This window comes from Indicator indicator, chromosome 1, assembly GCF_027791375.1.
Source record: "Indicator indicator isolate 239-I01 chromosome 1, UM_Iind_1.1, whole genome shotgun sequence".
In the NCBI taxonomy this organism is placed as follows: domain Eukaryota; kingdom Metazoa; phylum Chordata; class Aves; order Piciformes; family Indicatoridae; genus Indicator; species Indicator indicator.
The window spans coordinates 11,764,536-11,907,409 of NC_072010.1; the positions used below are offsets into that span (position 1 = coordinate 11,764,536).

The 142,874-nt window shown below is 43.0% G+C and overlaps 6 protein-coding genes across 6 annotated transcripts in view; 4 read left to right on the forward strand and 2 right to left on the reverse strand.

Moving 5' to 3' along the window:
• The first annotated feature begins 12,136 nt into the window (after nucleotides 1-12,136).
• HEPHL1 (hephaestin like 1) lies at nucleotides 12,137-49,557 on the forward strand. The gene is made up of 20 exons (XM_054381122.1): nucleotides 12,137-12,306; nucleotides 22,228-22,472; nucleotides 23,232-23,444; nucleotides 25,221-25,400; nucleotides 26,321-26,575; nucleotides 27,586-27,754; nucleotides 31,787-31,926; nucleotides 32,093-32,224; nucleotides 34,898-35,109; nucleotides 35,582-35,732; nucleotides 36,838-37,050; nucleotides 38,798-39,011; nucleotides 40,953-41,092; nucleotides 41,961-42,101; nucleotides 45,959-46,065; nucleotides 46,497-46,719; nucleotides 47,452-47,591; nucleotides 48,194-48,353; nucleotides 49,195-49,275; nucleotides 49,355-49,557. The coding sequence occupies exons 1-20, from the start codon at nucleotides 12,137-12,139 to the stop codon at nucleotides 49,555-49,557; spliced, it is 3,489 nt and encodes a 1,162-aa protein (XP_054237097.1).
• Nucleotides 49,558-52,403: 2,846 nt separating this feature from the next.
• Nucleotides 52,404-77,835, forward strand: PANX1 (pannexin 1). The gene is made up of 5 exons (XM_054387490.1): nucleotides 52,404-52,584; nucleotides 63,156-63,295; nucleotides 72,027-72,250; nucleotides 73,744-74,414; nucleotides 77,750-77,835. The coding sequence occupies exons 1-5, from the start codon at nucleotides 52,404-52,406 to the stop codon at nucleotides 77,833-77,835; spliced, it is 1,302 nt and encodes a 433-aa protein (XP_054243465.1).
• An 8,767-nt stretch (nucleotides 77,836-86,602) lies between these two features.
• On the reverse strand, nucleotides 86,603-91,051 carry GPR83 (G protein-coupled receptor 83). Its single transcript, XM_054387235.1, has 4 exons — nucleotides 90,665-91,051; nucleotides 89,800-89,925; nucleotides 88,079-88,212; nucleotides 86,603-87,227 (listed from the first exon to the last, which is right to left on the reverse strand). Exons 1-4 carry the CDS (start codon nucleotides 91,049-91,051, stop codon nucleotides 86,603-86,605), a joined length of 1,272 nt encoding a protein of 423 aa, XP_054243210.1.
• Nucleotides 91,052-95,639: 4,588 nt separating this feature from the next.
• MRE11 (MRE11 homolog, double strand break repair nuclease) lies at nucleotides 95,640-119,789 on the reverse strand. The gene is made up of 19 exons (XM_054385321.1): nucleotides 119,770-119,789; nucleotides 118,961-119,093; nucleotides 117,971-118,131; nucleotides 117,198-117,285; nucleotides 116,192-116,333; nucleotides 113,850-113,964; nucleotides 112,947-113,132; nucleotides 111,856-112,027; nucleotides 111,059-111,139; nucleotides 108,364-108,490; nucleotides 105,476-105,579; nucleotides 102,474-102,647; nucleotides 101,005-101,067; nucleotides 99,896-100,109; nucleotides 99,003-99,086; nucleotides 97,915-97,970; nucleotides 97,382-97,449; nucleotides 96,924-97,002; nucleotides 95,640-95,690 (listed from the first exon to the last, which is right to left on the reverse strand). Exons 1-19 carry the CDS (start codon nucleotides 119,787-119,789, stop codon nucleotides 95,640-95,642), a joined length of 2,118 nt encoding a protein of 705 aa, XP_054241296.1.
• An 894-nt stretch (nucleotides 119,790-120,683) lies between these two features.
• Nucleotides 120,684-123,347, forward strand: ANKRD49 (ankyrin repeat domain 49). Its single transcript, XM_054386314.1, has 3 exons — nucleotides 120,684-120,705; nucleotides 121,357-121,627; nucleotides 122,424-123,347. The coding sequence occupies exons 2-3, from the start codon at nucleotides 121,370-121,372 to the stop codon at nucleotides 122,880-122,882; spliced, it is 717 nt and encodes a 238-aa protein (XP_054242289.1). The 5' UTR covers nucleotides 120,684-120,705; nucleotides 121,357-121,369; the 3' UTR covers nucleotides 122,883-123,347.
• A 19,319-nt stretch (nucleotides 123,348-142,666) lies between these two features.
• Nucleotides 142,667-142,874, forward strand: part of FUT4 (fucosyltransferase 4) — a 1,257-nt gene continuing 1,049 nt past the window's right edge. Inside the window, exon 1 of the mRNA XM_054386353.1 lies at nucleotides 142,667-142,874. This exon is cut by the window's right edge and continues 1,049 nt beyond it. Coding sequence (XP_054242328.1) covers nucleotides 142,667-142,874 — 208 coding nt within the window.

Below are 142,874 nucleotides of genomic sequence, written 5' to 3' on the forward strand. Positions count from 1 at the left end.
GGACATGAGGCCAGGTTTGTAGCCAGAGTTATTGCTTGCTGATAAAAATATTTACTGCTTACTTTGCCCGTATCAAACAAACGGATACATGTGGGAAAACTGCATAGCTTTCAGAGGTAGAGCTGGTCTTCATATCTTGATCTGTTTGGTTATTCCAGCTGGTGCTGACTCATTGAAGAAAGGGTGATCCATCCCCTTGCTAACCCCAAAGTCGTTAGATTGGATCCACTGTGGAACAGAACTGTATTTTAAATCTCCACAGGTCTTAGGCAATTAGCACAATGTTTCTGCTAGTGGGAAGTGCCTTTGAACATTTCTTAGCACTGCTTGGGATTCTGAAAGGCATTAGCTACTTGCACAGACAACCACATCACAGAATTACCCAGAAATTAAGCAATCTACAGAATCATAGAATGCTAGGTCTTGGAACGCACCACCAGAGATCACTAAGTCCAATGCCTCCGCAAAGCAAGACCACTTAGGGCAGGTCACACAGCAATGGGTCCAGGTGGGTTATGAAAATCTCCAGAGAAGGAGACTCCTCAACATGTCTGGGCAGCCTGTTTCAGTGCTCTGTCACCCTTACAGTTTAAAAAGACAGAAAAAATCTCATGTTGAGAAGGAATTTCCTGTGATTGAGTTTATGTTCATTACCCCTTGTCCTACCACTGGGTATCACTGCAAAGAGACTGGCTCCATCCTCCTGGTAGCCAGCCTTCAGATATTTGTAGATATCCCCTCTCAGGCTTCTCTTCTCCAGTCTAAATGGCCCCAGGTCTCTCAGTCTTTTCTCATAAGAGAGATGCTACAGTCCATTAATTATCCTTATAGCCCTCCATTGAACTCTCCCCAGTAGTTCCCTGTCCCTCTTGAACTGGGGAGCCCAAAACTGCACACAATATTGCAGACGTGGTCTAACTAGGGCTGAGTAGAGGGGGAGGAAAACCTCCCTCAACTTGCTGGACACATTCTTTTTAATGCATCCCAGTAGACTATTGGCCTTCTTGGCCACCAGGACATATTGCTGTCCCATGGATAACTTCTTACCCAAGGTCCTTTCCTGCAGACCTACTCTCCAGCAGGTCAACCCCTAACCTGTACTGGTGCATTGTGTTACTGCTCCCCCAGTGTAGGACTCTACACTTATCCTTGTTGAACTTCATTAGATTTGTCTTTGCCCATCTGTCCAGCATGTCCAGGTCTCACTGAATCACGGCACAGCCTTCCAGTGTGTCAGCCACTCCTCCTCTCTGCTCTTATGTCCACTGAACGACAGTTTCATTTTTTTCTGAGAATGAGGGGATGTTGAGGAAGGTGGCCTGCAGGCATTTCTGTTTGTTGTCTAAAATCAGGTACTGAAAGGACACACATTTTAAAGTCCTTTACAAAAGGGGTGTGAACTGCCTGTCTCCATTTTTGGTAATACTCAAAAGCTGTCTGGGCATGGTCCTGGGCAACATTCTCCAGGTGGGCTTGCCTGAACTTGGACCAGATGACCTCTGGAGATCCTGCCAAGCTCAGTTACTCAGTGAAGGTGTGTCTCTGTGAAGGACTGTGATATATCAAAGAGGGATAACAGCACAGTGCTGGTGTTTCAAAGGAGTAGCTACACAGCTCTTTGCACTGAGCACCACGGCCATGTTAGAAGCAGTGGCACTGTACTGCCATCAGTTTTGGTCCCTGGTCCCTCTAGCAGAGCTGGCTTGAGTCCACAGCTCCTTCACAACCAGCATGAGGAAGACATCAAAAAGATAGACTTAAAAACATGAACAAACTGTCCATCACACACTGCTGTCATCCCTCAGTGGTGTAATCCATTCTTTGTATTCGGGCGTGGGCCTAAATTGAGCTAAGGGCAGGACATGCATTAACTGTAATGACGGCAGGTCTCCAGGAGCTGGGCAGAAAGACAAGAACCTGGGGAAGTGTTAAGAAAGAAGATACTGGGTGGAGACAGAATCATAAAAGAGCCAAATGAGAGATGAACCCACACACATTAGAAAAATAAAAACCTGGAGGGCCTCCTCCTCCTGTAGACATAGTTTGCCCTGTGCAGGGCCAGAGCTTCAATCTTGTGTCTTACTGCACTAGCAGGAAGGGAATGAAACACAATGTCTGCAGCCATTAAAGGGAGCTTGGAGAGAACCCAAGGATGAAACACAAACCTGGAAAGATGAAGCAGTGCATGGAGGACAACTGCTTCAGCATTTTAAACCTATTTTTGATATTTGAAAACAAATGTTTGATTATTGTATATGGTTAATGTGAGATAGGAATGCACTTTCCTATGACCTGCCAGAAACACTACTGCCTCTTTCTTTCAGGAATTACTTTTGGAAACAGTCAGGGATTCTTTTAAGAGTAGTTTAATAGTTTTATAGCAGCACAGGTTTGGTGGTGGTTTGCATCAGGCATCTTCATCCTGTGATAAACTCACAAAAGAAATTCAGCTGATGTTGTCCAAAACCTGATCACCAGCTGATGTTATATTAGCTGGATGGTTTTACCTGGGAAAACACAAACAAGATAACCATTTGGATTCACACAGCAGTCAGACAAAGGTTCAGCAGTTGCTGGATTCGCCCAGGACATCACAGATCCAGCTACAACCTCTTTCCACTCATGGGTTAAAATTGTCCCTGAAGGGGATGAGAAATGCAGATGCCTGGCCACTGGGCTAGCCTAGTACTGCTTGGCCCAGGATATGCCCATGTGATTCTTCATTCTCTGAGGAAATGTGGAATGGCACACATTGGTGCATCTCTCCCCAGAGCATCCAGTCCTGCTACACTGCTGGCCTTGGTCATGCCTCCCACCCCTTTGCTGAGCCAGTGACAGCCATTTCACAGCCACTTGTGACAGGTTTCAACATCCACCTGGGTTTTTATTCCTCTGTCCAACTGCCTGTCTAGTCAGGCATTAGATAAAGGAACAAATTACTGTGGAGTATCTCATTACTTCATGTAAACTTCTTTGCATTGTGCATTGAGCCCCTGGCACCCTGGGGAGAATGGAAACTAATTGTGAGAGGCTCATTTGGTGCCTGGGAGGAAGGAGAGATGAGCTGCCACCAAGCCCACACGCGTTTCCTTCTTGCTGAGCTGCTGACTGACAGCAACTTGCTGGGGCAGGGAATCTGTCTTCTTCAAATACTTTGACTTGTTCTTTGAGAGTTTTGATTTTTTTTTTTTTTTAAGAGTAAAATATTTTCCATCCTCAAGGCTGCAGAGAAAAACTTCAAAGCTCAATTTACTCAAAAATCAAAGGCCAAATAAGGAGAATTATTACCATTTGCTACGTTTTGTAAAAAGCTTTTTTGAGAGCCTGGCTCATGATTTTTAAATTCTCCAGAGGAGTGGTATAGTGGTTTTTGACTGACAGGGCACTTTGAAAAAGCAGCTGTTGCAAAATAACGTGTGTGGTACGTCACCCAGTTTTCTCTGGGTTTGTGCTCCTTTCCTCACTCTTTGTCTGTTTTATCTGGCTGGTGAGATTAGGAGCACTGCAGGGCAGGGAGGATCCCTGTCTGTGGATTTGCACTGTGTCTTGCCACTTGTAAAGGAAGCGAGTAATCATCACCCTTTCTGCTTTCATGTCTACTTGCACAATAGAAATAATTAATAGTAATAGCAATGCTTTGCCTATCTGCGGCTCCTTTCATCTGAAGACCTTAAAGTGCTTGACAAACATTAACTAAATTAGCTTCCAAATACTCGGAGAGGGAGTCAGATATAATGATCCCCACTTTGCAGATGAGTACTCAGAAGGAGAAGCTAAGGCTAACAGTGCTTACAGTTAGTCAGCTGAAACCATGTTTCCTCCATTGAAGGAGGTTGCTCAGCACTTCTGAGGCTCAGGCTGTTTTCTCAGGTGCCCGAAGGTGGGTTTTCATGTCCACTTTTAGCTTCCAAAACATACAGTCTGCAGACCTGTGTGATCTGCCCCAGTTCCTGCAGGAGCTGGAGGAAGCATTTCAGCCACTGTGATTCATGAAGCTTCCCATTCAAAAGACTAACTTGGCCTAGGAAAAGAGGAAGCTCTGCTGACACCATGTTGGCACCACTGTGAGCAGGCAAAGCCAGGGTGGCTCTGTCTAGGCTAGTCCTGATTTCAGAAACGTAAGTGGACTTCTGGTGCAGAAACACTCTGGCTTCAACTTAAGGGTAGTGCAGCCACGTTTGCATCATGCTGTCTTTCACATCATAACCCTTTTGGAGAGGGCTCTGCATCTGAGTTGACAAATTTGCTCAGTTTTCTATGCAGGTGCAATCTTACCAGGTTGCATCCCTGCCGTGGTGTTCACAAGCTCTTACCTGCAAAGAAAGGTGTCTGGGGTCTTAAACCAGTTACCTTGTCTCCTGCACATCTCTGTTAAACCAAGGGTGCTCTGCACCTCCTAGAATTGTACTCAGTAGGCAAAAGAAGGGACTGGGCAGGAGCTGAGCAGAGGACAGAAGAAATCCTCATTAGGGACTATATAACATTCAGTACTAACTAGAAATTATCTAAAAAAGGCAAGTGATGTTTTGGAAGCTTTAAAGGTGATAAATTAGTTTCTAATTCTGTAGAAATTTTCCTTTTAGACATCAGACCTAAAAGGTCTCCTTTTTATGAATGGCATCCTGGCTGTATCATAAACTTCTTCAAACAGGAAGCAACAGTCACTGAAGAGTGGTAGGGCTTCTTTTTATTGCAGAGCTTCAAAGACACAGATGAAAGACACTAAAAGTGTTGGCAATCGTCTGCAGATTCAATAAATCATTTCACTGTGGGCATTCATCCCGGCTTCTGCAAGGTCATGACATTTTCCCCACTTTCTTCTTTTCAGACAGAGAATCTTGGCAGAAGAAGATGCCTGGACAGCAGATAACTTCTGTTAGCTCATCCACCACACAGAAAACACTCCCTGTTAAGCAGCAGACCCCAAAGTGTCACAAGCCTGCTGGAAATCTGCAGGTTTAGAATGTTCTCAGGGATGGCTTGCCTGGCAAAGGTGACTTTGCCGCAGTTTGGAAGCCACTTGTGCAGATGATGTCATATCACTTCTTCCTCTCTGCTACCTGCTTTAAGTCCTGGTTGATTTTCAAATGCTGGGGTTTCTTACCACAACTCCCCTATTTAGCCATAGACAAAATGGGACAATGATCTCATAGGAGCAAAACAAAAGGGCCACATTTCCTCTAGAGTAAGTAAGTAGGTCAGTTCTGTGACACATGACAGAAGAGGATTCCACAATGCCCACAGGGCAGCTGGAGGAGGCTGGGTAGGCAGCAGGGATGCTCAGGGGACAGCTGAGATGGATCTTGGCACTGGCCCTCCTGTAGCATCACTCCCATAAACATTGAAAGCCAAGATGCTGGTCTCCACCACGCTCCTGCTGATAGGAAAGCGGGTGGGGCAGGAAGGCTCCTGTCTTCCTTCCAGGACTTGGAATTTACCCAGCCTTCCTCTTCTTCATTTGTATAATAGGGTTATTAAACAAGCTCTGCCCCACAGTGATGACGTAAAGTTAAGCTCTTTCATGTTTGCAAAGTGCTTCAATGGGCAGCACCATAGAAACCCATAAATAATGTACCTTGAAGTTGTGTCGAGGTATTAGCCTTCTTTTAACAGTGCAGATATTGCGAGTTACCACATGCAACAAGCTTCTCTTAATTAGGATCAAAACTTCCTTTTTTTAGCTTCGCTTTAATGACTTTTTGGAGCGAACACATTTCCCTTGCCCAGCCTATTTGGTAATTTATTATAATCACTTTAAACTTGCAGCTCCTTTCAGCACACTGTTGAATGCCTTCCTTCTCATTATTGCATCCCTTCCCAATTTTCAAATGTAAGTGTCTTTTTTTTCCAACATATAATTAGTTTCTCTAAAGTCTAAATTCAGCTACGGTGTCACCCTTTGTGCCATATAGGATTGGCTTAAACCCATGATAGAAAAGAAAGGATCTGCGGGCTGCTTCAGATGTAACAGGAGTTCTCTTTTTCATTTCACACCTTGGCTCAAGATTTGTCCACAACTGGTACTGTACCAAAGAAGCCATTCTGCAGGGAAAGTGTCTGCACAGAGAGGTACAGAGACAATTACAGTGCCCTAATGATCTCCAGACAAACGTTGTGGTTTATGTCCAATTGTGACCCTGAGCTGGGTGCATGGATTGAGCATGAATGGCTAAAGGGCAGATACCAGGAATCCATGAGGTCTCTGGAATGGGAATCTGGAGGGTTGGGCTCGGTCTTTGTCCTGCCACAAAGACTTTGGCCTTCCACCTATAATATGCGCTACAGTTCCCCTTCTAATATCCTTACTGATCATAGATCTGTGCTGTTCCTGGGCTTTCAATGGCTTTTTTGGTCTTTTTGTCTCCAACAGCTCCAGTGCACAGACTTGGAGTAATTCTGGAAAATGCTGTGTGTGCCAAGGAAGCCTTTCTTAGCAAAGTCCTATCCAGAGTTGCAAATAGAATTGATGGATGCCTTGGAGAGCAGATGGTTTTTGAGATTTTCAACCTGCCATCACAAACTCAACAGGTTCAGGTAATTTGGATACACCTTGCGAGACTATCCAAAACTAACAAGAATTTTACCTTCTGCTTATTACTGCTGCAACTCAGAAAATAATTAGAAAGTAGAACAGAAATTGTTTTTCACCAATGTACTATGGGACTTTTGTATTTAATATGTGCTTGTGGCTGAAGAGTGTGGGAAAACTGATGAAGGGGAAGGATGGCTTGGTCAAAAGAATGGTGTGAAACTTGGGAGGGTGTAACACAGTTCCCAGCTTTACCTTAGGCACTCTTTGTCACCTAGGCATGTTCACAACAGACATAACTCCAGGTTTGGTGGTAATACTGTCTGAGGGTAATGCTATGCTGACAGACTAATTCCCCAACCTGGACTGCAATGCAGACACAAACCAATACAGCAGACAGAAAGACCAGGAAGGAGTGTCTACAAAGGGAACTCTACTGCTATCAAGAAGAGGAGGGAATAGGGTAGTCAATCTGCTTGAATATCAACTCATCAGCTGCTCAATGAAGAATAAAAAAGAACACCTGATTTCATGGCACCCAATTTCAAGGGACTGCAGAAGATCAGCACATCCAGCATCTCTCTTCATTGGTCTTATGTCCATCACCAGGTTAACTTAAGTATTCTAGTTAATCTACTTGCATTAGTGGGCACAAGTCTGGGCTTTAGTGGATTAACTTAAGGTAATTATTGCAATCATTCCTGATGTACATAAAAAGAAAGCTCCCTTGGTGATATTCAGGGCTCATTCACAAACTAGTACCCAAGGTGTTCACCCTTCAGACCTATGAACATTGCTCCTCATTACAAAACTTTGAAACACAGCCATGCACTAATTTTAGCCTTGAGAGGGACAGAAAGTCTCAGAGGAGCCAGTATCCAATCCTTTTGCTGAAAGGATCCCGAACAAAGTGACAAACTTCATCCCATTACCTCACTGCCAGAGGGGAGCTTCCCAGAAATTTTCCTGATGCAAGGGCAAAACATCTGTTCTTTCATCTTTCTCTGAATCATGCCCACAGCACCTCTTCGGAATGTAAATGTACCTGGGTTTAATGATGTGACAAGGTAATTAATGTTAATGTGTGGATGCAAAAGGTATCCAAGCTGCCAGATCTAGTAAATGCTGAAGCCAAGCTAAGGCGTTTACCAGGCTTACAACACATTGCTGATACAGAGTGCTAATGCCCACACATTGTTCTGGTTAGACAAATAATTTTCACGGCAATAGACAAAGAAAGGAACTTTGAATTTTGAATAGCTGTTCTAGCAAGAAGGCAACCAAGACCTAATCCTTGGAACATGAGAAGCAATAGAAAAACTAGGACATAGCACTATTATTATTTAAATGACTATGATGTAGTCAGATGCCAGCTCAGAATTGGACACTCCCCCTTCTAATTCCCCATTAGCTTGGTGCACTCGAGTTATATGAGTCCACATGTATATAGACAGAGTTTTGTTAAACATATAATGGAATTATCTTATGAAGAAAGGCTGAGGGAGTTGGGGTTTTTTAGCCTAAACAAGAGAATCACAGAATATATCTGGTTGGAAGAGACCTCAAACATCATCCACTCCAACCCTTGACCCACCACTGAAGGACCAACAATAAACCATGTCCCTAAGTGCCAGCTCCACAGGCCACTTGAACACCCCCAGGGACAGTGGCTCCACCACTGCTCTGGGCAGACCATTCCAATGTTTGATAACCTTTTCAGTGAAGAAATATTTTCTAATATGCAGCCTGAACATCCCCTAGCTCAGCTTGTCCTGTTGCTTGCCACCAAGGAGAAGAGGTTGGCCTCTCCTCCCTCCAACCTTCCTTCAGGTAGTTGTAGAGCAATGAGATCTCCCCTCAGCCTCCTCTTCTGCAGGCTGAACAACCCCAGCTGCCTCAGATGCTCTGTGTAGGTCATGTGTTCCAGGCCCTTCACAAACCTCGTTGCCTTTCTCTGGACACACTCCAGCACCCAATATCCTTCCTATAACGAGGGCCCCAGAACTGAAGAACATTGAGGGGGGCTCTTACCAATACTTATAAATACTAGAAGGGTGGCTGTCAGGAGGGTGGGGCCAGTCTTTTTTCAGTGGTGCCCAGTGACAGGACAAGAGGTAACAGTCACAAACTTGAACACAGGAGGTTTCATCTAAGCATAAGGAGGAACTTCTTTACTTTGAGGGTGGTAGAGCACTGGAACAGGCTGTCCAGAGAGGTGGTAGAGTCTGCCTCTCTGGAACCATTCAAACCCACCTGAATGCCATCTTGCGCAACCTGCTCTAGATGAACCTGCTCTGGAGGAGTATTGGACTAGACGATCTCCAGAGGTTTCTTCCAGCCCCTAGCATTCTGTGATTCTGTGAATTCTTTAAGTACAAAACAAACAGACAGGCCATAGCAGAACTCTCTGGATGAAACTGGCCCTGTCCCTGGTCTTTAAATATCTCTTATGTTATGCAAATGGCTGATTATGGCTGTTTAAAGCAATTGAACTCTACACGATCTCACTCAAAGTACATGTTACCCTCTCAATAAAAGTATTTCCTATTCAAATGCAAAACCCGTAGTATTTTATGACAATGAATATTTGCCTGACAGGCACCCAGTTACGTAAACTCAGGTGCTATAGTGACAGGAGATGAAGCTTGTAACTTGTCTGGGCTCAGGACAGTTACTCTGGGCAATGGAAGCATTTACTGCAGGAGGCTGCAGGGTCACAGTATCCCAGTACAACAGTATATCAGAGGTTGGAAGGGACCTCAAGAGATCATCAGGTCCAACCCCCCTTCCAGAGCAGGATCACTTAGGGTAGTCTGCACAGGAATGCAGCCAGGTGGGTTTTGAAGTCTCCAGAGAAGGAGATTCCACAACCCCCCTGGACAGCCTGTTCCAGTGCTCCATCACCCTCACTGTAAAGAAGTTTCTCCTCATGTTGAGATGAAATCTTCTATGATCTAGTTTGAACCCATTGTTCCTTGTCTTATCACTGTGAACCACTGAAAGGAGCTTGGCCCCCTCCACTTGACACCCACCCCTCAGATGTTTATAGACATTTATGAGATCCTCTCTCTGTCTTCTCAAGACTAAACAGCCCCAGGGATCTGTTTCTCTTCATAGGGGAGATGCTCAAGTCCCCTAATCATCCTCATGGCTCTCCATTGGATTCTCTCCAGCAGGTCTCTGTCTCTCTTGAACTGAGGAGCCCAAAACTGGACACAGTATTCCAGGTGTGGTCTCACCACGGCAGAGTAGAGGGAGAGAAGAACTTCCCTAAACCTGCTGGACACACCTTCCTTGATACATCCCAGGATCCAATGGCACTCTTGGCCACAAGAGCACATTGTTGTTCCATGCAGAACTTGCTGTCCACCAGCACTCCAAGGTCTTTCTCCGGGGAGCTGCTTTCCAGCAGGGCAGCCCCTAACCTGTGCTGGTGCCTGTTGTTATTTCTCCCCAGATGCAGGACCTTGCACCTTGTCCTTATTGCACTTCATGAGGTTTGCCTGCACCCAGCTCTCAGCCTGTCCAGGTCACGTTGGATGGCTGCACAGCCTGACGGGGTGTCAGCCAACCCCCCCAGTTTTGTATCATCAGGGAACTTGCTGAGGGTACTCTCAATCCCCTCATCCAGGTCATTACATCAGAGGATATAGGATATAGGAGAGGCCAACAGGCTGGGCAGCATGTGGAATGTGGCAGAAGAATGAAGAGACGAGCAAGGCCTTTGAGGTTATCAGGAAGTTTGTAGGTACCACTTCTGAGGCTCGGTATCTCTGTACAGTGTCTGTATCATTCTATCACTTCTCATTCACATCAGTTACCTGACTTGAGGTAATGAGCATCAGCATCTATCGGCATTCTATCACTTCTCCTTCTCACTGTTCGTCAGTTACCTGACTTGAGGTCATGAACATCAGCATCTATCAGCACTCTATCACTTCTCCTTCTCACTGTTCGTCAGTTACCTGACTTGAGGTCATGAACATCAGCATCTATCAGCACTCTATCACTTCTCCTTCTCACTGTTCGTCAGTTACCTGACTTGAGGTTATGAACATCAGCATGTATTAGAGAGAAGCTTACAACTGAGGGATTTTTCTTTTATAGCTATGTTAAGCTGACCATTTGCAATTGTCTAACTGAATCCTTACCCATGTATACTGAGCTTTCAGTCCTTGTAGCTAAAGAGATGCAAACCATAGCCTAAAGAAACTGAAAGCTTCTTTAGTAAGGTACTATGTATGCCTGTGTTCCTTGTCTCTTAAATTAGATGAGATCTACCACAGTCCAGGTGCCTGGAGGCTGGGCTGCTGTGAACCTCATCTGCTTTTTGAGTTATTCTCTGTGTGACTTCAGAGACACCTGCACACCAGGGAGGGAGAGAGGTGTTCAGCACAAGCTGACCACATGTATAGCTGTCACATTCCACAGGGTGAACCTCACACAACTGCCACATAAAATCACACTCACATCACTGAGCTAGGTCTTGACTGACGACATTAAACCTGTGGCTACCAAATTAATTTGTGAAGCCTCTTGCGCTCCTAGCCATGAGTAACCACTAGCTTCAATGGGGAGAGGTTAGGTGGTTCTAGAGCTGAAAGGGGAATGTCACAACTGTTAAAGCTTAAATGAGTCTCAAGAGTAAAGCTGTATTCCAGAACTGCAGTTTTAAAATGTCTTTAGCTGGTTAAAAATTAATGACAGCAGCATGATTTTGCAAAGTGTCTTGCCACTTAGGCAATTATTTTTTGGGATGTTTCCTAAGTGGTTCAGAATAACCTATCAAGTGGTACTCATACAAGCTTTGCCAAAATGGCAAAAGAGATGTCATCTTTTAGAGGAAGATAAACTATAGAGGGAGGGACTGATTTTCTAGAGAGCTACGTGGGCATGTTAATTATTAAGGTTAATGAAAGGGTCATCTCTGTGTGCTTCAATTCTTGGGTGTCCAGATAGAAAGGCTTCACAAAGCCTTTAATTTCCAGAAATGCTTATAAGAATGAGCCTCATTTTGGGCTTTCTAAAACTGAATATATTCACATCACTTTAAATCTTAATAAATGGGTCAGAAAATCCTAGAAATTGGATTGGCAAATTCTTTCTCTCTCTGATAACACTGAATTATAACCTAGAGTCATGTGATTGAAAAAAAATGAAAACGAGATAGTGAAGGCAGCAAGATTCTAGCTTTAGAAATCTCAGGCATGATGAAACAGCTAAAATAAAAATAAGGAGAATTGACAAGGATGGTAAAAACACCCAAAAACCCCTGCCCCGATATGCCATACCATCCAGTCTGAAATGAAGGAAACAAAAAAGCATCCAGACTTCCAAAAAACACTGACTGGCTCTAGCCTGGATAGGTAAGTGAGCAACTTATGCATTCACTGAAGGATTGGCAAAGGTCCTGCCAGGAGAGCAACCTCCACCCTTGCCCTGCTCTGCATAGCCAGGCTCTCTACCTATCCCAGTCTTAACCTGATGAGAAGGAGGAGCTTTGCTCTGACTATTCCTTATTTATAACTTGTTGAGAGCTGGGAGGGAGGGGTGAGCTCTCTGTGGTGTATCCTGCTGCTGCTGCCAGCCTTGCAATCACAACTACAAATGCCTCCCGCACAGCCTGGTGGCTGCCTCTGTGCTCTTGGGTTCCTCTGGCTGTTTGCAGCAGTGGAAGCAAGGACCAGAACCTATTACCTTGGGATTGTGGAAGAGAACTGGGATTATGCACCATCTGGGAAAAATCTGATCACGGGGCAAAGCCTCTTAGAGGACAAGTAAGTCACTGAGAACTCTAATAAATTGGAGGCTTATCAACAGCTCCAAAGAAAATTGACTAACATGGGTAATGTTGCTGTAAATGTCTTAAGATGGGCTTTTTCTTAATGCCAATGATGTTGTCATAGGTGGGATTTCAGCTTCAAAGCAAGAATAGACTTGGACTGACTTCTCTTCCATCACAGTTGAATAAGTAAGGTGATAGTGCATATTTGAAGGTGACACCAAGGAACTGATATTTGTCAAAGAAATACCAGATAGTGGGCTCAAAATCCCCTGCATGTGTTTTGTGGGGATGCTGGATTTCAGGGACTTGTTGTCCAAAGGCAAATTTCAACTTTGCCATAATCAAGCACAGCTCTTTTCAATAAGACATAGAAATCTGTTTAACTTGGAAAAGATTGTCAGTTTTCTCCTTGTGAGATGCTAAAGTCTGGGGGCTTGGTATGACATCGTAAAGTTCAGATGCATATAGTACCTATGAGTGAGAGACGAGTAAATTGTTCATATTTATCCCTGCAATGTAGGCAGCCATGGAGACCTCCATTTGGGAAATCTATTTAGAAAAATGCTTAAATATACAACAGTGAATGGTTAGACTCAAGTCCTGGTGACCACTTGCACTGAAACTGAAGTGTGTTGGTAAGCACTGTGATGAATTGTGCCTCAGCCAGAGGAAAACAGGCACCCATTCTCATGCCTGCACTGCTGGGGTTGGCTGCGTGTCCTTCCCACACCAGGAGAGCTCACCCAGATGCTGGATGTGGGTAGCACAGACCCTTGGTGTCCCTCTATACCATGGCCTTCAATCATGTATGGGAGTATTTTTAAGATTTAATTGATATCTTTGATACCCGAAAGTAGGTCTGGGGTTCCTTCCTCTGAGTCTAGGCTTGGGACTGTGGTGGTGGTGGGGAGCTGTGAGGAGGTGAGGAGGTCCTGGTGTTCATACCAAGTTTGAAGGCACAATGGGAGCTGGATGGTGTGTCCTAGAAGTTAGAAATGGAAATGTTCTTTCTGACTTTTCAGGAAATCCCGAGCAATGATGGACTTTTCTGTAGTGGCCTGTCATTTCAGAATTACTCTTAGCTGGACTGCATACAGGAAATTATTTTGCCACAGGCAGGAGGCAAGAAGGAGTTTTGTTCTTCAACACAAACGTGTGCTTATGTTGTTAACGATGGGAAGTACTAGATAGCACCCAAGTCAGTAGGTGTTACCTTTATAGGTATAATTCAGGGTAGTAATTTGTTCCCACTTCATTAAAACAAGCTTTGCTGGAAAGGTTATTCTTTAGTTGGGAATGAGTTTAATTCAGTTATGTTAAACACTGTTTTCTTACTTCCCTACTCCTTTTAGCAGAGGATAACATTCTTCACTCTGAACTGGAAGAGCTCTCACTAAAACCAGCTTGTCTTTTAGTGAAGCGCATCTGCTTGTAAATCCACCCCAATGCCATAGAGAGATTGGAATCTGTTCTGTAAATTGTGCTTTTAAGGCTGTCTGCACTTTGTGTTCCTTAAACATAAAGTGGCACATGGAAGTCTGTGTCTTTTACATGGTACGACAGGGAGGGTAGATAGCTTATGTCTTCAGTCATCTCTGTACTCTAATAATTACAGAATGAGTTTACCCACAGAAGATTTTAATGTAGACTGTACACTCAAGGCTGGGGAGTTGTTTGTGATGAACTCTCTACATGCAGAATAATAAAGTGATTCTTGTAACTAGTTTATTCCATTTCCAAACTGTATTGAGTTAAGGCAGAATAAAGCACGGTAGTCTGGAATAGTGTCTCTGCATGTGGACTAAATAGTGAACCAGTAATAGCTATTTTGACTACTTGACTCTTCAGAATGGCCTCTAATGTAAATTTAAAGCTAATTAGCTGGTTCCTATAGATGCTATTAAAAATATAGTTCCATAAATGAGATTTAAGGAACAGTTCTTAGGTAGGGACGGAACTGTATCTTGAGCCGTCTGTGTTCTGCATCAGCAGCACTCAGGTTTGCTGAGCCTAGCACTCCTCACCTTATGATGCATCCTCAGAGTAGCCATCTGATGGGGCACTATCCCAGTTTTATTGATGGGGAAGTGAAGATAAAGAGGTTGCAGACAAACTGATTCTCTTTAAAAGTGTAAAGGAAGACTCACTTTGATTCCAGCTAGCCCATAGAGATATAATCAAAATTACTTATTCTTCATGACTTAATAAAAATGCTGAATTAACAACTGTGTAATGGAAAGTGTTACATTACCTGGATTAGATAGTAAGATTTAAGATGATTTTCAAGGTTGCTGCGCCAAAGTCAATAATACCTTCCTGAGCCTTTAGTTTTTAGCAGTAAAGAGGAAAAAGGGAACTTCAGTATCCAAGACATGGGGACTGAAAATCAGGTGAGCTGGAGCTGGCACCAGACACGTCTATGCTGCTCAGTGCCCGCTGTGCTGGTGCTGAGTGAGTTGCCTCCTGAGCCAGGAGCCCTAGAGCTGCATCAGCACCTCCCTGGGTGTGAGTTGTAAAGCCTGCCTCTCGTCAGAACAGATTAACCCAAAGGCAGCCCTGTGTTAACACAACTATTTTGCTTTGGATGCTAATTTTTGTGTTGTTGGACTGCTCAAGGGCCAACTTGCTTCTTGCACAGAGCGAGTATCTTGCTATGCATCTGTGTTTCTTATGGAATGAGAGTAATGAGGCTGTTTGCCTCTGCCATTTATCTTGTCTGATGCCTTGAGCTGTTTCACTAATTCTCATAATTTGGAGCATTATGAGTGAAACCATGACATTTCACTCTTGGTTTTCCCTTCAAAAACGAAGATGACATTTTCTGAAGCCCAGAAGACTTTGGAAATCACAAATTCAAATTATGGCCACTGAGTATAGATGATCTGGGAAGACGTTCAGCATCCCCTCCCACATGATACAATTGGTGAAAAAGTTAACATCATTAAATTGTGGTGGACTGGACACACACAGGGCAAGGTGCTGTCAGTGATACTGGATGTGCTGCAGAACCAAGTGATGTTTTGTGAGTTAGGACACAAGTATGCTGGAGTAGGAAGTAGAGCTCAGACGTTGCCCACTCCTTTTAAAGGTCACATAGGCAATGGTCTTTCAAGAGAAAAATCCACCCAGGTGTTGTGGTGTGATGGTTTTAAGACTGTCTTTAATTTTTCTTCACAAAGTTCAAGCAGGAAAGTGACTGAGCCAGCCTGGTCATTGTCAGTGTGGGAGGGGGATTTCAGCTCTCACACTGTAACATGTGGCTTGACGTACATCAGTCTTTCCCTCCCTACTGTGGCTCAGCTCTTGGGATTAGAGTTTGGTTGATAAACCAAGTTTATGTGATGGACACTTAAAACTTGCTTTGCTGGTGGGAGATGTAACTGCTCATCCCTTCTCTTTAGGTCACCAATCCTACATTTATCTGGCCAAGTCTTGTACCTACCAACGCTAACGGGTGTTTTCTATTACCACAGCATAAAACACAGTTTGTGCAATTTGCCTATGAGGAGATTCCACCCAAATAAATGACAGTGAATCTGTCGTCACAGATGCTAAACTAATGGCTGAGTCATCATGTGGCCAAATGACCTAATTGCATCAGCTGAGATGATCAATGTGGGAAGGGTCAGCATCAAAAAGGGCATTCAAGGTGAAATTCTGGCTCTGGTGAAGTCTGAGAGGAATTTTGTTGTTGGGTTTAAGAGAAGCAGAAGTTTATTCTAGGAGAGAAACCATTAAAGCACACTTAACCAGCAATGCATCAGAACTTCTAAGATTTATGGGCTTCAATGACCTCTTCCATGGCTTATGTGGATCAGAAAAGGCCTAAAACATCCTTTGAAGATGTTGCATCTCTCTCTTGTGAGGACAACTTGCTGTTTGAACTTTGTGGTTGGGGCACTATCTACAAATGTGAGTTGGAAACACTGGTCCCTCTCCACTGGTCATCCCTCTAACAATAGACATTGCACTGGCCTTATCATCAGAGTCACAGTTTGGCAGATGGTTTTCCTGAACGGAGTGCATGACCCAGGGATTAAGATGATTGGGACAGCTTGGAGCCATGGGCACTGCCCTGGCTCACTCCAGACACAGGGAAAACAGGGTACTCTGAGACAAAAAACCCTGTTATAAACCCTACCATAGACTACATGAAGAGGATAGAGAGTAAGGAAGGTTTCACCACCAACAAATTTTAGAGAAAAAAACCCATAAAGATAGTGGTTTAAATGGTTGTCAGTGTAGAATCTATGGGACTTGACTTTAGTAGACAAATAGTATTGAAAGAAAGTTTACAGTTGCACCCAGGAGCATACAGTGGCCACTTGGCATGTTACCTGCAGGAGAAAATCTGGGATTCCACATATGGTAGTTATATGAAGTGCTGATTTTTCAGTTGTGATTACAACAGCAAACAAACTCAGCAGATTTCAAAACTATATCAGCAAGGGATCTGGCTTCAGTCTACTGAGGAGCTGTTTGGCTGTGCACAACTTGTTAGTTCTTCCCATTTCTTACTGCAAGCTGTGACACAGTACTCACATAAGGTCCTCTTGAAAAAAAAATAAGCTCTGCTAGGTTTTAGTGCTGTTTCTTAAGATCCAAACCCATATAAACATGGTAAAATGTTGGCAAAATGTTTGTTTTGTGTGATAAGAGGAACAGGCCTAGAAACTACATGTAACTCATGGTACTATCCTAACTCGTGGTCCTACTCTGAGCCAACAGAACAACTGCATGACTAATCTTGATTTGATGTATAATCTACATGAAACTCTTGTTTTATTCTTTTTACAATGTGGAAGAGTCAGAATGCTCATTATGGCAGGGAGATGATGTCTGTATGTTAATATGGATTTTAAGGAATTAGAGTTAATTCTCTTCCAGTAACTCCCCAGCCCGCTCTTGTGCATTGCCAACTTTTCTTGGAACTTAAAAACTACTGAGACTGATCATCTGGCAAAATGAAATTTGGCACAGAAATAAGGACAATTTTTTCTTAGTCTGAACAAGGCATTTTATGCCCTGATTCACAAGCCTGCTTACTTCTGTATGTAACCTCAAGGCTGGCCTGTTGGAAGAAGATGAAGGAAGGAATTTAAGAAGCTTGCATGGGTACAGCTCCAGAAGATGGAGGAGTCCCATTTCATACATGAATTGGAACTGGCTGATCTTCACAACCTTCTGCACATGAAGTGCAAGCTGACAGCTTGGTTAGAGTGGGAAATTCAGAAGTCAGAAGAGCAGCTCTTAAATATGCACAAGACTAGAAAGATGGAAAAAGTTCAGGCAGTGGTATCGTAAAGACAATAGGAGGATGAAGCAGTTTGATGCGATCAGGGGAGCATGAAGAAACAGGAAGAAGGTTGGTCTTCTTGTGATTAGAGGGGAACGACATCTAGGAAGTATTTTGGCAGGGGATGCCCAGCAGAATAGGCACATTGTGACCACTGGGAGAAAGAGGCAAAGACAGATTGAGAGATTGGTTACGTTTAGCCCTTAGAGCATTTGGAGAAGACACCCCTGGAAGTAAGTGGATGGGAAAGAACAAAACAGGAGATGCAGTGAAGGTTGGATGTTTACCCTAGTGATGAAAAATGTGAAGAGTTTCTATCAAAAGGAGACAGGTAATGGTGTTTAAGAACTGTCGTCAAAGACAGGAGATAAAACAACACTGGTCCTGAAACCTTAAAAATCTCTAGAGATGTGTGGTAAGGAACTACAGAGTGGGACATGCACCAGGATGAATGGCACTGGCATCAGAGAATTTGTGGAGCGCTGAGAATTTTTCATTGAAAGAAAGAAGAGAGGAAAAACTGTCCCCCATTCATGGAGCAGCAGGGGCTGTGGTGCTGAGCCTGTGCCAGCTCCCTCTGACACATCTTCTGGCTGGGCTTGTGCACTGGGTGGAGGTACCAGTCCCACAATGTGGCTACATGGCCATGATACAGGCATCTGGGAGTGTACAGAAGAAGTCATTCACACCCATGAATCCTTTCTGTGAGCTTCCTATGGCTGATACCGTACCCCTTTCTGCTAAGGACTTTAAACACAGGAATGTGCAGCATTTCAACACTTACAAAGACTTAGTTACCAGCTACCTGCAAGACTGAGGTGGGCACTCAGAAGTCTTCCTGGATGAAATGGAGCAGCCTGGACACCTGGGGGACTCATAACAACCAGTGTGCTCTGTTTTTGGATATTCAAGGCAACCAAAACAACATGCTGAAAATACATGTCTCTGTATAGGTATAAGAACTGGGCTCTACCCCTTCTAGGCAACCAGCAGCAGAACAAGGGGACACAGTCTCAAATTGTGCCAGGGGAGGTATAGACTAGATGTTAGGAGGAAGTTCTTCATGGAGAGAGTGATTGCCCATTGGAATGGGCTGCCCAGGGAGGTGGTGGAATTGCTGTCCCTGGAGATTTCAAGAAAAGACTTGAGGCACTTAGTGCCATGGTCTAGTTGAGTGGATAGGGCTGGGTGATGGGTTGGACTGGATGATCTTGGAGGTCTCTTCCAACCTGGTTGATTCTATGAATCATATGGAAGGAGTGAGGCTGAAGTGCCTGCAGCCTAAGAAATCCCCCAACACCACAGTATTTTGGATAGGAAATTCTTCTGCCCTTTGCAGAGTGTGGATCTAAAGGAAAAGAAGCTGTGGAAGGGCTTAAGTCTGTAACCCAACAGCAAGGCAATCAGTGGCATGTAGGATTGTCTTTCAAAGTTAATTAGTTGTTTTCTTTCAGACAATGATTAAATAAGATTCATAATTAACCAGGGCCAAAAGGCCAAGTTGCCCCTTCCCCATCGTGATCCTTTCCTGGCTCTGTGACTCTTGCATTGCTTGATGCCCTGCACAGAAGAGCATCAGGCCAGCAGGTCAAGGGAGGTGATTCTCGCCCTCTACTCAGCTCTGGTGAGACCCCACTTGGAGTACTGCGTCCAGTTCCGGAGCCCCTATTACAAGAGGGATATGGACATGCTGGAACGTGTCCAGAGAAGGGCCACCAGGAAGATCAGAGGGCTGGAGCACCTCTCCTATGAGGACAGACTGAAAGAGTTGGGGCTGTTCAGTCTGGAGAAGAGAAGGCTCCGAGGTGACCTTCTTCTGGCCTTTCAATACCTGAAGGGGACCTACAAGAAAGCTGGGGAGGGACTTTTTAGGCTATCAGGTAGTGATAGGACTAGGGGGAATGGAATAAAGCTGGAAGTGGGGAGATTCAGGCTGGATGTGAGGAAGAAGTTCTTCCCCATGAGAGTGGTGAGAGCCTGAAATGGGTTGTCCAGGGAGGTGGTTGAGGCCCCATCCCTGGAGGTGTTTAAGGCCAGGCTGGATGAGGCTCTGGCCAGCCTGATGTAGTGTGAGGTGTCCCTGCCCATGGCAGGGGGGGTGGAACTAGATGATCGTTGTGGTCCCTTCCAACCCTGACTGATTCTGTGATTGTATGATCAACTACACAGTGTCTGGCTGCCTCTGATACTCACTGCACTGACAGTGGTCTCTGCGTCTCTGAACAGACAGACGATTTGAATGGGCCTCCTTTCATAAAAGCTCGCACTCAAAAGACGTCTCCTGACGTCTAGATGGCTTTAGGTAAGAGGCAGGCACATATCTAGACAGCAGAGATGCTACAGCATGACTTCAGGCACTGAAAATATCTCTGGTGCCTAAACCTACAGGGTTTTCTCAGGGTGACTCCTTCAACTTCAGTGTCTAATTGGATTTTGGGATCCCTGATCTTTGTGTTTAAAGGCATTAGGCTCATGCCAAGCCTAATGAAGTGTGGAGTTGTGGGACAATGTGCAATGTTGTCTGGCCAGAAAACAATGGGCATAAGGGCACCATCATCATAGGGAGAGCAGTGTCACTGAAGCACCTCATTTAAAATACTTGGTGGCTGATAGAAATGGAACATTTTCTGCTATAAAATACCTCCTGAAAATAAGCACTTTCTAGATTTTTTTTTTTCTGGAGAAAATATCTTACAAACAATTTAAAAAATAAATTTATAATTCAAATTAGAGCATAGCCACTTTACTATATTGTCATGAGGTAAGGAAACACTACTCCTGACACCACCTACAACTCTGTGGTAAGGGCACTTGTAGCAGGCCTACCCCCTGGGCAGTGGGAGGTATTGTCTCCTCGGTGAAGGTGGTGTAACTTGCCAGATCTTGCTGTGCACACAGACACTTACCACAGACCTGCTAATTCACTGGAAACACAGACTTCTTGGCAGCTCATTCCTTAACCACCCTTTTAGAGTGTATTTATCCGACATACATTATTCTGTGAAGAAGCAGGCCAAGAGATTCTGTCCCTTTCTCTCCATTGTAGTCAACTGTTTCTGCCACAGCAGTATCATTGGTAACATTTTAATTTGTGCAAAAATAGCTCCTGGCTTATTATAAAGTACATTTTTCAAACAAAAAAGCATTCCTTTTGGAGGCTTTTATGTCTGGATCACTTCAGGGATCTGGTTTAGACAGTGGCCAGAGATGTGTAATGACCATACAATGGGGGATGTTGTGAGTTATGGTGTCAAGAAGAAGCATCTTGAAAAGGAGTAGTTGATGCTGTGGTGAAGAAATTATAGTGAATCATACCTTTGAACTCGTGTGACATCCAACATTTAAGTTGCTGGTATTGCAGAAAAGCACCTAAATGAAATATGTTCAAGCAGGTGAGCTGGCCAGTCACAAAACCTCACTATAAATAGGAAATTACTATAGTTCTGCCAGAAAAATTTAGCTCGGCTTTCTTAATGAGTTTATTAGGAAGTATTAAAGGTCAAACAAACTTCAGGGGATGCAAAAACTCATGGAGCAGTCAGCTATGGTAAAACTGGTCATATAGTCCACTACTGGCTGTATAGCAAAGGAGTTCATTTCTACCCTCTTTGTGTGGGATATTTAGGAATGAAGAATGTCAACTGTAGCCTGGAAACAAGTTAAAAAAGATATTATATTGTAATAGATGGGGTGAACATAGGTTGCCAGTATGACATTCTAGTTAAAAGATCAAAAGCAATTCCCAGTTGTGTTAGAAGTACTGACGTCTGGTTTTAGTTGGAATATTACTTAGCTATTATGTGAAGATCTTGTGTTCAGACTTCAAAAGAGATAGAGAAATATTGGAAGGCTTTCAGAATAGAGCTTTGGGAAAGATTTGTGGTATAAAAAATGTCAGTGTACTTGGCTTCTCCAGAAGAAGGGTAGGAGGCAATTTAGTCGATTAAATAAAACTTATGCAAGTGCCTGCATAGAAAAGAAGCTCTTGATGGTACATGGCCTTTTTGATCTGAGGGCTTGATGGGAACCAGTGGTTGGAGTGTGGAGGTAGATGATATTAGACTACAAATGCACTCAAAGGTTCAAAGAGAACAAGTATTTAATAGCTGTAATATGTCAACCACTGACCATGTGGTGGGTTCTCCATCACTTGAAGTTGCTATAATCATAGACTCTGGAATGTAGAAATTATGCATTTCATGCAAAAAAAATATTACATGCTACTCTTTTAGAGTGTCAAACTAGTTGATTGGGATTGCTCTTATTGACATTTGAAAAAGCTTTATTTTCCTTTCCTTCTGAACCGTCATGCTCTCCAATGTGAGGTTTCAAACATTCAAAAGAGGAAGAAGCGGTTAAAACTGTACAGAAAGGCTTGAGGAGCTGGTCCTCAAGTGGAGACTTGTAGTAACCCTGCTAAGGACCAGACCTGCAAGTAGGATGACTGTTACTCTGCATACCCTGCTAGTGCTGTCCAGGGTTACTCCTCAATGTTTATTCCATTGGCTATGTGATGTATCCCAAGGAACTATTTAACTGCACTGCAAGTACCAGTTATTTGATCAACTCTTAAAGAAGCTTTTTCTTCTCTAAATTGTTTCCCCTTCCCAACACCAGGTTTGCAAGTGTGTATGCAACAAGAGGACCAAACCGGATAGGACGTGTCTACAAAAAGGCTGTTTTTAGGCAATTCACAGATGACACTTACTCCCAGGAGATCCCCAAAGCAGCCTGGCTGGGGTTCCTTGGGCCAGTCCTGAAAGCAGAAGAAGAGGATGTCTTTATCATCCATCTAAAAAACTTTGCTTCCCGCCCATACTCTGTGCATCCTCATGGGGTCTTCTATGACAAGGAGTCTGAAGGTAAAAGCTGGTTTGTGTTTTCCTCTCCTTTTGCCCAGAGAAGCTAGTAGGGTAGATAAAACTTTGTCCAGGTATTGACTGTTCTGGTAAATGGCATCAGAGGACTTTAGATCACCCTCTCATAAATTCATCAGTTATTGCAGATGTTGATTAAAATCAGGAACAGCCTCACCTCTTAACACTTTTTACCACAAACTTTCGACACATGGAATAAACAGGTTAGGTAGGTCTTATTTCATTAATTATTTTCCTAAATTATAAGTCACCAAAGCAACTTGCCTCTTTCCTTCTACTTCTAGCCTATTTGAATGAATGGAGTTTTTCTAAGTGAATGTTTTCCTCTCTGTCTCTACGCATGTGTATATTGTTTAGAGGACTGTATCGATTTGCCTACATTCATTATGCAGAGTCAGTTGTCTGTGAGAAGACATACAATGTTTAGCTAACAAAATGTGTAATGACTGAAGAGAAAAAAGAGCCAAGGAATAATTAAAGCATTTTGATGCTTTGTCTACTAATAAATAATGGATTTTACCTCTCTATTTATTTATTTATTTTATTTATCTATTTTTATAGTTTTACCAGAACTTCTGAGTTGTTGTGTGGTTTGTTGTTTTTTTTTTTAGTTTCTCAGTGACTCTTTGTTTATGAGTACTGTTACTGTTTTATAACTCTGTAATAAAATAAAAGAAAAGAAACATTTATTTAAGGATAGCAGTTAGGGGCTAAAAGTTTCCTTTTTGATTTTTTATTAATTAGGAGCACTTTACCCTGATGGAACTGGTGGTAAAAGCAAAGAGGACGACTTTGTTGTTCCTGGTGGAAATTACACATACACATGGCCAGTAAGGAAAGATTATTCTCCAACTTTGGCAGACTCAAACTGCTTGACTTGGATTTACCATTCTCACATTGACACACCAAGAGATATTGCATCTGGTTTAATTGGGCCGCTGCTGGTTTGTAAAAAAGGTACTGAGCTAGGAACACTGATAAAGCAAGCCCCTCTGCCAGGCTTGGCATCTTAACAGTCATTTTTGCTTACAGGTATAAAAATGATGGTCTAGAGTCTATCCCTACATAGCCCATAAAAAAGGGGCAAGGAATAGATGGGCCATTCCAGGAGCATGCCAGGGTAGGTATTGTAGCTCTGGGACAACCCACTTCCTGCTCCCTTTTGGCTTCATGAGAGATTTGCCTCAGCTGGTGAAGGGACTGCAGCATGCTCTGTGGCCAGCCAGTCATGACCAAGACCAAGAAAAAATGTCCCCAAACTGGGATTGTTTCAGGACAGGCAAAGGACTCGCTGCCCAGGAAAGGAAATTAGTGCTGGAGGGTGACTTCATCATTGACATTTACATATTTGACACCACAATATTCGTGGCCATTTTTGCCCCATATGGTTTATATATTTATTCTTGCTCACAAGTTGTATATAACAGACATACAGGGATGTGTGCTGAACAGCTAAGGCAACAGCCTGCCACATGTATTTGATAGCCTTCTAATTTTGTGCTGGAGCCACCAGGGACCATATAGCAGCCCTCTCTCTTCTTATCAGCTGAACTGTTGCCTCCTCTTCCCCTTGGGTGCCTGTAACTCTGCCACCTTTTTCCAGTACGTCCCCCAGTACAAAATCAGCCCTGATTTTACATAGAGAACATAGAAGCAAAGTAACTTTTATATATTAAGAAGAGAAAGGCTTTATTGTGGAAAGGATAGGCCTGGTCTCCAGCTTAACTCACAGAACTAAAATATCTTGGATTTTTATTCTCCCAAAGAGCCTTTGAAATCTGCAGAGCTGCCTGAGTATGAGAAAACGAGCTTATAACCACGTGATAATACTTGAAGATAGGAGATAGCACATTCAAAAGGACTGTAGCCTGAAAGGCCAGGTTATCTGGATATCTGGTACTGAATTCACCAAGGTGGATATCTGCACAACACTACTGCTGTAATCCTCCATCCAGTGGTGATGGGTGGCTCCTTACAGGCCTGAGAGTAAGGCTCTGGAGCTCCCTCCTATAGGAGATGGGGAAGCAGATGTTCTCTTGGGTTCAGATGTAGGCTTAAAGATTAGATGAAATCTAAACCTGTCAGTGGTTAGTAACAAACTATTAGTATCACCACTCCTATAGTCTCAGATTGTTCCCCAAACAGTCACTCAGAAAATGGTTCTGAACTTAGCCTGAATAAATGATGTTCATCCTGCCTTCAACTTTTCTTAAGTATCAAGTACTAGATAAATGCCAAACTTTCCTTCTTAGTTCATGGAGAGTGAGACACATTTAGGTGACTGTTCTGAGGGCATGCTTCACCAGTCACTTTAATGCAACAGAAAGGCAGGCAGACCTCTCCTTAATTCCCTGCCAAAACAGAAGTCACTGGCTTCTGGTTGAATCAGGCTCATGAACTGCCTCACTATGTAGGCACACAGATGTTAACACTGACTAAAGGACAGGGTTAGGGGCAATGGGCCAAAGATGGGGAAAATGGAACCACAGATATCAGCAGGTTAATTGTGCTTATGTAAACTCAAAGAGATTCTGAAATATCAGCTTGACTAAGATGAAATGAACTGCCTGTTGGAGGGAGGTCAGGATGGTTTAGAAATGAAGTGACTCATCGTGCCCTATAGATTATGGGCAGAGCACTTTATTTCCCCAAGTGCTCCAAAGTTGTTGTCACTTTTAAATTCAATCCCATCCAAGGCTTTTTTTATCACTTTCCTTTTTGTTTATAATTCAGGAACTGCAGATGAGACCTCAGTAGAAGGCACTGGTGCTGCTAATGCTTTTGCCCTGATGTTTAGCATTGTAGATGAAAACTTCAGCTGGTATCTCGATGAGAATATAAACACCTTCTGCTTGGAACCAGCCACAGTTGACAAAGAAGATGAGGGTTTCCAGACCAGCAACCGAATGCATGGTGAGCAGGACTCTTGAGTAAATGGTGACCTACAGCAGTGCCCAGGCTTTTTTTCATTTCAGTAGGACTTTCTGTCCCTTGTGATGTCCCTCCTTCATCTGTGTCAGCAAGGAATGGGACAGGATGTTGAAGTTTCTCCCTAAGTACAGCACAACACAGTGATTTGCAGAAAGGAGATTTGGGTTTTATGCCCAGCTCTACCACTTGTTTAGCATTTTATCTTGGGCAACAGATTGAAACCATTTGGTGACTGACCAGCTGTGAGAAGAGAAAAGCAAAGTGCAGAGTGCTTTGAGATGTGTGTATTGGAAAAGTCCAGCATTTCTCAAAGGGCCTTGTGGGTAGTGGGCTGGGTACAACCACTCCTGCCCTTCAGAGATCCATTGGTCAATAGTACTTGGTGCCATTTGGAGCTAAAATATTTTATGAGATATGAGTCTTTTTCTCCTAGTGTCATAATACATTGTCAGGTGTGGAAGCTGAGGAAGAGAGAGCTGACTAGACTGATTTTTTACTTATACCGTAATTTTCAAATCTAAATTGCTTAAGCCTGGCATATAGTGGTGTATTTATGACTCAGAATAAGAGGAAATAGATTTCAAACATGCTAAATAGCTGCAGAACAAGTTAACTTAGTTATCAGGGCGTTTGGTGATGACTTGGACTTTGCACCATCTTGGCATCACCCAGGAAGTTTTTCATAGACCCAACCAGAGAATTTGGGCTATTTGATCATCCAGAACTGTAAGCTGTATGTTCTTTATGTTACTCCTCATCAAAGAGCTGGTGAGTGCCTTATTCAATGTGGACATTCAGGCAGCTTCTTTTCTGTACCAGGAATGATCATCCTTAGAAATGGGGTCAGAGGAAGTTGGCACATCTCTTTCACCTCTCACAAGGTGTCATACTTTTGTTTTTAGCAATTAATGGTTATATCTATGGCAATCTGCCCGGCTTGGAGATGTGTGCTGACACTTCCACATCCTGGCACTTGTTTGGTATGGGAAGCGAGATAGATATCCACGCCGCCTATTTCTATGGCCACACGTTCACCAACAGAGACCAGAGAGCAGACGTCGTCGGTTTGTTCCCAGCAACATTCATCACAGCAGAGATGACTCCTGGGAGCCCTGGGAGGTGGTTGATAACATGCCAGGTTAATGAGCACTTAAGAGGTATGCTGCTATAGATCTCCCTGATTGTTCCAGCCCCTATTATGCTTGGAAAAGAAAACTGAGAGGTGTTTTCAGAGGAAGTAGGATTTGACACCCTTCTTTTCTTTTTACTAACTGAACAATTTGGAACTATTTAATTAGATAAGCATCAAAAACATGAGTTTAGTCACCAGTGGAAATTATTCATGTTGGGCAAATCTTCAGCTAGGACTAATGACTTAGCTGTACACTTCATTTGAGGAAGGCTTGCTAGACCCAGTGCTGACACCACGCTTTCCATGTATACCAGAGGTTTTGATGAGCAATGAGAGGAACCTTTGCCATCACTTTTTAAAGTAGATAAGTACTTACACATAAAGAAAAACTATGTCAGCTGAACACTTCATAACTTTTTCCCTTTACAGAAATTGGACAAAAATTTTCAGTGCTTTCAAAAAGCTTTAAGTGAAGGAATTTGATGGTGGTATGACACTTGTGTGGTGTCAGAGAGAGCCTGAAAACATGTACCATAAACCAAGTCTCACAAGAGCAGGCAATGTATAATTACGAATTCAGAGACAAGTTGATATAATTTTTACTTTTAAGAACTTGCATAATGATTTCAGTGGGATGTGCATCAGGCAAAGCAGACTTGATTCTGGCTAGTGACAATGTAGTGATAACCAGCCTCTGTTTTAACATAAGTCAAGGGGAGCTGATGCCATTTTGCACCCTTCAGGAGGCAGTTGGACCCTCAAAAACATTATACCATCCTTACCCACATGAACAAATTGAGCAAATAAGACCACTAAAGAGTATCATAAATTGCCATCTTGCAAGGGAAGAGTTCTAGAATCTGGCCCAGTGTAGAGAGAGGAAGTTTTTAAAAACAGAAATTTATCCTAGGAATTTAGTCTAGTAGTCGTTTCCAATCCATGCAGCCCCTAAAGAGTTTTGAATGTGTTTGTATCCATGAGACTGCTGACTGCACAGCTGGCCAAGAATTGTCTCTAGATTCTTTCTCCTCCCAGGTGGCATGGAGGCACTATATGATGTTCAGATCTGCCAAAAAAACCTGTCTCAGCCTTCACCACTCAGTCACATGCGGAGATACTATATCGCCGCTGAAGAAGTGCTCTGGAATTATGGACCTGACGGTTATGATAAATTCACTGGGCAGGGTTTAAATGCCACTGGCAGGTGAGATTTCTTGTCCTCTCCTGTTGTGCTTTATTTTCTGGAGTCTGGGTAAGACTTCCTCAGTGACTCACCAGGGCTAGGTCTTGCAGTGTTATTAATTTTAATGAAAGGGGAAGGGAGGAATGGATTTAAATAGCCTTGTCAGGAAGTTAGATTTGTAACTGAGATACTCAGAATTGCCTTCTGGAAGTACTTATCTTGCTCTATTAAGTCCATGGAGAAAGTGAGCCCTGGTGAGGTATGCAAAGTCTGACAGAATTAATGGCCCTATGTGGAGACACTTACAATGGTAGAGTTTCCCCTCCCCTATTATTACTGATGAAGATGAACTGTGTTACAGTATCTCCCAGGAAAGCTAATGAGGGCTAGAGACACATTGTGAACAGCTAATGGTATATTAGGTCATTGCAAGTGCGAGAGGGCGATTGACCACTGGAACCATATACTACCTTCTCTGAGACAGGCCCAACAGGCAGACAAAACACATGATATGGAGGATTCCCTGCCCTCTCTCCACCTGACTGAACATAGTGACTTGAAGGAGGGGGGATATGGCACTATGTTCCTGTCCACCCCAGGAGGCACATCCCCTCACCGGCAAGTTCACCTTTCCAAGTGCCCTTGCATAGCAAGCACAAAGCTCTGCAAGTGGAACAGAATAATGAAGACAATGGTTTGTCCAGCTTGGAGGTGTGGCTAAGTTCAAGTCATCCTACACCCTGTATCAAAACCACTTTTACAAAAAAAACAGCAAAAACCCCCAAACAAGTCAGTGTGATCAGTGACTCCCTTCTGAAGGGAGCAGAAGAACCAATATGCAGATTGGACCCACTTCTCAGGGAAGTCTGCTGTCTGCCTGGGGCCTGGGTTAAAGATCTGAAGAGAAAACTTCCTGTCCTGGTATGGCCCTCAGATTATTATCTGTTAGAGACTTTCCAGGTAGGCAGTGGCAACATTGCAACAAGAAATCCAAGGGCAGTCAAGAGAGACTTTAAGGCCTTGGTACAACTGCTTAGGGCATTAGAGTACAGGTAATGTTCTCGTCTACCCCTCCAGCTGCAGGGAATGATAAGGGATGAAGCAGGAAGACCTGTTAGATCAATAGCTGGCTCTGAGACAGGTGCCACCAGCAGATTTGGGATTTTTGATCCTGGGTTGGTTTACACAACGCCAGGCCTGCAGGTTACACATTGGGTACATCCATCTCAAGGCAGGTGAAGGATTTTTGCACAGGAATTGGAACAGCTTTAAACTACATTTGAAGGGGGAAAGGGGTAAAACAGACTGGCTGGAGATAAATCTGGAGGAAACATATCAACGCTTATGGAACTGTGTGCTAGTGAGGTTCTTCAGTCTGACATCCCAGTGGAGACAGGGGATGGAGTGTCATGCTATAGAAAACACACGAGGGGAATTGATGGACTAGAAATCACAGAAGCATCTGGAAACAGTCAGTTAGGAAATAGACCTTGCCTCTAAAAAAGTAATGAGATCAAGAGCCAGAGTGAAGTGCATCTACATCAATACACACGGTATGGACAGCAAACAGGAGGGGCTGGAAGCTGTTGTGCAGCGTGTGAACTACGAAGAGTTGCCAACAGTGGGATGATTTGCACAACTAGAGTGCTATAAACTCTTTAGAGGGGATAGGCAAGGAAGGAGGGACAGTGGAATGGCCCTGTACTTTGGTGTTTTGATTCTCTTGACCTTCATTATAGTGACAATAAAGTACAGTGTCTGTGGATGAGAATCAGGGTGAAGGAAAACAAGGCAGATACAGTGGTAAGAATCTGCTATAGACTGTCCAAACAGGATCAAGAGGCAGATAAAAAAAAATTTTAGGCACCTGGGAGAAGTCTCAGTCACTACATTTTTTCTCTTGGGGGACTTCATCTTGATAGATGTCTGCTGCTGTTACAGTACAAGGGGAAACAGTCTGGGAGGTTCCTGGAATGTGTAGAAGATAACTTCTTGACACACCTAGTGAGTGAGTCAACCAGGGAAGGCACCCCACTGGACCTGTTGTTTGTCAGTAGAGAAGAACTCATGTGTGATGTGATGACTGCAGGCCATCTTGAGCATAGTGATCATGAAATAGTAGAGTTTTCAGTTCCTGAGGAAGAAGAGGATCATCAAAACTACCACTTTGGACTTCCAGAGGGCATACTTTGATCTGTTTAGGAGAGTGTTTGAGAGAGTTCCTTGGGAGAGAGTCCTGAAGGGCAAGGAGTCCAAAAAGGCTGGACATTCTTCAAGAAGAAAATATTTAAGGCACAGAAGCAGGCTATCCCAGTGTGCCAAAAGACAAGACAGCAGGGAAGAAAGTCAGCATGGCTAAACAGAGACATTTGCCTGGAACTCAGGAAGAAAAGGAAAGTCTATGACCTATGGAAGAAGGGGCAGGCCACTCAGGAGGACTACAAGGATGTCATGAGGCTATTCAGGGCAAAAATTAGATAGGCCTAACACGCAACTAAATCTGGGTGTTGTCATAGAATCATAGAATCAGTCAGAGTTGGAAGGGACCACAAGGATCATCTAGTTCCAACTCCCTGCCATGGGCAGGGACACCTCACACTACATCAGGCTGGCCAGAGCCTCATCCAGCCTGGCCTTAAACACCTCCAGGGATGGGGCCTCAACCACCTCCCTGGACAACCCATTCCAGGCTCTCACCACTCTCATGGGGAAGAACTTCTTCCTCATGTCCAGTCTGAATCTCCCCACTCTCAGCTTTATTCCATTCCCCCTAGTCCTATCACTACCTGATAGCCTAAAAAGTCCCTCCCCAAAAGACAATATTTCTATAAATATATTAACAAGAGGAGGACTAAGGAGAATCTTCATCCTTTATTGGACACAAGGGAAAGGGAAACATAGTGACCAAGGATGAGGTAAAGGCTGAGACACTGAATGCCTTCTTTGCCTCAGACTTTAATAGTAAGACCAACTGTTCTCTGAGTGCCTGGTCCTCTGAGCTAGACAACAGGAAGAAGGAGCAGAACGAAGCCCATATAATCTGAGCAGAAGCCTCTGTACCACTTAAGCAGACACAAGTCTGTGGGTTGGATGGGATCCACCCAGTGGTACTGGGGAAGGTGCTGGAAACCACTTCCCAACATTTATCAGCTCCTCCTTGCTAACTGGGGAGGTCCCAACTGTCAGGAAGTTAGCAAATGTGATGTCCATATATATACAAGAAGAGCCAGAAGAAGGATCCAGGAAACTGACTTCAGTGCCAGGGAAAGTTATGGAGAAGATCACCCATAGTCCCATCACACAGCACATGTCAGCATGGGTTCATGAAAGGCAAGTCCTGCTGGACTAATCTTCTATGACAAGGTGACCTGCTTTGTAGACAAGGCAAAGGTTGTGGATGTTGTCTGCTTAGACTTTACTAAAACCTTTGACATCATTTCCCACAGCAGTCTGCTGGAGAAACTGGCTGCTCATGGCTTGGATGGGCATACACTTCACTGGATAGAAAACTGGATGGATGGCCAGGCCCAAAGTGTTGTAGTGAATGGAGTTAAATCCAGTTGGTGGCTGGTCAAAAGTGATGCTCCCCAGGGATCAGTAATGGGACCTGATCTCTTTGCTATTTATCAATGATCTGTATGAGAGGATTGAGTGCACCTTCAGTAAGCTTGAAAATGACATGAGGTTGGGTGGAAGTGTTGGTCTGCTTGAGGGTAGGAAGGTTCTACAAAGGGACCCTGTACCGGCTGGAGGATGGACCGAGGCCAATTGTATGACATTCAACAAAGCCAAGTGCTGGTTCCTGCACTTTGGTTACAACAAGTTGGAAGAGATGTTTCCCTAAGTAAATTTGAGTTAAATACACGGAAGTCTAATACACAATGAATTCCCATTTGTTAACTAATCTTTAACTGCAATTCAGTAACTTTCTGCCTTTATCTGCTAGAAATGTGTATGCAAATTAGTAACTGGGTGGGGGGGATCATTATCCAAAATGATGGGTTCTGCTTGAACCTGCAATTATTTAATCAGTCCAATTTGTTAATTCCACAGTGAATCTGCAATATATTTCACACAAGGGACTGACAGAATAGGAGGGCAATACTGGAAAGTTCGCTATGTGGAATATACTGATGCAACATTCAGTAAGAAGAAGATTTTGTCAGAGGACATGAAGCACCTGGGAATACTTGGTACAGTGAATATTTTCACCTTCTGTCATTGCATCAGGTTTGAAAGCAGATCCACTTTGATCCAGAGGGGAATTTTTTGCATGCAGCTGACAGCCTTCTCTTGTTTAGGTGGAAACACGTTAGAGTGTGGTTCTTCTAATATCTTCACTTACTCTTGTTGTTTTAGGTCCTGTTATAAAAGCTGAAGTGGGAGATAGAGTACTAGTTACTTTTGCTAACAAAGCCAAAAGAAGCTATAGCATTATGGCCCACGGTGTAAGCTTCAGCAAGCTGTCAGAAGGTGCTCCCTACTTAGATGGTAAGTTTTGACTGTACTGCTGTATTGTCACATCCAGACTACCTGCCCCTAAAGATCTGTTGCTCTGCAAGTTTGCCCTTTTTTGTGGATGCTAAGGCCCAGAAGCAATGATCTCATTAGTTCGTGCCTAGCCTATGAGTCACAACCCATGGGACTCCCCAGTCTGCTAATGTGATAGTTCTTCCCCTTGGATATGTGCCAAACAAGGTGTCTAAAACTAACAGAGGTCCATGTTGAGCAATAGTCACAAGCACAATCCAGTTTATATTAGTTCTAATACTGCAGTTATAAAGTGTGGGATCTGGCTTGATGCCCCAGCTGAGTCTTGGGATAGAGCTATCCACATATTTGGGTTGCTTGACACCTGATTCTCTAATCCAAGTTGGGCATTGCCCTTGCTTCACTGTGAGGATAGTCAGTGTTGGAGGCAGCTTTTATCTGACTAACTTAGAATATAAAGCAGCAAGAATCCTTATTAATCCTCATAAATATGTAAATGCTGAAATGGAGCATTTACCAAAGGCTTCCTCTCATTTTGTGCAAGGACAGGATCTTTATCACCTAAATGTTAAATGTCATCTTTAATCAATAGGCATCTTTTTCAGTCAATGGCAAGAAACAAACCCTTCAGAGAGTGAGAAGTTTCATTTACTTCAAACACATATTTTAGAAAGCATAGGTAACTCTCTGGAGATGTGCTTCTGTCTATCAACTACAGAAGCCTAGAGTTTGGGTAAGGGACAAAACTTCAGATGGCTGAAGTAAGGTGAGCTGAGTCACGTCCCTAGTTCTACAGAAATAATATTGTGGTCTCTGAAAAAGATTATGCTGCATTTGCAGCACTGAAAAGAAAGGTAGCTTTATTGCTGTCTAAATGACTTTGTTTCCAATACAACACATCAGAAAGAAACTCACAGGACGTAATCCCTCTTTTGAGAATTGTGCTAAGAGAATTAGGTCAACATGTTAAACTCATCATACAATAAAACAATACAAAAGGTGTTATTAAATACTGCTGTCTCTAGTTACTGACCTTGCGACACAACAAATTTTCCAGCAGGCCCCACAAAACAACTGGATTGAGTTTAGCCTTGAAGTTATCTGCACACATCCTAATGCCACCCACATCAGATGTTGTTCCCTCATGGAAGTGCAGCTTCCCTCTGCTCACAGCCCTGTTGTGCTTTCAGTTAATGTTCCCCAAGAAGAGCGCCCATCAACGCTGCACACTTTGATGTGGAATAAAATTGAATGGAATTGCACAGTTCAGCAGCAGCATGCACTGCTCACCTCTGAGTCCTTGGAGAGGAATCTTATTCCAGATTCATCAACAATCTTTCTGCCCTTCTTTCCTTATAACCCTTGTGTCTTGGATTTCCGTCATATCTAGCAACAGGTGTACACACGCAGAGGCCATTCAGGGACTCTAGGTTTACACTGACGGTAAATGATTTTTCAAAGCTGTGCATTGTCTGAATGCAACTTATTCATGTGAAAATTCTGTACGTAAATGTACCTACAGACATCTGCAGGTATTTATTTTTAATTGCATTCTCAGGAAATACTCTTCCACATTGTGTTAGACGCTTGCCTGATCTCAGAGGATTTTTAACTCCAATTAGATGTTCTCCTTCTTGAGTGCTGTTGCAGGATGAATCCAGTAGTGACGGATACTGTTGAAGTAGTTCTCTACTTTGTATTTGGTTTTGTGGAAACTAGTATGTGTTTGTATAGAACACTGCCATTGAGAAGTGTCTTAAGTTTTCAAGAGTATTCTCTTGGAGTATTAGAGAGGAATATTGGCTCAGTGCTGTCTACTGCTGCCAGACACATCTGACCATGCAGAGAAAATCCACTCAATGGATGCCTAAATGTGAAACAAAATTTCTGATTTTTATCTTACCGATTTCGAAGTCCAGAAAGTTTATACTCAGCACTTTTTCTACCATGAGTGCAAGGCTGACCCATTTTCACAACTTTCCTTTCAAGTTTCTTTTGTAAGTCCTCTCTGAGTGGACATCAACACTCTTTTACAGTGGCTAAGTTACACAAGGGGTGTTGCATCCACCCTGTGCCCAGCAGCAGACAATGGCCCAAATCCTTTAAAAGTAGCTTCCAGAAAAAGTAATAGCAAACGCCCTCTGAAGGCTTTGACAGAGTCTCCTGTGCATTGCTACCAAATAAAAAAGAAAGAGTGGTTGAGATCAGATTTGTTTTGAATTTCCAAAGAGCCACAGCTGCAGCTCTGTTTACTGACGTACTTACTTTGGTGCTTGATGAAAAGCCAAGTCTGCGTTCATGCTGCAGATGAATCTCATGATCAGGAAGGTAAGTTACAAACATTAGAAGAAGCCATTTAAGCAGAGAGATGAGCTCTGCATGCTTTGTCTGATTGAATCTATATGGATAGTGTCAGAAAGTGTCTGGGTGAAGCAGCTAAGCAGCTACGTTTGTTCTGCAAGGAACTGATTTGGTTATCCCTACGGCACAGGACTCCAGTAAGATGTCCCCATGGCACAAGTGCCCATACTATGGGGTAGTGCTCTAGCTGTGGCTGCAAGAAGGAGCTTGTCCTCAGAAACAAGCAGCTCTGTCTCACTCCCAGCTAACAACTGTATTTAGGAAGACAAAACCTTCCCATAACCTTGGTGCTTCTCGATTTTCTCTCTGCAGGCTATCTGAAGCCAGGAGCCCATGTTAAGCCAGGTGAAACCTTCACATACAAATGGAGGGTTCCTGAAAATGGAGGTCCAACAGAGAGTGACCCTCCATGCCTGACCTATCTCTACTACTCAGCCACTGATGCTGTCAAAGACACCAACTCCGGCCTTGTGGGCCCTTTGCTGGTCTGCCGGAAGAACACGCTGAATCACGATGGGACACAGGTGCACAGTGTGGACATCTGCTTGTTCCTAACAGCAGGGGGGTGAACTGCAAGGGGGTTCCCATATAGGCTAATTTTCCTACTTCCCAGCTCAGTTTTAAGAGGTTAAACAAATATCATTCCTCTGGGTAAAAGCTGACTTAAAAGGATAATTAAGAAGATGAAACTGTCAGTCCCCAGTATTCTGGCTCATCCATAGGTTTTCCATCTTTTCTATGTGCTTATCAATAATGAATGCATCTTTCCATCCTAAGCAAGTAATGGACACTTTAATTATCCTTCTGGTTGATGGAAGGGTGACAATTCTTGTCTCTGCAAGAAGCTCTACAAGACAGCTGAAATTTTGAGAGGAAAGAAAGCTTTGTTAAAAAGACAAAAAAGAACCCCACAACAAAATACCTAAAAAATTTTAACTTGTCTAATTCTGTATAAACTCTTCTCTTTTTATGTCTTGGCTTTCTTCTTGGCTACAGAAAGGAATAGACAGAGAATTTTACCTCCTTTTTTCAATCTTTGATGAGAATGACAGTTGGTATCTGAACAAGAATATTGAAACATTTACCGGAGACCCTTCAAAAGTAGATGAAAATGATGAAGATTTCAAGGAATCCAACAAAATGCATGGTATGAAATATTGAATATCTGTTAATGCTAGCTTTTCTGAAATCATATTAAGAAGATGAATTGGCAGATTTTATCATCATTTATGCTGATTGCAGTGCACTAGAGGGAGAAAGCTGTCAGTCAGTTAATGGCCAGCCCTTGGAGGGAACGTTGAAACCCTAGGCAAGTTAACAATTGATACATCCACCTGCCAACTGCACTTGGTGAAAGGGAACAGAGTATAGCTTTTAGGTACAACACTTGGGCATATAAATAGGCATAATGCTGGAGTCAGGCACTGGTGATTTAAATTTCACTGATGGCCATGGCACTGACTCAGACAATGTAGGTCCACCACCTCTGCTCTGCCTGCTCCCACTTGGGCAATAACCTCTTCTGGAAAAGGAAAGGCAAATACTAGGGGAATGGGCAATAATATTTTAAAATATCACCCCTGGATGGAAGTATCTGACTTCAGCTTGGACCTCCTTCAAGTTATCACATAACTGCTCTTTGCTTTAGTTTTCTGAAGAGCACCTATCTATTTTATTCTTGTGTTATGAGGTGCTATTTCATACTAAAGTTTTGTTCTGCCATAATATGTTTCACTTAGTGATCACAGGAAGCATTTGAGGATTAGGGAGTTTAGCCTCATAACACCCTTGTGAAAGAAAGAGATAGAGTTTGGAAATGAAAGTGGAAGTCAAAGATCAAAATCACATGAAAAGGCACCATCAGAACCCAGTTAGAACTCAGATTCTTTATGACCCATTCCACTGCCTTAATGATTGTGTTATACATTGCCCAGGCTGAAAAAAGGTGTCTCATTTATACTGTTGTTGTGAGGCACCCTGAGAGTCTCCAAGAAGTGCTGTATCACTGCAAGAGGCTATTACAAAATTTTACAAGTTAAAAAGAGGTAGAAGCTCAGAGTTTACAGGAATGGCATCTAGATATTAATTTGGTGTCAGCCAGTTCTACCTTTGCTTCACAAAATGCTCCTTCAATTAATGCCATGACTTGCTGTCATATGAATCTCTCTTTCCAGCAAGAAGAAGGTAGAAGGAGGCTCTGTGATGAGTTTCCACCAACCTGTGGCCACCCTGGCTCTCTCCTTCTCTTCCAGCTGTCAACGGCTACTTGTTTGGCAATCTGCCAGGCCTGGCCATGTGCAAGGATGAGAAAGTTTCCTGGCACCTCATTGGACTGGGCAGTCACTACGACATGCATGGGGTTCATTTTCAGGGAAACACCATTGACCTGAGAGGGACAACGAGAGATGGGTTGGCGTTATTTCCTCATTTGTCAGGGACAGCACTGATGCAGCCAGACCGAGTGGGTATGTTCATGAACTTATCTTGGTGGTGTGGTATGTGTAGAAATCAGACAACCAACATAACAGCCATTGAGATGCTCTGCTCTGCCCTGCTCTGCATGAGGGAGCCTGAAAGTATGGAGAACATGGAGACCTGGTGTAGCTGAGAATTCAGGTTGGGCTACTTTTCTGGGAAAGTGCTATAAATATGTATGTGCACCAAGGAGTGGAGACTGATAACCTTGGGATAAGCAGGGAAACAGGCAGAGAGATAGCTAAAGGGATGCTCACAGGTTTTCTACAACTCTTATAGCAGGTTTGGGGGTTTTTTAGCAAAGATAAAATTCACTGCTGTGCAGATAGTCGGCATCATTTAGGTATTTCAGGACTTCAATAATAATTTTTAGGATCTTCTTCAGAAAGACTGGAAGGACTAACATGATCTCCTTCTATGACAAGGTGGCCTACTTAGTAGACAAGGGAAAGGCTACAGGTGTTGTCTGCTTAGACTTTTATAAAACTTTTGACATCATTTCCCACAGCATCCAGCTGGAGAAAGTGGTTACTCACGGCTTGGGGGGGCATATGCTTTGTTGGATGAAAAACTGGCTAGCTAGCTGGGCCCAAAGAGTGGTGGAGAACAGAGTCAAATCCAGTTGGTGGCTGGTCACAAGTGGTGTTCCCCAGGGCCCAGTTTAATGTCTTTATCAATGATCTGGATGAGGGGATCGAGTGCACCCTCAGCATGTTTGCAGATGACATTAAGTTGGGTGGAAGTGTTGACGTGCTTGAAGATAAGAAGGCTGTGTAGAGGGATCTGGACAGGCTGGATTGATGGGCCAAGGCCAACTGTATGAGGTTCAACAAGGCCAAGTGCTGAGTCCTGCACTTGGGACCCAACAACACCAAGCAATGCTGCAGGTTTAGGGCAGAGTATCTGGAAAGCTACCTGGTGGAAATGGACCTGGGGATGTTGGTTCACAGGCAGCTGAATATGAGCCAGCAGTGTGCCCAGGTGCCAAGAAGTCCAACAACATTCTGCCTTGTATTAGAAACAGTGTAGCCATCAACATCAGGGAACTGATGGTCTGCCTGTACTTGGCACTTGGTGAAGCCACACCTCAAATACTGTGCACAGTTTCAGGGCCCTCACTACAAGAATAATACTCAGGTCCTGGAGCATGTCTAAGGAAGGGCAACAAAACTGGCAAGAGGCCTAGAGAATAAACCTCACGAGGGGTGGCTGAGGGAACTAGAGTTGTTTAGGCTGGAGTAAAGGAGGCTAACAGGAAACCTCACCACTCCCTTTAACTACTTGAAAAGAGATTGTAGCAAGATGGGGATCAATCTCTTCCCCCAAGTAACAAGTGATAGGACAAGAAGAAATGACTTGAATGTGTCAGGAGAGGTTTAAGTTGGGTATTAGGAAAAATTCCTTCACCAAAAGGGTTGTCAGGCACCAGAAAGAGGCTGCCCAGGGAAGTGGTGGTGTGACCTTCCTTAGAGGTATTTAAAAGATGTGTAGATGTGGCACTTAGGGACATGGTTTAGTGGTGGTGTTGGCAGTGACAGGTTAATGGTTGGACTCAAAAAGCTTAAAGGTCTCTTCCAACCTAAATGATTCTATGATTCTCCACAAGCATCTCCTTGCTTGACTTGCCATACAGCATCGCAGAATAGTTTGGTCTCAGGACAGAAAAAGTACAAAATTTGACAAGCTGCTTTCAGATGTTCTTCAAATTGTCTAAATCTCATGTGCTTTTATTTCCAGGCACATTCAAAGTGGTTTGCAGGACTTTTGATCACTTTGTTGGTGGGATGAAACATCTCTACGAGGTCGGCAGCTGCCGTAATACCACTGGTGGTCAGCAGCAGCACGGAGCCTTGAGGCTCTATTACATCGCTGCAGAGGAGGTGGAGTGGGACTATGCCTCAAATAAGAGCTCAGCACCAAAACTTTACAACATCAGCAGCTATGAGGAAAGGTATCCAGAGCAAAAAACACTTGTGGGCATGGCGTGCACTCATAGTGGAGGAGAAACTTTGAGGCATCCTTTCATGAAGCCAGTCTCATACTTTTTAGGATGCTCTCTTTGATGAATAAAATAAGAGGAAATGTTTTTATAAAGTGACACCTTCTCAGACTAGACTAGTTCACAGGCAGTGTTTTCAAATGTTTTCTCCTCAGAGTGTCTTCACAGGCAGTGTTTTCAAATGTTTTCTCCTCAGAGTGTCTTGTAATGTTATTGAAGCCAAGAAAGCTTCCATGATCCAAAATCCATGTGTGAGTTCCAGTGCGGGCTCAATGCCACAATGATGCCTTCCAGTCCTCTCCTCTATCTTCCTCACTCTCCCCATCCTCTCTGCCTCAGTGCTCTTTTCACAGAGGAGAAACCAGGTACCTGTCCCAGACATGAGCCTCTGCAAGAAATGCACATGCATTAGGGAGCTCCTGATCCTTATTCCCTGTGGTGCAGTAGCCCCTGTCTCCCCTGGAAAAGTCAGAAGGCAGTGACCACTGCAAGTGGACCACATCTACACTGCACTGTGCTAAGGAATAAAACAAGTGTGCAGAAGATACATGCTCCAGACCATGTTGTATAGGGAAGTCTCTGAGACCACTTTGATGAAGTCAAAGTGGAATAAGGAACATATTTTAAAAATAAACGTTAGAAAAGTGGCAGGAAAACTGCACCCTGCAAAAAGGAAGAGTACAGTTGAGTCAGCAGAAAATAGACCTGAAGAATCACAGGTGATGAAACGTGTTTAAAGAACGTGTTAACTCCAGTATTGGCAAAGGCTGCTCTTGCATACACAGTGGATTACTACAGTAAGTAGTATTCCAGGGGCATTTTTTTGCTTTTATTTAATATGTTGTGAGCACCTCGCTACTCCCTTGCCAGGGGCACCTGGGAGATGAGCTGCTAGGAGACAGAGCTGCTCTCAGAAGAGTGCGACTGCTCTCCTCCGCAGCGGGTGGCGAGCGTCCTCTGCTGGCGAGTCAGCCCTCTGGGATCTGGGAGCAGCAACGAACGGGGGGTGACTGCGCAAACACGGGGGACAAAAAGTATCCTCTGCCAGATGCAGAAAGAAACATGCATATCTTGGTTTATCTTCATGCTGGGAAATCATCCAGCCCTGTGCAACATCTAGCTGTAGGAGGGCAGGGTAACCAGCCTCCTCTTATCTCAGATGACTGCATTTGCTTTCACAAGGTGAGACTTGGGTTATCATAGTCCTGTGGCTGACTAATAGCCAAGATAGTGGAAGTAGCTGTCATGGGAGGAGGATTCAGGTTTGCAGGGACAGGTAGTGTCTTGACAAGACTAGGGTGAATGGAGCAAAACTAGAAGCAGGTAGATTCAGATTGGATATTAGAAAGAAGTTCTTCACCATGAGGGTGGTGAGACACTCAAACAGGTTGCCCAGGGAGGTGGTAGAAGCCCCATCTCTGGATTTTTTTCAGGCCAGGCTGGATGTTGCTCTGAGTAACCTGATCTAGTGTGAAGTGTACTTACCCATGACAGTGGGTTGGAAGTAGATGATCCTTGAGGTCCCTTCCAGTCCTGACAATTCTATGATTTTGGTGGAAGAGATGATGCAGCTAGAGAGAGTGGCCAAACCCACTCTTATCTTGAAGCTCTTGAAGGGTTTGTGTTTCCAAAAGTTTGTGGTGAGTGCAAGGCATCATCAGCTTCACCAGTTCGAAGAAGGTGTGCAGTTAGTGAAGATTATAGCTGCTATTATTTGCTATTTAAAACATCTTGCAGCACTTGGGGCTTCACATCCATCAGCACAGTGGACCAGGTTGTAATAGTATTATATGACTAATAATTATAATAGTAATGTTGTGAATAACACAATAGTTACTAGCCTTTAGACATGTGAGGTTTGGTACTTTTAATTTTTGCCTTTTTATTTTGCAGCTATGGGCACGTTTTTCTGAGCCAAGCAGATGACATGATTGGTTCAAAATACAAGAAGGTGGTTTACAGGGAGTATACCAACAGCAACTTCACGCAGCGCAAAGTGAGGACAGAGGAGGAGGAACACTTGGAAATCCTGGGCAAGTAGCTCTCATGGCTGACAGACTGAGCCTGATAAGTGAGAGGACTGCTTTCCAAAAACTAGGAGTTTTTTCCAGCTTTGTTAACATGAAAACCAATGAATACTGATGCCTACTCCAGGTTGTCAGTGATTTCATACCCAATTTGTACACTTTCTGAGTGTAAAAATGCTTTCTAAATTAGAGAATTCATTCTCTAACATGAATATTACGTTTCCTAAGGAGTACTAATAGAGAGGATGTCAAAATGGGAATTCCAAGATTCACTTTAACTTCAGAGTATGTAACAAGGAGAGAATCTGGTAGGCAGGTTAAGCCAATATTAAGGGGCTGGATTGGTATCTGAAGCTGGGTAGGGCAAAATTTTGTGCATGTCATAAAATAACTCTCAGCTCATGTTTCTTATGGGATGAGAAGCTACAAACAACTGGTCATGAAGGAATCAACACTCTCTAGGAATATATTTGACCTTTCTTTCAGGCAAAACAAAAGTTTAAAAACAAAAATTTAAAACCCCGCAACTGTTACCATCTTAAAAAGCAAATTTCTGAAAGGTAGAAAAAACATCCAAAAGAGTTTCCCTTAAGACAAATTGTCCAAAGATCTGTCTCCAGAGTGAACAATTCTTCTCACTGACTGAAAACAAAAAGGATTATCATAGGATTGCTTATATATAAAAAGGATTACTTATATGTATGGAGCTTTTCATCAGCTGAGATAACAAACCATATTTTTATGGCTTTGCTGAAAGAACAGAAGAGCCATGGGTTTTGAGAAAAGCCCAAGGCTCCACTCTACTCTGCTTCTGAATTTGTTATATTCAGAAAAGCAGCATTTTAATCACTGGCATTCTTCTGGTTTAATTTAGGACCATTACTCCATGCTGAGGTTGGTGACTCTGTACTGATCATATTTAAGAACAAAGCCAGCAGGCCTTATTCGATAAGTGCACATGGTATAGAAGAAGTGGGTTGTGAAGAACAGCCTGAGACACCAATTACCCTCCCTGGTAAGACTCTTTTTCTTTTTTTTTCTTTTTTTTTTTTTTTTTTTTTTTGGTTGCTTGGTTGGGTTTTTGTTTGTTTGTTTGAGCTAAAAGATTCTACAGAAAAGCATTTAAGCACGTTAATAATAATCCCTCAAGTTTACACATACCTATGTTCTTCCAGGCATACCAGGCACAAGGTTTATTCAGATACTAATCTGTGTTGTTATACATGTAAGTTCTTGATCAAGCAAGCATGTTCAGGCAGAGAATGAACAGTATTCTAATATCACTGGACAACCTCCAAAAAAGGCAGAAACAGGCCCAGAATCATGGCAAGAGAAGTGTAGGCCAGCACCACATTTGGCTCCAGGTTGACATTCTTAACAATGTTTTTAAAACTGAGAGAGGCAGTGGTAGAGTTGCAGTTGGCCACATTAACTCTGCCTCTCTCTTAATCTACACAGAAACGACATTTGCATTCAGAACTGTTGCATAAAATGCAAAATGTAGCTGTCATGAACTAAAAGTCTTTGGAAAAGTGTTGCAAAAATGCCCCAGTTTCCAGTGAGGAAAATAGTTGGAAATTATTTTCACAGCGTTGAAGTTTTTCAAATAGAGAAATACCTGTTAGGATTTTGTATTTCTTATTTTTATGTTGGGTTTTGTATTCTAGTAGGAAGTCAAACTCAAATCCAGGCAATATAACCAATCCAAAATGTACATGCCTTTGCTTTCCAACACCCAGGTAATTTTTTTCACAGCGTTCTGAGCTTCAGTGTCAAACTAAATGAAAATAAAATTTAAGGTACTAAACTTCTTTACAAGCTGAAATTTGTTTCTTGTAAATAGTTGTATTGATACAGTACAATCACATAGGCATTAATGGCCAAATATGATCCAACATCTGCTTTGCTGGAGTTTGATAAATGAACACCTGTTGTTAATACATTAAAAAAAAAAAAAGAAGAAGAAGAAAGAACTTATTTATATGATTCCCTTGTTTTGTTATTTGGTCCATGATGATGTTGATGCTGTTTTGTTGCCAGCTGAGGTGTTAACACTGAGAACACTATTGCCATGTCTCCTGTGTTCACATGGGAGCAGGCTTGGGATGAGCTAGAACCCTTCAGCAATACTCAAGTTCAGACTTTTCTTTAGGAGTTTGGAAGCAGCAGTTAACATGGAAATCAAGTCCCTCAAAACAAGAATCTTTCCTGGGAACTTCAGTCCCCACTACCATCATCTAGAAATCCTTCCTGTCTGTCTTCCTTGGGCAGGCTAGACCTGCTCACCCCAAGCTTCTTGAAGCCCATCTAGTTCTACTACATTCTGAACCAGTCATCAGTAACATTTATACCCAGCAAAACTGTGTTCCCAAGAGCACTGCCAGCTCTTTAAGAGACTGTGGATGGCATGGTAAAGAGATGCAGAGAGTAGATCCACAGCAGCCTAAGCAAAAACAGCTCTCAGTTGTCACACCTTCCTTTCCATTCCTCCATTTGCCCAGCAGCAAAAAGAGAGAAAACATCTTCTCCTCTTGTTTGTCAGTCTTTTCAGGGGTTATGCTTCATTTGCACTTCAAAGATAAGCCTTTGATGCCATCCGAAGTGTCTCAGGTTTTAAGCAGAGCGGAGATTTTTCCATTTACAACCTCCAAACATCCTGAAACGAGGAGTAAAATGCAAGGAAGTGGTGGAAGACTATGGCCATGGCCAGACTCTCTTCTCACATCAGGCCCCAAAAAGGGGCAATGAGGCCCTACTGATACACCAAAAGGCTCTGCTGCCTTTCAACAAGACCTGGACAGGCTGGAGAGTTGGACACAGGCAAACCTCATGAAGTTCAACAAAAGCAAGTGTAGTGTCCTGCAAGTGGGGAGGAATAACCCCATGCATCAGTACAGGTGATGGGTTAACCTGCTGGAAAGCAGCTCTGTGGAGAAGAACCTGGGAGTGCTGGTGAGCAACAAGTTCACCAGCAATGTGCCTTCAGGCCAAGAAGTTCAGTGGTATTCTGGGGTGTATTCTGGTGTGGCAAGCAGTTTGGGAGAGGTTCTCCTCCCCCTCTACTCTGCCCTGGTGAGGCCATACCTCAAGTATTGTGTTGAGTTCTGGGCTCCCTGGTTCAAGAGGGTCAGGGGACTACTGAAGAGGAACCAACAGAAGGCCACAAAAATTATTAGGGGACTGGAGCATCTCTCTTATCAGAAGAAGCTGAGAGACCTGGGGCTCTTTAGCCTGGAAAGGAGATGGCTGAGATGGGATCTTATAAATGCATATAACTGTCTAGAGGGTGGAGGTCATGAGGATGGGGTTGGGCTCTTCTCAGTGGTGGCCAGTGATAGGACAAGGGGCAACAGGTGCAAACTAGAGCATAGGAGGTTTCACTTAAACTTAAGGAAAAATTTATTTACTTTGAGGGTGATGGACCACTGCAACAGGCTGCCCAGAGCGGTTGTGGAGCCTCCTCTCTGGAAACTCAAAATCCTCCTGGATGCATTCCTGTGCGACCTGATCTAGGTGTACTTGAGTTAGCAGAGGTGGTTGGACTAGATGATCTCCAGAGGTCCCTTCCAAACCCTACCATTCTGTGATTTTATGATTCTGTCACTCTATGATGCCATTTAGATTAGATAAAGGTGGATGACAAACTCTTCTCTGGTGTTTATCTCCATGGCATGAAAGCCTCTGAGACTGAGGGGTTTCTTGTTAGTGTTTTCTGTCCTGTTAGTCTAGTGTTATTTCTTGAAAGTCTTTCTGATCTCTGCTGAAACATGTAAACTAGGCTCAGTCACTTCACAACTCTTTAAGCTTGAAAACTTTCCTTTCCTGCTTCCCACAGCTCTTGCCAGCTGTTAGGTTGTGGCTGCACTAAGACTGTAGCCAAGAGTTCTGCAGTTTCCTTGTTTGCCCCCTGACTCATAACACATCCCCACCTGTTCTTGGCTTTTGTCACCCTGGAAGGCTTTTTGGTCACAGACTGCCTGGTTCAACATTTCTCTGTCACTTGCAAAGGGAAAGTGTGGACCGTGTCATGGTCTTGTGCCCCTCCCTGCAGCAGCAGAAAACAAAAACAAAAAATGAAATAAAAAAAAAACCAAAACCAAACAAACCAGGGAAACACAGCACAGTCAGTTCATCTGAACATAGATGTGTTTGTGTTCAATGTGGATAACTGATTCTCACCCAAATAGGTAATTTCCTAATCAGCTTGCTCTGGTTGTTATTTATGTAAAATGTTATTTCATTTGTGTGTTTGGTTTTAAAACCAGAGGCTAGAGAATCTCTGCTCAGGAAGGATGTGAGCTTTTAGGACGAGACAGGGGTTCTCAGGTAATTTCTGGGGAGAAGGGGCTTAGCTGGAAGAGGAAAGGATCCCCTCACTGCTCCTAGTCAACAGCTCTCCTCTCCTGGCTCAGAACTGATGCACTGCTGCAGCACCATCTGCAAAATCCCAGTGGCAACTGCCACGTCTTTGTGCCCTTCTCAACTGGGAAAGGTCAAGAAGCATTTTCTGGAGCTTGGCTCCCAGTATCTGCACCTGACCTTAAACATCAGCACTCAAGATCATCAATCTGCTACAAGTATTGGCCAGGGAGAAATATGAAGAGTCCTGTCACTGAAATTCCCTCTGTGGGATGCCACTGCTGCCAGTATCATTTTCGGATCTCCATCTCTGGGGACTATCTGCCTTCATTTGCACCACTGGAACCTCAATGGCCTCCTGGAAGGCAGAATCACATTCATATCCCATTGCTGCATGCTTCCACAGATAGTTTTGATGCAGATCATGTTTTGTTGAGGAGGGTAGCAGATCTCAGTTACAGGTTATTCTAAGCTTCTAATGCCCAGCTGTTGAAAATGTTCTCTCTGTTTCAGGGGAAATAAACACCTACAGATGGAACGTCCCAGAGCGATCTGGCCCTGGTAAAACAGATCCAAACTGTATCACTTGGGTTTATTACTCAACAGTGAATTTTGTCAAGGTAACAACGATTACATTGCTTTGGCTAAAGCATCCTGCTTTGCATAGCGGTTTTGAAAGGATCCTGCCTCACATTTATGCAAGGACCACAGGCTAGAGGAATGATTTAAGGAGCTAGATGCTTTGTCCTCTTCAATAACAGTTGCACATGCCTGGGTAATTTAATCTACTGAAATCCCTAGGGGTACACCATAGTAATGTGATTCCCTCCTTAAAGAATAGATGAAGGGATTTTGGATGAAGGCACAACATGACTATGATAGATTACTTTGATACATTAACATAAGGACATGTAAAGAAAAATATCTCTAACCAGGCGATGTAATTAGAGGAAAACAGAATTTCATCTTTGTTTACTCTATAGTTAATCTATATCTATTTCATTACTGGATTAAATCAAAGCCTGTAATATGTATATTCATTTTATTCCAGGACACATACAGTGGCCTGGTTGGGCCTCTTGTAGTGTGCAGAAAAGGAATTCTAGATGAAAGAGGTCTAAGAAAAGACATTGATCGTGAATTTACTCTTCTGTTTATGGTGTTTGATGAAAATGAATCCTGGTATTTGAAAAAAAATATTGAAACATACCTTCATAAGAATCCTGATGAGTTTAATTCCACTGAAAACTTTGAAGAAGGCAACTGCAAGCATGGTATGTAGGACTCAGTGGCAGTAGCCAAGAGGAGAGAGGTTTATTTTTCACAGCCCTTTTAGGAAGACATTGGCTTCAGCCTACAATTACTCAGCCATGTGACAACTCCATAAACTGAAGCTCTGGAAACAAAAAGATTTTGTGAGGCTTAGCCAAGATATTTTTCTAGCAAGATAGTTTGATGTTATATGCTTGGGAAGTGGCCACCCTGTCAGAATCCCCTTGTCATTTGGGAGCTGCATTCCTTGCAATCTTGTTCTGCATGAGCTTAAGGATGACATTTTAAAACTATGGCTGTAATAGCAACCAGTCCAAGAGCCAGGCAGAACAAACTGGATAGGGGCAGGAGCAGCCATGGCAAATGAAACCTCTCTTTCTACAGATGATTCCTATTTTAGGCAACAACTCCTTTTCCATGTAGCTTCTTGGCATAAACCCTGTTTGTTCAGGAGTCTGATCTCAAGCAGAAAAAAACCCTATCTGATACTTTTCAAGACAGAAAAATTGTTGCTTCTATGTACATAAATGATTTGGAAACTGGAACAAACCCATGGCTGTCTTCCTGCAATGGCAGGGAGCACTATGGAGAGCCCTTGCTCTTACACACATGCCTGTCCCCTCTATGTCTGGGCACCCCTTCTCCATGAAGAGAAGGGCAAAGGGTAGCTGAAGTGGAGGTTATCATCAGCTGTACCATCACCCTTCATCAGTTCTGTTCTGTCATTCTTCCAGCAATCAATGGGAAGATTTATAACAGTCTTCTGGGTCTGACAATGAACAAAGGTGATAGGACAAACTGGTACTTGATAGGAATGGGCAATGAAGTGGATATACATACAGTTCACTTCCACGCACAGACCTTCATCTTCAAGGTTGGTAAAATTAATGAAAGTAAAATCTTTGCAGTGTCATGGGAAATGCCTGCAAAAAAGTCCTGGTTTTGCAGTTTGGGTATGGAGCCCTGGGCTGATGCTGAGGTTGGTGGAAATTTTGTGTGTGAAAGAAATACAAAATGAATGACATTCTTGCAAAGCTTCTACTCTGAGCCTGTTATGAAACAGGAATAAATGTCACTATTGGAGAACAGTTAGCTGGCTTAAAACACAAGTTTACCCATGAGTATAAGGGAAGATTCAAGCAGGAAATTGGAGACAGTTATGCATGCTTAGAGTACAGTTTTATGTTGTCACAGCTTGCTAGGGCAGGACTGTCTGAAAAAAATCTGTCTTTCAAAGAAACACCTGTGCTCAAACAGCACTTGGAGTCCTCAGGAGGGGTCTTCTGTTGCTTATTAATTAATTGATTAAATTAGAGATGTTCACAGATCTCAGTTTCCCTGAATGAAGCTCACTAGAAGCATAAAGCAAGAAACGTTTGATTTGCCTCGAGGATCTGAAAGTCTACCTAGGATGTCAGCACTCATGGAAGGTATTTGAGACACAACTCTCATGGTTCTGGTTTTGCCTTGCCACAGACAGATAAGGAACACAGAGGAGATGTATATGACCTTTTCCCTGGGACTTTCCAAACTGTTGAACTTGTAGCAGAAAACCCTGGAACGTGGCTTCTGCACTGCCATGTAGCCGATCACATCCATGCTGGCATGGAGACGACCTACACTATCAATGAATCAGGTGCTGTATCAGAAGCATGTTCTAGGACTTGGAGGTGGTATCACAGCAGATTGGATGGGAGACAGGGAGGAAAGTAAAAGAGCTAATGTCATTGCTGTACTCTGCATGCTGGTGGGAAGCATCTGTGCATTACTGCCATGGCCAGTTAGCATCATCTAGGGACAGAACAAACATCACTAATAACAGAGCAAAGACAATAATCTTTGCTGCAGCTTGAAACTTTAAAACAGTTGGTTCTTCACAAAAGCCCTTCTAATCAAGTGGTGGCTTGTGTACTGTTATCATCTGCAGATGGTGCAGAAAACAACTGCAAAGCTGGTTTTCAGCCTTTCTGCTACATGGTGTGTGGGAGGCCCTGCAGACCAGCATGCTGCTGGTTCCTTCATGCAAACACTATCAGGCCCCAGAGTGATTCCAGCTCCTTCCTGCAAAGGCAGAGAACAGCTGAGATACAAGATGTTCCAGACAACGATCATTCATCCTGTCCAAGAAACAGGCTATCCTTTGACTAAGAAAAGTTGGTAAACTTTTGAGTGATGCTGGTTTGGCTTGTGACTGAAGCCAAAAGTGCTTTGTGAGCCTCTCCACATCTTTAATCCAACTCCACCACCATGGGCAGGGACACCTTTCACTAGATCAGGTTGTTCAAATCCCCTTCAACCTGCCTTTGAACACTTCCAGGGATGGAACATCAACAATTTGTCTAGAAAATCTTCATGTTTTTTGTTCACATCAACAAGACTGACATAATTAAACAAAACCAGCAATACTTTTGCAGAAGAGAAAAAAAAGTATTTATTCAGGCTTTCAACTTAACTATGTTTTCTCTTTCTCTGCACAGAGTGGGAAGCTCCTTCAGAAGGAGGAGTCACAACTAAAGCATATGATACAACTACTGCAGGAAACAGAACAACTGCAAAGGGTAAGGACTTTTTTCAATGTCATTTAAACCTCTTCAGATTAATGTGTAGATTTCTTATTAACTACTTCTCTTTTAACAGAATATGACGACAAAGGGGGCGATTTTTTTGGCAAAACTTTGAGTCCTGGAGAAGCCAGCCTGATACTTGCAGCCTTTTTCTTCATTGGACTTGTTCTGCTGTTAACAGTATTAATCTTCTTCTGCCTCATCACTCGCCAAGGAAGCAGGATCCATTACACAGCTCTGCATGACAAAAGTGCACTTCTAGCAGATCCCCTGTAAATCCCCACCTTTAGCACCATTCACAGAGCCACACCAGATTTCATGACATGCTGCTAATAAAACTGGAGTGAGACATATGCTGATAGTCCTACCCCATAGCCAGAGTGAACATGAGCTGTAGCTTCAGGTTCAAGAGCTGCCTACCACCCATCACCATTTCCCACCTCTGGAGTTCAGCTGATTTACCCAAGATCAAATCTGGCAGCAGAGCAAAGCAGCACACCTCTTGGCATCCACAGTGGCTGCACAGGATTTCCATGGGAGTAAGAAGCAGGCAGCCTGGCACCCATGCACCCTTGTGCACCAGCATGGGGTTCATGGTAAGGAATAACTACCAGCAGGGACTGTTTAAAGTATGCTGTCTCCTGCAGGAGCAGGTGTTGATCTGGAAGTCCCCACGGTTTCCCAAAATCTGTTTCAATGAAGTCACTGGTATTTAAGAAGCTCTCTTTTTTTTTTTCCCCTGTTAAACGGGGAAACAGTGCATCAGGGGCAGATTTTTAAAGTCTTTTAGGGATCTACTAATATATTTTTGCTCCTGATGGAGTTCATCAGTGCCCCTGCTGTTAGTTTCTAACAGCCTTTGTTAATCTCTATAAAAATCTATCCCTGAGCAACCTCTGAGAAAGCTAATTGGCTTTGTAATTGCTGCTTGTTGTGATCCTGATTCTGTACCTCTTCTTTGCACCGAGTAGCATCTCACTCCCTGCCTGTAATGAAGCCATCAGGAAGCTGACCTTTGTGCTCTGTGAGGAAGACAGGCAGAATCAGGCCATGTTCAGTGATACTTGAATATTTATAGGTCATTTTTAGTCACGTAGTGCTCATTCTTGCCTGCTCACATCAGCTACAGCTCTTGCAGAGGAACTCTAGAACAAACACACCTGGGAAACTGTTTATCTAAATTTGATTTTGAATGTAAATTCCAGCGGATGGGTTTTAATTTTTTTTCCCCTCTTCTGAATATTGAAGTATGATCAAATGTAGGAAACTTTACAGCCCACCACTCTTGTATTGTAGCTTAATGGTGTCCAGGGTTGATGTCCAGTTAATGATATGTTGAAATTTCTTGGATGTTTCTCAGTTATTTATAAATTCTTTGTTTTCTCCAGTCACTTAAGAGCACACACATGAGGTAGAACTGCAGGACTGAGCCCAAATAGGAGGTACACCACAGCAATAAACACTTTAAGAGTCCTTCTCTAAATCTTCCCTTTCAGCTGACAGCTACTCTAAGGTCTTTCAACTTTCTCTTTTGTAGACATGAAAACTGAGGTCTCCCATTCTGTGCAAAACCATTGTCTTTCTGTGCAGAACATTTGCTGTCTGTATACATACAAAATTAAACCCTTTCACTTAAACATACACTGTTAATAAAGGAAATTATTTGGTGCTTTCCTTTTAGAGTGGCTCATATGTCTGCCTTTTTAGAAACAGAGTCATAAATAATCTTTTGACCACAGAAACCACCTCTGTGAGGTTTCTGAAGGACCTCCCTGGATGAATATAGCCTGCTTATATTTCCTTACATTTCCATAAAACATTTAAGAAGGTCCTTAGTTAAAGCTTCTTAAGGAAATGAAATGACCATGGGATGAGAGGAAGGGTCCATGGAGGTTAAATAACTGTTAAAAGACAGGGGGAAATGATCAGATTTCATGCTGAGGTTCAGTCATGGGATGCGGCAAGGATCCTTGCTCTTCACTATTTTCTGTAAGTGGTGTGACAAATGCTGACCAATTGAGTGACAATCATAAGCACATGTAGCATGAAAAATGGATGATAAAAAGGATAAAATTTAGTATTGATACATTTACAGCAGTACTTGTGGGAAAAAAGCAACCCCATCTCTGTGTGCTTAATACTGTCTAATAATCTCAGAAACAAGATCTTATCTAATACTTTAACTCCAACAATAGCAGTATGCTTTTTAGCAGGCAGAAGGAACCTGGGCTTTAGGAATCAGTAGGAGTTAAGAACAGAGCAAACCAGAAAATAACTTAGTACCATTACATTAATGCCTGGGACACCTATGCCTTGAGTGTGGCCTGAGCCACATCCCCCAGCCTCATCCACAGAGGATACAGCAGCACAGGAATAGTACAGAATGCACAAGTTTCCATACAAGGAATGATTTCCTTGGATTGTATCTTGGAAAAATAGAAAAGACCGTTGAAATCAGACAGGACATCAGTTTTGTAGACAGAGAGCTGAGCAGAGAGGGGATAATTTGTTCCTTTTGGCAGAAGAGGTATTGGTTAGGAGTGCCACACGCAGACAGCATCGGGCAGACAGCCATCTCTGTAACTCCTGGTCTGAGGGGGCTGAAAACGCTCCGAGCTTACAGAGCTTCAGAAAGCAATTGGAAAACTGGGGATGGGGAGCACGGAATGAATTTAGGGTTATTAAAGAGCTGGGACTGATCAGTCTGGAGAGGAGGTGGCTCAAGGGGATCTTAGCAGCGTGTGCACACAGCTGGCGTGAGGCAGCGCGGGCAGAGCCGGGTTCCCCTTAGTGGTCCCCAACCAGAGACTCAGTGTCGACGGGCGCAAACTATAGCACGAGAAGTGCTCATCCTTGCGGACACCCCACGGCTCCAGACATGGCCCCATATCCTTTGCCGCCCGCTCCAGTCCTCCTGTCCCAGGCGGCGAGGGTCAGCCGGGCACAGTCCCCCGCCCCGCCGGGCGGAGTCGCGGGGCCGTGCCGGGCTGCGGTGGCGCTGCCGAGCTGCGCCGGGCGGAGCCGAGTTGAGGCTTGCTGTGCTGTGCCGTGCTGTGCCGAGCCGTGCCTGGCCGTGTGTGGTCGTGCCTGGCCGTGTGTGGCCGCGCCGAGCCGGGCCCACCATGGCCATCGCGCACATCGCCACCGAGTACGTCTTCTCCGACTTCCTGCTGAAGGAGCCTCCGGAGACGCGCTACAAAGGGCTGCGGCTAGAGCTGGCGCTCGACAAGATCGTCACCTGCATCGCCGTGGGGCTGCCGCTGCTCCTCATCTCTCTCGCCTTCGCCCAGGAAGTCTCCATCGGTAGCTGGCCTCCCCGAGAGGGCCCTCGCGGTCCCCGGCGTCTCCCGCGGTGGACAAAGGGATGGGTGGAGCGGGGGGCGGCAGAGCGGTGTGGGGCTCCGGGGTGGGGGGCGGGTACGCTGGATGAGCGGGCGAGTGAGCGCTCCGTGGGGCTCGGCTAACAACTGCCAGGCGGGGGTTCTACTCTGGGGTAGGGCAGAAGGCGCCTTTGGGCCACGGGGAGTGCGCAGCAGGGAGACCAGCTCTGCCGGCAGCATCCCAGGGAGCAGGCGGTGCCTCTGCTTTACCCAGGTATGCTGGGTATCCCGGCCATCTTTTCCCACTCTTGCCCATTCCCTCCTCCTTCGTGGGCCATTCCCTGGCCGCTGCCAGTCCATAACAGGTCCTGAGCAGGAGTCCTGTCAGCTCAGCTGCTGCATGTTTTCCCGCGGGAGGGATTGAGGCGAGCCATAGAGCCATGCCTCTCTTTGTGTCCCAGCGCTGCTCAGCCTGCAGCGTGAGCGACCTGCCGGGCTGTGCCTTGGGTACTGCTCTGGTCCCGGCGCTCGGAGCGTTCCGCAGCCAGATCTGGTTGTCATTCAGCAGCTGTCAGGGATAGATACCAAGGAAAAGGATGCTCAGAGCTCTGCCGTGTATTGAGCCTGGTCAGCTGCTCCTCAGATGACAGGCAGGGTGGACAGTGGAAGCACTCTCCACAGGTTTTTTTCCTGCCCTGTTGCCCTTCTGCAGGTGTTCCAGTTCAGCTTCTGGTGTGACTCAGTAGATGAATCTGCCTTCATTGTTTACAGAAGAAGGGCCAAGTTCCTAATTATATTACTTCCCCGCTCCCCCCCTTCCCTCCTCCCCCTCCCCCCCCAGAGTTATGGAAGTGCTTGTGCAGCAGCCAAGCAGCCAATCCTTGTCAGGGTCAGAAATGGTGAGGAGACTTTGGATTTAAATCTGAATGACAAGGATTTGTAGCAAGTTTGATGCATGTACCTGTTTATTGGTATTGAGTGTTGTGTACCTGAGATGCATCATTTATAGGTGAGAGACAAGTGAATGTCAAGAGAGTGGAAGCTGGAATGGGACTATGAGTTAGTGGTGAACCTGTGCAAAGGCATCATGAGTAGCAGTAATCAGATACCAGACTGCTTCAGAGATGAAATGCCCCAGACTGCTGTATTTACATCTCGTTATGCACCGATTGCAATAGATGTGGGTTTGACCGAAAACACCATGGCTAGCAATAACCACGTAGAAGAGTTAAGGACAACCAGGCTGGGAATGCCAAGACTAGATCTGAGCCTTCTGGCAGCTCTGGCCAATCAGTGACTGGATGGATAGAACAGTATTTCTGTAATCTAACCTGCTTCTTTTTTATATCTGCTGCTACTAAGTGCACATTTCCTCCTCTTAAAGCAATAAAAAAAGAGAGCTTGCATTTCCATACACTAGCTCATATATGGCCCCCTTAGTTCTTCTGTGTTTCTCTTTTATTAGCTCCGCAGAAGTATTTATTTGCATAAACCTCCAACACACAGCTGAATTGTAGAGTTTGGTAAACTCATTATTTTGGATGAGTTAAGTTCTTATCTTTGGGGCCTCAGTGCATACTACAGTATTAAACTAATTAAAATTGAATCTGTGACTGCAGCAGATCCATGAAGCAAGAATTAAAATGTGTGCCACCTCATGCATGTGCTTGATATTGCTTATATAGCTTGATAACCTGTTAGAAGAAACCATGAGGTTTAAAACCAAGCTTTTCTGTTTGAAAAATAAGTAGGAAAGTAAGTATAGGAAATGCTCCAGGCCCTTGCTGTGAGTGAAACTGCTCCACGTGGTTTCCATACAGAAAGTGATACTATATCAGCCATGCTGCTATTACGGCTGTTGCGTATTTCCTGCATAGTCCTCGGGGCTTAGCAGGCTGCCTGCTTACCAGAGATCCCAAAGCTGTTGCCATCAAAGCTTTTGGGTGGGGACAGAAAAAGTCCTGCAGGGCAGATATGCCTGGATCTGTGAGCATGAGCGTTCAGCCAGCGATAAAGTACAAAGTAAGATTTGGTTTCAAATGCTTCCTGATGTAATTGTGTTTTGAAAAAGCTCAGGAGTGCTAAACTGAGAGGAAATGGTAGGGTCCACTTTAGGTCTGAAGAAGAGCAACTCAGAATCAGAAGTAGTTGGGAAGGCTTTGTGTGAGTCACAGCATGGAAATGCTCTGCCTCCGGGTGCAAAAACTGAACACCCTTTCCAAAAATGAATGCTCAGCAACTATTTCTGTTGGGATAATTGCATTCTTCCCACCTAAAATTTTCTTGGCATCTGTAGCTGTCATCTTCCCTTCCTGCTCTGCTTTCCTGTTGTTGCAGTGCAGAGTCAGGTAACTGCAATTTTCCTCCTGCACGAGGTTGCTGTTTATTGTGCAAAGCAATTAAAATGTTTCCAAAGGACATGGAGTGTTTGTGGAGCTGCCAAATAACTTTTAGTTTTGATAAAAGTTTAAGGAAATAAATGAGATTCCATTTGAGTATCACAGAGGATTTCTCTTCTGGAGACAGAAAACTCAGCTGCCATGCATAGAGAGTAAGCACTATGGGGTTAGTGCCTGCACCACACTTTGGCATCCTTCAGGGGCATGAGGAGAGCTAATCCAACTTTATTCTTGCTTATATTTTAGAAACCTTGGTCAGTTGCAGGTATGTGATGATTTTAAGCTGTTTCTGCTAGTGCTTGGCAGTGACCGAGCTGTTTTGGCCAGCCCTTTGAAAGCTTTGCTGATTGAAATCCTGCACCTGTTACCTCTTTACAGCTGGACTTTGTTTTATGCAATTATATATAATTTTAATGTAATTTTATAAAGTTTTATACTGGGAACTTGAAAACAGAAATAAGAATAGGATTGTGTCTGTGTATGTTTGTATTTCTTATATTATGGCTTGGTATTATTTCCTTGTAATATTTGGCATTTCTTAAGGTAAATACACTACAGGTGATGAGGTAGTATGGTAACAGAAACCATATAAATATAGCTTAAATACAGCTAAATCAGCCATCCCTCTTATAAAGGAAAGAAGTAAAAGGATGGGGCACTCTCAGCAGTGTATGAGTCACCAATTAACAGATTTTTTTTTGTCTTTTTTGCCATGACCATTTTTAAAAAAATAAGAATAGCTTTGAGCCAGGATTGAGATTCCAGTTTTTAAACTCCCTCTCTTTCTGTGTATATTGTGAGATATGCTTTCTTACTGTGAACAACTTAGCTGAAAACATAGATATTTGTTCCCCAGCCACTGCTTGTAGCAGGCTACTGCAGCCCTGAGCAGATTACAGTCAGTTGAGCAGAGAAGAAATTGAAACAAGCTGCTTGATTTTGGCAGAGGCTTCTTTCCAACTTAGTTCTGGGAAGAATCTCAGTGGCTGTCTTGGGTTGCAGCTGAGAGAAGAGTGGATGTCCAACTGACATCAAATATCTGCATCTTTTCCCATTGGAAGGCAGTTGAGGATTGCTTATATGGGCTTAAGCCCAGCAGCTGATTGCCACTGAGTGATGTTGTTTGACCTGCATGAAGCAGCTTTTGGGCTCCTCTCTGTAGTGGGCAGCGTGTGCCAGCTGCACTCACTGTGGCTTCGTGTGGGAGGTGATGGCTGGTGGGAAGGTAGAAGAGGAGGGAGAGAGGGAGCTGGAGAGGAGAGAAGGGGGTCTTGTGGTGGCCACCAGCAGTCCTTACTACAAGTTGGGTTTGGGTGTTGGTTGCACATGGTTCGCACATAGCTGGTATAAATTAATCCTCTCGTTTTAGCATCTTTCTTTGTTTTATACTGCAAGAAAGCATCTTGGAAACCTTCCCAGCACACAGAAAACAATGTGTACTGAGTAAAGACACCTAAGAAACTTTGGTATAATCAGCATGAAGGTCTGGGTAGCACTTCTGGCTTGTCAGTTATGACAGAATGCTGGGTTAGGAAGCACCTGGCCATGGACCAACAGCATCTGCATGAATCTGTTAAAATGAAGATTTGGTGTACAAAAAACGTCTTACTTCTCTCTGATGCTCTCTGATGCATCTTGCAATGTTGGAAGGTGCTCAAAAGTGGGAAAGTGGAGTCTTGCACTATTTTCTGAACACCACGGGGTTAATATCCTCACTGACCACTTTGAGCTTTCCCAGTTAATTTCTGAGAAGGCTTTTCCCCCCAGTTTGTTTTAGTTCCCATCCCCTCAGCTGGCTCCTTATGGGGTTTGAGGTGTTTTGCCAGTAGAAAGCACAGAGTGAAAGGTGTTAGTGGGGAACTCCGGGCACAACATCCAAACTGCTTCTGGAGGTGCCACAGGGCCAGCAGTGCCCATTTGTAGCATTGCTTACTGCACATCAAGCAGAGCCTGTATCTCTCTTTCTCCAACAGTCATGAGAATCAAATCCATATAAAGGAAAAGGAAACCACAATTGTGAGACTAAACCACAACAAATACACGCACACAAAAATCTTAACTCTTGAATTAGGCTCCTTTGTTCTTCTGCTACTCCCCTTGCTGGCCCTCCCTCATGATGTCCCTTTCCCTTCACTCTCAGAAGTTGTTGGGGGTGCTTTTGGGAAATAATCTTTCTTGTGACTTCCATAAGAGCTGGGGAATAAAGTTCTAAGTTGGATGTAATTAGGCCAAAGACTATTAGTACGGAAGCAGCTGGCTGACAGCTTGGAAGACATCTCCAAGGGCTGCTGAAGCAGGCTGTATGCTGAGCTTGGAAAACACCTCCACAAGCTGCTGAACCTGGCTGTATGCTAATAGTTGATGTTTGCACACCTTGCATTTAGTTCAGCAGAATGCTCTGAAACCTGAGGCATTAATGACAGGACTGAATCAACAAGTGTGCAAGCGGCACAGACAAGCTGTGAATTCCAAGGCATCTTTTGTTAGAGGTGCAGACCCCAGAGAACAGCAGCGTGTACTGTGCTGCTCTTTGTCATAAGAAGAGTGCTCAGTTAAGGGTAGAAGTTACCAGCATCAGGAACAGGCTTCCTTGGGGAGCCAGGACCAACTTCTAAAAACCTTTACTTTAATGTCAAGTCTAAATTGTCTTTGGGTGAATATCTTCAGCTACTCGTGAGAGACTTTTTTCTGTTTCATTCCAGGAGACATCTTTACATTTCCTATGGAAGTGATGGTAAGCTGCTTTTGGTGTCAGGATTAATTTTAAAAGCACCATGGTTCTCTGGTGTTGCCTGAGATTTGCTGTACCACCAGCAGTGGCAGTGGAGCCAGGGGGTCATTGCCACTGTTTTGAGATGCTTTTTTGTTGTTGTTGTTCTCCTTAAATCTCACTGATGGGAATTAGTTCACAAGTTTGGGTTTGTTTTCCCAATTAAAAACTTACATTTGAAAAGAAGAAAACTTTGAAGGCAATGCTTGATAAACAGCCAGCTCTTTTCCTACTGCATTGTTTTGGACTTCTCTGAGGGATAACTGACAGCTCCAAGGAGAGGGAAAGGTGCTTGCTGCCTCCTCTGACCTGCTCCACTTGAACATTGCATCACCTGAACTTTACTTTCTTCTACTACTCCATTGCCAAAGTAAACCTCAGGGAACAGGTTCTTTCTGCCAGGGCACCCATTTGTGTCTCTCCATACTTCCTTCTTAAACATCATGTCTATTCTGTTTTCCCCAGCCTGCCACTTTGGTCCATGAGAAGCATCTGTAATTAAATAATTCCTTCTGGTCTGCTCTTCATGCATGCAAATATACCTACACATACAGCTATTTCTTTGGCATGTATTGAGACACCTGTTTTTCATATTTTAAAATGCTTTTTGATGTTGGGGTGGAGGGTGTGTGTTAAATGGTGCTTGCCCTTGATTTTTATGGCGTGTGGGTTTTTCTTTAGTGGTTGCTAACATGGATGATTCTTGCTAGATAAAAATCTGGTGTTTGGGTATCATGCCTAGTTCATGTTGCCTTATGGAAAATTATAGTGGTAATGACTAGGTTTTTGTTCAAGCTTATGCAAATCCTTTTGCAGTGACTGCAGTGTATTAGAAAGCAAATCATTACTTACTGAAGGATTAATCCTGTCAACTACAACACCTGATCCTAGCTCAGGAAAAATAGTTCAGCATAGGATTAACACTGATTTGTTGAAGTACTCTCTATGTGCTGTAGTTTCTTAATTAGATGTTTAAATGAGAAGGGGCTATTGAGCCACTAGGAAGGAAACCAGTCCTGCCTGCTAGGTCTGTGCTCTTTCTGGTAAGGGATGCAATCAGAGGATGCTGAGCCCTCTGCTTGTCTTACACCCTAGCATACCAGCTGGATACTGGAAGCTCTTCATGACTAGTGGTAAAATACTGGAACAGGTTGCTCAGGGATGTGGTTGAGGCCCTATCCCTGGAGACATTCAAGATCAGACTTGCTGTGGGCCTGGGCAGCCTGATCTAGTTGGAGGTGTCCCTGCTCACTGCAGGTAGGGTTGGACAAGATGATCTTTGAGGGTCCCTTCCAACCCAGTGCAATCTGTGAATCTGCGACTCTCCTTCAGAGCTGAGATTTTCGCTGGGATTCTGAGAGTTCATTTTTGTAGGTAGGTTTCTTTTTTTGAAAAGCATCTACAGGGGCAATAGGGTGGGAATCACAGAAATTACTTGTGTCCTGCTCCTTTAGCATCAGTAGTAAAATTGCCACCTTCATTTAGGCAAATGGAGTTGGAGCAGGCCCACTGTTTGCATCTCGATTCTGAGAAGTCCCAGGTGGGTGTGGGGAATCTTCTTTTAGATACCTGATGACAGATCCTTCCCAAAAGATCTTGCAAGACTTAAGCACAGTGGATGAAAAGTTGTCATCTGAGCACAGGACTTCCATCTGTAGGTAGGCCATGCTGGTTTTTACAGTGCTTTATAGGAGCTGCAGAGGAACCAGTTGCAGAAGAAAAGGGTTCTCCTGGTACAGACATGGGGAAGATAGCTGGGGACTTGTTGGCAGAGCACACATGAAGATGTGCCACACCTGGGTGGGGTGACAGCTTGGCCTTGCTGCTTGCTGGCTGTAGTGACGCAAGCTTGTACTCTGCACTCAGCTGCATGCCTGCAAGTAATTCCTGCAGTCAGTGACCAGCTCCATCTGATAATCTTAGTGCACTTGTAAAAGTCACATTTTATCATATATGACTGCTCACCTGTTGCTGCCTCGAATTTGTGCAGCTCTTTTGGGTGGTGCCTCTTTAGGACAACCACATAGTAAGTGGCATTTTTTGAATCCTCATTTGTTTGCAAAAGTGTTAGTCAAATCCCCATCACTCCCTCTAAAGCTGATTTAGTACCAGGGAATGATTATAAAAAAAGTGCATTGCCAAGGGTAATGATATCTTGTCCAAAGGCTGTTGTCACAGCTCCTTAATGAACGTAGTCATTTATTATTCCTCATCCTTCTTGCTGTGTATTTTAATTCCCTGTTGTTATGGGCTTGGCTCCTTCTTTTTCCCCTTCTGTTACTTGTGGGAGCAAAGGACAGGGAGTAGCTTCGTGTCAGCCAGAAGGATGTTCCTTTCATAGCAGAAGACTATTAGACTTCTATAGACATAGCTCTGTGTACACGTATGTGCACAGTGGGTCTGTGGAAGGTGTTGACCTTTTGCTTAATTTCTCCTCTAATAAAATTTACAGTTCTTGTTTTTCACTTTGTACAGAATAGCCCAACATTAAATAAATTTTGTATAGGTATATTGCTATTTACAGAATCACAGAATGTTAGGGGTTGTAAGGGCCCTCAAAAGATCATCTAGTCCAACCCCCCTGCCAGAGTAGGATCACCTAGGTCACACAGGAACACACCCAGGTAGGTTTTGAATGTCTTCAGAGAAGGAGACTCCACAACCTCTCTGGGCAGCCCAATCCAGTGTTTTGTCACCCTCACAGTGAAAAAGTTTTTCCTTATGTTCAAGTAGAACCTCCTATGCTCCAACTTGCACCTGTTGCCCCTTGTCCTGTCACTGGGCATCAATGAGAAGAGCCTGGCTCTGTCTTCCTGACACTTGCCCTTCACATATTTATAAGCATGAATGAGGTCACCTCTCAGTGTCCTCTTCTGTAAGCTAGAGACCCAGCTCCCTTGCCTTTCCTCATAAGGGAGATGTTTCACTCCCTTAATCTCCTTTGGAAGGGAGAAGGAAGGGGGAAAAAAAGGTGGAAAATTGCAACCATTTTCAGAGGCATTTAATAATCTGTGTTCTGTGTAAATCATGCACAGAAACATCCTTTCTATTTAAATCTTTACCGTGGTTAGTGCAAAGTTGTAATTTCCATTAACACCTTGAAACCGAGACTGCAATACGTTCATTAAAAACCAGTGCAACAGCCAAAGAGTCACCAGCTTCTGCTGGATGTCCAGCTTCATCTGCTTGACTCCCAAGGCAAGTTGCCAAAGGTTTCCAACATGCCTGCTGGAACCCTGGGGATCAGAAGAGCTGGGTTCACTGCTCTGCTGCGCTGCTGGCGTTGCTGTAGCTGTTCTGGTATGAAGTTGTGCAGGTGACTCTTTGGAGAAGGAGGCTGGCTGCCTTTTTTTCTCACCAATTTAAACACTCCCTCACTTGCAGTGATTTCCCACTGACCGAGAGTGAGCAGATGGAATGTGTTTCTTGTTGCAGATACGCAAGACATGACCAGGACAAAGCATCTTCTGAACACTCCTATTACTCACCCTTTGAAATGGTCTCTTGTTTGCTGCTTCAGACCAAGCACTGCCAGCAGCAGGAGTTTTGTTAAGTGGTGAGAGCAGGGCATAAATGGTCCCTATGCAGTGCAGAACAGACACTCCAATTGCCTGCTCTTTTCTTTTTTTCTTTCTTTTTTTGTTTCCTCTGCAGTGTATTGTTTCCTGGAAATTCTCTGGAGAGCAGAAACTCCCAAAGCTTTGGGAGAGTGCAAGTGCTTGTCTGGTTCCAACACTGCTTAATCACATGAGCTCTGGACTGATAAACAGTAATTTATTTTCCATAAGGGAGGCTTGTTGCAGGGCAAACCCTGTCTTTATGATGCTGCTGCCTTAGAAATAATTGTAACAGTGACTCACAGGGAAAGGCTTTTATTCATAATGCCCCTTGACTATGCTACATTGTGAAATAGCTATACAAGTTACAAGGCAAATCTATCAGCCTCTCTTACAAAAGAGCTTCTCATAAGTTCAAAAAACTAAAGCAGCAAAAAGGCACAAATGATACAATCTTACACAACATACTTTTCCCCTGTGAGGCACAGAGCAAGGCTGTTGGCACTAATTTTGATGAATATATTAAGAAACAAAAGTAGCAATATTTCCCTGCTATTGCTCTTTTGACGTTGGTGGTGTGTTGGAGGGATGTTCCTGGAAGAGCCATCTCCACTTACTGTAATCATTTGGTGAAGCAGCTGTCCTGTTTCAAAAATTTAGAAAAGTCTGCTGGAAATGTGTGGGTGTATTTGCTTTCACTGCCAAAGCTTCAGAAAGAAAATCAAAATCCCTCATCATGTTTTACTACTAGCTCTCATCCAACAAGCCACTGATACTCCACATCTGATAACCACTCTTTCTTGCTGAGGTGTGCTGCAGTAAGAGTGAGCTGTGCCTGTACCTGGTCAGAGCACTTAGTGGCACCATCTATGCAGTGCTTGGGTCCCTGGATCAGGAAAAGGAAGACAAGTCCCTAGTGGTGGTTGAAGCCAGAGATGGAGGGGGTCCCACTGGGACAGGCACTGCCACTATTTTAGTAACTGATGAAAACAATCATGCTCCAGTCTTCCTACAAAGGATCTGCACTGTATTTGTCTCTGAGAATGCAAGTATTGATACTGAGGTGGCGGGGGTGTCTGCTGTGGACAGAGATGAGGGAGAAAATGCCATGGTGATGTTTAGCATCCTTGACAGGGACAATGACCAACCACAAATTCTCCAGAGAGAGAGCACATCACTGTGCTAGTGAGAAGGGGGGGTCTGGGGGCCATGATTGCTCTGCCAAAAGTTACATGAGGAGATCCTTTTTTTTTTCCACAGGTATAACTTGAACCCCTCAAAACTCATTTACAGTCTCACAGGCAGAAGGGGTGTCAACTACCTGGGCCAAATTTGCCCTTGCATCACTGCAAGAGCTGCTGGGCTATGGGAATGGCATTTGAGGCCTTGTTTCAATAAATGTGTAAGCAGTAGGTTGTGTGTTTGAGAAACAGTGGCATGATGGTATGTGATTGTAGCTGTTGCCTCAGGAAACCAGACTCATCTGATCACGCTTTTCATCTGCTGATTTGCCTTTGGCCAACCTGAATGAAGTGCAAGTGAGAAAGACAGGTCTTGGAGGTCATATTCCTGCCCAAATGTAAGAAAATAGACCTAATGAACAGGTGCTTCTGGTGCATTGGCCCAACCTGTAGGAGACATCAGAAAATCCCTGTGGGACTGCAGTGGGAATTTAGTGACTCTCCTCCCTGCTGAGCTGCTGTGTCTCATTCGGTCACTTACAGCTTTGAATACCATGAAATCCAGAGTGTGAGCTTTCCTTCCTAAACTTGATTTCTTTGTTTTTTAATTTTCTGAGGACATGATAACTTTTACTTTGTTTTCCCAGGTGCCCAGATAAGCTGCTTTGCACCCAGCTCCTTCTCCTGGAGACAAGCTGCTTACGTGGACTCCTACTGCTGGGCAGCTGTGCAGCAGAAGCAACCATCCCAAAACAACTTAGAAAACATTCCCCTGTGGCTGCATAAAGTATGTACAGATCTCCTTCCCCTGGAAAAAATGCCCCCACATAGAAGCCTCCCTTTGCCTTCGTTTTCTTGTTCCTCTGCTCTGCTCTAGTCCTTGGCTTTGACTTTACTCTCTATTTTTAGAAAGAATGTTTACTTTCCCTTACTTCCAAAGAGGGTAGTACTACAGAAGGTATTTTCTGCCTTTAAATAAAGTCTGGTTTGCTATAATAACAAATATCACCAGTTATTTGACATGAATAGTGTTGATACACCAGAGGGACCCAGACAAACTGGAGAGCTGGGCCCAGGTGAACCTCATGAGGTTCAGAAAGAGCAAGTGCAGGGTTTTGCACCTGGGCTGGAACTATCAATACAGACTGGGGGACGAGGTGATAGAAAGCAACCCTGTGGAAAAGGACTTGGGGATGCTGATGGACGAGAAGCTGGATGTGAGCAGTCAGCGTGTGCTTGCAGCCCAGAATGCTAATTGCAACCTGGGCTGCATCAAAAGATGTGTTGCCAGCAGATCCAGAGAGGTGATTCTGCCACTTTACCTGCTCTGGTTTACTCATGTGGAGTACTGTGTACAGGTCTGGAGGCCTCAATATAGGAAGGACATGGACCTGATGGAGAGGGTCCAGAGGAGGGCCACAAAAATGATCTGGGGGTTGGAGAACCTCTGCTATGGGGACAGGCTGAGGGAGCTGGGGTTGTTCAGCCTGGAGAAGAGGAGGCTCCGGGTTGACCTAATAGCAGCCTTCCAGTACCTGAAGAGGGCCTACAAGGATGGAGAGAGACTGTTTACAAAGGCCTGTAGTGATAGGACAAGTGGCAATGGCTTCAAACTAGAGAAGAGCAGATTAAGATTGGATGTTAGGAACAAGTTCTTTACTACGAGGGTGGTGGAACACTGGAACAGGTTGCCCAGGTTGAGGCTCGGCAAGGCACTGGGCAACCACGTCTGGTTGGGAATGTCCCTGCTGACTGTGGGGAGGTCAGACTAGATGACCTTTGGAGGTCCCTTCCAGCCTGGACCTTTCTATGATTCTATGATATTGCTGTGTTGCTGTGGAGCTGAGTGTCTCACCTGGCTTGTGTCAAAATCTTACTCTGGGAAAAACAGCTAGTAAAAACGTTTTGTATTTTTATTTTATTACAATTGGCTTGATTTTTCATGTAGAGGAACTCATGGCAGATAGGTGTCTTGAGAGACATTAAATTAATCAATGGTACCAACAGTTTCAACTCTGTTGTCAGTGTGATCACGTTTGCTTCTGCAGGCTGTCCCCTTGCAACCATGAGCTGGCTGCAGATGCGGTTTGGAGGCCAGTATTAATTAAAATCTTTCTACTGGTTGTTCATCAGCTTCCATGCTTAACAAGTTTCCAAGGAAGGAGTGGTGTTACAGCTATTAACACTGACCTTTGTTTCCCACTGAAAGCGTTTGGCCAGCAGCTGCAGGGGTGATAGTTTCTGCAGGAAAACAGAGCTTGGGTTGTCTCCTGGTGCAGGCTGTGCCCAGTGAGGTACTTACAGCCTCACTGCTCTGTGCTTTTAAAATGGCATAGCAGAGCCTTTGTGGGAGCACAGTGATGGTAATGATACAAGGGAGCCTTCCAAAGCTCAGGTGAGAGAAGGTTTGGCCCCTCTGTGCAAGGGCAGGGATGCACATACAGGGACAGAAGGGATCACCAGGCCCAGTTTTTCTTAAGACAACACTTTAAGTTTTTTTTCTCTGCATTCTGGGCAGCAGTGCTGTCATTTGCAAAGCATCCTCAGTTTCTTTCTAATACTCTGACTCACTTAGCATATACATATATAGGTGTGCTGGAAGGCTCCATAAAAAAAAGCTCTGAAGGAGGCATTATGTTACAGTTTTGAAGGAATGAGGTTGTAGGCCCCAGTTCCTGATTGAAACAGATTAATTTCCTTATGGCACACACACTCTGTGCTCTGTCAGAGGTGCTGTCAAAGCTTTGTTTCCTTAGGACAGCGCTCTGTGTGGTATAGAGAGTAAGTAGGACTGGTATAGCTCTTCAATGAAGAAGGCAACTTGCCCTGTGTTTCTTTTAGGTATCTGGTTGCTCTTAAGGATTATCAAAACCAGGTTGCATTACAGAAAAAAATTGAAACCTTCCCATTTCCTTCCTATTTGACAGTACAAATTAGTGCTGGAATTTCCGGGGTTTCAATCAATAAAATGCATTTCTCGATTTTGGGCAATGCCTGAAGCTTGGGCACCTTTACCCACTGTCATTTCTTCTCTGGGAGATCTCTCCCAACACTTGAATTTATCAGTTTGGACACTTGTTTTCGAACAGAGAGGAAGAGCATATTGCAACTTCATGGGTTTCCTCTCTAGGGGGAAGCCTCCTGAGTTTACTTTCTGTCTGTAAAGATGAGTGCTCCACTTGACAACACATTTTGATAAAACTTAGCTTGATCCTTAACTGGAATAATAGAAATAAGGATAAGGTTTTTAGCCAGTGGAGTGGGCAATCCTTGCAGTAGCCTTTTTAGTCTGTAGTGCATGGAGAAATTTATACACATGCAGGAGAACAGTCATCATCAACAGTCATGGCTCTTGATGGCCTCCAGACATAGCAACAAAACAAGTTGAGGAGCAGTTGGATATTGAGTGATGACCTGTCTCTAGCCATGAAATCTGGATTGCTAGGGTGGAGATGGCTGTGATCAAAAGACTCTTAGGGATTTTTTAAAATTACTTTATGTTCAAGAAGGAAGATAGAAGTAAGCAAAGTAGAGAGAAAAGGAGTGGATGATTCTTCAGAAGATGGGGATTTGTACCAGTGTGAAATGCAGGCAAATGGTTCATCTGACTGACAGCAGAAAAAAAAAAGGTCTTAATACATGGCACAGCCAGGAGAGGTTACTTGTCTGGTTCAGATCTCTGTAAAAGTGCAGGGCAAGTGCTGCAGGACCCACTCAAAACATTGCTTTTTTATGCATGGAATGAAAATAACCTTGTTGAGAATCCTCATTTTTGTAATAGAAATAAGATTTACCATGGGCCTGTGGGTTGTTCTCTGAATTGCTTGGCTGTAAATATACCAAAATAACCCTGAGATTCGTCATCATGCTGTTATCATGATTGATTGTTATCTGGTTCCTCTTACTCACTGTTTGTACAACTTCTTAGCTGAAGGACTGAGGACTCTTCATGGTGCACCTCTACAGTTCCACCCAGAGGGATTTAGGGCAATCAGAGCAAGGAAATCTGAACACAGATTCTTTGAGAGTTTGGTGGTAGAGCCGCTTCAGTAGCATTAGTCTTACCAATTGAAACTGGATAAATACGGTGTTTAAGCTGTATCAAAACAGAAAGTAAGTAACAAGAGGAGTAAAAAGGGTCACATACAGTTTCAGAATCACTTTCAGATCTGGAAACAGGATAATATCTCAACCGGAATGATGAGTCATTTATAGTTCAAGTTTCAGCCCATCAATTCAAACAGGGATAGCATCATATCCAGATAGCATAGCATGGAAACATGTCATTACTGTCATTAGCCTGTTTAGGGGCTGGTGCTTTTGCTTAGGCTCTTCCTGGTGGCAAACAGAAATTTGAAACTGAAGAAGTGAACACTTCACCATGATCTTATATTTTAATGAGAAATATTTTAATCTCCAGTGAGTGAAGACACTTCAATGCTTCCTTCTTTGTTGAGTACTGTATGCCAATGAATTTTCTCAAGACCTGGGCAGCTTTAACAGCTTGTGCTGTTGTACTTAAAGTTACTGTTTGACCACTGTTAGGTATGGCAGAAGTCACAATGCTTGCAGTCACTTTAATAGCACTGTCCAGAGGAAATAAAAGACTGAAGATGCAGTAAAATGAGAAAACTGTGGTTTTCTAAATGCCACTAAAGTGGGTTTCATCTTCTGACAGCTATCTTTATCCAGACCTCGGCAAGCTTTCTGTAGATCAAGTCCTTGAAAATGCATTTTGGCTCACACCACCTTTGGCAGCACCAGGGACTCAGATTAGAGTGCCACTTGTTTTGTCTGTCTCATGCTGAATATTAATTACACATTACCTATGCCTAGTACTTTCCAGAAACTTGGATTAGCCTAGCTGAAGCTCTGCTACTCTGTTTTTTGAGTGCCAAATTCGATGGGCTCTTGCCTGTCCTTTTCTCCTTGCAGATGGGTAGAAATGAAGGTGCAGGGCATCCAGGTTGAAGCACAGTGTTGCAGCCCTCCATGCACTTGCACTAATGCAGTTCAGAAGGGAGGATTTTGAACACAGGATATTGTATCTATTTCTGAGGAGTTTTCAGATGACCTTTATTCGGTTATGCTGCCTCATACCATCTTACATCCAGCACTGAGAACTTGCTGCTGGAAAGGATCTTGATAACTAGACAGCAAAGGAAAAAAAGAGTTTTACTTTTAAGCCAGTCTCTTTCTCCGGCATATCTTTTTCCATACAGTTCTTGAGGCCAGTGGTGCTTCCCTTTTAACTTAAATACTGCAGCTTATCCAAGACTGACGTGACATTTTCTCCTTGTGTATTCAGTGCCCTGGCAGTGAATACATAAACTGTAAAAGAAAGGTGTTCATGCTCATCTGTGTATGGATATCATATATAGTCCTCCTCTTAAAATGGGAAGTCATTATGTGTGACTGTAAAATGTAGTCAGATGAGCTAGATGATCCAAGTCTGTTGTTCTGAAGCCTAGGACCTGTGCCAGATGACTCTGCATTTTCACGTCTGCCTGTCAGTTAAAGGCCTTAAATTTTAATGATTCTCAACAATTTGCTTAGTTATTTAAGCCTCCTGTTAACAAATAGAACAAGTGTAGCTTTCATTTCTAAAAAAGCCAGAATCCGAGAAGGATGGAGCCGTGCATCAAGTGCTGTGGAAGGGCTGACAAATACAGGCTTTTGTTTCCAAACAAAAAGAGCTGGACTAATGGTCACACTGCTGCTCTGGTTTTGAAGCCAGTCAGAAAAGAGCTGCATAGTGTTTTCTCATGCTGCCGCAAGCTACAGCTTTGGAAATGATGTGAGCCTAGAGAGGGGAAGATCAGTACACGTGTGTGGCAAATGTGCCTTTGCCCTGGTGGTGTGATACTTCTAGGTGAAGAGGCAGTGGTGAAGGAATCAGGGAGAGGAGGTGCAAGGGAAGATGGCAGATGCTGCTTTTCATAAGACAACAGTCTGTAATGAGACAGGGGAGATAAGGGGAACTGGAATAGGTCTGAGGCAGAGCAACAGAGCTGATGCCAATGTGCCACACAACTGCAGAATGTACCCAAAGAGATGTTTTGTAGTTATTAAAGAAGGCATGGAAACTAGGACAATGGAGGTTTGGGGCTGTGAATTCAGTGTGTCAACTGTCTTGCCTCTTCCTGCATGTCTTCTAGGCCTCAGGGTAAAGAAATGTCCAGGATCAATCAGATACTGCAGATGGGGTGGCATTTCCAGTTTTTAGTGTCAGAGAATTCATAAATCCTCTGATGCCTGTAAAATTTCAAATGAGTGGGTAGTAAAGCCAAGTGCTTTAAAACAATGTAAGAAGCTTTGGTTGCTTCTTACTAAATCAGATTTTCTTTGTTTTTCTTTCCCTACCTGGAACCAGTGGAAGGGTGCTAACAGGTCTGCACACAGAAGAAAGTGAAGTCAAACAGGCTTTGCAGCAATCATATGCAAGCTGGCATTTGTTAAACCCTATGGAAGAGGTGTTGCAGCAGCTTAGAGGAGTTTAGATATGTTTATGCCATGTTTGCAGACAGATCATTTTTATTTCTACATAGCACAGAATTCAGAAGTCTGAAAGAGCCTGGACATGAAACCATAAAGCTTTGGGTAGACCAAGGCATATCCAGGACTTGGACCTGTGAGACCTGGTAGCACTGACCACAGTGACAAATATGAAAGGCAGATCCTTGATCCTTGAGTTTGAGTGGACAAGATGTGTGCAAAAACATTTAACACACCAGAGCTTTACATCTCAATTGGAAAGGATAGACCTGGAAGAAAGCTGATGATCTGGGGTTATCTGCTGTGCACAAAGAGAAAGGAAAGGCAGTAGTGAGGGCAGAGCTCTGCACAGTTTCCATGGGCTGCTAGGGGTAAGGGAAAGATCATGTCAAAGGTGCAGCATGTAGAGCTGAGAGGTGACAGCCAGCAGGGATGTGTGTTCTGAGAGAATGAGCTTGGTCAGTTTGTCTGAAAGCAGTTAACAGTTCAAAGAGCAGCACCCATGTTCAAGGGCTCTCTTGGTTGATGGGGCAGGTCAGAGCTCTGAAGAGAGAACGTTCTTGATGGTGACTAGAGGCAATCTATTCAGTGAGCTTGGTTTGGTAGTACAGAAGGCAGCATGGATTTTGTGGGAGTACCAAGCAGATTAGCAGTCCCCAACAATTCCAGGATGTCAGAAAGAATTCTCTAGATCCCTCTGGCCTGTGAGGTCAATCTGCTCCAGTGAAGAAGGGATAAACTACAGTACTGTGTTGCTACTCGATCCTTGTTGGTGAGAAGGAGCTACCTGTAGTGGGATGTAGGGTATAATTAGAGTCAGCTCTGCTTTGCTAACTTAACTAGGTTTTTGTAACAACTTTGTTACTGGGTTAGCCCGTCCCTGCAGGATTTATATTTCTTGAAGTTGTCTTTCTTGAGGGCTTACCAAGAGACTGAACTAAGTTCGAGTATGTTGTGACTGAGCAGAAACAGTTGACTTACAAATTTATTAGAAGAGTTGGAAGGGAAAGCTGATCTTTAAATACAGCATCCTTGGTTTCCTGTGGCTATGTCACTCTTTTCATGGCTTTGTCTTACTGTGTGTCACAAATTTTTTGTCTGACTGCTCTCTTGAGCAGGTGCACATGCAGAGTGGTGGTTCATAATAAGGTCTCCAGTTGCTGATGCAGTTCCTTTAACAAGTCATTTTTTATTTATATATTAATACATCATAGATACTCCCAGTATTAATTATAACATAGGATTTTGCTTTAACAATATGTGATGTGAGAAGTAGCTTTCTGATGCAAAGTGCTCAGTAGCATCAAATTACTCAGTTCATGCATACAAAACTTTAGTCTCTCTTGATTAATGCAAGCACAAATTAACAGTAATCATAGAATCATAGAGTGGTCTGGGTTGGAAGGGACCTCCAAAGGTCATCTAGTCCGACCCCCTCTGCAGTAAGCAGGGACATCCTCCACTAGATCAGGTTGCCCAGAGCCCTGTCGAGCCTCACCTGGAATATCTCCAGAGATGCAGCCCCAACCATCTCACTGGGCAACCTGTTCCAGTGTTCCACCACCCCCACAGTAAAGAACTTGTTCCTAACATCCAATCTTAATCTGCTCTTCTCTAGTTTGAAGCCATTGTCCCTTGTCCTGTCACTACAGGCCTTTGTAAACAGTCTCTCTCCATCCTTCTTGTAGGCCCCCTTCAGGTACTGGAAGGCTGCTATTAGGTCACCCCAAAGCCTCCTCTTCTCCAGGCTGAACAATCCCAGCTCCCTCAGCCTGTCTTCATAGAAGAGGTGCTCCAATCCCCTGATCATTTTCATGGCCCTCCTCTGGACCAGATTCTCATCTTGTTGAAATATCTACAAACATGAGTTGAGCTGTTCCACTTTCACTGATTAATGACTTCAGTCCAAGTTTTCTTTAAAATTCTCCACTGTTTTTTTCAATGAATGTGCAAGTGTGCAAGGCTGTAACATTCAAGATGCTTTAAATCTGTTTCAAATTTCTTCACAACTAATTTAAAATTCCTTAGGAACTGGTGCTGGATTTGAGTTAAGTGTGCTTGCTATTAAAAGCTGAATGTAATAAATTAGAAGTCAGCCAAATTTATAGTACATTGTGTTAACTAACTGCTTGTCTAACTAGATCTTACATGATGTCTGTGTAAGGGTAATGTTCCATATGAATGTACATCTTAAATGATTTCCCAGGAGACAGAAAATACCATCCTTACAGTAGCTGGAGGGAATAGGAGATTAAATCTCATAATGAAAATCTCCTACTTGTTGATGACTAGAAGAAAGATAGAAAGACTTCAAGCTGTTGTAGTTTATACCTGCTTCAACCCTTACCCTAAGCAATGGGGACTGTGTAAGGGCTGATTCCTCAGCACTTCATTAACATCAGACCCTTCTCATCCATGTGTTGGTTTTCTTTTAGGAGTTATCTGAAAATATTTTTAAAACCTTAAATGTTACAACCACACTTACATCCTTTACAACCACTGTGTCATGCACTCTGAACAGATGTGTGTTTGCAGGCAGATGCAACACTATGAAGGATTTAGTCATAGAATCATGGAAATGTTGAATGTTTGGGGTTGGAAGGCACCTTTAAAGGTCATCTAGTCCAGCCACTCCCCTACAATAAACAGGGACATCTTCAACTAGATCAGGTTGCTGAGAGCCCCATCCAACTTGACCTTGAATTTTTCCAGAGATGAGGCATCTGCCACTTCTCCAGGCAATGAAATATGCAATGAAAATGTTACCAGGATCATGATAACATTATTCTGCCCCCCCCCCCCCCACCTTTTTTTCTTCTCATGGCAGCAGCAAGGTTACTGGAGGAGTCTGAAAAAAAAGATTCTGCTTCCCTTCATTTCCCAAATAACCACAAAAGTGGGTTTTACTAAAAGCACTGAAATAAAAATATAGGGAATTTAATAGTCTTAGAGGGAACAATGGTGACTGGCTGAGTTATTGCATGTACAGGTGGAGGCTAACCTGATTTCTCTTCTCCCCTCAGTTCTTTCCATACATCCTTCTGCTCGTCGCTATCTTGCTGTATCTACCATGTTTGTTCTGGCGCTTCACCGCAGCACCTCACCTTTCTTCAGACCTGAAATTTATCATGGAAGAGCTTGACAAAGCCTACAACAGGGCAATCAAAGCTGCTAATAGCATCTGTAGTGGAGATCCCAAGGATCCTACTGACTTGCTTCCAGCTGCTAATGAGAACATGACACAGAGGTAAAATTCTGGGGCTTGGCTTTCTTGGCTCTTTTCCTTAAGCTCTTAAGAGATGTGACACCTGCACTCTCTTAGAAATTTATTGGAAAGGTTTGAATGGTTACTTCAGACACTTTTAAATCTGAAATAATTACTGTGGGCACTTGCAGCTGGAACATATAACTTGTTTTTTTCAAGAAAACGTTTGATGAGCTCTTCAGATTGCTAATTACCTGAGGTGTCCTGATTTCTTTAGTTGTAGCGGGTGTTAATTAGTTTTACCACAGCAAAGGAAAACAAAGATGGATGCAGTTCTCAGTTCTCAATCTTCTTGACAGTCACTTGTATTCTGTGAGCAAAATCTGATAATTGTCCTGCCCTTTCAGATCTAGGTCTGCAAAGCTTCCTTTTATAGATAAAAAAAAAAAAAAAAAAAAAAGCGAAACACCAAAGCCAACAAAAGCAAAAAACAGCTCTCTGATCAAAGTGGGGCACAGTTATAACCAGATCCAGTTTCTGCTTCATCTTAGGTCAGGGTACCTGTTTCTCTTTGCATGTGGGGGTACAAGCAATGCAATGGGGACTTAGATCTGTCTTTAAAATGTGGAGTTAGGACTTGTCAAGTAAAAAGTTTTCCAGAGTGCTATTATTGAACAAGTGCACCTGGAATGCTGTGTCCAGTTTTGGGCTCCTCAGTTCAAGAGAGACAGAGACCTGCTGGAGAGAATCCAAGCGAGCCACGGGGATGATTAGGGGACTTGAGCATCTCCCCTGTGAAGAGAGACTGAGATCCCTGGGGCTTTTTAGTCTTGAGAAGAGAAGACTGAGAGGGGATCTGACCAATGTCTATAAATATGTGAGGGGTGGGTGTCAAGGGGAGGGGGCCAGGCTCTTTTTGGTGGTTCATAGTGATAAAACAAGGAACAATGGGTTCAAACTTGAACATAGAAGATTTCACCTCAACATGAGGAGAAACTTCTTTGCAGTCAGGGTGACAGAGCACTGGAACAGGCTGCCCATGGTGTTGTGGAGTCTCCTTCTCTGGAGACTTTCAAAACCCACCTGGATGTGTTCCTGTGCAGACTATCCTAGGTGATCCTGCTTCGGCAGGGGGGTTGGACCTGATGATCTCTTGAGGTCCCTTCCAACCTCTGGTATACTGTGATACTGTGAAGTCTGCTTTTCCTCATGGATTTGCTGACTATACCTGGGTTTTGTTGGAAAAGATTTTTTTTTCCCTCTAAGGGCAATGGCTTTTCTACCTGTTTTCCAATGTTTGAGCTCTTTTGTCTCTTAAGTGGGTTTTCTGTATTAGAGTGCCAATATTCTTCATTTATCTGATACTCTGTTGGTTTTTTTTCTAATGACTTCAATAAAACTACCCTGGATTCATCCCCAAAAGAGGGATTCCAATCTTGTGTCTATTTAGCGTACTAGGGTTTTGAAATTTGAGGGAGGCAAATGCTGCAGCATCTGATCTGTGTGATCTGAGGGGTTTTTTCTCTCTCTTTCAGTTTGTGGGAAATATCTGAAAGCCACTTTAAATACCCAATTGTGGAGCAGTACCTGAAGACAAAGAAGAACTCCAGATGCTTAATAATTAAGTACATTATCTGCCGTTTACTCACACTAGTTATTATTTTCATTGCATGCCTCTACCTGGGCTACTACATTAGCCTCTCTTCTTTGAGTGATGAGTTTCTTTGCACTATCAAAACTGGGATCTTGAAGAATGACACAACTGTTCCAGAAGTGGTTCAGTGCAAGCTTATTGCTGTTGGAGTCTTCAAGGTACTCAGCTACATTAACCTGCTCGTCTATCTTCTAGTGATGCCACTGGTAGTGTATGCAATGTTTGTTCCATGGAGGTGGAATTCAGGAATTCTCAAAGTGTATGAAATCTTGCCAACTTTTGATGTTCTAAAACTGAAATCAAAGTGTTTTGATGACTTAAGCCTTTACCTCCTCTTTCTTGAGGAAAATGTGAGTGAACTTAAATCATTTAAATGCCTCAAAGTGCTGGAGAACATTGCAGTTTCTGAGAAGTTTGATGTCATGCAACTCTTGGTGAACCTTGGCACTATTAAGACAGATACCATAGATGGGAAGCCAGGGACAGCTGTGTTGGAGAAGTCTGAAGAAACAACTCCAGAAGAGCTGGACAAAAATGCAACAGAACTACAAGGTAAGGTGACCTGCTCTTTCTTTAAAAAGTAAAATCAAAGAAAGGTCTCAAAAACACCACCTAAAAACACCTCTAAACCTGCTGGTATAGAGAGATAAGGAATCCACCAAACCACAAATTGGTACATGCAGACTTGTGACATTGCAAATCAGTGGCACAGGCTAGGCACTGATGTCTGTTATGTTGGTGGTACCTGCTGACCTTTCTGCTCTAGTAGTAAGGCTTCAGATGTCTGAACTTAAACTCCTTAAGACCACCTGCACAGTGGAAAAGCACTAGATTGGCCTTCAGTAGGTTGTGCTTGAAGAAGCTCCAGTCAGAAAGCTTGTGGTTTCAGGACATTTGTTTTTCTGAGATTAGCTCAAAAGAGTAATAACTACTGCTTCTGCTTTTCATTCAGGCTTTGACAGTAATCTTAGATGAATCACAGAATCACAGAATCAATAAGGTTGGAAAAGACCTCAGAGATCATCAAGTCCAACCTGTCACTCAAGACCTTATGACTACTAAACCATGGCACAAAGTGCCACATCCAGTCCCCCTCTTGAACACCTCCAGGGATGGTAACTCCACCACCTCCCTGGGCAGCACATTCCAAGGGCTAACAACTCTCTCCATGAAAAACTTTCCCCTCACCTCGAGCCTAAACTTCCCCTGGTGTAGCTTGGGACTGTGTCCTCTTGTTCTGGTGCTGATTACCTGGGAGAAGAGACCAAACCCCTCCTGGCTACAACCTCCCCTCAGGTAGTTGTAGACAGCAATGAGGTCTCCCCTGAGCCTCCTCTTCTCCAGGCTAAACAACCCCAGCTCCCTCAGCCTCTCCTCATAGGGCTTGTGTTCGAGACCTCTCACCAGCCTCATTGCCCTTCTCTGGACATGTTCAAGTGTCTCAATATCCTTCTTAAATTGAGGGGCCCAGAACTGGACACAGTACTCAAGGTGCGACCTAACCAGTGCTGAGTACATGTATGTAAATGAATGTAAAAATAAGCCTGATGCTCAGAAATGCCACTGCAGAGGAACTGAAAATGACAGAAGAAGGGAAGTGGAGCCAGGGCCAGTGAACATGCTCCTGTTCCTTCTTACAGAGAGAAAGGGAGGCTGACTGTAAAGTGATTTTTTGGATTGGTGCAGCTGTTCTCTGAATACTCTCACCAGTTCCCAGAATGATCAGCTCTGAGCAATTGCTCTTATATGACATGCAGTCTTAGATTCTGTGCTAAATAAATGTGGCATATCTTAAATGTGATTCCAACTCTCTTCTCAAGTGCAGAATTAAGGAAGGAAAGCCAAATATCCAGGTAGAAGGGGTAGAAGAGCTTTTGATGTGAGCATGGCTGCTGTTGTAGTTGTCCCCACAGAAGCAGCAGGACATTAGTGCACCCCAACAATGAAGTAACTCACACTCCATGGGCTGCCATTTCACAAAGTCCTTCACTCGTGGAAGTGAAGATGCTTTAAAATGTTTAGTAGCTGACCTGAGTAGGCAAGCACAGTGCTTAGAGCAAGTTAAAGATCTGTTTCAAAAGCAGGAAAATATTAAATCTGCTTTCTCTTCAGGAGGCTATGCCATGTGCTTAATAAAAAGAAGCAGCACCACCCAGAGGGTAACTCTTCCTCTGTACTTTGGTCAAACACGTCTGATTTGGAAAAGCCAGTTTATACAAAGGAGAATTCAGAACAAACAAGCAGAATTCTGTTCAAACTAGAAGAAGCAATTCTGGCAGCCAGCTCTAGTAGGGTAATTTGCAGTAATACTGACAGTAAATAGTTTTCCTCTGAAGCGTGTCCCTTTTTGAAATTACAGATGGATGGGTTTTGGTAGGAGAATTTAAGAGCCCAAGTCTCTGCTCAAGGAGCTGAAAAAGCTAATAGAAAGTCTGACTCATTTTTATCTGAAAGCAGAATTTTTGACACTGCTTTCATCTCACAAAATTGCTTCAAAGACTTGTTTTTCTCCAGAGCAGAACAAACTCACGCTTGAAACTACCCAAGTGCATTACAGAAAGAAGTTGCCATTTCATGACCAGTCCTAGCTGGTGCAGCCCTCTTCTGCCTGGGTGCAGCTGCAGACAAAGCTTCTCCCATGCTTCATTGTCTTTTCTTTTGTCACTAGTGGTATCAGCTTCTTTTAATTAATAACCATGTTAATAAAAGAGTGGTAGGTGCTGACTCTGGACCATAAGGGCAGGAGAGACTGCAGGGCATCCTGCCTTGGGTGCTGCTTCCAGACAGCATAGGGGCAGCTGGAGGATGCTCAGCAGCTCCAGTGCAGTGCAGGAGAGCCAGCCTTGCATCACTGACTTGGTGGCAGTTTTTTTGTAAATGAGAGTATGTTGAGTGGTTTGCTGGCCCTTTGTAATAAAATGTATACTTTTATATGTTTTACTATTTAATATCTTGGGTGGTGGTGTCTTCAAACTCCGCTGTAAGTTATTTACAAAGTATATTATTTACAAAGTATATTATTTGGTTGTGGGTATTACATTCCACATATAAAGACAGCTAAATGATTCAGGCACAGATCTAAGAATTTCCAATACAGCAATTCAAATTGGAAATAAAGGTTCTGTGATCTGTGGTTTCCCACAAATGGGATTCTGTGGCAGATTAGCCAGGGACTCCCCACTTGCTCCTCTATCCGGTGTCTTCCCAGATGCTGTGACTATAATTCGAGTTGCCCTTGGCTTGGAGAGGGCCAGGGGCTTCTCTCCTCCCAGGCCCAGTTCATGGTCTGGAGCTTGCCCTTGGCTTCTAGAGGGCTAGGGAGCCTCTGTCTTGTGGGCTCTGTCTTTCCGTGGCTCTTCAGGAATTCAGTTCTCTTGGAGCTTTCCCCTTTCTGCCTTGGTCCAGGTGCAAGGCCCAGGTGTAGCTGGTCTGCTAAGGCAGGCCCCTCAGCTGCAACTCTGAGAGCATTTGGCTCTTGTTGCTTGCTTGGTGAGAACAAGTCAAGTTGCCTGACTTCTTGGCTGGTTTAAATACTGTCCCAAGACAATTAATGCCCTTTGGTAACACAGAACCCTGATAACTGGACCTCTAGGATGGGGCATATCCAAACATGGCCAGGGGCACACAGAGTTCCCAGCTGTGTTACAAAGTTAATTACACGTGGTACATGTTTATCTGGACCCCAGGAAGTGTCCAGGTTTGCACATTCACAGGTCCTTACAATGTTAATCACACCTGCCATGTATTTGCCTTGGCCATCTGTACCCCAGGAACTGTCCAGGTTAGCACATTCAGAGGTGCTTAGCACATTGTCTGGGCTAGGGCATGTTTGGGAGTTTGACCCTTCAGGACACCCTTTCACTTCTAAAAGTCTCCTTTCTCTTTAGTTTTGACAGGCCATGATGCAAGTGGCAACCTGAGTACAAGAGAAGATAAAAAACTTCGTCAAAGACTTACAGATTCTTCATGCTGATGCTCCCCCACCACAGCAGGCAGGAGCTTCATGCTGCAGGGGGACTTCTCCTCCACCTTCACTGCACTCAACACAAGGTGTTGCTCTTTGAATGCACTCACCTTGGTAGCCTGACAATTCCTCAGAGGTTTACAGACTGTTTCTTGTATAACAATCAGCAACTATGTACCTGAAAAAGCATGTTGCAGACTTCTGTTATTTATTTAAAAAAGGGAAAAAAAACCCCAAACAACACACAAGGAACAAGAACAACAACAACAAAATATTAATGAGTAATAAATGACACATGTTGAAGGCAATTGAAGCTGGCAGCCCTATACTGTACAGAGATGGGAAGCATAACCCTGTAGCTAACAAAAAGAGATGGCCAATTTGCATTCTGAAGTGTTGCTCTGCTGGGAGCAGCCATCTCAGTTCTGGGGTTTAATTGAGGTATCTTGGGGCTCTCTGCCCTGGAAAAAGAAGGAGGTGGAAGTGAGTGGTGGGGGTTTTTTAAATGAATTTGGTTAAGCTGTACCAGACTGGCCACTGGTAGTGGCTGTGTCTTCACAGGAAAAATAGAGGTTGCTTTGTTCAGCCTGAGATGTCTTGGTTAAGCATCTCAACATCGATGTCTGGGTTTAATTACTTGGCACTGACAAAAGTACAAACAGGCTTAGTATAAGAGGGTACTGTAAGTGTTAGGGATTTTGAATTTTCTATGTATTAATAAATTAATGTCATTTTTTTTTACAAAATGTAATTATATGTAAGCTAAATGTTAGTTTAATTTCTATTTCTCGGTTGTTTTGGTCTTAGTGACTAACATATCTGCCTTGGAGTTTGGACTGAAGATCAATGAAGTTCATTCCATTTTTGTAATGGTTTGTAGCAGTTGTTTTGTAATGTTTGGATGTGTGGAATTTGTTTCAACACATTTTTAATAGCAAACACAATATTAGTTGTGCTGCTTTTCAAACCCCACTTTTGAAGACAGTCTTATTTGTATTACAGTAGCACCTGAGTGCCTCAGCAGAGCCAAGCACTCAACAGCCAAAGTGAGGTAGATGTAAATAAGATGAAATGTTGTTCTCTCCACACACCCTGTGACTTAATTTTAATCAAGAATAAGATGTTGAAGTGGACTGGAACAGACAGAAGAATCAAAGTGGGGGTCGGGGTTTGTAAATTGAAAAACCATCCTGCCTTGTTACTAGACTGTTTTGGGACAGTAGCATTCAGCTCTAATGTCATTCCCCCTGCCTAGGACTTCAATCTTTTATGAACATTAAAATGACCTTTGTCTTGAATTTTAGATACAAGGTGAGGTGAGCAGGAGCTTAAGCCACTGCCACAAGGACATTGTGTATCTTTCACAAGTGTTACAAGCTCATTTTTTTTTCACGTATTGTCAGTGTAACCAAAGTGTTTTGCCTATCACCTTTTCCAAGCTGTCTTTTTAGGCAAAGTAGAGCCTCTTTTATAGCTAGGTAGGACTTCCATTTTCCAGTTTATCTGCTATATTTCTCTACTGTTAGCATTCTTCCTATGGCTGAGGATGAGGGGGAAAAGAAGTGATCAGCGAAACCATCTTCACACAGCAATGTTTATGTGCTGCAGCAGTTGCAAAGAGGGAGCACACCCACACTGATTTGTCAGCTGTTGTTAAAGGAGTGGATCTCAAAGTGCTGCCATACTATCATCTAGTATTACAAGAACTCTTTAGTTATTATATGGCTTTCGTCTAAGACCAGCCTTAAGCAGAAGAAACTCTTAAACACCGTGGTATTATGCTACCTCTGCACAGGACAGTAGCAAAGCTGCAGTCCTAATGTCTGTTGCATTACCAGCAGGGCTTGTGTTGGGTACTGGTGGTCCAACTGCTCAGTTTTAATGCTGTACCTCTCCCAACAAACCTGCAACTCCTCTAACCTTTTCTAGATTGTTCCTGCCTGGCTGTGCTGCTGATGGTCCTTTATATGTGGGTAATGCAGATGCACAGCATGCAGTGTGTGTTCTGAACAAGGATCTATAGTGCAATATTAAGGTTTTGTGATGTCAGTGTGTTTAAACTGTTTAATTAGAGTTCTCAGTCTTTAAAACTTGAAGCTCCTTAAAGCAACAATGTTCCTGTTTCATATTGGATGCAAACGTAACTTTTTTACTAATTCCCCTTTTGTATTTAAAAATGACAAATGGATCTCTTCTAAGATCCACTTGATAAAATATGTGTCTGTTCTTCTTGGTTATTTAAATAAAATCAGTTTTATGAACTACAGCAGCCCAAGTGATTGTCTCCATCTGTAATCCCATAGTGCAATACATGTGGTCTCCACTAAACCCTGAGCAAACTTGTGGGACATTACTTAAATTGTGTTTTAATTTTTCTCATAAAATTTTCAGAGCAATATGAATTGGTTCAAAATCGATTTAACCTTTTTTATTGAGAAAACATCAGCACATGATGAATACCCTATCGTGTTACTGTCTAAAAATTTGCCACTGCCTTAGCACAGCTGAACTTTTCAGCCATCTGCTCTAGAAGGGACAGCTGTAAAGCTGGGAGTGGTGGAGTTCAGCACCATCACCTCGTCTGGGTGAAGCAGAAGCATGGAGATATATGCACAGGAGTGTAGGAGCCTGAGCTGTGCGGACACAGGAGGGTATTGAGTTGATCACTCTATTGAGCTTTGTACTTGTGTCCCAAGAAAATGAAGGCACAATGTTAATACCTGCTCAGAAATGTGCTGCAGTACCTGTGCCTGTCTGTGCCCTTCTTGTCTGTCACTTCAGACTCATACCATGCTCTCCATGCAGCTCGGAAGCAGCTGTGGAAAACAGCTCTTCATCTCCACAGTCTCAGGCTGGGCAGGGGAGCAGGTTTTAGACAGCAGAGAACAGACTGCCATCACTCACTGTGGTATTGAAACACCTTTCAAGAGCTATCTAACAAAAAAAAAAAAAAAAAAAAAAGGAATTTTTCTTCCCTCTGCAGTTCTTTCAGTTCTTTGTCAGGCTTTTCTCAGTCAAGCCTCACTCCAAACACTGGACAGGATAGAAAATTCTCTATGGTTAGCCCCTCTCTGAGGCTTTAGCAGTTACTCTATCACCCAATGACCCCTCCCCAGCAGAGAAGGGGAATCAAGAAAAGGAGAGAAGACCCACAGGCTGAAATGAAATGGATTTAATGAAATAGACAAATCAATACCAATGTCAATACAAAGTACAGAAAGTTATACTCAGCCCAGTAAAAAGTGCAACAGTCACAATATCCAGGAAGGCAGTCCTCAAGAGCAGGAGAGGGTGGAGGAGCCCTAGCAGGAAACTTTCCTCTTCACAACAGACTTCCTCCTTTATAAGTGTTATGCTCATGATCTGGGACACATCTGTGAACCAACTCTAGTCAGCTGTACTTGCTGACTCAGAACTGCTAATGACCTGCAGCCCCTGGCTAGCCTGTGATTCTGTCCCAAGAACATAATCAGAGCACCAGAGTCTGCTGATGCAATCTTTGGAAAGCTAATTCTCATTTTACTAGAAAACAAAACCCACAGTCTGCTTTGAGGAGCTCAAGAATACAATAAATATCCAGCCAACAAACTCCCTGCTCTTCATTTCCATTGGCTACGAAAAAATTACAGCAGCAGCACAGATGTACTAACCTAGAGCACTTTCCTTAGTTTCCTGGTGTTCTTGTGCACTCTTCAGGTGTAATCCAAATATGAGTATCTGTCTGAAACTAAGGACAGGAGGGATCTACCCCAGGTCTTGCCACATTCTCTTTGGTCTCTTCTACAGAAGAAGTACCTTGTCTGAACCCAAAACATCCTCATCTGTACCTGCTTATAACACAGGCCTCAGATGAATTTTACAAAGATCATTGCAAATGGGAGTTAGGGCACACTGTTCACTCACAGCATCAAACAAAATCTCAGTGTACAGGCTGATGTCTTTGGAAGTGGATTCAATCAACTCCTGCAGCTTCTCCAGCATTTTTGCCACATTGTTACCCACAATCCCAGAAAACCAGAGAGGGTAGTTGGATGTCTCACTTTCTTGGTCAATCAGGCCTCACTGAATCACAGCACTGTGTCAGGCCTCTGGGCTTTCCTAATTTGTTGAATGAAAAATACAGAAAGCCTCAACCTCCCCTTCACCTGTATGCATGCATCTAGGTCTCCACAGGTATTTTCTAGGAGCTCCCAACAGGCTTTTGATATCTGATGACACAGAGACCCACATAGCCACAAGTCATCCAGCACCTCAACTTGTCATTTGAGAAGCATGTTGGACTTTCTTATGTTGACCCAAGACCCAGAAGAGCTGGTGAAACACTTCATTGGTTTTGAAGGAGTTCCCTCACAACTGCCACAGCCATATCTCCTTCTCTGGAGACTCTCAAAACTCACCTGGATGCGTTCCTGTGCGGACTATCCTAAGTGATCCTGCTCTGGCAGGGGGCTTGGACCTGATGATCTCGTGAGGTGCCTTTCAATCTCTGATATACTGTGATACTGTGATAACAGAGTAGTATACTGAACCACACAGCAGAAAGACCCAAGTTCTTTTGCTCAGAATGAAGTTCCTCTTCATAAATGGCATCCTCTAGAGACAAGTTCCTTAAGAGTTGTTTCCCTCTTTCATCTGAAGTTTTTTTCTCTAGTGAAGAGAGACTGTCTCCCTGCTTTCATGCCCTAGGATTGAGCTGCATCTCAGCATGAATTTCTCAGGCTCTTCCTGGGCTCACAGTCTCACAGGAGAAATGAAAAGCTGGAATCCAGGCACACTTTCCACCAACCCCCAGGATTCTGATACTTCCAGAGCAGCAGCAACTATTTTCCAGCCTTATATAACCTCCTTAGACAAACTGCTTCCTGATGAAGCACATTTCCTCACACACCATTATTATACAAACAAATGAGCTCTGACGTTTCAGAGCCACTGCTGAAGGTCCACAATATCAGCAGTTCTTACCTCCTCCTTTTCACAGATCAGATAGTGTGCTGCCACTTCCCTCGTCTGAGAGGAGTGTTGTTCCCAACTGAATGAAGTATTTATGTCTTTAGAACTGCATCAAAAGATGAGGAGAAAGGTACTGTCAAAAGTATGTGTCAGGGAGGTTATCTGGTGCTAGCAACCAGTATAGTCATCCCCAGCTACAGCACTATTCTCGTGAGGGTTTAGTCACTGATCAGTTTTGAATTCAAGGATAAGGTATGAAATGTCCTGAAATACCTTCACCGAAATTCCACTGTTTCTTTCCTCTTCCTTTTCCTCCCTGCTACACTGCAGGCCCTCAAGCCTTGTTACAGGAGGCTGAGTGGTAGATGACCACTGCCATCCTCGCAGACCACTGCAACCTCCCAAACTTCTGTCATTGTCTATGTCAGTCATGATCTCATAGCCCTCCGATTCATCACTGAGCACTTCAGGGGACAGGGAAAATCACCACCTCCTGGTTCTCAGAGAAGCTAATAAAACAAGTTATGAAGACAGTAAGTCTACATTTCACTGATTTTATTTCCACTGAGGTTTATGCTAACCACATCTCCTTTCTCCAGCTTGCTGCTTGGGGGATTACTCCACATATTGTGGAGAGTTAAGACACTTGCTGCCAGCTGCACAACATGAGGCTGTGGGTCCAGAGAGGACACTGTGTATACGCTAGTGATGGTGAGCAGAGATCCCTTCCCATGCCTCCTGTGAAGACAGGATGGGAGAGTTGGGGCTGTTCAGCGTGGAAAAGAGAAGGCTCCAGGGAGACCTTATAGCAGTCTTCCTGAAGGGGGCCTGCAGGAAAGCTGGGGAGGGACTATTTACAAATGCCTGTAGCAATAGGACAAGGGGCAGTGGTTTTAAACTAGAGAAGGGCAGATTTAGATTGGACATTAGGAAGATGTTCTTTACTATGAGCGGGGCGAGACACTGGAACAGGTTGCCCAAGGAGGTGGTGGAGGCCACATCCCTGGAGACATACAAGGTCAGACTTGTTTGGGCTCTGAGCAACCTGATCTAGTTTGCAATGTCCCTGCTGACTGCAGGAGGGTTGGACTAGACGATCTCTAGAGGTCCCTTCCAACCCTGTGCATTCTATGATTCTATGATCATGACTAGGTATGCTTTTATGACACACTAGAAATGACACATAAGAGGCCAGCACTGGATCCTCAGCACTGACATCAACTGGTGCCCCTGGAATTCACAGGAAAGAGTAGTCTCAGCAAACAATTCCCTTTTCCTTCTTTCCCTCCCTGTCCTGTTTTCACAAGGGAATACCAGACAAAGTTTATAGCTCATCAGCCAAAACCAAAGCAGAAGCAAGGGACCTGCAGGCAGTGTAGTGTGTTTTCATAATAATTAAACTCAGAGGCTTAGAAAATGGAATCTACAAAGGAAAGTTGAAAGAGCTGTGATTTTTTATAGAACATAGTGGGAAGAAGGAAGGAAGGTATTTTCAAAAGAAGAAATAGTGAAAACCACCTCTTCACAAAGGACAAGATGAACAAGCAACCAAACTAATTCCTAAAGCTGGCAATTTAGCTTAAACACATAGAATGGGCTTTACTCACAAACCTGCAAAGCCCTGGCCTCAGGCACATTTTACCTTCACAGCACTCACGCTAGAAGGTGTCACAATAGCAGTATTGGTGCTGTGGACCACAGGCCTAGGGACAATATCCTCAAAAGAGATGAGAAAGGGGAAAGAGGGAGGGAATGAAAGCTGGAAGCTAAAAACCTCATCTAACGTCAAGAAAGGCTTCAAGGATTTGGTTTTGCCCAGTACTATTCAGAACAGCACAAGTTGCCAAATTTAGCCTGGCATTATCTTTGTCCCCTTTCAGTGTCTGCACAATTCTGCATTGAGAAAATGAACAAAACACTAGGAATACTGTTAGAAATGGAGAATTAACATTCATGAATTCACAGAACTTGTAAATTAATCTTCATAGGTCTGTTATGATATATTCCAAGGAAACAGAAAAATCACAGAATCTCAGAATTACTGAGGCTGGAAAAGACCTCTGAGATCATCAAGTCCAGCCTATGACTTAACACCACAACATCAGCTAAACCATGTCACCAAGTGCCACATCCAATCTATCCAATCTTTTCTTAAGGACCTCCAGTGATGGTGACTCCATCACCTCCCTGGGCAGTCCATTCCAGTGCCTAATTACCCTTTCTGTGAGGAAGTGCTTCCTAACAGCCAACCTAAACCTCCCCTGGCACAGCTTCATACCATGCCCTATTGTTCTCTCACTAGTTGCCTGGGAGAAGAGCCCAACCCCCACCTCACTGTAAGGAGCAGCAGTTCAGTGCTTTGTGTACTCTTTGTGGACACCACTTGGTGGTGTTTTCAGTCTGCTCCAGAAGCTCCCGAGGAAAAAACTGAATCAGGGACATGACTGATAGCAGTCAAACTGGTGAACTCTGGGGAGCACAGGGCTAGCGGGCTATGCTCTGGTAAATCTGTGAGCAGAAGGAAGGTCTGTGGTCTGATGGAGGATAGCCTCAAGGTCACATCATATCACTTGTACCATTGCTCTGCCTTCACCCCAACAGGAGGACGGTCTGTATTTACAAAGACACTGAAAAGGAGGGGGATAAAAAGCAGACTTTGCCTAAGATCTGTGGAAAAAGAACCATGCAAAATTTTGAGGGAAGAGATAACAATAATCATTGTTGACTCTTAACGAGTATAAAAAACCTGTCCAAAACCCAGTTCACTGTTGTCAACAAAAGGGAACCCAAAAGATGTAATGAGGAGTCAGTAGCCAGCATCCTTTGTGCTCAACCTGGCCAGGCCATCCAGCACACACTAAAGTCCTTCTGAGGATCTCTGGTATGAGAGGGAAGGGGAAGGGGACCTACAATAATCACCCTGCTGTGATATTCAAGCTAATTTCTACAGCACAGAAGAATTACTGCTCTCCTGTGTGATCCAAGGTAAACTTTCCAGAATGCTCACTTTTTTTCCATTATTCAAAATCAGATTTTCTTTTGCTAAGAACCTTAAGATCTGCAAACTACTCCAGACAGCTTGAGTCACATTAATTTTCTTCTCTCTCTTTAAATGCATCTTTAAATACATCAAAATTGTTCAATCACCAGAGGGTATCTTGCAGAGAAATGTTCCACTTTTATTACTTGCTATCAGGGATATAATCTATTCTCTCAAAGCAGTTAGTTCATTTATGAATTCAGTCCAGAGAGCTAGCATCTTAATTGGGATGAAACGTCCCAAATGTTTGATTTGAGAAGTACCCAGGTGCTGTACAGAATAAGTGGGCAACATTCAAAGACAAATTAAAAAGTCAAATTGTGGGATCCTTTAGCTGCTGTTTGACAATAATGAAAGGAGCTCTGATCAAAGAGTCCTAGTCCAATCTCAAAGTATCTAATTACTTGTTCTCCAGCTGTGGGTGATGGTATGTTCAAGTAGCTTTCTGGGTTTAGTTCTCTATGTGAAGAGAAGTCTTCTGAATATTCATGACTTTATCTTAGGAATGAAAAATTCTGTGTCATTGAGCTGCGAGGTGATCCAAAGCCAACATGACACAGACAGAGAGAGTTCCTTTCTGGGAAGTTTTTGCCTTCTCCGCTTTAGGGCTCCAGGCCATTATCATCTGCCTGCATCAAGCATGCAGCTTGATCATACTACCTCCTGCAGAATCTCTTGGGTTTTATCATGAGTGTCTGCACAGTAGGCCAGGCCTCCACATGGTTCCCCCATTTCAGCTCTAGCCAAATCTATCCGCAGCCCTTACAGACTTCCCAGGACCATGGTTTAGCTCACAGCTACTATTGGCTCAACTGCAGAGATGTCTGTCTTTCCTGACTGGATTTTGGAGGCTGATGGAAGAACATGGGAGGTCTGCAACCTCTTGAAGTTGCCCTTTTCTGGCCAAGCCAATCGGTAGGATGGGACTGTGGAGGGAAGCCTCTGTTCTGTAGGCATGGGAGGTTTTCTGCACACACTGAGCAGAGCCTTCAGTTCTGATCGGAAGCTGTCATTGAGCCAGCAGTAGATGAAAGGATTGTAGCAGGTGCTGCTCATTGCGAACCAGTGAAAGGCAAAGTAGAGGGCATTGTTGGTGTGGATGGTCTGGCTGGAGAGGAGGACAACATAGCAATTCAAGGGGAACCAGCAGACTGCAAAGAGGAAGACAACAAGCATCAGCATCTTTATGGTCTTCTTGTTCTTTTTGCGAAGGGCAAAGTATTGCTCAGTGGTGATGTCCCCAATGACATTGCGCAGCCAGAGCTTCTTGGCCACTGTCATGTAGGCAGCAGAGATGATCAGAAGGGGCAGGACATAGAGCAAAATGAAGGTTGTCAGGTCGAGGTACTTCCAAAAGAGGTCAGCAGGCTCAGGAAAATCTGGCAAACACAGGCACCGGGTTACCTCCTCACTGCAAGTGGAGATACCAGACAGGGGTTGAGAGCATATACGGTTGGGCACCGAGGCTGAAGTACATCAGAAGCAAGGAGGTAGATGGGAGAGGGGTCCTGCCCTAAAGCCTGGAGACAGATCTTTCATTTATGTACCTGTGCCACAGTTAAGCAGAGCTCTGCTATCCAAGAATTCGAGCCATGGAGCAGCTTGTGAGCAATATGGTGATAATTTCTTGTGAGCATTCACGGCCTTATGATAATTTTATGAATTTCATCCATTACCAGATTTCCAGCTGCACAGGAGACTTTTGTTCTTTATCTTTGGCAAATAGAAATAGCCTCTGCACATATTAAGGACCTTTCCCTCATTAAAGCACTTTCCAAATATCAAGGCTCATGACAGCATTTTATGGAACACGCAGCTGAGGCTGCTGTGTTTGCTTTTTGGTTGTTTTGGGGGTTTTAGGGGTTTTTGTTGGTTTTATTTTCTTTCTTTTTTTTTTTTCCTTCACTTTCCCAGGGCTAAAAAGTAGATTAAAACCCATTGGGTTTTAGGTTTTTCCCCATTTCTGGTCTGTCCAAAAAAGTCAGATTGGTATGTCAGGTAAAAAGCCAGTGTATAGAGGCAGAAACTCCAGGCCAGATCCTCTAAGTTCTTACCTACTTCATGTGATTAACATGACAGAATAAATATAAAAATAATCAAGAATAGAAACAAGGACAAGCTATTAGCCATTGCAAAAGAAATTTGATGAAAATTATAATCTAGGTCCATACTTGTCTGACCTCAACAGTAGAAGATGCCAAAACATGACCACTGAGTTTGGCTTCCAGGGAGACTGTGCAGGAAAGCAAAGAACATCCTTACCTGTATTCAAAGGTAAAGAGTTTTTGGTAGATAGCATGTGGTAGAGAAAAACATGTTGCCATGATCCAGATCATAGAGATACAGATCACACCTTTTGCAGTAGATATGCGAGGTTTCAGAGGGTGCATTATCACCTGTGCAAAATAAACACAGATTCAGGCCCATGATATTTCAGGAAATAATCACATCATTTTCTCACATGACCTTTCAGCCTTCAATCTGTCACTTAATGTGGAAATTCAGCATGCAAGCAGTACTGTCTTCACGGAGCTCCAATTGACTTTAAGCCTGAAGTTTAACTCCATGAAAATGGGAAAAGTCAGATCCCTGTCCTACCCTTCTGTTTCAATATTTGTATCTAGGTAAGAAAAGCTGGATACCAGGGATCCTGCACATGTGTTCATTTCCAGGTTCAATTTAATTCATAGCAAAGAAAAAAGGAAAGGGGAGGGGAGAGGGAGAGCGGGAGAGGGAGAGAGGGAGAGGGGGAGAGGGAGAGGGAGAGGGAGAGAGGGAGAGGGAGAGAGGGAGAGGGAGAGAGGAAGAGGGAGAGAGGGAGAGGGAGAGAGGGGGGAGAGAGAGATGGGGAGAGAGAGAGGAGGAGAGCGGGAGAGGGGGAGAGGGGGAAAGGGGGAGGGAGGGGGGAGGGAGGAGGGAGGGAGGAGGGGGAGGGAGGAGGGAGGGAGGAGGGGGAGGGAGAGGGGGAGGGAGAGGGAGAGGGAGAGGGAGGAAAGGGAGGAAAGGGAGGAAAGGGAGGAAAGGGAGGAAAGGGAAGAAAGGGAGGAAAGGGAGGAAAGGGAGGAAAGGGAGGAAAGGGAGGAAAGGGAGGAAAGGGAGGAAAGGGAGGAAAAGGAAAGTCTCAGAAAAATAGTCTGAGAGTGTTCAATATCAGTGACCCAAAGAGCCATGGAATTGTGGTTTAACCAGATCTCCCTGGACCTTGACCAGACCACCTCTGGCAATGCTTCTGATGGCCAGTGCATTTTCTATAAAGGAGAAAGCTTTCTAGCAGAAAATGTCAACTGTTTTGTGTGGTTGTTGGGTGACTCCACACTGACAATGCCCAACTGTCCCCCGTTTTGAGCTCTTATCAACAGCAAACCACAGCCCAGCTTGGGACAGACACCCAATGCGCTACAGTCAGCTCTCCAGTATTCAAGATAATGAGAAGTGAGACATTGCAAAGCAAAGGGAGACAGTGCTGCATAAGCTAACTGGGATGTCCCTACATCCATGGTGACAGACAAACCACTGCAAAGATGAGCTGCCCATGTGAATTCCTATCAAGGTCTTGGACCTCCTCTTTGTTTGAGAGCTACTGGATTAACTACTGCAGAAAAGGTCCAGTTCCCTGCCTGGAAATGATCACGAGGCAATGGACATCTCCCACCTCCCACCTTGATGAGGTCTTGAAATTTTTCTTTTCATCTTGCCTCCTCCCTGGGGGTGTTTGAGTCCAGGTTGGATGAGGCTTTTGAGCAGCCAAGTCTAGTTGAGAGGCATCCCTGCCCATGACAGGGAGGTTGGAGTAGACGATCTCTAAGGTCCCTTCCAACCTAAGCCTATGATTCCATGATCTGACAGCAAGAACTCCTCCCCTACCCTGTCATCTCCCCATACGTCTCACATTAATCTGGAAGCTGAAAAGGAAAGGATATGGGATCATCCTTTCTCATTTTGCACTCTCATGTCAAGGTCTGTCTGGTTCCAAGAGCTCTCACCTGGTGCCTGTCCACGGCAATGGCTGTGAGGGTTAAGGCAGAGACGTGGAGGGAGCAGTACTGTGCAAACCTACTGACATGGCACATTTCCTTCCCAAATATCCAGGTACTGTTGACAAAATGAGCCTAAAACCAGAACATCATCAGTTTTGTTCACCCTTACACACCTCCACATCTTTATAGATATCTGAGACACCTCTGGCACATAATTCCTTGTGCTATGTAAAATAAATTTTTGACAGATCAGGTTCTTTGTATAATTTCCTGGCTTCTGAACCCTGAAGAGATAGCCAAGTGCTGCTCAGTGGCACAGCAATATCCTCCAGGACAACACAGCAGCGCAGTATCACTCTGTTTTGTTCTTTCACAAGTGTTCTTTCACAAGCTATTGGGTCGATACATTAGTCTTTTTCTTTTAAGCCCTCCTCACAGGAGGGGGCTGACCTATGTGCCTTATCTTACTTCGAAGCAAAGCAGAGCTTTTCAACACATCTTGTAAAATGATGGTGAGCATGAATCTTGTTTTCCAAGAGGTTCATTGTATTACATTGGAAATACTTCAGAGAACAGAAGATTAAAAAAAAGACCAGATATTACAAAGTACTAAGTAATCACCATGATGCTCTCATTGTTCAAGTACTATCAGGGCTACTTCTAACAAATGGGTAATTTCAGATCTTCAACTAGGGAACAGGCATTAAAGAAAAAAAAAAAGACGTGGAGTTTTCAAAAGGTAACTCCAGTCCCTGAAACTGGGACTGGACAGGTATTTGCAGCACATCCATGCACTGCCTACAGTAGTGTAAAGAAGAGAAGGCCACAAAGTAACTGTGATGCCTTTATGGCGTCTCTGCCCCAGTCTTACCAGTGTAAAAGGCGTGTTGAGGAGCGTGATCATGATATCAGCTACAGCCAGGTTCACAATGAACAAGCTGGTGGCGGAGTGCAAGCGCTTGCTCTTGATGACAACGTGACAGACCAGGATGTTGCCGAAGAGGGAGAAGACCATGATGAAGGAGTAGGCTGTGATGAGGAGGGCTTTCACCGTGACGCTCTGCGACTCTGCTCCGTATCGGCTCCTGCCCACAAAGCTCTGCCAGTCAGCCAGGCTGTCATTGTCCCAGGAAAACAAACCCGAGATGTTTGGGATTACAAAAGTCTTCTCCAGGCTCCCGTTAAGGTTCAACTTCCCTGAGGTTACAAAAGTGTTAATCAAGTTGGGGAGGGAGAGCCAGACAAAACAGGACAACATCTCTAAAAGGTTGCTCTGCTCCTCTAATTTGGAAATAGCTCATTTGCGAGAGCAGAGCTCACGCTGTGTGCCACCAAAGCCGTCCTCCCCTCGCTCAGCCCAGGCATGCCCAGAGGCTGCAAACTCGGGCGTGCCTCGCTCAGATCAGCTCAGCTCACAGCGGCTTTGGCTCCTTCAGCCAGCTTTATACCCCTAGGCAAGCTTCGAGCCAGGATCTTCTCCAGTCACTGGGCTGGATGACATTATTTCTGCTCTGGCGTGCTGCTTTTCTACCCAGTCACGCTTCCCCAGGAGCTGCTCCAAGATAAGCACGTCTGTGAGAAAGGCAAATCAATCGCTTCAGTCGTCAGCGTCCTTTTTCTCCAGCAGCAGCCCAGCTCATGCAAATTCAGTGCTGTTTATCAACAAGCAGCGTGTGGCAGCTCTGCACTCTCCCAGGACACAGCTTATTTAAGCTCATTTCTGAGGGTCTGGCAGGCAAGTTTCAGCCTGTTTTACAGTGTGACACTTGGTAACTAGCATAGAATAGGGGGGTAACAGATGAGTGGTGAATAAAATCTCACTGGCTGTACTTGAGTGTTTTTCCAAAGACCTTTTTCCCCCGAGAGAGAGAGAAATACTTAAGCTTTCCTTTGGCAGGGATTTCCTCCTGGCCAAGGGAATTAAAAGTTTGATGTAAAACTCCGCTTTCTAGAGTTTACAGAAACACAGAGATGGTTACAAAATGGTTACATGGGACAAGAGGACAGGATGCCCCAGTCCAGTGAGTCAAGTATCCAAAGCAAAAGGGAAAGCATATGCTGCACCCAAGCACTGATGAGATGGCAGCATGTGTGTTCCCTGTGCCTTCCCCTCCAAAACAGAGTAAGGAATCTAAAATCAGTATCAGGACACCAAGAGCCACAAATCCAACACAGCACAGAAAGGTGTGCCTCTTCAGAATGTACAGGGGAGGTGCTGCCCCTCTGCTGGGGACAGATTTCCTCAGGGTCAGATAACCCCAGCCACTGCAGGTGGCTTTATTTAAACATCATTAAAAACACCATTATATGAAAAGCCTTTATTATAAGATGGCCATTCACTGGTGAAAATAACACCAATGAGTTGTGACTCAGTAAACCAAACTGCTTTGATTCACAGCTGCTCAGGACCTGATTGCAGCAGGACAAGTGGCACAGCCAGCCCACAAAGCTCCTCTGAAAACTGCTGTCAGCATCTGTTTGTTCCACAGAAGTGCCCAATTTTTATTCTTTGGGCAGTTAGTCTACCTCAGAGGAAGCTTTCCAGCAAACCTGCTGGAGCTGCTAAGGTGGCAATCACCTGTAACCATTCAGAAAGGCGGTTGGCAGCGATGACAGCCCTGATCTGATGCTGTGAGGAAAACAGTCTCACAATACAACATGGAAACGACAGGGAAATTGCAGAAAGGGGAACAGGGCAGTGTTCTGGTGTGGGTTTGGGATGAGAACAGAGTGACCGATGGCTTATGTCCCCCTTCTTGCTGGGTTGCTCCAGCAGCTCCCAGCCTCTTTCCTCTCCAGTGCTGCTGGCCAAGGTGTAAGGATATTGTTTACTGACATTCAAACTCCAGCTCTTCCACATCCATCAGATACTGCTCCTGTTCTATAATCCATACTCCAGGAAAAATTATTAATTTTTTTCTGTTTACTCTCCTTGATCTAATTCTTTGTTTCTAGCAGGTATTCCTGCACATGGAGCCAGAGTCACCATTGCCTTTGAAGACCAAGTGTTAGGCCCACTCGAAATACTCACAAAGGGTCACAGAAAAAGCCCAGAGGAAGCTCCCCGGGTCTCCCTTGTGTTTAACATGTGACCTTCTCTGCCTCACATCTTCCTTCTGGTTTAGTTTGTATTTAAACATATCCCAGTATGAACTGTCTAAACAGTTCACCTGCAGGTGGTTGTTTTTGAGAACAGGCTGTAGTAGATGTCAGCTTGGTACCTGCTCCTGCTGACTTCGCTCTTGCTCCACCATCTGCAGCACCCAGTGACAGCAAAGGAAGCAGCTGCACAGAAATGTCAGGATTTGGTAGGCTGTGCCTGGCTTTTGTAAAAGTTACCTGTGAAATGATGTAATTCATAATGTGAAAAATATTTAGTAAGTGTTTGAAAAACAGCTATGCAGCTCGAGAATTCAGGTAACCAAAAACAGTGATCAAAAACACCAAACATCTGTCCAGCAGCACTCCACCTAATTAGAAAAAAATTAGAAAACAGGCCTGGTGGGAAAAAAAAAAAGGTTCTAAGAGGAATATAAAAATACACCCAGACACACTAAAATACATAATTTAGAAGTACTAAAAAAAAAAAAAAAAAAAAAAAAAGAAATAATGCCTTTTTCTAATTTAAATCCATAGCAGAGTATGCATCACCCCTGTCATTTCCCTGGGAGCAATCTTTCTCCCACTACTGTGGCTTCACTGAATTTTTGAACTTCCCTGAGGTGGGTGGACTGGAAGTTACCAAGCCGTTCATTCCCCATCCTTAGCAGGATGGGGGGGAGAAAATTAGATTAAAAACTAATGGATAAAGTCAGTTTAATAGAAAAAGGCAAAGTCTGCGAAAGTAAGGGATGAAAAGATTTATTTATGTACCATCAGCAGGCAAAATCCATCCATCTCAGTACATGTAGTGGTTGCTTTGCAAGATCAAATTCCTTAATACCAAACATTTCTTGCCACCTCCTTTCCTTCAGCTTTTATTGCTGAGCACATCATACGGTGTGGAATATCCCTCTGGGTCAGCTGGGATCAGCTGTCCTGACTGTAGTCCCAACCTCTTGCCCCGCCCTGGGCCTGCTGGCCTTTGTGATGGCACTGGAGACACAGCCTTGACACCGTGGAGCTGGTGTGGTATCAACTTCCTAACTACAAGAACACTGCGCTGCATGGGCTGCTATTAGGAAAGTTACCTCCACCCCAGCATAGGGTGGGACAGCAACATAAAGCAGCAAAGCACTTTAAAAATGCCAGTCCCTCAGATCCAGTGCAGTCCATACAGCTGACATTCACTATTTACCTAACAGGAACCATTTCTTGACAAATACAGTATCTAAATCTTCATCTTAAAGGGTATTTACAGCAGCTTTTTAATTGCATAGGTAATAGCATAGCTTTGACAGCCAATATGAAAAAGCCAGACTACCAAATTATTTGCTGATACCTTTAGTGGTTGCACTGCTTTATAAGTTGCTATTAAGCTCTAAGAAATTTGTAGATGTTGATCCTTTTAATGGAAGTTTTCAGGAAGCTCAAGGCTCATTTAGGTCACCTGCTACAGCAAACACAAGAGACTTTTGGTGAGAGCCAGAGAAAAGACAACATCCAATCCCACCTCCCTGAAGGAGCAAGTGAAAATGCAAAGGCATGGCATGCTGCAGCAGGGGAAGGGCATGAGGAATTCCCCTACTGAAGAGGAGGGAGCAGCAGAGATGACATGACGAAGCAACCACCATTCCCTGTTACCCTGTGCTGCTTGGTGGGGAGGAGGTAGAGAAATCAGGAGTGAGGTTGAACCCAGTAAGAGAAGAGGTGTGGTAAAGGTAGTTTTAATATTTGGCTTTATTTCTCAGTCTCCTCTGACCCGGTTAGTAACAATTGTTGTGGTTTTTTTTTCTTTTTTCCCCAAATTGAGTCTGTTTTGCCTGTGATGGTAATTGGCAAGTGAGCTCTCTCTGCCCTTACCTCACAAACCTTTCATTGTACATTCTCTTCCCTGTCTGGCCAAGGAGGGGAAGGACAGAGCAGCTCCTGGTGGGGGGGACCTCGTGGGCCAGCCAGAGTCAACCCATCACATATGTCAACTAAGAAAAAAGTTAAAAGGTAATGTCCTGCCCATTTCTGGCTCAACCACTTTACTCTTCAAGCAGCAGTCCTTGTGAAGCTCTAGGGTTCTAGGCCTCACAACCACCTTACTTCCAGGGTGCAAACTGACAAAGCAATTCAAACTGAAGCCTTTGGCACTTCTTGAATTATAGAGCAGAATTCCTTCCTCTATAGTATGATGTTTAACAACACTGCAAGAGCAGGTTTAGTTCTCCTAGTAGAGTTTTATGGCTTCAGCACTGAAAACTGTATTTTGGGTGAAACTATTACTCTTCAGAATCTTCAACTGTATTTGTAGAAGACTGCAAATAAGTACAAGTTTGATTACGGTGACCAAGTCCATATCCATATCCATACTTACACACTACTACAAATTTACTCCTCTGCAAAGCTCAAGACAAAGAGATAAGAGTATTCTATAAAACATATGACTGTTATTTACATTATGACCCCAGGAAGAAAATAGGACTTTTAGAATCATTAGGAAGAATCTGCAGCTTTGGGCAGTACTTCAGAATATAAGAGACTGTAGTCTAATGCATCAAGCAATGCAATACCTGAGTGATATCTGATTTGGTGTCACTGAAAAAGAAAACCAAGCCCAAACCAAAAACATTTTATAGGAGTGAAAATAGAAGGCAAACCATCATTTATATGGAAATGTCACATAAAGAATGACTTGCAAACTGCTTTCCATTTTCTTCACTAACTTCCAGAGTCTCTCTTGTACAGTGAGCCAGAAATCACTTAGCTCTTCTTGATGTTGCTGTGGTTTTGAATGGATCAAATTCATCCTGCAATTTGTAAACCAGACAGGCATTACAAAATCACAGAATCACAGAATTAACCAGGTTGGAAAAGACCTTCAAGATCATCTAGTCCAACCTATCACCCAACACCATCTAATCAGCTAAACCATGGCACTAAGTGCCTCATCCAGTCTTATTTTAAACACCTCCAGGGATGGTGCCTCCACCACCTCCCTGGGTGGTGTATTCTGAGTTATAAAAAGTCAAATCACCTGTAGATCAAACTAGGAACTCTGGTCACATTATGTCATGTTTTGTGACATGTTTTTGCTGGTTTTCATATGAAAGAGGTTATCCCTTGATTTAGGAGTTCAGATCTAGACGGACAAAGAATAGGAACTGAGTTGACAGAGCAGCTACTCTGAAGTGAGGAACAATCTGTATGTCAGGTATAACCTAGGAGAATGTTACACACACCTCGAAGAAGTTATGTCCATATATATCACACATAATTGACTGAAAAATACTGCTGATTTTTGCATATTCAGACAAAGATATAGTTTTGCATCTCAAGAAGAATGGAAAGCAGAGTGGAGAGAAGGGACAAAAAGGTAACACTTCCTCTGAAGTGGCCAACATGTGACATTTTTAGTTAGTATTCTGACCTTACATGACAGTCTGGTAGTCTGTGAAAACACACTGGACAGTGCTTGTCAGCATAATGTCTATTCTATTCAGTACAAAACTGTGAATGAAGTTCTACTTGTTAAATTATGGAACTATTTCCTAGCAGTTCAAATATATCCTGCACAACCAGACATCTTAAACTTGAAGAGAATATTTTAATTTTTTGTTAAAGTGTATTTACATAAGTTGTAACAATAAAATGCCCTGGAAAATAGCCACTTCTAAATACAAAAAAAAAAAAAAGTTTCTTCTAAATAAAAGATTTAAATAAATGAAAGAATCTAGTAGAGTACTAGAAGAGATTCTGATTACTTTCTTCCCCAGGCAAAATAACTATTCCACATGTTGCAGGAATGACAATTAACTGATTAAGAATTGAAGGGAAAAAGGACTGGATATTTTCCTGAGGTGCTTTCTAGCCTGATTTTTGATGATTCTGCATATAGTCTAATTAAAGCTAGTGCAATAATCTAATCTTGTTAGTGGGGAAAAAAAAATTCAATTTCACTCTGAAACGCTTTATTCAAATAGCTGTAAGCAAGTCAGCCATAGAAACTTATATGAAATAAGAAAGACCACTCAATACCATACCTCATCTGACTCGAAATCAGCTCCTCTAGATGTTTGCGTTTGTGAAGGTCTTTTACTAAATGAAGATGTAGCTGACAACCTTGAAACATAGAAAGAGGAAAAAAAAAAAACAAAAAAACAAGGCATCAGCACATTGTCAGTTACCAGACATTCCAATAAGTTTTCCTTCAATTTAGATTTGGACTACCATACAGAGATTAAGATTCCAGTAAGAGTAAGTAGAAACCCAAATTCTCCAACTAATATTAATTCTAAAGCCCTGACCTAGCTTCTATCAGTAGACCAATTTATGGTTACAGAATGATCACCCACAATAACAGGTAAAAATTTATATAAATTTTCTAAGCAGTGTTATGACTTCCATAAAAACCTCTTTGTTTTTTCAGGTGGGATCAGATCCCTGGACTCTGCTGACTGCTGATCTTCTGATCAGGCTGTCATGAAGTAAACATACTGACCTTTTATTTACTCTGGAAGAAGGAGCAATAGAAATATCTTCTACATCAGAGTCATCATCTATAATTTCCTGGAAAACAAACAAACCAACCCCCAAATTGATAAAGCTTTTTCACAGAATTTATTCTTACAGAGAAACAATGCATAATACTACAGTACTGTAGCACAGAACCTTTGGGATTTTTTTCCAACTACATACCTACTTAGTTACAATAAACTGTACAATGTGCAAATACTGCACAAGCTTTGCTCTTCAAATCTTTAATCATGCAGAACTGCCCAAAATACTCATCTATATACACTCTGTATCTTATGCTACAGTCACAAATTAAACTGTCTTCCGTTTTCTCAGCCAAACACCGTACCCAAAAACAGGTAGAAAAGGTCTTCAAATGAACATGCAGAAACTTACTGCTGGAACTGATAGCTTGGGAACATTTGCTGGTTTAGGCTAATGTTTTCATCATGCATTTATTTTTCAAATCAGAAGACAGCAAAAGGCAGTGCAACTTTGCTCATGCAAGATGCTTCTTACCTCAGAGTAAGCTTGAGATGAATTCAAGGAGGCGTCTGATTTAAAAGACCTAAAGGCTGAAATAAAACAAATGCCATATTTTTAAAGTGCTCTCACAACCAAATGCAAATAATGTTATGTATGCATGTATGTATCTGTTTACTTTAAGACTTGCTTAACATGCATTTCCTCTGCAAAATACCAAACAAGCAAAACCCCCCAAACCCAAACTAAAACATAAATTCAGCCTTTGCTAGAGTCTGACTACCAGGGATCTAACCGTCTCTGCAGCAGCAGCAGTTGCTTCCCAGTATGGCTGAAAAACATTCTGTAACTTTGGTTAAGAGGAAAAGAACAATATCACTGTAACTGATATTCCTGTACATCAAACAGTTTAGACAGCAACACACCTGCCAAAATTTGCTTCTCTGAAGTATTTTAGGTAATTTGCTGATCTATTTAAAATTTAGGTGATTTTCTGATTAATTTAAAACTTAGCTCTACCTTTCAGTATTTTGTGGGGGTTCAGGTATAGATTTGCAAGCAGGATGTTTTTCTTTAATAATCAGGTTACCTATGCTGTTTCCTCAGAGCCTGTCCTCTGTAGCAAGAAAGGGCTGCTCTCATCCACAGCTTAAATCACAGGTCAGTTTCTCTTCCTAGTAAAAACTGTCATTTCCAAAACTTGCTACAGCATAAGACTAAATGAATTTGCATCAAAGCTTACTGACTTGCAAAAATCAGTGAAGTTTAAACTGTTTATTCAATGAGGAATATTCTGCATAAAATAGATGCTTTAAAGTCATGTTCCTCCTATGCTTATTCCTTAAGGAACTAAATATAGTAAGATGGTCCCTATTTCCAGTTCTAGTTAAAAGTTCCTGACACATTTCATTTTAACTCATGACAGCAGGAAATCACTATTCTTCCCCCCCCCCTCCATTTTTCTTTCTCTCATCACTGTTAGTTATTCTAATCAATTAGATCAAAAAAATCTCTCACAGGTGGACTAATAGAAATAAAGGCATTTAAGGCACTTCATCATTGAAAAAACCTTTTGTTACAATTTGAGAGAGCAGATTAGAGTAATGGACAGATCAAAGACCTACCATCCATGATAGACATATTCTTGGAAGGCACAGACACAGGCTTGTAGGTTCTGCTGCTAGTAGCTGACCTTTGGCTAGTGCTTCCTGTAGGGATAATGAACAACATGCAAATCTGACCAGCGTTTTCTTGTTTGTTTTGGTTAATTTTCCCCTGTTATCATTACTGAGTGCAAAGTCATAGAATCATAAAAATGGATTCAAGTCCGCTCACCTAGAGCTTGCAATACCACCGCTTAAAAACCTACAACCCTCTTTAAGCCTTCACTTTCTTCTTTATATTAAAGCCCTTCCTTACATGCAGAAGAACTCCTCTGGGTCAGGTGTTCAAAGCTCCATAGACAGAGCCTCTAACACACATGCCCCTGCTCTGACAGGATCACAACAGCACTGGAGCACATGCTCACAGAACTTTTAAAGGCAGTGATCAAATCAGTTGTAAGATGACTACCCTTGTTTCAACTCATTCTGTTTCTAGACCCTTGGGGGTATTACTGAAACCACTGAAAGGAGTGTCTTACTGCAAGACTCCATCTTTTCTTTTTTGACTTGTATATATCTTTATATATATTAGAAGTACCACTATCACCATGAAGTGCACAATCATGCACAGCCAAGGAACTAGTTGATTCATTTTGCTCAGGCAACTGCCCATCTTCTCAGTCACTAGAAACAATGAAGTCTCTTGTATTAGGATAGAGACAATCTGTACCTTCTCCCTATTCTTTGCACAGAGTTTCCCAATAATGCATCTATTAAGAGTCTACTATGTTTCCACAGCTGGTAAGCAAAATATTTTTCTTTTAAACATCCAGTGAAAGTCACAACTTAAGCTTTGTAAGCAGTCAACTGTATACAATACTACACCCGTACAAAGAATGTGAAGTTTTTCTTACCTCTTCCCCTTCGAGATGAACCTCTTGCTGTTGAACTTTGACCTCTTGCACCTCTTGCCCTACCTCTTGCCCGACCCCTTCCCTTGGTCAGCGTTGCAGGAAGGCTATCATCTGAATCACCAGTGCCTTTCACACTTGTATCCATTTCTTCATCACTGGAGGCTGTGACAAGAACAGCATCCTCGGATCTGTGAGCTCTAGCCCTGGTTATTGCCTGAAATGGAACAGTAAGTGCTGTAAGAAAAATCTTAAACGATTAAATGCACCATTGTTACATCCTGGTTGTGACTTGAGTCTTGGAAGACCCAAATCCACAGTGTTATCAAAGCAAGGAAGTCTGTCAAAAAGCAGAGGCAGTATTTAGTCTGGTTAACTTAGATGTGTCCATATAAAGCAGTTAGCTAAGTTCTGGTAACAAAATCAAGCTAGCTAATATGACACACTGCCAGTGGAGTTTGGTGAATACTTCAGGTCACCCTATGTCAACTATGTCCATCTGCTCAGAGGAAGCACCCTCTGGGTGCCATTGACTTCATCTTCATGACAACAGTGGGTGCTTAAGAAAACTAGTTCACAGGAAGATCTCAGAATCTCATCCTGGGTGTCATTTTTCTCAAAATTTCATGCCAGTCCCACACAGCCTGCAGAGACAAAGGAGTACCACTGCTGTGAGCAGTCGGAAATTCTCTTTGGAAAGACATACGCAATCCAGATATGAGTCTCTGGGTGATCTAAGGAGAATGGTACCTAAAGATTTACCAGAAATACCAACGTGTTCCAGTAGTATCACTCAATACAGCCCATCTACATGTCCACTGGTGATGGGATGGGATGACAAATAGTTTAAGCTGGCTGGCAAATCTCTGAAGGTCACCTTTCTGGTCTAATCTCAGTTCAAAGAAAGAATGACTGAACATTCAGGCTCAGAAATATGCATGAGAGATCTCAAAGGCCAAATTGAGAGCAGCAGCTTGGGCACATAGGATACCAAGGATTAAGAAAAAACTAATCTTCCCTGGACAGACAGGCACATTTTGGCAAGGACTTCATTCCTATGCAGAAGTCACCATTCCATTTTTCAGCCTATGTTCTAATTTCGAAGAAGTTACCTCACGAACTTCCTCATCCTCTTCTTCAGTATTCTTTTTCCTACTCTCTCTGAACTTTCGTACCTGAATAAAATAAAAAAAGAGTTCCTGTCACAATAACAGTTCATTTCATATAAGAATCAAGACACAGTGAGAAATCTTGATTGTTGAATTAAGCCAAGCTCATGAGGTCAAGACAAGTTCAAGAATAATTGTTTGTTTACAGCCTTTGCCCTACGGTTAAAAACTTTCATGTTCTATTAATAACTGGAGCTACATCACTGGGGAGAAAAAAGCATGGGCCATGATGAAAAGCTGGAGATACTATATACAAGAGAAGGAGAGCATGCATAGTTTGGTAATAAGGGAACAGTGAAACAAATAATTGGAAAAGAAGGGACAGAGATAAAGAAGCAAGATATAAAACAATTATATTGAAAAAAGACAAACATTGCAGTATAGCTGAGAAAGCTCAACTTGTTGGGTGAGAGGGAAAGAAGATACTAGTCCAAAAGACAGGGGGGAAAAAAAAAAACAAAAGAAGCCAAAAAAAAAAATCAACCACAAAAAAAACCCCAAACAAGCCCTCATGAACTAAAACAATCAGGAAGAAATCAGATAGGTGCAACATTTCTCTCCCCACAAAGCATTATTTACAGAGTTCCCAGTTAAGCTGCAGAACAAGTTGTCACACAATGCTTGACTATTAGAACTGAATACATGGGCTCATGTGGAAGCTCAACAAATTGACACAGCAGTTCACAAGCATTATTAGATACACATAGATCAGGTTTGTCTCTGGGAGACTGAGGTGCAGGAAGTTAGAAGTTAAAAAGAACACCCGAAGGATAAGCTTCTTAAATATTTGCCCTGTTCTTGTTCTCTTACCTAAGACCATATGAAAAAAACCTAAGATTACATTCACCATCTTTCTCATAGTGTATATATATCTCTACATACATTAGAGTGACTGTAAGCATGCATGTGCAAATAAAGTTCTCACTTGCTCCCTGCGATAGGACAAGGAGCAATGGATGTAAGCTGCAGCACAGGAGGTTCCACCTCAACACAAGGGGGAACTTCTTTATTGTAAGGGTCACAGACCACTGGAACAGGCTCCCCCAGAGAGGTTGTGGAGCCTCCTTCTCTGGAGACTTTCAAGGCCTGTCTGGATGCATTCATCTGTGACCTGAGCTGGACTGTATGGGCCTGCTCTGGTAGGGGCATTGGACTCAATCTCTTTGGGTCCCTTCCAACCCCTGACATCCTGTGATCAGTATAAGCATACCTAAACCTCATTTGCAATACAAGCTTTTAAACTACACATTTGAAACTTCATCACCGTATTTATTAATTCCAGAAAGCATCTAGATGTGAGTATTGCACACGCTCCACACATAGCCAAATTTATAAAATCAGGCTTGAGAGCACTTTTTTTTCGTATTATTTGTCTACCTTCTCCCAAGAAATTAACATCAATAGAATATTACCTCCTCATCTATTTTTTCTTCCTCTGCCTCAGTGCGACGCTCCTTAAGAAACCTCTGTGTTTTTTCTAGTTGAAATTTCACCAACTCTTCTATGGCATCTTTCTCTTCTTTGTCCACAAACTCCTGCACTGCTTCTCCCATTCCTCTTTCAGTTAGCAATGAAAGCTGTACTTTCTGTATAATTGGGGAAAATGTTTTATTAAGAAGCATCTGCCATCAAAGTGAGTAATACTGCTGCTGTTTCAGAGAAATATTACATCAAGCTGGTTCCAAAACCAGTAATGTGCACTGAAGATGTCAGAGGAAAGCACAGCAATAAGCAAACATGTTATTTATCATAATATAGTTACAACTCTCTTGCTACTAGCATGTTACATCTACTTACCAGAGTATTTTCCAGACTTGTCAAAGAAAAGTTTCATAAAGAAATTACAGTGCTAGTCATATCTAAAATAATTTGCCTGAAATGTATTGCTGAGTGAAGGGAAACTGTATTCCTTCGTAGTCCCTTCTTTTTTTTTTAAACTGAAGATCAATTTGTGCAGAAATAAAACCACTATTAATAACAACCCCTGAATTCTTACAGATGATAGGTTTTACTGCAAAACTCCTAACACTAAAAAATGGCAGTTACAAAACTGGGAGAATTATTATAAAGCATTAAGAGCTATTAAGCAGAAGTCTATTGAAATGCAGTTCTTCAAATGCTAATAGTTCTCACATGTTCATCAAGTGAGATAATACTCATCAATATATTCTACATCAAGATATTATTACAGACACTCAAGTAGCAGATGCTATCCATGGTGTTTTGGGTAGCACCTCCTTTCCAATACAGTAACAGACATCCTGAGAATGAAGCCTCCAAGTGGATGACAATGTTTAAATGGCCCCCTCTTTTATCATTAAACTACACATAGATAATTTCTTAGTAAAAAGCACTACATATGCATATTAGTGATTTGTGATCCTCCAAGATGTCCTTTAGAAATTATTTTCAGGATTGCATCAGAAGTATGAAACCTTCCCTGAAGTAATGCTACAAAGAGGAACAAATTTTACAGCTATTACAAAATAAAAAGTTTACAAGAAAAGAAGCATCTCAAAAGAGTGACTGACTGTAATAATGCCATGTTGATTTTCAACAATTAGGCTCTCTTCTGAAGGAAAAAGAGACAAACAGCAGTGATTTCAATTCCCAGGCCTCAGCTGACCAGCAATACTGGAATTGAACAGCCTGGTACTTGTTAGCTATTTTTGGTCTCGCATCCTTTAAACAAGCAAACGCAGCCCAATGCTACCTTAGTACCCAAAGACTCTTTTGCTTCCCTAAATCAGACAGGATCAGGTGTCTAGCAAAACCTGAAGCACAAGCTGCCTTAACACAATGCTTAAGATCTTTGTCATCATTTTGGGGCACAATATGCTTTTCAGTCCCTCTTTATTTTATTACCAGTGTTAACTTAAAACATGTTACCCCCACACTGCAAGCCTTCCCAGAACATCAATAGATTCTTTCAAGTCTTTATACAAGGACCAGTACAAGAACATATGAACAAGTTGGGGAGATGGTTTAACAGGGACATTTGCAGAAAGGGATGAAAAGAGATTAAAATAAAAATCTGTTTATCATAGAATAATACAGTGCCCTGATTTTGACACTGATATCCCTCCCCATGGGATTTAGGGGCAGCATACACTTGCAGTACCACCTATTTCTGACTTAGTCACTCTGGATTCCCTCTAATATTCAGAAGGCAAACAGTCTGTCCAGGGCATGATTTATGCCATTCTAATACTGACAACACTTAACACAGAATCATAAATGGCTTAGGTTGGAAGGGACCTTAGGGATCAGCTACTGCAATCCCCACGTCATGGGCAGGGACACCTCACAATTAGACTCAACTGCCCAAAGCCTTGTCCAGGCTGGCCTTGAATGCTCTCAGGAAGCAGGCATCCACAACCTCCCTGGGCAACCTATTCCAGAGTCCCACCACCCTTGTATTGAAGGACTTCTTAATATCCAGTCTCCCTGCTCTCCCTCAGCTTAAAACCAATCCCCCTTGTCCAATTGCTAGACACCCTTATGAGAAGCCCCTCTTCAGCCTTCCTGTAGGATCCCCTCAAGTATTAGAAAGCAGCTTTAAGGTCCGCCACGGCATCTTCTCTTCTCTAGTCTGAACAACCCCAGCTCCCTCAGCCTATCCTCGTAGCAGAGGCGTTCCAGCCCTTGGATTATCTTTGTGGCCCTCCTCTGGACTCACTCCAGAAACTCTGTGTCCTTCTCATGAAGACAACACCACAACTGGTTGCAGTATTTGAGGTGGGGTCTCACAAGAGCATGTGCCTAAGGAATCCTTGCTCTACCGGCTTTCTAAAAATGTGTTCTGAAGTATCTTCTTCAAGTTATGCTTGATCATGTTGATCTACATGATCAAGCATTTGGGTGTGTAATTCACTGACCTTAGTACCCTGGGGTTGGGAAAGGGAAATAAATCAAGTTTAATGAAAGGTTAGGGAGAATGCAAACTCTTGAGGGGCTCTCTTCCTTCACCCTGCTCTACTTTAAATATAATGTGGCATTGCACTATGTCTGAGGACACAAAAATACTGCAAAGTAACAAGTTACTCCAAGGCAGCTGGCAATAGAAAACTGTACTGTCTCACACTGATCCTCTAGTAGATTAAGGTAGCTTTTCCCTCAGAGCATGCTGCCTCACATTCCTCCTGTAAGAACACGACACATCACTCAGTACAGGGCAGACATTGCAAGCTTACATGAAGAGTCACCAGAATGTTCTCAAACCAGCATGTGTTCACTTGCAACCTGCATACAAGAGTTACTTCTTAACCTAAGACATATACCTCATATAGGAATTCACACACACAGGAAATAAACTCACTTCTAGATGGATGTCAGAATCTTTCAAGGGCACACTACTTCCATTAAGAAAGTAAACAATATTCCAATTAAAAAAATATTAAAATCAAAAAGGTACCTTCTCTGCTGTCTGAAAATACTGCTTTACAAGGTCTTCCACCCTCAATGTCATCCCCTCAGAAGCGGGTCTGCCAACCAGCCTTCCAAAATTAATATCACTGTCTAGAATAGAAAAGCAGAGTGGCACTGTCACCCATGTTTGCAGCTTTTAATTATTATCATCCACTGACTAATAAGAAAAAGGTTAATATATAGCTCTTAAAATTGTATATGCCTCTTAAAATATGTAAAGGCTTCTTGCTCTAACCATACAGTCTCCAGTCTAGAAACAGGGGTAAGCATGATGGATGCAGTAATTGTACAAGACAACTCCACCTCTAGCAGATACAAAGTGTTCTTCCAACTACCAAATGCCTGTAATTATAAACTAAATACTATGCCCTGAATGCTATTATAATTGAACTTTGGAAGATGACAAAAGAAAAATCAAAGGACTCATCAAAGAATCAGTTTCTTTTACAAGTAAACTTGTTACTAGAGAAGGAATCTTCCTCCAAAACACGCTGCTTTTCATAGCTTGTTGAGGCTGCCCCCCCATTCTTGGCCATCAAGGCAGGAATGACAGAAGAATGAAAGGGATAATCAACTGAGGTTACCACATACCACACAAATATAGTGACTACAGACTGCTTTCAGACATCTGCCACATTCAAGCACAAAACATTGTTCTGTCAGCTTTGATATATCAGCAGCTGTGACAAAACAAACAGTACCAACTTGTGAACTCATGAAGTCTTAACATCACCTGTAATGATCCATGGAATAATATGCACATGAACTGAAAATTGAGTGCTTTATAAGCCACCTCCCAAGTATTAGAGGGCATCTAATGAAGCAGTGAAAAGAACGGTATTCTTTTTACTTTCCCTTCATGAAGGCAAGGTACATGTTAAGAAGGAAAATTAAAATGTATTGATAAAACAGTGACAGATGTGGCAGCTGTCTCATGTTAACGAGACTATACCATGGATGCAGGCTTGAGCATAGGAGGCTCCATAAGGAAAAGCCTTGTCACTGTGAGTGTGACAAAACACTGGAACAGGCTGCCCAGAGAGGTAGTGGAGTTTCCTTCCCTGGAGACATTCAAACCCCACTCAGATGCATTCTTGTGTGGCCTGCTCTGGCAAGGGGGTTGGACTAAATGATCTTTAGAGGTCCCTTCCAACCTCTAACATTTTGTGATTCTATTTGATTAAAAAAGGCAACATATACCAAGATCAATACAGCCTAATTAAAATGTTAAATGTTCATAAAGCATGATGTTTTGAGCTCATTCATTGGCATTCAACAAATCCAAGTGCCGGGTGCTGCACTTTGGCCACAACAACCCCATGCAGAGCTATAGGCTGGGGTCAGAGTGGCTGGAGAGCAGCCAGGTGGAAAGGGACCTGGGGGTACTGGTTGACAGCCGCCTGAACATGAGCCAGCAGTGTGCCCAGGTGGCCAAGAGAGCCAATGGCATCCTGGCCTGCATCAGGCATGGTGTGGCCAGCAGGAGCAGGGAGGTCATTGTACCCCTGTACACAGCACTGGTTAGGCCACACCTTGAGTACTGTGTCCAGTTCTGGGCCCCTCAGTTTAGGAAAGATGTTGAATTGCTGGAGCATGTCCAGAGAAGGGCAATGAGGCTGGTGAGAGGCCTTGAGCACAAGCCCTATGAGGAGAGGCTGAGGGAGCTGGGACTGTTTAGCCTGGAGAAGAGAAGGCTCAGGGGTGACCTCATTGCTGTCTATAACTACCTGAAGGGAGATTGTAGCCAGGAGGGGGTTGGTCTCTTCTCCCAGGCAACCAGCACCAGAACAAGAGGACACAGTCTCAAGCTGTGCCAGGGGAGGTTTAGGCTGGAGGTGAGGAGAAAGTTCTTCTCAGAGAGAGTGGTTGGCCATTGGAATGGGCTGCCCAGGGAGGTGGTGGAGTCACCATCCCTGGAGGTGTTCAAGAGGGGATTGGACGTGGCACTTGGTGCCATGGTTTAGATAGTCATGAGGTTTAGGGTGACAGGTTGGACTCGATCTTTGAGGTCTCTTCCAACCTTCTGGATTCTATGATTCCATAAAGCTCACAGCATAAGTAAAAACTGTCAGTGGAACTGGAGTCCTTACAAAGCACTAATGTGAAACATTAACAGTTCTTTAGCACAGCATGTTCTTGTGCAAGCTTTATCTTCATTAGGGACTATTAGGAATCTAGTAATTGGGCAACTTCTATTAACCATTTATTAAAAATTCTAAGCACAGTGAGAAATGCTTCAACAGTAGCAGCTATTATTTGGTTTGCACACACGTCTGAATGGACATGCCTGGAATAGACAAGCCCAGTGCACCTCATGCATATCATTAATTAGGGTAAACAAAATGTTGTCGTACATTTGGACTTTTTTTTTTTAATATACAAACACCCCCATGGCTATTTTAGATGTAAATGACTTAACACAGTAAGAAAATTTAAAAAGCAAAGGGAAAGAACACAACACCCATCTCTTTCTCTGCAGAGCACCCAAACCAAACAATCTCATTCCAAGAAGTCTCAGGAGTAAGATGTTCATTCCTTTCATGGTAATCACCATGGAATCATGAGGTAACTCAGTCTGGTATAGGGCTGTATAGATTACTGTAAGCAACTCAACAAGGTTTGAGGCCAAAGAAAAAGGAATTATTTATCTGGAACTGTCAGCAGATACTGTGTTGAGCATCAGATTTTTAGACAAACCCAGAAATACAACAGAAATACTTGTGCAATATATAGACTCCATTGAAATGATGCATCTTTACTCCTTCTATAGTAAAATAGATGGTAGACACCAAGCCTTTGCAAGTGCTAGGTAACTAAATCAAGGAAGGACTGTGACAACCAAGGCCAGTGAATGGTTCCTTCCTTTATAATTACCATTTTTGTCTTTTTGTTCACGATGCCTGAAAAAGTGTATGATGTCTTTCGGGTTGGCCACCCTGTCCATGTACTTCTGGCTGAAACGATGAACACTGAATGGTTCAAAGCCACCTGCATAATCAACCTAAGAGAGGAACGGAAAAGAATGATTATGAAACAAACTAAAATAGAGAAACCACACAAATCAAGATGAGGTTGTCTTCCTTCAAAGGAAAAATTAAAGTAAAAAAGAAGTCGACCTAAAATTAATGCTTTCCCATAGTATGCAGGATTGTTCATGGATAATAACAGCTAATAATAATATTAACAGAATAGCTATTAACAACCCGGATTCATAACTTGTTCTTAATTTGTATCACTTAATAGCCTTTAGGAAAATTTCCATAAATGAGGTTAGGAACAGACACAGGATAATACAACTGGAGAAAAACTGTAAATAGCCATTCAAACCACCAGTGAAGTGTAGTTATGACTCATCTCAGGCTTTACCACAAAACATGGTCATATCACAGGTAAACAGAATCATGGTATGAAGGCAATTTATATTTGCCTGTACACAGTAAGAAGTTCCATATATTATGTGTTTATACAAGCTCAAGAGAAATGTATTCCCTTGAAAAAAAAATCAAGTCAAGCAAGCAGAAGACCTGCATGGATAAGAAAGGAACTCTTAGTAAAACTTAAAAACAAAAGGGAGGTTTACAATATGTGGAAAAAAGGACTGGTCAGTTGGAAGGATTATAGAGATACAGCCAGAGAATGTAGAGATGCAACAAGGAAAGCCAAGGCCCTCCTGGAACTGAATCTCGCCAGAGGGGTGAAAGAGAACAAGAAGAGGTTTTTGAAATACATCAACGATAAAAGGAAGAGCAGGGAAAAGGTGGGCCCACTGCTGAATGAGATGGGAGATATGGTAACTGATGATGCAGAGATGGCAGAGTTGCTGAATGCCTTCTTTGCCTCAGTCTTCACTCCTGAGACCAGCCCTCAGGAACCTCAGTCTCTAGAAGCAAGGGAGCAGAACTGGAGAGATGTAGACATTCCACTGGTCAATCAGGACAGGGTTAGAGATCTCTTATACCATCTCAAGACAAACAAATCTATGGGCCCCAATGGGATGCATCCACGAGTGCTGAGAGAGCTGGCTGATACTGTTGCTGAACCTCTCTCCATCATATTTGGAAAGTCATGGAGAACAGGAGAGGTGCCTGATGACTGGAAGAAAGCAAATGTCACTCCAGTCTTCAAAAAAGGCAAGAGGGATGACCCGGGCAACTACAGACCAGTCAGCCTCACCTACATCCCTGGAAAGATGATGGAGCAGCTCATCCTGGAGGTCATCTCTAACCATATGGAAGACAAGAAGGTTATCAGGAGTAGTCAACATGGATTTACCAAGGGGAGATCCTGTCTGACTAATCTGATAGCCTTCTATGAAGTTATGACCAAGTAGGTAGATGAGGAAAGAGCAGGGGATGTCATATATCCTGACTTCAGTAAAGCTTTTGATACTGTCTCCCGTAACATCCTCACAGAAAAGCTCAGGAGATGTGCCATAGATGGCTGGTCAGTGAGGTGGATTGCAGACTGGCTCCACAACAGAGTTCAGAGGGTCATCATCAGTAGCACAGAGTCCGCTTGGAGGCGTGTGGCAAGTGGTGTCCCCCAGGGATCAGTACTGGGTCCAGTTTTGTTCAATATCTTTATCAACAACCTGGATGAGGGGATTGAGAGTACCCTCAGCAAGTTCCCTGATGATACAAAACTGGGGGGGTTGGCTGACACCCCCTCAGGCTGTGCAGCCATCCAACGTGACCTGGACAGGCTGAGAGCTGGGGGAAGGCAAACCTCATGAAGTGCAATAAGGACAAGTGCAGGGTCCTACATCTGGGGAGAAATAACAACAGGCACCAGGACAGGTTAGGGGCTGCCCTGCTGGAAAGCAGCTCCACAGAGAAAGACCTTGGAGTGCTGGTGGACAGCAAGTTCTGCATGGAACAACAATGTGCTCTTGTGGCCAAGAGAGCCAAGGGGAACCTGGGATGCATCAGCGAGGGTGTGTCCAGCAGGTCTATGGAAGTTCTTCTACCTCTCTACTCTGCCCTGGTGAGACTACACCTGGAATACTGTGTCCACTTTCAGGCTCCCCAGTTCAAGAGAGACAGAACTGCTGGAGAGAATCCAACGGAGAGCCAAAAAGATGATTAGGGGACTTGAGCATCTCCCCTGTGAAGAGAGACTGAGAGCCCTGGGACTATTTAGTCTGGAGAAGACTGAGAGGGCATCTGATCGATGTCTATAAATATCAGAGGGGTGGGTGTCAAATGGAGGGGGCCAGGCTCTTTTCGGTGGTTCACAGTGATAAGACAAGGAACAATGGGTTCAAATTTGAACCTAGATTTCACCTCAACATGAGGAGAAACTTCTTTGCAGTCAGGGTGACAGAGCACTGGAACAGGCTGCCCAGGAGGGTTGTGGAATCTCCTTCTCTGAAGACTTTCAAAACCCACCTGGATGCATTCCTGTGCAGACTACCCTAAGCGATCCTGCTCTGGCAGGGGGGTTGGACCTGATGATCTCTGGAGGTCCCTTCCAACCTCTGATATACTGTGATACTGAAGTATGACTTCACTTTGAAACTATTCTCTGTGACCTTTCAAACCAAAGCAATCCAAATAAAACAACTTCTTACTTGTAATCTTATGAGAGGCTTCTCTGGCTGGCGTGGATTTAGCAAGCGTTCTCTTTCTGCACTGTCCAACATCAGTTCAACCTGTGAAGCAGAATTTGAAAGTCAATCCCACTTTGTTCTCTTACAGATGCCTAAACCCTTCAAGTATAACAAGTACAACATGCAGCTGCAGGTGGGAGCTATAGAAGTAGACAATTATAGGATGTGAAACACCTATGTACCAGTATCCGGCCAAGAGCCAAAGCAACGAATGAGAGAAAAATAATGAAAGGCTTCTCTTTCAGATACAGTGTAGTCCAACACTAGACATCACTAGTCACTCATACTATTTTACTTCATAAGCACTAGCCTTTGATAAATTTCTAGTTCAGGGAAAAGCAGGAAGAGACTTATACAGGCCGAAGTATGAAGAACAATTAGTAAACCTGCTTAGTTACTTTCGCTACTTTGCACTGCACAGCCCAGCTCCCAGGGCTTAGCCACGTGTATTTATGCTAGCTCCGAAGTGCACACCCAACACTGCCCCACTCTAAGGCAGGAATTTTTGGACAAAGATGACACAGACCCCCATAAAGCAGTTCCAGCCTACTTTAATAGGTCATCCCAGTTAAGGCACCTGGAAGCCAAGGCTGCAGTGATGTCATGTAATCGGTTTCCTATGGAAACACTGCCTAAGTCCATCTCAAGTAATACAGAGCAAGACACAATATTTCTCATCTTCCAGTCTCAAAATCAGTCATAGATCCCAATCCCCATCCATACACTATTACCCATATACTGCTGACATTACAAATTACCTTTTCCATGCAGAATGCTTGTATCGCCTGAGTTACTTTAGGATTGTCAGGATTAAATAGATCTGGATGATCAGCTAGAACAACATTCTCCATGTGGAAAGGTCGCACTGTCTCTAGAGCAATCTTCTGCATGTTCATTTTTTTCCCTCTAACACGCAGCAAACCAATGTGTCTGGAAGGAGAGAGGTAACTTGCTAAAAGCTAAACTTAAAAAAACTGTTACATAAAGAATTACAGAATCACAGAATCAACCAGGTTGGAAAAGACCTCAGAGATCATTAAGTCCAATCTATTACCTAATACCACCTGACAACTAAACCATGGCTCCAAGTGCCACTTTTGTTGTACACCTCCAGGGACGGTGATTCCACCACCTCCCTGAGCAGCACATTCTAATGGCAGATCACTCTTTCTGTGAAGAACTTTCTCCTCACTTCAAGGCTAAACTTCCCCTGGCACAGCTTGAGACTGTGTCCTCTTGTTCTGCCACTGGTTGCCTGGGAGAAGAGACCAACCACAACCTGTCTACAACCTCCTTTCAGGTAGTTGTAGAGAGCAAGAAGGTCTCCCCTGAGCCTCCTCTTCTCTAGGCTAAACAACCCCAGCTCCTTCAGCCTCTCCTCCTAGGGCTTGTAGCCGAGACCTCTCATCAGCCTCGCTGCCCTTCTCTGGGCATGTTCAAGTATCTCAATGTCCTTTTTAAATTGAGGAGCCCAGAACTGGACACAGTACATTTTAAATTCATGTTTACTTTTCAGGAATCAAAGTTTAAATGCTGTAGGAAGTCCTTGGATCCGTACTTCAGGGTTGGCACTGCCAAACTTCAGTTCTATTGTATTTAGATTGTGCTTATTCCACAGACAAGCACATGTACACAGTACATTAATTTACTTCAAATATTAGGTTTAATCCTAAGTAAATCAAAAGTTATTCTAGGTACTGATTCCATCTACTTCATTATGTTACACTCTGAAGCTAATCCACACTATAGCACAAGTCCTTTCATACTTAGAAGCAATTTTCCTGTCTCAAAAGAACACATGAGACACAGGGCAAGAAATAATTAGTAACAAAAAGAAAAGATCACACACTTCTTCACAGCTTCTCCAGGAGACAGAGCTGTCACCACTGAACTTCCTGGCTGAGAAACATAGAAACGTTGCTGTTCATTTGGGAATGGATCTATTTTGCACTCATGTTCATGACCCCACACAACAAGATTTATAAAATCATCTAAAAACTGTTCTGGAATGTAGTTGGTAGCTCCATGTTTGCTCCTGTTGAAGAAAAGAGAAAAATAATTAGTCCTAACAGTTATGGGTGGGCAAGGGGGGGATCAAAGGAGTAGAAAAACATCAGTGTGATTTAATATGATACAGAACATTCAGCAAAAATATCTGACATATATTACATTTCAGGTACATTTGTTGACTTCTGCCTCACTATTATTTGCACATGAGGATTACACTCTTAGGAAAAACTAAGAAAGGATGTGGGAGAGAACTCTGCTTGCTCCCACTACCACTGTTGGGAGGAACATGCAGGAAGAAATAACACATGCTGCCTTTCCTCTCTTCAACACAAACTGTGTCAAGTATAGCAGTGCAAGGGAAAGTACAGCACTTGTCAAATTATAGTTTGAACGAGGACAGCAAATACAATATGAACTTTAATACTCCCTCAGCTCTAACAAGCAGTCAAGACTTCATTAATTCAGTATTTCACTACGAACTCTCTACTGCCCCTAACTATGAGAGTCTGGGAAGAGGTTTCCCAGCATTCTTAATTTATTTCAGCTTTTCCCCCTTATGATTCTTTTCTAAGAAGAGCTATAGAAAAACACTTTCATATGGGAAAATTTTAAGAAACTAGCTACTCACAAGCACAAGAAGCACTAATTGCCCAGCTGGATTTCTCATCTATCCTTTCCAAGGCAGTTTAATGAAATAACACAACAGGTTTTTAAGTCATCATAATTCAGTCAATACTGTTACCTATTTTGATGAATCACAAACAAGTTAAACCAACTATCTTCATCTTCCTTTGGTCTCAGCATGGTTACTTTTTTATTAAGAAACATACGATACAACCTCTCATCTGGAATAGATCCTGGAGTGGACAAAACAAAACATTAAATCATTTTTGTGTGGTAAACCTACTCTTTATTTTAAAGCATTTTTAACAGCAGTTCTACTAAAAAGAGCATGAAGAACACAATCTTGTGGCAAGATCAGATCTTTGTTTTCATGACCTATGAAGTCTGAGGTGTGATTATGAATTTGAATGAGTTAAAGTATAAATTGGTTATTTTGCTAGATAGACTTATGAAAATAAGACATTTTAACATGAAATCCACCTTTAAACAGTTGCTAAAAGCAGTTTCATTAACTACATAGGGTTTGAGACTTCTTGCCAGTTTCTAGTGCCAAACTGACTATGGGCAGAATGAAAGATATCAGAACAGGTGTTTTGTTTCTTGTTGACAAACTAAGATGTATATTTTCTTTTAAGGTGGAGCCTAAAAAACAAATACTATTGATTAGAGATGGAGATTTAAGCATACTTCCTGGTGGACAACATGACGACCAGGAGCCAGCAACGTGCCCTTGTGGCCAAGAAGCCCAATGGCATGCCAGGGTGTATTAGAAGGGGTGTGGTTAGTGGGTCAAAGAGAAGTTCTCCCACTCTACTCTGGTGAGGCTGCATCTGAATACTGTGTCCAGATCTGGGCCCCTCTGCTCAAGACAGGGAACTGCTGAATGAGTCCAGCACAGTGCTTCAAAGATGATTAGGGGAGTGGAACATCTCCCTTATGAGGAAAGGCTGAGGGAGCTGGGGCTTTTTAGCTTGGAGGAGACTGAGGGGTGACCTCATTGATGTTTCTAAGTATGTGAAGGGTAAGCGTTGGGAGGATGGAGCCAGGCTCTTCTCAGTGATGTTTAACGATAGAACAAGGGGCAGTGGGTGCAAGCTGGAGCACAAGAGGTTCCACGTAAACATAAGGAAAATAATTTTCACTGTGCAGGTGACAGAGCAACCAGATAGGTTGTGGAGTTTCCTCCTCTGGAGACATTCAAAACCTGCCTGGATCTATTCCTGTGTGACCTGCTCTGGCAGGTGGGTTGCACTACATGATCTTTTGAGGTCTCTTCCAAACCCTAACATTCTGAGTAAACCACAAACCCTGCCAAGTCTATGCTTTCCCATACAGCAGGAAAAAGTCTGCAGTGCTTCTGAACTGTTTGTCACTGCTTATTTCCTTGGTGCTTTTAACAAAAAAAAAAAAACCAAAAAAACCCAAAAAAAAACCACAAAGCAAACCCACCCATACCCAGGATTCATGATGCATTTCAGTATGTTTACGTATTCTGCATAAGAACAAGTGTTCTTTAAATCAAGTCAAGAGGGTATATAACCCTGACACAAGCACAACAAAACATCTCATGAACATTTCCATGCATCAACACCCATATATTAAAACTGCTGAATTTCCCAGAAGCAATTTTGGTTATTAAAAATTCTTGGATATATCATGGATATAAAGAACCTTTACTAACAACCCTTAGAATATCTAGCAAGATTTTAAAGTATCTTAAAAATCAGAGCAAACTAGGACTTACAGCTATAAAAGATGCTTGGAAATTAGTGCTTTAAGCACTCATGACTGAACATAAAATAAGGGGAAAAAATGCAACAGAAACCAGTCAACCATAACCATTCTATGTAAGAAGTGAGGACAGAGAGAAAGATGGAGGATAAAATAGAAAGGGACTAAGTGGAGTTGAAAACCCACCACAGAACACCTTTAAAAATATGAAACTCTTCATGAGATTCTTTGTAAGAAACTGAGGTTACCTGTGACAAATGTTATTTGAGTCACTTCAGACAGACACATCAGAAATTAGATTTCTGCTCAGATAGTTCATGTGTTGTTTTGGTTATATTGAAAACCATAAACATAAAACAAAGTTTTACCTAAACAGGAAGAAGTAAGCTTAATATACAACAGTGACATATTAGACTGTGACTGCCCAGACTTGGTACACAGGCACGATCTTTGGCTAACCCAATCAGAGTTCATTTAAGACCACTGAGAGTGTAGGAAGACAGTTATTGGAGGATTTACCTAGGTTTTTTTCTATAAAAAGCAAAGAAAAAAAATCTGCAGTGACAATGCAGGAGGATGAGAAACCTGACACTGTCACTGAATTTATATTCTTTAATTGAACATTACTTAGACCTTCATATTTGTTGCAGCACTACATATTTGTTCCAACTTAATTTAGAACTATTGAGTTTCAGTAGTAGATGAACAGTCCAGCAGGCTAATACTTACCCAAGCCATACAGAGCAATTTTTGTTCTACCCTTACGCAATAAAATGGGACTAATATCTATTTTCTCCACAGAAGCTGAACGTCCAAAGTGATTCAACAATCCTGCACAGCTTAAAATATCCAGTGCACACAGTGCATCTGCCTGTAGAAAATATTGAGAAATAAAAACTTTGAGTAGAATGTTTTGTTTATAAAGTCAAAGCGAAACAGTCTCAAAAGAGAGAATCCGTCCTTAAGCAACTTCCGCAGCTGAAAAACTCAGTCACATAAATTAGCTTTTTTTGGTACTCATGGGTACAGAAACAAATCCCTTTTCCTTACAGCTCTTGCTTAATTTGAATAGTGCAAAATTAAACATTAAATAATTTAGAAAAACAAAACAAAACCCCGCAAGTGGCCAGAGTCTCTAAAGCACTACAGAAAACTGTTAAAGCTAAAGACTTAGAGGTAAACTTCTGACATACCAAGTCCTGAGTTTAGCAGGACACACTGATGTTTGTCTAAAATGCAAAATAATTCATTCAACACACGAGCTTTGTTGCTTGCTAAATGACCTTTTCCTGCTTACTTCTAGTTGTTTATATTTGAACTAGCATTGGCTGGATGTAAATTGCATATGTACAAATCAGAGTATCAAGATTCCCCTCAAGAAAAAAAGTTTTCAATTTCTACAGAGAGAATTTGTTCCAGAAACTTTTTGAAAGGCTGCCATTTCTTGGCACGAAAAATTACTATGTTCTCAATTAGCAAAATCTATATACATTAAGAATTTAGCCATAGTTTATATGGATCCCTTAACTTCTTTCCATTCTTTTTTTAATGTGACAGTTAACTTGTTGCCACTAATTAAAATAATTCCTTAAGATAAACAAAGTATTTAGGTAAAGAGCAGAGCAACTGAATAAAATTAGCCTGTTCCTCAAGAACCATATTTCTATACAAATCTCTATTTTTACAATATTATTTTTGTAACAGAACAGTATAGTACAATTATTACAATAATTACCCCTGTGGGATCATCATGATTGCCATGAATACTAAAAACTGGAATAGAAATGTTTAGATTTGGATCCTGATAATTCACCAGTGGAAACCTGGACAAGAAAAGGAAATAAAAAAGTTAAAATCTATCTGCAAATTTATGAAATTTCAAATATTGTCTTTAATGTCACCACAAATATATCACGACAGTAGCACAAATCATAGAATTATAGAATTGTTTTGGTTAGAAAAGACCTTTAAGATCATGAGTCCAACCATTAAAAGACTGCTAAGTGGCCATGAATAAGCTTAAGCTGCAGAGCGTAAGAAGATTCTTACTCCTGGTCTGGAATGGCACTTCCCACTGGGAATGGGATAGCAAAAAGTTCCTATTTTTTTTTAGAGCATGCCTATAAAAAGAGTTGTACAACATGTGGTGTGGTACCTGCAACAGTAGCGGATTGGGCTGTGTAGCCTTTGTTTACACACAAAGAAATCTGATGATTGTAACACAAAAGCAAATTATGTAAATGGGTTCACTTGCAGGACAGAAACTATACATTACATAAATGAATCAAATGTCAGAGCACATTCAGAAGTTTCTCAAAGAATTGTGTGAATTCCTTTATAGACTTAGATTGTAAGATGACAGGTGAGGTCATCCTATAAACTGTCCCACGCAAACAAATCTCAAACTTCAAGGTTCCAGTCACAAAGGATACAAAACATAGAATTCAAACCATGTTCACCCAATACATAAACCAAAATTTACACCACAATTTATAGGAACATACTTACTTGCTATACTGAAAATTAACTGCCTGATCACTCAAAATTTCAAACTGAACAGGACGATCACCCATGCAGTGTCTTCTCAGTGACTCCAAACAAGAGTGCACTGTTTTTCTGGAAGGTTTGTTATCATGAAAAAGGTCTCCACCTAGTAAAATAAAGTCCACCTGTATGTAAAAAAACCAACAACCTGTTATTTTCATACAGCTTCTATTTCCTTGCAAGACTTCTAAGCAAATTGTTTAAATTATTTCTTCTAAGGAGTTCCACATAACTTCTCATATCTGCACTTCTACATAAAACAAGTTGGTATTTAATTGTCTCATAAAAAGAAAGTTTAACTGAATTATTAATTAAAATAAAACCTAACCTCAAAAGATCCATTTATGGAGAGTTACAGGAGAAAACAACTGACAGCACTGAAAAAGTACCAGTCAAGTGTTTTAATAATGGTCTCCAGGTTGGCTCCTGAACATTTTCTTTGACAGCATGAAGAGACACATTATCATTTCATTGCTCTGGTATCTAGTGTGAAGAGATCAGCAGTGGTTGTGACATTACTAGGTGCAAGCTCTGTACATATTTAGCTTTTGAACAAGCATTAAGAAGAAATAAATTATCTTCATGAAGAAACCATCAATCTTTAAAACAGAAACACCACTTTCAAAGCTTTTAACTTATTTTTCCTACTTTCTTAGTTGTCTGAGGACTTTGTATCGTTACCTTCACTCTCCCCAATTATTTTGCCCTCTTGCAGTGACAAAGCCTCTAAATACCACTAATACGACCAAGGTAATAATACAGTAAGAGTGTTCTCACAAAAGCATAGGTATTTTACTGAAACAGGAATATAACTGTTTGCATTAAATGGTTTAGTTTAGTTGTTTAATTTGATATTATTAAAGATTGGTCCAGGTCTAAGCTTTAGAGCTGCTGACAGGGCGGTACATATTTTCCACGGTCTCACTCCTTCTCTTTCCAAAATGCAGCACTTACTTCATTTTTTTGAGCCTGCTCCAAAATTTCATTAAAAGTTACAAATGTATCATTTCCACGCACTGGATCCTTCTCCATATAGCCAAGATGAATATCAGTAGCAATAAGTATTTTAAAAGTGTCTTCATCATCCCTGAAAAATACAAGGAAATTTGTGTTAAGAGAGCAACACACATCAGAATTTTAACACTGTCCAAAGTCACTAAAAGTACATGAGATTTTCTGTAAAACTCTATCATTCCTGTAATAGTCTCAGAACATTTCACGACTTTTTATTGCAAACAGCACTTCACCAAAACAACCAGTTTGAAGATTTTGTTACCCCAATGACCCTACTCCAATAAAAGGCCTGCAACCACCTCTCTGACGAAAAGCTAAACAACCCTTTGTATGTTTTCTGTCTTTAAAAAGACCTGGTGAGCAACCATTTCATTTCTCTCTTTGTACTGATAAATCTACATAGATACAAAAGGAAGTATATAACCTAAGGGAAAACACAAATGACCTTTAAGCTGGATTTAAACTGAAAGAGGGTAGATTTAGATTAGCTGTAAGGAAGAAGTTCTTCACTGAGGGTGGTGAGACACTGGCAGAGGTTGCCCAGAGAAGCTGTGAATGCCTCATCCCTAGAAGTGTTCCAACGCCAGGCTGGATGGGGCTCTGAGAAGCCAGACCCAGTGGAAGGTTTCTTCCAACCCAAACCATTCTATGATTCTATGCTCCAAGCTCTTTTTAACTCATTCCAAACATACAGAAGTCTTGCTATCTCATAGGACAGAACTGCAGAGCTACAGACAGCAGGAGCTTACTGTGAATTGATGGTACTCATCTTCGCGCCCAGACTCCTCACAAAAAGGCTCTGGACACAGCTTAGTAAATCAGGTCAGAAAATCAGTTTCGACTCTCATAGATACTACATAAAGCCTAAGAGACAAAACCAGAAACGAAATTAGAACGAAGGGCACAGTGAGCAGAACAACCAGTTAACCCTTCTTTTACTAGAAATTAATTGCTTGCAAACAAACTCAATCTACAGAAAGGTCCGCGTTCAGTTTAACCTACAGAAGGCGTATGGACACCCTGTGGACACGGCCAGCCCTCTCGAGCAAGGCCACCTGGAACCGTGCAAGGAACGGGAAACTTCACGGAAGCGACCGCAAAATGTGACAGGGCAAGTGGCAGGGAGGATGGGCATGGCGGCACGGTGTGCCCGGGACAAGTCCGACCGCCATTGAGTTCAGCGTCGGCGCAAGGTAACGGCAGCGGCAACTAGCCCGGTCCCCCTCAGGAGTGCAGGGCAACAGCCAGCGCACGAAGCTCACCGGAGCGTTGTCCTGCTCAGAACGGAGGGTGACGGGGGAGACCGCAATACTCCACCAGCGACCCGTGGCAAGCAAGAACTATAACTGGGAGGGTGGCCGTCTCTCAGCCCGTGCCCAGCGTTCTCACCCGCCGCGCCTGCGCCGTTGCCATGGCGCCGGGATGGGGCAGCCCGCCACCGCGGGCCATGCCCTGCTCTCGCGAGAGCCGCCCCACTCAAAGCGCGCGCTCACTCACCGAGTCCCTCATGGGACTGCCGCGGTTGGTCAGCTCGGAGCCGGTCTCGGCAGCCGATAGCGTCACATCCGCTGACACGTACGGGCGCGCCGGAAGAGCTCCTCAGGTAGCCGTGGGCGTGCGTCCTTCGGCGGGTGGCCCCGCCCCCCGAGCGCGGCCCCGCCCCCCGAGAGCTCTGGTGGCTGCAGGTGCGTTCGCTGGGGAGGCAGGTTGCGACCGAAGCTAAGCGGGGCCCAGCGGAGGCGAGCGTGTATGGGGTGCCGGAATAACGTTGTGTTCGGGGATCGGCCGCTGGCAGCGAGCCCAACAGCCTGCAAGCAGAGACGGGGAAGCGGGGTCCGGGGGCGGGCTTGCAGTGGGCGCCCACAGCAGCAGAATGGGCACTGAAGGAATCCCGGGGCTATGTGACCTCCGCGGAGGGGAGAGAGGCCGGCGCTCCCAGGCCTGGCCTAGCCTTGCTCGGGACGTAAGAGAAAGAAGAGGGCAGCCCGGGGCGCTGGGCGGGGCTGGCTCTGCGGGGAGGAGCAGAAACGCGGCTTCGAACCGAAGCCTTTTCTCTATATGTTTTGGTTATGAAATGTGTGGTGTTCGAGCGAGCCCTGCAGAACACGCCTCAGCCTCCGCTGTGTGTCTGCAGGGAGGGCCGTTTCCTGGCTCGGATAGCACGGTGTCTTTTCTGCAGGGATATTACCAGGGGATCCAGACAGACCCCGATCTTGTGGAAGAACGTTGCCTTTGCTCTTGAGTTTCGGTTATCATGGTGTTGCTGATGTCTGAATGAGATATTTTTATTGGCACGGTTAACGGTATTATAAATATCGTACATTTGCTACATACAGATGCTGCCTGAAAATGAATAAAGACAAACAAATCGATGAAGATGATGATGACAGCGAGCAGTTCGAAGATTTTATGGAGAATTTTAACCAACTTGAACTGCTGGAGACGCACAGGCATTTGATTCCTGTAGGAACTCAGAGCTGTTGGTCAGGACAGTCTGACGATGATGATGATGAACAAGAAAGAAGTGAGGAATGGTATGAAATGCAAGAAAAAAAAATGGAAAAACATCCAGAGAAGTTGCTACTCTGGGCAGCTGAAAACAATCGGGTAAGTCATTTATTCTCTCATATGTATTACTGACAAGAATGTTATTCTTAGCAGATGTCTATGGTTTAAACCACAAACAAAATTTGTCTACAGTTTCCGTTATCGTTCTGAACTGTTGTGAGCTGGTTTTGGAAGTCACTGAATGTAAAGCATTTGTAGCCCACACACACCAGAGTGTCTCTAGATCCATTAGCATTTAGAACAAAAGCTTTGACTGCAGTTCTAAATTAACATTTTTCTTAAATGTCTATAGGCTTGAAAGCATGCACAGCTTTTCACAGCAAGTAAGCCTTTGAACTCTGGCATTTCTTCCCCCCCCATAAAAATACAGGTAAACAGTCACCTATTTTCCCGTGTTTTTGTGGGGGTTAAAAAAAGCCCTTTGTATTCTTGGAAGTGAGGAATAGATGACAACATTCCTATTACATACCTTATTACATTTTCATGTTTTTTTACTTTCATTAGTTGCCTTAAACACACAAGTTCCATCTACAGTCCTGGGGATATATCTTCACAGTGAATGGGGAGAAGGTCTAAAGTAAAGGTACTCCTAAGTCATTTCAGCTAATGCTCATGTTGCATCCCTTTCAAACCAGAGCCAGAAACGCCACCAAAACCGAACCCACAAAATCCCTTCACTCCAGTAACTATAACTGGTTACATTTTAAAACTTCTTGTTGCTCCTAAACCTTCTTGAAACTGAAAGAAATTGCTTTTCCATAAAACTTCAGAACAGTAAAAGCCACATGTCTTGTTTGCAGAGTTTGCTATTAAATTACCTGCTTCCTTTAAATAGCTAAGTACAGTGAAGAGGCTCCTTTCCGAAAAGCTGGCTCCAGTTAATGCTCGTGATGAAGATCAGTACACTCCTCTCCATCGAGCTGCCTACAGCGGGCACTTGGACATTGCCCATGAGTTGGTGGCCCAAGGGGCAGACATTCACGCGCAGACAGTGGACGGCTGGACGCCTCTGCACAGTGCCTGTAAGTGGAACAACACGAAAGTGGCCGCGTTCTTACTTCAGCAGGGCGCTGACATCAACGCGCAGACAAATGGCTTGCTGACACCACTGCATATCGCTGCAGGAAACAAAAACAGTCGGGAAACCCTTGAACTCTTGCTGATGAATCGCTATGTGAAACCAGACCTGAAAAACAACTTGGATGAAACAGCCCTTGACATTGCTAGGAGGACTGATATATATCATTACCTTTTTGAAATAGTAGAAGACTGCATCAATGCTGTCTCCCCTTAAAAGTTGTGGTTAAGGTTGTGAACGTGAGGTTTGCTGCCTCTTGTTTCTGTTCTGCATGCTCATCAATGGTGGTCTGGCCCTTTTGCAAGGAGGTTTTCTTCTAAGACACTTAGTTCTCCTCAGGCAAAATGTCACTTCTGGCAATTCAGCTCAGTAGTCTCGCTCATAATTTGAAGCATTACTACTTTTGCTCAACATGTTCAGAAAGTTTCAGTGTTTTCAGTGAGTCTCCATTTAATTACTTGAGATTTGGAGGAGCTTTTGAAATTGGTTTGTACTGTGAAAGCAGGAGGGAAAATGGGAACATTTACTTGATGCAAAAGAATTCTGGCTTGGTTATGCAGGGTTTTACAGCTCACTTGAATTTTTTTTTTTTCCCCAGAAATCTAAATTTTTAAAACTGCATGAAAGCTCAGAATGAATGTAACTTATTTGGGTGATATAAAAAATGCGCAGTGATCTCAGTGTAAGACTTAAGCTATAAAATAAAGTACTTGACCCTAACTATTTTGTGTCATATTTCAATTATCAATGGAATTGCCTGTTCATAACTCCAAAGCGCTATTCATAGGATGATAACGAGGTTTTGCTTTAACTTTTTTCCTAGTACTTTTCCAAGAAATTATTTTCTGTGAAGATCCTGTTTATTTTTCCCTTGCAAATGGAGTAAAGTTTTCAAATGTCATGGATACAGCATTAGTTAGAAGAAGTGAAGTTCAACTGTATAAGTATAAACAGCCAACATACTGCTGTGTCTGATTGAATTACAGCTAATTTAGCACAGAACACACTGAACAGTTGTTTCTTTTCCACTTTTGAATGCCCAAAGGGAATTCCTCATTTCAACTTGAATATTAGGATGCCAATGTAGTTTAAAAACTTCACTGGTATTTTTCCTCAAAATCCCTTAACTTCCAGATCATTCATTTATATTTGACACCTTTCTAATTTGTGATAGCTTGTATTATTAATCCTAGGCATTCACATCTGAGTTGGGTTGTCTGCTGTCATTAAACCTGACACGAAAGTAGTGGGGGGGGAGGTTGGTTTGTTTCTTAAGATTTCGAAGCGTTGAGCACACACTTGTATGCAGCTTCTCTCAGCAGTCACACCAGCTAGAATCTCATTGGTTTGCAGTGAAGACTTGAGACCCTTCATTTGAACTGCTCTTAGCAGGTCTTAGCCCTAAGTACTATTTGGTTTAACTTAGCAGAAAAATGTTAATCAGTGCTACAAATTTTCATATGACAGATCATAATTTGTTGCTCCTACTTGTCATTTCAGTCTTTCTGCTTGAAAGTGAAAAATTACAATTTTTAGATTTGTGAGTTTAATTTACCGGTGTTACTGTTCACATTAGCTGTATCAGTCTGCATCTCTTATTGTAACTTCTTTTAGAGAATCCAGATCTCTGGATTATTTAGCTATCTGTGAGACATCCTTCTTATTTTGAAAGTTTGGTTTCAGGACATCCGTGGAAGACGAATACACCTTGAAATGCATCAAGGAAAAAATACAGAAATGTATTTCATCTTGCATTTGTGTAACTAGACTTGATTTGTATCTTACAAGTTCTCACTAATGTATGCAAAGTCTTGATTTCAAGGAAGCAAAGCTTCTGTCCAGGTGAGCAGGACAGCTTCAAGCACCTGCCATCAGTATTAGCCATTGACTACTGTGATTGCCAGTTGTTCTTCTTTCTCAAAACTTTTAACAGTGGCAAGGAGACAAGGAGAATCAAGTCTACTTCTGTCCTTCCTATAAACAGCATCTCAAGAGTCCTCATTTTATGAAGAGCGTTATTAAAAACCAAAGGAGTACTTTTGAGTATTAGTAGATGTACATCATCTGTCCAGTTAAACTGGGCTTTTTATTTCCCTGAATCTGTTACTGTCTCAGGTGAGGATGACAGGGCATCCTCTCATAAGGCAAGACAGTGGTGGCACCCCACAGGGATACAAAATGTTTTGTGGCGTGCTGCTGAGCACGGTAACGGTGACTGACACAAACAAGGACTCGTTCATGATACCTACAACTGTTACCCACCCTGTGCTCCAAATGGGCAGGAGGTGGCCATGGCCTGATGCCGCCTGGGGCTGGCTCCTGGCAGCACCCTGCCTTGGACGTGCGCCCGCTGTTATGTACACCTGGCCTGTGGAAGGGGTGAAACACCTCAGCTGCGGCTGGAAGGGGCGGGCCCTAGGGACGAGGCGGGGAGGAAGTTGGATGCCCTCCTTCAGCACCTCGTTCCCGCGCCGAGGCGCAGCCCCAACATGGGGGAAGGCGGTGCCGGGGTGCCCGCCCCGTCGGGCCTCGGAGCCTCGGCTTTGCCCGTCGCGCCGCCGCCGGCTTCGCGCTTCCTCCTGCGGGCGGCAGGGCAGAGCCGGACCGCCCCCGCTCGCCTCCGTTGCTGTGGCGACGGGATCGCCCTGCTCCTACCTGCCCGGGCGTGACGGCGGCGGCTATGAGGGCAGCGAGCGGGGAGCAGCCGGCGATGGCGGTTGAGGAGACGGGCAGCGTACAGCCTTGTGAGCACACCGATACTCCGGTCCGGCGGTGGGGTTCGCCTCACGTCCATCCCCTCTCCCCGCCTTCGTTCTCTTTCCCCAACCCGGCCTCTCACCCGACATGTCTGCTCCGGGTAGCTGAGCCTTTCCCCTTGCAGCTTCCCGCTGACCCTCCGCGGCTACTTGACTCAGTGGCACCTTGCCTCACCCGTTCCTGTGCACCCCACCACGGCAGGGTGGGTAGGGCCTTGTCAGGCAGGGACTCTTCTGCCACCTTGAGAGGACCTAATCCCTCTTCAGCATCTTGGAGATCGCCTTTATCGAAGACATCTCCTTGGAGACCTCCTCCATGCGCGGCCCTGTCTTGAGTTGTTCAACATCGGAAGACACAGTGGCCGTGTCTTCTCGGGTGCCCTGGGGTGGCCTTGGCTCCTGCGTGGGAGACCCACCTCACCAGCACTCTCCTATTAGATTTATGCCAAGTGGTCCTATCGTTAGGAATCATTCAGTGCTGGGGAGCAGGGCCTAGCTGAACACCATCGTTATTTGTAAATTATTTGCCTTAGTGTTTTAAAGACACAAGTGGAGCAACATAAAATGATGGAGAGGGAGCCTACAGGAAAGCTGGAGAGGGGATTTTTACAAGGGCGTGTACAGAGAGAACAAGGGGTAATGGCTTTAAACTGAAAGAGTGTAAATTTAGATTAGCTGTAAGGAAGAAATTCTTCACTATGAAGAGGTGAGGCACTGGAACAGGTTGCCTAGAGCAGCTGTGCATGTCCCGTCCCTGGCAGTGTTCAAGGCCAGGTTGGATGGAGCTTTGAGCTACCTGATCTAGTGGAAGGTGTCCCTGGCCCATGGCATGGGGGTTGGAACTAGATGATGTTTAAGGTCCCTTCCAACCCAAACCATTCTATGATTCTACGACTCCATGTTGTATTTGGCACAACGTATTAATATTCAGGGAATTTAAAATAACTGATTCTTTTGTAATATGTTTTGCTGTCAGGGAAGAAATCTGTATATGTTGAGCCATCTAGGAGAGTTAAAGAAATACTTGAAGAAGAGTTTAATTTTCGGAAAGAAGCATGCCACATTAAACATCCAGCTGCAGGTAATCTTCCTTATCAGCAAATGAGAAGTGTCTGTCAGGGCAAATGAAATATAAATTGTTTTGAGGAACTGTGGCAAAATTATTATTTAAAAGAACAGCCCAGAATGGTACTTGTCAATGTTAGGTTAATGGTTGGACTCAATGATTTTAAAGGTCTTTTCCAACCTAAATGATTCATGTAATATCTTAGGGGAACAGAATAATTTTATGTAGCTTTAATTACCTTTTTTTTTTTAGTTTTAAATTACAGAACCATAAGGAGGTTGGATAGTTCCGTATAAATTACCAGTTTAATAAAACAAAAACAAATGCCAAGAAGTAAGGGAGGTTTTGTTACTTTTTTCTTTAAAAGAAGTGTTGTAATTATTAGAATATTTTGTCTCTTTGTGATCTTCAAAACTGAAGTTGATGTCAAAAAAACCCCAGTTGGGGTAAGAATGATAAATGTAAGTAAAGGACAGGAAAACAGCAAAAGCAATTAGAAAACCAGTCTCTAGGCAGTAGGCAAATGAGCTGAACTATTACAAGTTCTGAGAACTGGAGGTAAAAATGAAGTGAGATCAGAGTACAAGTAATTTGTTTTTTTTAATAAAAAAGATAATTTAATGCTAGAACAGTTAAAGATCACCTGGATTCATCATTTTTAATGCACACTTTAAATATTTTGCACTTAAACTGTTAGCCCTGATCCAAGCTCATTTGCTAGTCTTGGTGCAGAAATGAGTCTGAAGCCATGTGACCCACATAAACAAAACTTGCATCATGTTGGTGGTCTCCTGCAGCCATAAGATCTATTAATCTAATTGTAGAAAATCCATTTTCAGAAGTTTTAACGCTTAAGGATAGGCCATCTTATCAGATTGACCACAAGATCTTCTTTTTCTTATCAGCCAAGCTGTTATGTTTCTTTAGGTACTTCTCTGTAGAGTCCACTGAGTAAAGCTGGTTATTCCACAGCTTCCCTCATTATTTTTTTTCTTGTGGTTGGTGTATTTAAAAAAAAAAAAAAAAGAAGAAGGAGGTGGGGGGAAGCCTGATCAATAATTTGAATTTGCATGATTCAGCTCCTTGCTTTTCTTAGATATATATAACAGTGCCTTTTTGAGTACCCAGGATTTTCTTCTAGAGAAGGTGTATACGTGTGTATTTGAGTTTGGCTCTTTATCTGCTTTCACCAGTTGTTTTGCCTGCTCTTCTAAAATGTGAATACCAAATCTGATCATGATATTTCAGTAGCTGTATCACTAGTAACCTGTAGAAAGAATCATCTACTTTTGTCAGAGTTTACATTAACACTAACAACTGTTTATTGACTGTTACTCCTAAATCATGATACTTCTGCTCCACAATACTCAGTTCCCATTCTGTAGCCTCACATTCTCTTCCTTGGAGTGAAGGTATTCCTTGGTTATATTAAACTTCATTTTGTTGGAAAAAGCCCACCAGTACATCTCCTTACCATTATCCTCCATAAATAGAATAAAGGCATTTTGTCTTTGTTTCCAAATTTGGAAAAAAAATCTGATTTCTTTTATGTAGGATTAAGACTCAAGTCTAAACTGAGTCAAAATTAATTTAAAACAGTTGGATTCACAGACAAAGATGTATGTAAGTTAGGTGATGTAACCAGTATCCTGCCAAGATGTAAAGACCCTTTGAACCTGCAACTCCATTACTCTGATTAGACTCCTTCAGCAATTATAGCACACACCTGAAAATTAATGACTTATGTAAACTCTGTTTATAGCAAATTGAGAGGAAAAAGCACTTTAGAAATTAAATTCTTTTGTTTTGTCCCAGCTAACTGACCATTGCATGTGTCATGCTCTAGAAGTGCCTGTTCTTTTCCCACTGACTGTAAAGAGGTTCTAGACAAACAGATCACAGATGTTACCACTAGTCTGCTCAAGCTACTCCTGTGTCCAACATTGCTAAGAGCTGAACACAACCATATTTCACTGCACCCATCTGTCAACGGATCAAAATTATCTAGAATATTTCAGTTTGGTTGTATATATGGGTGCTAACATGTGTGTTCTCACAATTCCTGAGAAGCACTTAACGTACTAAAGATAATACAGAAATGCTACAAAAATATCTGCTAAAGGAGTGTGTCATATGGATGTATAACAAGCTCAATGTATAAATAGGAGGCATAGCATAACAGGTTATGTCATAGCATACCAATGCTAGGTATAAGTTTCAAATATTGGTGTATTCAGCAAGTACCTAGTTTCTTTTTCATCTGTTGTATATACCTGGAGAATTAGAGATGCTCCCTAAGTGGCCTGGGCTCTGATAAACAACAATTGTCAGGTTGGGTGGTTACTAATTACGCAGTTTAGGTGATTAGCAAGTTTATCATCCTGCTTAAATTGGATGGTTAGTAAATTGTAACCTTTCCACAAAACAAATTAGCTTTTTAGTTTTTTATTTTGTTTTGGTGGTGTGACTGTGATGGGGATTTTTGTTCATTTGGGTTTCTCTCTTTTTTTTTGGTTGTTGTCATTGGGTTTGGATGGGTTTTCTGGTTGTGTTTGATGGGAGTGGTTTTTTTTGTGTGTGTAGTGTTTTTTTGTGTATGTGTGGGTTTCATTTTTTCTGTTCTTCTATCTTTTTAATGTGGGCATCCCAGTATGACAAATAAATCATGTTGGATGCATCAGTGGTATTCCTGCTGCTTCTTACACGTCATAGCTGCATGCGGCTTCAGTTAGGAGCCTTGCTAGTCCGAAGCTGTTCTGCTGGCAGTAGAGAGCGCTGTATGCCTTCAGCAGCTCTGAATTGCTCTCTGAAGCTGTCACTACCTTTTCAGGGAGATTATAGTGTTCTGCTTAACTACTTCTAATTCATGTATGGAACAAAGGGTCCCCCCTTAAAAGTTGCATTAATTCTAGAACAAGTTGAAGCAATAAGTTGTAACAATATTGTTTTGCCAAATTATTAACAGTGGCTCTGGAAGGAATTTGGAGTGTAAGAAAAAATCTCTCCATTGGAAGCCTGAAACCTGTGTCACCAAACAGAAATGGTTTACTTTTACAACCTCAGTTCTACTCAAGGCATGCAAGAATGAAAAGTAAGAGTTAATAATAATGAACTTTCACTATAATTTTATGTATATATAATAATGTATTCTATAATTCATACATCTCACAGGACTGCAGATACATTTTGTTCAGTGTTATTTTTTCACCAGATTACCTATATGGTCTTACAGTAATCACCACTGGGCAACTTTTTGCAGAGCTAACCCACTTCTTCCATTAGTAAGTATCCAACAGACCTGAAATCTTTGCTTGAGAAACCTGTTCAGGACTGCCATGTTGAGTCATCTTATTTCGTGTTCTGAAACTTTTTGCAAATGCATGGAATAATCACTTGTTTCCTACTGAAGAGTGGTGAGTGTTAGTTTTGTGTAGATAATGAACCTTACTTGCCTTTCTTAACATCCAGCCTTAACCAGTTCAAGTGTTTGGAAAGCCCTCCTTCCAATACACCTCCTGAAAAAAGCCTGATGTAGGTATCATTTCAGGCATTTTAGCATTTGCCTGCAGTGGTCAGCTGGTGCTCTGGGGCAGGTATTTCTTTCTTTACAGTCAGAGAAGTGTGGCTTTTGTGGATCAGACCTATTTCTTATGAGCTGGTGGATTTTAGAGTAGTCTTCTTCATGTGCCCACCTTCTCTCTTTTAGTGCAAGATGGTGCCTTTGTAGTGTAAGGTGAAAGATTCCAACCCTGAGGAAAGAGTTTGTTAGTTTTGTAAGAGGAATATTGTTAGTGTCATGAGCTTGCAGAATATATGAACTTGGCATATTTTGCCATTAAATGAAGCCACTTCCCATATTCTTGAGGACTAATGATATAAAAACAGAGCTTGCTGCCTGACCAGCACCTTTTTCTTCCTATCTTGGTCTTGTGAGCTCTGGAGGTAGTGGCATCTTAGTTACAATATCAGCATGAATTATGTTTTAATTCTAGTATAAGAAGCGTTTAACCGGTGCAGCCTTCTGCCGGGCTGCCTTTGCTCTAGAGAGAGTACTTGTAGGAACATTTTGCCAGAAATTAAGTGCAGTCACTTCTGGTATGTAAACCAAGAAACTTTTAGTGACACTGTACAACCAAATAATGCCTCAGAGTTTGGAAATGTTGGTATGATTTTAAAAATCATGTACCTGTGGCTTCCAATGAAGATGTACAATTTTCAAAGATCCTGATCTCCTCTGTTTGCTGTTAAGATCCACAAGGGAAGAACAGCTTTAAAACAAAGCTGTTCACTCAAATTGATTTAAGTGTTTAGATGTACAGTGTCTGGTGGTTTTCTTTTGGGAATTTAGTCATGCTTTCATTCCCAGGGACTGCTGTTAGAGACAAGTGGTGCTCTTCTCACTAGCTGTACTGCCTTTTTTGAAGCTGAATAGGCAGGTGTCATAAGAGCAGGGGTGGCAGAAAAGATACAAGACAGGAGAAAAACTGGAAGGACTTCAACTCCTATAACTCACCAAACCATTTCCTTTCACGCATCTTTGTAAGGATCTGGGGAAGAAATGGTAATATATGCAGATGGAAAATGTACAGGCTATAAAATAGATGAAAAAAGAGTTTGTAGAGAGAAGATGAGCCTATTGTGTTTAGTGCCAGAAAGAAAGGCACCACAGAAAGGAAAAATAAAAGCAGAGACAAGGAGAATTAAAGAGGAGACATAGACCAGAAGGTTGAGAATTCCTGAAGGGAACTGGAGAGAGGAGTTCAGCAATGCAGGGATACAAAGTGAAAGACATGAATTTTTTAAATAAGTAAAAGAGAAAAAAAAAAAAAGAAATACATGCATGTTGCTGAATTTGATGAAGTTAATTTTCTTCTTTTACTTACTGCCTTTCCCTAAAAGTGACTAGTGGTTTGGTGGACTCACTATGTGGTATCTCCTCTCTCCTTACAGTGCATCTTATTTTTTTACAGATTGCTGAACTTTAGTGCTGTGAAGACCTGAGACTGTTGTGTCAAATCAAACATCAAAATGCCTTTAGAAGTTTAGATTGGTATCTCTAAGATTCTGAAGAAAGTTCTGTTTGGATAGGGAGCTATTTCTTTTGTGGTTGTTTATTCACTTCCTTGTACTGTTGTTTTTTGGGTTTTTTTTATCAGATGTTGTAGTAGCCAAATCTGATGTGTATTTCAGCCAGTGATGAAGATAAGCCAATCCGAAGATAACAAAATGTTCTTCCTGACAAAAACATGCTCCTGTGAAACCTGACATAGATTTCTCTGTTGCAAAGTGATTCTAAGTTCCAGCAGAAGATTGTAATTGAAGAGATGCCTTAAAATGTCTTACACTGAGTCCTCTCATTAAACTGAAATCATAAGCCAAGAGTGTGTGATTTGATATCTGATTTAATAAATATTTAACATAAATAAGCCTCTTTCTCCATGTAAGAGCTATCATAGTCTCAAAGAACCATATAGGCAGCCTGGAACCTGAAATAATCACTCTCCATTGACCATCATTACAGTGAGGTAATACCAAATCATTGTTTGTTTTATATTATTATACCACTTAGGAAACAGATGATGATCCTTCTAGCACAACACTGGAACAAAAGATAGCTTTGAAACTTCATGGATGATTGGAGTAGGTGCCAGAGACTGCAGTGACATTTGCAGCTATAGAATAGCTTCAGTGCTCTGGTGGCAGATGAGGGGCTGGAAACTCTCCAGGAAAGCATGTGAGCTGGCTGAGCCTGAACCATGAAAAGAGCAATTTGGAGACCTTCTGCCGTGGGAGATGGAAACTCCCATTTGCTGCCTCAGCCTGCTATCTGGGAAGGTTTATTGAGGGACTTCTGCTCACTGCTGCTTTCCCACATGGACACCAAAAATACTGCAAGGGGAGATGAGGTGCTTGTGAAGCATGACTACATTGCTGAGGGGCAAGTCAAAGGCATGAGTACTCAGGTGGTTTCTTAGTTCTACTGATGGAGGGGTAGGGCTTGAGGAATGGATGGATCCTGTGGGTCAACTAGTGTTTGCAAAGCTGGTTCTGAAAATAGGAAGTTGGCTTATATGCCCTATTTGAGGACTAAATACTGCTAGGATAAGATTCACCTCAACAAGTAGATGAACACAGGTTTTGACCTAGAAGGATTCATGATTGTTTCTTAAGAGCTGTGATAACCCAAGAAATACATAGTAGTGATCATTTTCCTGGCCAGCTTGGGAAGAGGAGTATAGATTGACACGAGAGTAAGATGACAACCCATGATCAAGTGAGAAGGTGATGGGCCAGGTCAGTAGGCTTGATATTTCTTGTCTTCATGTTTAACAATCTAGCTGAATGATCAGTCTGTCATATTTCTAGTATAACTGCAGCACATTATTTTCCATATTAGCAATACTTAGCACTTACTCTATGGTTCTCATTGCCAGAATTAATCCCAGATATCCATCCAGTACCTTTGTGGTATACACAAATGTTAGTGTCTGTTTAAAAGAGAGATTTATATTGTATGGTGATAACCAGAACTGATGGATAATGTAGATGGATAATGTAATGGAGTTGAAGAGTTGCTTATTCCCATTTCTGCCTCAGACTGGTAATTCACATCTTTCTTCAGGTGGGATCCTAAGGGGTAGAGATGGGATCTGGTTTTATGGCTCTCTAAGAAGTATCTAAACCACATTGAATATTGTTAAAAGGAAAGAGTCTGTTTCAACTTTGTGATGCTAGACTTTGTTTTCCTCTGATTTTTTTTACAATTATCTGTGAATTAAATGGGATTTTCTTTTTGTTTTGATTGTCTGGAACTTTGACAGTAAAAGTTTGGCTTTGTTTTCATATCAATGAGAAGGAGAAAAATCACCCTTAGATGGCCTCAAAACAACTCCTATCAGCATTTCCATTTGACTTCTAAATTAAAAAAAATATTGGCACAGAAAACTGCACCTGAGCCACTAGAGCAGGAGCTGCTTTTGAAAACATTATTCTCCCTTTCTAGATGCAAATTCGATCATGAACCACACAATAAAGTTTGAAAAACCTGGGACTTTCAGAAAGAGGCTTTGATTAAGCTTGTTGCATTTCATTTCTGCTCCTTGCTTCATTTTTATTCTACTCCACTCTTGCTGCTTTCTCATTCTTAGTAATTTTTTTCTTTTTTGTGATCTTATTTTAAAGTTTTCCAAATGAAAAGATTTCTGGGTGTACTCTGAATTCCTGCATGTGTCGGAGTGAGCTGAAATTTCCCCCCCACCAACAATAACCAGGCTAGCCCAGTCTGGAAGCAAATGAAGGCTGTATTTACAAGCAGAGTCTAAAATCTATGATGAAATGCAATGAATATGTACAAATATGCAAAATTCACAACATTTACAAATATATACAATCAACAGAAAAGCACAACCAAGCTCCCTTTGCTTCCCCCCAAGGGGACCCTCCCAAAGGGGCCTCTCTCTCTCCCAGGAGCTTCCCCCCAGACCCCCCTGGACAGAGAAACAGAGTTTGTTAAGCAGAAAGTTGTTAACTTAGCTGCCAAGGTCAGTACGTGTTATCTTCAGCCAGAAGAGAAGAAGAAACAGCAACCAGACAGCCCAGCAACTGCCCCCACTGCAGAACGCAGAATGTGCAGAATGCCTACTTTGTTTTGGGTAATAGTTCTTAAACATTTCTATCTATCCAATGGAAGTGTTTAGAACAATCGTTATTTTGATCTCTTACACCCAATAGTGACTTATTTACATTCTTTCACTTTCTGTGTTCTGAACTTTGCAAGGAAAAATTAAAAAGACAGTTTCAAACCATCACACTGCACTAGCTCAGTTTTGCTGCCATAAAGGCAGAATTGTGCATTTCGTTTGTGCCTTTACTCTCTCTTCCTTTTTCATGCAGACTTGTACAGCAGAGAAATGCCTTTTAGATAATTTCTACCAAATATTTTGTTTCGGTTATGAAGCTTGGGTAATTCTTAGCTAGTCCCATACATTCATGTTTATGACCTTTTTATGAGTCTGTTTTGAATAAAATGAAGCCATTTATGTATAATAACATTGCAAAAATATTACAGCAATAGTATTAATATTGCTATGTTTATACTATATTTACTATAATTTATTAAATGGGGGAATTGGGCTCGCATTTTAACATAATTATTTTTTACTGTTCAGCTACCCTTTTCTCTTAGTTTACTAATATTGCTTTGTTTTCAAACTAAACACTGCAGTTTTGAAAGACAAATGATAATTATTAATAACAGTGTTCAAACACTGACATCTTGCAAAGCCTATGGCAAGCAATGAAGCACAACAGGAGGTGGTCAAGAGAAGAAATTGGTGTTGAGAGCTCTATTAACTAGACTATACATGGTTTAAGAGATTCACTTTAAACTAGAGCTAGACTTATCTCCTGGACTGAAATGTCACCTCCATGCTCAAGGTTCAAAGATGTTTGAAGAAAAGCTTTACCACAAACCCTTGACCTCTGGCCTGGGGAATGGTCATGGGTTAAAAGGAGAGCATCAGAGCTGGGTGCACCTCACGGCCCCTGCCAATGTTGCTGTTTAAAATGCTGTCCAGTGCTCCAAAAGTCAAAGAAGACCGAAATCCATGATAACAAATAACTACAAAGCCAAATTCAGATTTGCTAGTACGCACACATATGTCACAGTACTTGAAGATCATGTGGTTTGGGTAGGAAAATTCTCTGCTCTGATTTGGCCTCTATTCTATACTGGTGATGAACAAAGATGTGTGCTGCAGTGGAAGGTTGAAGAGTGTTCTGGGACATGATCCTCCAACCACAGAGTGCACAGCACATTTGTTCAAGCCTGTGCCCTGACCTGGAAATGTCAACTTTACATAGTATTAATCCAACCCTGCTCACAGTCACAAGCAAACTGTACCCAGGCAGAATATTTTAACATCACATTTGCTGCATGTGCAGTAACGTGGGCTTGTCTGTCCCGAAGCTGTTCATCCAGCAAGGCTTGCATCAACTTTCAACTGAATCTTTTATGTCTCATCATATTTCAGAGTTTTAAACTTCCAAGCAGAAATATCATTATCCTGACCATGAAACAGTAGGTAATCAAATTACAGGCATTTAAACTTTACACTAAAATACAATATGCAATTTATACAGAACTTTTATCACTTCTTCATACAGAACTTTCCAAGTTCTTACTTGGAAAAAAAATTGCACTGAAACCATGGACTATATATGAAGAAGACATTTCAAAGTCATTCCTAGTGTCAGTTTGGTATCAGGTAGCATACTGCTACTTTTTGAAGCTGATCACATTTTCTTAGAGTAGAAAACTCCACAGGATTTCTCTGGTTGAAAGAATGTCTGGCTTAATAGCTGTGGCTGAAAGCACAACCACATCTTGCAGTACCTAGGCTTAAATACTTCTCAAGTGCGACAAAACTGAGTAAGTCAGAGTAGAAGAGGAAGCAGTCTGGGAAGCTCTAGGAGAAAACATTTACCGCTGCTGGAAACAGAAAATTTTAACCTTCACATAAGCAAAATGCTGTTTTATTTTGCAACAGCTTCATTACTAATGTCCAACATTTTATTTTAGATTTCTGCCTATCATCAACACTGGAGCTTACTGTGGTTTCCACAGAGCAGTTAAACCACAGTTGCTCCCTGATTTGTGTGTGCAGTACTGAGAAGTCTGTGTGGTCCTCAGTTCAAGGAGCTATCTCTTGGGATGGTTTACCTCCAAAGCAGACAAAACCAGGTGTGTTTCTTTTGGATGGTCTGCAGGTTATCTGGTAATGCTATTGAACCTTCACCATGTTGTACTTCCCAGTGACATCTGTGGGGTTTTCCCTGAGTCAGAGTGAATAAAACTGCTTGACAAAACCTTACCAGTGCAGAGTAGCTAACTGTGATATTATGGAAGAAATGAGGCAAACTAGAGCTGATGTGGGTTACTTCAAGGCCAGTGTTGTCTAGAAGGCAAATAAGACATCAAAAAGGAAAGAGAAACTCCTCACCTATATGCAACTCTGAGGACACCTGACTTCTAATCCTGGTCCTGACAGTGAGGTCATTCCTTGTATCCTTCACTCTAAGGCAACACATCAAATCTTGCTTGAAAGTTTACTACCCCTAAATTTCTAGGAGGCTGCTAAACTCTTAGATGAAGGCACACCTATCATTACTTTCAGTAGTGACTATGATGAATACCTAACTATATTTCTGTGCCATCTCCCACATTGTAAGGGCTTTGAAGACAGACATAAATAGCAAAACAACTGGATCCGCGATTTGTAAAAATTCTAAATGATTCCTTAAAAATAGGCTTCATCATTATCATAGACTTTTGAAGTAGTGGACTACATGTAAATCTAAACATGCATTTAGACCCCACCTAGGCAGAAAAAACATGAAAATGATCTTACGGTGACAGTCACACAAACATTCTAGGCTACTGTTCTCTCGTCTTGAAGTGATCTAATTTTTATTTGCCACAATAAGACAAATAGGAAATGTTACAATGCAGCTTCCTGTGGATTATCATCATAGCTTTCTTCAAAATGCTGTGTAGAGCTGTAGCTAGTGGTGAATTAATGTATATAGAAAGCAGATTTGTTAGAATCAAGAATAGAATCAAGAGTCAAGAATCAAGAATCAAGAAGGTTGGAAGAGACCTCAAGGATCATCGAGTCCAACCTGTCACCCTACACCTCATGCCTATCTAAACCAAGTGCCACGTCCAATCCCCTCTTGAACACCTCCAGGGATGGTGACTCCACCACCTCCCTGGGCAGCCCATTCCAATGGCCAACCACTCTCTCTGTGAAGAACTTTCTCCTCACCTCCAGCCTAAACCTCCCCTGGTGCAGCTTGAGACTGTGTCCTCTTGTTCTGGTGCTGGTTGCCTGGGAGAAGAGACCAACCCCCTCCTGGCTACAACCTCCCTTCAGGTAGTTGTAGACAGCAATGAGGTCTCCCCTGAGCCTTCTCTTCTCCAGGCTAAACAGTCCCAGCTCCCTCAGCCTCTCCTCATAGGGCTTGTGCTCAAGGCCTCTCCCCAGCCTCGTTGCCCTTCTCTGGACATGCTCCAGCAATTCAACATCTTTCCTAAACTGAGGGGCCCAGAACTGGACACAGTACTCAAGGTGTGGCCTAACCAGTGCTGTGTACAGGGGTACAATGACCTCCCTGCTCCTGCTGGCCACACTATGCCTGATGCAGGCCAGGATGCCATTGGCTCTCTTGGCCACCTGGGCACACTGCTGGCTCATGTTCAGGCGGTTGTCAACCAGTACCCCCAGGTCCCTTTCCACCTGGCTGCTCTCCAGCCACTCTGACCCCAGCCTGTAGCTCTGCATGGGGTTGTTGTGGCCAAAGTGCAGCACCCGGCACTTGGATTTGTTGAATGCCATCATGTTGGATTCTGCCCAACTGTCCAGCCTGTCAAGGTCCCTCTGCAGAGCCCTTCTACCTTCTAACAGATCAACACCTGCTCCCAGCTTGGTGTCATCTGCAAATTTACTGATGATGGACTCAATCCCCTCATCCAGATCATCAATAAAGATATTGAACAGGATGGGGCCCAGCACTGATCCCTGGGGGACACCACTAGTGACAGGCTGCCAGCTGGATGTGGCACCATTCACCACCACTCTCTGGGCTCGGCCCTCCAGCCAGTTCCTAACCCAGTGCAGAGTGCTGCTGTCCAAGCCACAAGCTGCCAGTTTGGCCAAGAGTTTGCTGTGGGGGACAGTGTCAAAGGCCTTGCTGAAGTCCAGGTAGACTACATCCAGAGCCTTTCCCACGTCCACCAGGTGGGTCACCTGATCATAGAAGGAGATCAGGTTGGTGAGGCAGGACCTGCCCTTCCTAAATCCATGTTGGCTGGGCCTGATTCCTTGGCTATCCTTCAGGTATGCAGTGATTGCCCCCAAGACAATCTGCTCCATGATTTTCCCTGGCACTGAGGTCAGGCTGACAGGCCTGTAGTTCCCAGGTTCTTCTGTTTGTCCCTTCTTGTGGATGGGCATCACATTGGCCAGTTTCCAGTCTTCTGGGACCTCTCCAGTGAGCCAGGACTGGTGGAAAATGATGGAGAGAGGCTTGGCCAGCTCATCTGCCAGCTCTTTCAGCACCCTAGGATGAATCCCATCAGGTCCCATGGACTTGTGAATATCCAAGTGACTCAACAAGTCTCGAACTAATTCCACATGGATTTCAGGAGTACAACACTGCTCCTTGACCCCATCAACCAGCTCAGGAGGCCAGTTATCCTGAAGTCCTCCTGCCTTACTGTTGAAAATGGAGGCAAAGAAGGTATTTAGAATCTCAGCCTTCTCCTCATCCTTAGTTACAATGTTACCCTCCACGTCCAATAAAGAGTGTTCCTATGTGACAACAGTCTTAAAATGGATGCCACTACAGTGCAGCTGAACATTACACTGAAGTTTCACTGTGAGACTGCAAACAGAAAAAAAAAGAAAAGAAAAAAAAAGAAATAAAAAGTAACATGGCAACTCTTGCTATTAATCTTCACATGAAAAGATTTTTTCTTTTTTCTTTTTTCTATTTTAATTCTTTTTTCTTTTTTTCAAATTTGTCACTAATTGGCTTATAAAGACTTCATCCTGAAACACTTCATAAACCCTGAATTAATGATAACATTTTTGTGGACTTTACTGTTTGCAGGATTAAGCCTGGCATCAACAATGTGTAATTGGCTCAGCTTTGGAACTGCAATGGCTTAGCATCAAATCTTCGAGCAATGGAAATGAAAACTTGACTAGACAAAGACTCCTCGAAAGCCATATATTAATGCTGAAATTGAAGTGCCTGGAGGAGAATAATAAGAACTGCCATTGCAGCTGATATGATCAAATTTATGGAGTGAATCAGAATTCCACAGAAGTCACTTGAGCTCTCCTGATGATTTTCATGAGTCCCAAATTTCTCACATTACTTCCAAATATGTCTAAATAAAAATTACTAACAGAAGAGGTTTTGGACTACTTGGGAACCTCAATTAAGGCAAATTAAGGATTGTGCTCATTTTAGATATTGTTTACTCTATTGGATGGGCTCTCTATTGATTCTAATAACAGTTCAAGCCCTCAGAGGATTTGACTCTAGCTTTATATTTCTGTATTTGTTTACAGTTTTCTACTGTGGTAATTTTCCCAGATTTCCATTTTGTGGCTAAAATCAGTGTTGTTTGTCAAGATGAGTTACATGTTTCTTGCACTTGAGACTTTTTTGTTACTATTTGCTATATAACTATTTTTCAGACAATATTAGATTAGAAAACATGGTTCACGTCTTTGGCTGGTACAACTTCAGTTCACAGAAGCCTTGAGGAACATGGAGTGAGCCAAAAGAAACATTGGGAAGTTCAGCAAGGAGAAGGAGCAAGTTCTGCATGCGGAGCAGAAAACTCCCATGTACCAGTACAGGCTAAGAGCTGTCTGGCTGATAAACAACTGTCCTGGAAAGGAGCTAGGGGTTGCATGAACATCAAGCTGAATGTGAGCCCTCCTCAAAAATAAAGCAAGGTACATGCTGGGTGACATCAGAATCACATCCAGCAGACAGCAAAGTAATTATCCTCCCACTGGTGAAGCAGCACTTGGAATACTGTCTCCAGTTTCCAGCCTCCCATTTCAAAAAGGATGTTGAGAGCATGGTTCAGTGGATGGTAGGACAGAATCACAGAATGTTAGAGCTTGGAAGAGACCTCCAGAGATCATCCAGTCCAACCCTACTGCCAAAGCAGGATCACTTAGAGTAGTCCACACAGGAATGCAGCCAGGTGGGTTTTGAAAGTCTCCAGAGAAGGAGACTCCACAACCTCCCTGGGCAGCCTGTTCCAGGGCTCTGTCACCATCACTGTAAGAATATTCTGCTCAAGGTGAAACCTTCTATGTTCACGCTTGTATCCATTGTTCCTTGTCTTATTACTGTGCACCACCGAAAAGAGATTGGCTCCCTCCACTTGACATCCATCCCTCTGATATTTATAGATATTGATGAGATCCCCTCTCAGTCATCCGAGAGCACACAAGCTCAGAGGAGAGGTTAAGGGAGTTGGTTTGATTTTTGGGGTTTGGGTTTTTTTTTTTTTTTAGCCAGAAAAAGAAGAGGCAGTGGGATGATTTAATGGGAGCCAGCAACTACTGGAAGGTAAATCATGAATATGATGCAGCCAGACTCTCTTTGGATGTTACGAGGGATGAAAGCCACAAATTACAGGGTGGAAAGTTCAGGGTTCTGGGAAGGTTCTGGGACAGGCTGCCAGAAGTGTTGTGGTGTCTCTATCCTTGCCTATTTTCAACATCTTGGTGCTAGTCCAGCCAGCACCTAGGAGAGCACCTTGGCTAGTGCTGGTAGCAGTGCTCCTCTGAGTGGGAGGGTGAGTTATTGACCCCCAGAGGTCTCTCCCAATCAATGCTGTAGGTTGGAGCAGAGGCAGTAAGATAGTGACTGTAACCACAGCTATTTGCCTTTCCTGTATTTTATGAGCGCTTACAACATGGACAGCGGAAATCTGCAAGAACTTTTATGTACAATTAATAAATTTATGGATGCCCACAACCATGTTACTAGCCTAACATCAAGCTCAGACACAACTGTTATTTTGGGGAGCAAACAGGCTTGAATCACTTTTTTTACTAATACAGAGACAAGTCGCAGGACCTTGACTTACGCGGTATTCCAAAGCCGTGCCGCAGTCCGGATGAACAGTGAATTTATGCCTGGTGTAACTCTGCTGCCTTCAGTAGATCTGTATGAGAGGATCTTTGGCTGATGGATATGAAAATGTCCAGTGTCAGAGCTGGGAGGTCCCCAGTCCTGCAGGAACAGTTGATAAACTGTGTGAATCAATGATCTCTTAGTTTACTGAAGCGAATGACCTGGGAAAAAAGTTTTGAGCCTATCTGATACACTTTTTCACACAAGCTCTGTTAAACAAAGTTGGCAAAAGTAATTTTTCTGGTAATTACAAGGTTTTGTATTTTTAAAATAGCTGTGAGATTTACAGATTTTAATGTGAAGGTATGTGGTTCTAAGGAAGTTTTAAAAGAACAAACAAACAAAAGTATCTTCTTTTAGTTTTCACAATTGTTCATTCTTTTAGAGGTGCTTCAAACTGTTTAAATTTGGAAGGAATTTGCTGTAACTATATTTTTTTCCTAAATAAGTGGTTTATTCAAACTTTCCACTTCACTCTCTAAAACTACAACTATCTTAAAATCCCCTGCATCATCCAAAGCCACCAAATACAGCATGTGAACCACAGCTCAGCTGGCATGGGAAAGCCATTTTGCTAGAGTTTTAAACTTCCGACTGTTTCAGGCATGGACTGGCAGAAATAAGTGAGAAGGCTGATGGAAAGCAGCAGAGCATTTCTGCTCTGTCCTGGGCAAGAAGGCAGAGAGATGTGAGACCAGCCTTTGTGGTATGTGTGGCACGGCTCTGCTCCGCCCACGGTCCTCTGCCACACACTCCTACCTGCGCTTGCAGGGTGAGGGTGTCCCAAAGCCAGCTTGTTCATGCTGAGGCCTGGGCTCTGGCCTGGGGGCCCTTCCTGAATGTGGAGACACAAATTCCCTCTGCAGCCCTGAGTTGGGGATGAGCGAACTAGAGAAGGGCAGATTTAGATTGGATGTTAGGAACAAGTTCTTTACTGTGGGGGTGGTGGAACACTGCAACAGGTTGCCCAGGGATGTGGTTGAGGCCCCTTCACTGGAGATATTCAAGGTGAGGCTGGATGGGGCTCTGGGCAACCTGGTCTAGTTGAGGATGTCCCTGCTGACTGCAGGGGGAGTTTGGACTAGATGACCTTTGGAGGTCCCTTCCAGCCCGGACCACTCTGTGACTCTATAAACTGAGTACGCTGGGAAGCAAGAGCTGCCATTGCTTGCACCTGCCCTCAGTCAGCTCAGCGATGCCTGAGGCTGCCATTGCCCATACGCTGCCCTCAGCCACCTTAGCGAGGGCCAGGACTGCCATTGCCCACACGCTGCCCTCCGACACCTCAGCGAGTGCCGCGGCTGTCATCGCGCCACCTGCCGCCCGCGCTCCCGCGGGCGAGGCGGTGACAATCCACTGCGGGAGGGGCAGGGCGGCACGCAGGGGCGGGCCGCGGCGGTGGGAGGGCGGCAGCGGGCTGCCTGGCGGCCGGGAAGGAACGGGCTGGTATGGCCGGGAGGGGTGGTGGCACCGGCACCTCCCCGCCGCCGGGGCAGGGGGTGTGGGCTGAGAGGCGGCGGAGGCAGCAGCCTCAGCCACAGCATGCGCTTGCCGGCCTCGGTCCCGTGGCTGCCCCGTGGCGGCCGCGAAGTGCAGAGCGGCCGCAGCGAGCGGTCTGGATGGAGTCGGCCCTGCGCCGCTGCCCCGCTGGGCGGC

What these genes read in the sequence shown, in the direction of transcription:
- ANKRD49 (XM_054386314.1), top strand. Translation starts at nt 121,370, where the DNA reads ATGAATAAAGACAAACAAATCGATGAAGATGATGATGACAGCGAGCAG. An exon ending in GGGCAGCTGAAAACAATCGG is followed by an intron (nt 121,628 to 122,423) that starts GTAAGTCATTTA and finishes TCCTTTAAATAG; the next exon opens with CTAAGTACAGTGAAGAGGCT.
- MRE11 (XM_054385321.1), bottom strand. Translation starts at nt 119,789, where the DNA reads ATGAGTACCATCAATTCACA. An exon ending in AAGCATTCTGCATGGAAAAG is followed by an intron (nt 111,140 to 111,855) that starts GTAATTTGTAAT and finishes TCTGCTTCACAG; the next exon opens with GTTGAACTGATGTTGGACAG. An exon ending in AGGATGAGGAAGTTCGTGAG is followed by an intron (nt 100,110 to 101,004) that starts GTAACTTCTTCG and finishes GTTCCATTTCAG; the next exon opens with GCAATAACCAGGGCTAGAGC.
- PANX1 (XM_054387490.1), top strand. Translation starts at nt 52,404, where the DNA reads ATGGCCATCGCGCACATCGCCACCGAGTACGTCTTCTCCGACTTCCTG. An exon ending in AATGAGAACATGACACAGAG is followed by an intron (nt 72,251 to 73,743) that starts GTAAAATTCTGG and finishes TCTCTCTTTCAG; the next exon opens with TTTGTGGGAAATATCTGAAA. An exon ending in AAATGCAACAGAACTACAAG is followed by an intron (nt 74,415 to 77,749) that starts GTAAGGTGACCT and finishes CTTTCTCTTTAG; the next exon opens with TTTTGACAGGCCATGATGCA.
- HEPHL1 (XM_054381122.1), top strand. Translation starts at nt 12,137, where the DNA reads ATGCCTCCCGCACAGCCTGGTGGCTGCCTCTGTGCTCTTGGGTTCCTC. An exon ending in CTATGACAAGGAGTCTGAAG is followed by an intron (nt 22,473 to 23,231) that starts GTAAAAGCTGGT and finishes TTTATTAATTAG; the next exon opens with GAGCACTTTACCCTGATGGA. An exon ending in AGGTGCTCCCTACTTAGATG is followed by an intron (nt 32,225 to 34,897) that starts GTAAGTTTTGAC and finishes TTCTCTCTGCAG; the next exon opens with GCTATCTGAAGCCAGGAGCC.
- GPR83 (XM_054387235.1), bottom strand. Translation starts at nt 91,051, where the DNA reads ATGTTGTCCTGTTTTGTCTGGCTCTCCCTCCCCAACTTGATTAACACT. An exon ending in TTGCCGTGGACAGGCACCAG is followed by an intron (nt 88,213 to 89,799) that starts GTGAGAGCTCTT and finishes TATTTTGCACAG; the next exon opens with GTGATAATGCACCCTCTGAA. An exon ending in CTCTTTACCTTTGAATACAG is followed by an intron (nt 87,228 to 88,078) that starts GTAAGGATGTTC and finishes CTCCACTTGCAG; the next exon opens with TGAGGAGGTAACCCGGTGCC.